Here is a 144,179-nt window from a genome sequence, read left to right on the forward strand (position 1 = left end):
ATTGCAGTAGAGCAATAAAAGTAGACAGGCATAATTGTGCTCATTCCTGGATGGGCAAGGTTGGGGATATAACAAATTCGATTTTACAACTGTTCTATTGGGCCAGATGTGAAGGAGAGGAGTGCAGTGGGTGAGGCGCGGGGGCTTGGGGGGGGGGGGGTGAATGTGAGAGATGGGTAAATTTCTGAGGAAGGGGATTCAAGTATATGCAGGGATAGGCACGGACCAAGGCTGTGGCGGACAGTTTCCCAACCACCAAAAAACACTCTGGCCCAGATTCACAGAGAGCAAGGCGCACATTACTCCGCCGTAGAGCACACACCGTATGGCATGCCAACGTAGCGCGGAGAGGCAAGCATTGCATTCAGCAAACCAGTGCTCCCAACGCTGCGCCAGCGTGGCGTGGGGTTCGAAGGCGCACGCCAGCGTAGGTGGAAGTGGGCATGACCCCATGCAAATGATGGGCCGAGCGCCAGACAGATACGTATCACGAACTGCGCATGCGCCGTGACGTGGACGCATGCACAACACCCCCCTGCGCCTGCTCACAACCACGCCGGCACAACTGCCTAAGCTACGCCGGATCCCCAGCGTACGCCGTGAACATAACGTACGCCCAGCCAGACACACGTCCAACGCACAATACGCCGGCTTGTGTTCCCTGGTGCAGACCTGTGCATGTCTGTTGCCGGGTTGCACCTCATTTATGGGGAATAACTTTACGCCGGACGTACAACTTACGCGCATCTCGCGTAGCATGCGCCGGGCATACACGCACGTTCGTGAATCGGTGTATTTCCCTTATTTTCATGTTTGAATGGCTAATCAATGGAAGCAGCACCATGCGCCCTGCCCATATGTGCGCCCACCCTACGCCGGCGTGTGGAAGTTACGTCGGCGGGTGTAGCCTGTTTTTAGGCGCATGCTGGTTTGTGGGTCTGCCGCACACAAACGCCGGAGCACATTTGCACTTACGTCGGCGTAACGTGTTATACGTCGGCGTAAGTGCTTTGCGAATCTGGGCCATTGTCTACTAGCAAGGTCCCCATAAATCCCCTTTTAGAGCACGTCAGGGTCCCGATAAATCCCCCTTTAGTCTTACCTTTTCACCTATATTCCCCATACTACTAGGTTTTCCTGCACCACCAGGTACTCCAGGCTCTTCCTACAAAGAATATATGTTTAGCCAACATGACCCCCTTTAGAGCAGGCCAGGGTTCCCCATAGATCCTCCTTTAGAGCAGGGTCCCCATAGATCCCCATTTAGAGCAGGCCAGGGCAGCAGGTCCCACATAGAACAGATCCCCCTTTAATCTTCTTACTCTTGCCTTTTCACCTGTATATTCCACAGGCTCACCACCTGCAAAAAATATATACAGGCATACCCCACTTTTAAGTACACAATGGGACCAGAGCATGTATGTAAAACGTAATACCTTTTTTCACTTCTCAATGCATGTAAATACAATAGCTCTATGGGAAATCTTGGCCAGCTTGACATGGCACTGCTCCCGTTTTTTTACTTTTAACGTTGGCGTCTACGGGAAATCTTGGGCAAATTGACATGGCACTGTTCCCAAACCATAATTGACAGGGATACCAAACTTGGGGAACATGTTAAGGGGACACAGGACCATGACATGGTAGATTACCTAAGCAAGCTGTCCGACTCCAAAATTGGAAATGTTGTAATCCTGTTTGGTGTCTCTGTCACTTATGGTTCGGGAGCAGTGCCATGTCAAGCTGACCAAGATTTTCCATAGACTCCAAATGTTAAAAACCAGGAGCAGTGCCATGTCAAGCTGACCAGTGACCTCAAACCCTGCAAGGAACGCTCACAGACACCAGTTTCCATGTATAGACGCCTTGCGGATCCCTGAGTATATGTGACCCTCCCATTGTAAAACAACCCATTCAATTTAAAATAGAAATGAAAGGCAAAACATTTCTGTATGTATATACAACACATTATAAATACTTGTTGTGAAGAACCGCTTGGCATCCCACTTGGGCGCTTCCTTCTGCCAAACAGTGCATCCTGCCCTCCAAACTGTTCCGAGCAAACCGAGAGCCAATACTAGCCCTTTTTACCCCAAGCATCGTACACAGACAAGATGTTGGTATAGAACCAAGGAAATTGCTGTTTATTGAAACTCAGACACATACTTTATACCCCACAGGAGGACATTCCCCTCTTCCGAAAATTAGCATGACAATGCAAACTTCAAACACCAATCCAATTAACAGCTAACAACTAACAGTGATCTTAATTCAACAGTAATCTAATTAACCACTTCCGGCCCAGTCAATAGACAATTGACGTCCGGGAAGTGGTTGTGAAATCCTGACTGGACATCTATTGACGTCCTGCAGGATTTCATGCCGGGGCGATCGGTGATGCGGGGTGTCAGTCTGACACCCTGCATCTCCGATCACGGTAAATAGCCGTGTCCAATGACGACTGATCACGATGTAAACTGGAAGAGCCCTTGACAGGCCCCCTCGGATGCCCACACTGGACCACCAGGGAAGCCCACACTGGACCACCAGGGAAGGGGGCAGTAAAAAAAAAAAAAATGAGAAAGATGCCAATCAGTGCCCACAAATGGGCACTGACTGGCAACATGGGCACTGGGATAAACAAGTGATGTCCAGCAATGCCCTAAGTGCTACCCCTCAGTATCCATCAGTGCCACCCCTTAGTGTTCATCAGTGCCACCTCTCAGTGCCCATCCATGCCCAGTGCCCACCTATCAGTGTCCATCTGTGCCACCCATAAGTACCCATTAGTGCCACCCATGAGTGCCCATCAGTGTCGCCTATGAGTGCCCAGTGCCGCCTATGAGTGCCCATCAGTGCCGCCTGAGTGCCCATCAGTGCCGCCTATGAGTGCCCATCAGTGCCGCCTATCAGTGTCTATCAGTGCCACCTCACCGGTGCCCATCAGTGTCCATCAGTGCTGCCTATCAGTGCCGCCTCACTGGTGCCCATCAGTGCCGCCATATCAGTGCCCGTAATTGAAGAAGAAAACTTACTTATTCACAAAAGAAATAATAGAAAAAAATTAAAACTTTTTTTTTCAACATTTTCAGTCTTTTTTTGGTTGTTGCGCAAAAAATAAAAATCGCAGAGGTGATCAAATACCACCAAAAGAAAGCTCTATTTGTGGGAACAAAATGATAAAAAAATTGTCTGGGTACAGTGTAGCACGACCGCGCAATTGTCATTCAAAATGCGACAGCGCTGAAAGCTGAAAATTGGCTTGGGCAGGAAGGTGCGTAAGTGCCCGGTGTGGAAGTGGTTAAGCAATAACTTAAAGGAACACTAAAGGTTTGTTTTTTATTAGATCAATTGGTTGCTGTAAGCTAGAGCATTTAAATATCACTTACCTCGTTTTTCCTTTTGACCTCCAAAATACAGTAATCCGGGTTTGAAAATGCCATTTGCTGTCTCTCCTCTTCTTGCTTTCCACCAGCATCCGAGCCGTTTTGCATGGTGGAAAGCAGAATGTGCTCACCCCCTACCTATGACTACAGCCCTGCGTGAAGATCCTCTCTTATCCCTCACAGGCATGGAGGCTAAGCACAATGGGAACTGTAGTTCCCATTAGGCCGTGATGTAGCAAGAATGAATGCGCACCGCAAACCAGGAAGTCAGTGAGAATAACGATTCAGGAGTGACGGAGGTGAATAAAACAGCTCGATTTCAACAGGTATTAAACTAGTTATAATGCAAAACATTACTTTTTACTTTATCAGCTATTGTCAGACTTTAATTTAAGAGGAAAATATTTTTGTCTTTACAACCCCTTTAATCAACAAACACATAACATCCCACAATAATTTGGTAACAAGGTGTAGTGGGCACAAAACTGGCAGACAGACAGACAGAAACAAAAGTTAACACAATCAAAGCTTAACATTCCCCCTAGTTGATCTATGTACATTGCAGGGATTTTAACAACCTTTTTTGCAGATTCCTACCTTTTGTTATTGTGATTGCGTTCTCTTTACCTCTGTACTGAATGGGTCTAATAGGAGTGGTTTTTATAATTATCTGTCTGCTGTGGCAGCTGCAGAGCACTAATGAGGAAATCTGCTGGGCCTGCATCCCTTCAGATGTGTTTCTATTGAAAGTATGCCTCAAATCTGACTTGTATCTTTGACAGACTTTTGGGAAAAATGGTGAGCCAATCACACAAGCAGGAGAATATGTTTCTGGGGAGTGGTCAGTACACATTCTGGCCCAGATTCACGTAGATGGGCGCAAACTTGTGCGGGCGTAACGTATCTCATTTACATTACGCCGCTGCAAGTTTTTCAGGCAAGTGCTTTATTCACAAAGCACTTGCCTGTAAAGTTGCGAAGGCGTAGCGTAAATCACCCGGCGGAATTCAAATTCGGCGGGTAGGGGGCGTGTTTCATTTAAATGAAGCGTGTCCCCGCGGCGAACGAACTGCGCATGCGCCGTCCCTAAAATATCCCAGCGTGCATTTCTCTAAATGACGTCGCAAGGACGTCATTGGTTTTGACGTGGACGTAAATTACGTCCAGCACCATTCACGGACGACTTACGCAAACAACATAATTTTATAAATTTTCGACGCGGGAACGATGGCCATACTTAACATTGACTGCGCCTCATAGACCCAGGGGCAACTTTACGCCGGGAAAAGCCTAACGTAAACGTCGTAACTTTACTGCTTCGGACGCGCGTACGTTCGGGAATTTGCGTATCTAGCTAATTTGCATACTCAACGCGGATTTCGACGGAAGCGCCACCTAGCGGCCCAAAAAAAATGCAGTTAAGATCCGACGGCGTAAGAGACTTACGCCTGTCGGATCTAATGGATATCTATGCGTAACTGATTCTAAGAATCAGTCGCATAGATATGACGGCGCTAGGCAGAGGTACGACGGCGTATCTGGAGATGCACCGTCGTATCTCTTTTGAGAATCTGGGCCAGTGTGTACAGAACACCTTCATGTAGCCATATTGTAATGCTTTCTCAGAAAATGACGACAGCGGCTGCAGATTAAAAAGGAAAGGTAATTTTTTTTGTTTCATAAAGTTTTAGGAAAGGTAATTTTTAACAACTTTGAATTACAATATGATTAGTTTTCCATCCACTTAAAGCAGAGGTTCACACAAAAAGTGAACCTCCGCTTTTTGAATACCTACCCCTGACTGAGACAGGTATTTGCACCACTTCCGGGTTCTGATCCCCGCGGGGAATCCAGCCTGTCACGTCACCCCCCGCTGCCTTCTGGGAAAAACTGTTCCCAGGAGAGAGCGGGGATCAGATACGGCACGCCGCAATCCTCGCGCATGCGTAGTAGGGAATCGTGCAGTAAATCCGCAAGGATTCACTTCCTGATTCCCTCACCGAGGATGGAGGCGGAAGAACCCGAGGACCGAGCGATTGCTCATCCTCGGCTGCTGACATCGCGGGCGCACAGGACAGGTAAGTGTCCATTTTTTAAAAGTCAGCAGCTGCCGTATTTGTAGCTGCTGACTGTGGGATGAATTGATGTCAGCAGATAGAGGGTGAGGCAGCCTGGGAGAGATAGATGACAGCAGAGGGAGAGAGCGCATTGCAGGCTGACAACTTGGATAACTGCAATAGATTCAGAATGAATGATTTGCCTAAGAAAAAAAGTATATAGACGTGCACAACAGAAAAATGTGTTTTGTTTTGTTTCAGATTCATTCGTTAGGTTAATCATTTTGTCTTGTCTTATTTGTTTTGTTAGAAAGATTTATTTTTGGAATCCTTTTCGTATATTGTTGTTTTCAACTAATTTTTTTTCTATTCTATTTTATTCTATTCCATCCTATAAAGCACCCTAAGTAGGAATCATCATCTTATTTCACTTCCCTTACCTTACTGTATTAATTGCAATATGTTTCCATTTCAGATTTGAATTCATTTTCAAATTCAAATTCATTTTTAAATTCATTTTCAAATTCAAATTCATTTTTAAATTCATTTTCAAAAACACATTACATTTTGAATTCGAATTTGGATAATTTTTTTCATTATAATTTATTTTGGATTGATTTAAATTTGTTACTATTTGTCATTCGGAAATTCGGTACCTTGATCTGGACATCCTCTAAAACATGTGGGAGATACCGATGGATAATATGGCCCGGATTCACAAAGCACTTGCGCCGACGTATCTCGAGATACGCAGCGTAAGTGTAAATGTGCGCCGTCGTATCTGTGCGCCGTGCCCACAAAACTAAGATACGCCTAAAAACAGGCTTCATTACACTGACGTAACTTGCCTACGCCGGCGTAGAGTGGGCTCATATTTACGCTGGACGCATGTGGCGCTCCCATTGATCTTCTATTCAAATATGCAAATGAGGGAGATACGCCGATTCACGATCGTACTTGCGCCCGACGCAGGCTACGACTGGTGCGTGGAAGTTGTACGTACGGCGTAAAGTTATGCCCCATAAAGCAGGGATCGACAAATCCCGGGCGCCAGGTCGCCATGGCGACTAGAAATAGTGTCCTGGCGACTTGGCTTGGAAGGTGGGCAAAAAAAAAAATTTCTTTTTTTTTTGTGAGCTGGTGCCATCTGGTGGTGAGCCGTTGGTATTACAAGTTATTACCACCAGATGTGAGCTGGCGCCATCTGGTGGTGGCCGTTGGTTTTACAAGTTAAGCATTACAAGTTAAACAGCAATTCTAATGTCATTTTTCACTATTTTCACTGCCATCTCCTTCCCTCTAATTAGAACCCCCAAACATTATATATATTTTTTATCCTAACACCCTAGAGAATAAAATGGCGATCGTTGCAATACTTTCTGTCACGCCGTATTTGCGCAGCGGTCTTACAAACGCACTTTTTTGGGAAAAAATTACACTTTTTTTAATTAAAAAATAAGACAACAGTAAAGTTATCCCCATTTTTTTTAATATTATGAAAGATAATGTTACGCCGAGTAAATTCATACCCAACATGTCATGCTTCAAAATTGCGTTTGAACACCGTTTACATATGCGGGCGCTGCTCACGTATGTGTTCCCTTCTGCGCGCAAGCTCGTCGGGACGGGGTGCGTTTTCTGGCTCCTAACTTTTTTAGCTGGTTTCTAGATCCCAAGCAAATTTGTCAACCCCTGCCATAAAGGAGGTGTAACTCAGCAGCATCCATGCAAAGGGCTGCACCAGGGAACACAAGCCGGCGTATTTTACGAAGTTTACGTTGGACGTGAATATGGCTGGGCGTAGGTTACGTTCACGCCGTAGGCAGTGATCTGGCGTATCTTAGACAGTTGTTCCGACGTGATTGTGAGCATGAGCATTGGGATGCGTCCACGGGACGGCGCATGCGCCGTTCATTATACGTATCTGTCTGGCGCTCGGCCCATCATTTGCATGGGGTCACGCCTCATTTGCATGGCTCACGCCCACTTCCACCTACGCCTAGGAAACCCAGCGCAGTTTTGGGAGGAAGTGCTTTGTGAATTCCATGCTTGCCTCTCTGCGCTGCATCGTCATAGCGTAAAGGAGATACGCTACGGCGGCATAAATGTGCGCCAGTGTCTGTGAATCCGGGCCTATGTGTTTATTTTGTACGGGGTTAGGTACCATCTGTTGTGTAACTTGATGGCTGTTTCTCTCGCTGATATTGAGCGAGTACATTTCAGTAGGTTTTGGATCATAGAACTAGGTCCATTCTGGTGGTGTAAATGATTGGTCAAAGTCAATTTCCCATTGAAGCTTTTGTTTGGACTTTTCTAAAAGAGAGAATTCAGTTCAGTTTTCATGCATAGTTGAGTTGCTTAGCCTTGTTTCCATGTCGGAGGAATGACGTTTTGGCTGTTATTCTTCCATGAAGACCATACCTGGGTCCAGGGCCGGCGCTACCACTAGGCAGATTAAGCAACCGCCTAGGGCGTCCGGCCGCCTAGGGCGCACTGCTGCTGGTTATTCTACTCCGGCACTGTCTGTACAACTAACAGGCGCTCTGACATGTGTCAAGCAGAGCCGCGCCCGCCAATCCCCCCCCCGCCCCCCCGGCGTGCTAATTAGGTATTTACGCCGATTCAGAAACGTCCGTCCGGCCGGCGCATTTTTTTTACGTCGTTTACGTTAGGCTTTTTCCGGCGTAAAGTTACCCCTGCTATATGAGGCGTAGCTAATGTTAAGTATGGACGTCGTTCCCGCGCTGAGTTTTAAAAATGTTACGTCGTTTGCGTAAATCGTTCGCGAATAGGGCTTTGCGTAAGTTACGTTCACGTCGAAACCAATGAGGCTTTGCAGCGTAATTTAGAGCATGCGCACTGGGATTTTTTCACGAACGCCGCATGCGCCGTTCATAAAAAACATCAAATACGTGGGTTACAGTGTATTTACATAAAACACGCCAACATCATCCCCATTTGAATTAGGCAGGCTTACGCCGACACACATACGTTCCGCCGCCGTAACTAAGGGCGCAAGTTCTTTCTGCATACGGAACTTGCGCCCTAAGTTACGGCTGCGTACCGTATGTGAGCTACGTTACGCTGCGCCGGCAGATAAATGTAAATGTAAAACATATCTGAATAATGAACAATATAGTTAAAATGTCACAAATAATTAATAAATCAATAAACAAGTAAACAAAAATGTATAAAATGAGTAATAAGTTAGAGGAAATAGAAAGCAAAAACCAAATTAATTTCCTTCATATTTATTCCTTAGATGTGTAAATAAAGAAAACAAAAGGGAAAAGGGGTATGTAGTTTAGGGAATAGAGGGTAAGGGACAAGAAATTATTGACCAACCAGAATGTCATAAATCAACTGCTTGTGCACTTTTGGAATGGAATTCTGCTATCCAGGGCTCTGTTAGGCCGGATTCGCACTTATGTATTGTTAGTGCTTTTTGCATTTTGCTGATTTGCACTACAGTCCATTTATCATGGTTATCTATGAAACACGTTCTGTAGTGCAAATCTGCCAAATGTTAAAAAGCACTAAAAATGCAAAAGTGTGAATCAAGTCTTATGCCGCGTACACACGACCGGATTTTCCGTCGGAAAAACCTTGGATGTTTTTTTCAATGGAATTCCGCTCAAGCTTGGCTTGCATACACACGGTCACACAACAATTCTCTGAACTTTCATCCGCCAAGAACGCGGTGACGCACAACACTACGACGAGCCGAGAAAATTAAGTTCAACGCTTCCGAGCACGCGTCAAATTGTTTCCAATCATGCGTCGGAATTTGGCGCGTCGGAATTGCTACAGACGACTGGATTTGAGAACCAGCTCTCAATCTTTTGTTGGCGGAAATTTCGACAGCAAAAGTCCAATGGAGCATACACGCGGTCAGAATTTCCAACTAAAAGCTCACATTGGACTTTTCTTGTCGGAATTTCCAATCGTCTGTACGCGGCATTAAGGCCCGTACACACGGTCGGACTTTCGTCCAATAAACTTCAAAATCTGCAAGTTTTCACATTTGTACGACCGTGTGTACGCTCCATCGGACCAACTTTTTCGGGTTTCGTCGGACAAAAAGTTCGGTCTGCAAACGGACAAACTTTACGACAACAAAAGTCCGATGGTGCCTAGTCCAACCGTGTGTACAGCAAAGCCATCGGACTTTTGTCCAAAGTACAAACACGCATTCCCAGAGCCAATGTTAAAATCAACCAACAATAGCAGAAGTTAACCACGTGTACGAGTCTTAAGAGAGGTTTCCGAAAGTAAAAGAAAGTCCCATATTCTGGGCTGTCCCCAGACACAGAAATAGGGGGAAACCTTCCAATCGGGAAACGAGTTCTGGCGACAACCAGAGATTCTCTCACTTTGGAGGGGATTCCTCTCACTTCCTATTTTGGCGATGGGACAGGAAGTGAATGAAAACCACCCCAATGGGGTAGAGATGGCAAGAAATAAACTTACAGGGGTTATAATTCCTGCCTTACCTTATCCAAAATGAAAAAAATAAATGCCTATAGTTTACTGTAATAAAATAGAAAAACATATTGTTGAGTCAAAATAAATAAAAAATAATAATAAATGTAATAAAATATCTAAAAATAATAATATGGAATATAAAATAAATTAAATAAGTAAAATAAAAATAAATAAGTGAATTAGTCAGAATTGGTTTATGGCCTAAAGCAACAATAAAACAGCAAGTTGAGCTCACAGGGGCAGATTCATCAAGGGGATACGACGGCGGATCTCCTGATCCGCCGTCGTATCTCTGAGATCCCACGGTCGGATCTATGCGACTGATTCATAAGAATCAGTTCCGCATAGATCTCCCTTAGATCCGACTGGTGTAAGTGCCTTACACCAGTCGGATCTTAGGCCGCAATCTACCGCCGGCCGCTTGGTGTCGTCGTAGTTTTTTACGCGTCGGATATGCAAATGAGGAGAACCGCCGACTCAAGACCGAACGCCCGCCCGTCGCTTTTTTTTTACGTCGTTTGCGTTAGGCTTTTTCCGGCGGATAGTTACCCCTGCTATATGAGGGGTAGCTAATGTTAAGTATGGCCGTCGTTCCCGCGCCGAGATTAAAATTTTTACGTCGTTTGCGTAAGTCGATCGGGAATACGAATGGCCGGAATTTACGTAGCCCACGAAAACATTGACGTCCTAGCGACGTCATTTGGAGCATGCGCACTGGCAAATTTCGCTGGCGACGCATGCGCAGTTAAATCGGCGCGGGAACGCGCCTGATTTAAATTGTACATTCCCCCTAGCCGCGGAATTTGCATTCCGCCGGGGGAGTTACGATCCGACGGTGCAATTTTCGAGGTAAGTGCTTGGTGAATCATGCACTTGCCTCGCAAAATTGGACCGGCGGATCGAAAATCAGATCTAAAGATCCGCTAATCTATCTGAATCTGCCCCAATGTGTTGATCTTATGTGGCAGTGTTTCCTATGTCCAGAGCAATGTATACGATGATATTGTGGCAGAGAGGACCATGGGAAAATGTAAAGAATGAACAGATGGGGAAGGGTTCCCATAATTTCTTACAAATAAAGCCCCAGGAGAGCAGATACGTGTGCACGCTCAAGGCTCTCTGGAAAAGTCAATCTATAAGATTAGATGCCCTGTCTAACATAGCGAAATGATAAATATTTTACTCTACTTGTTATTTATAAATATATATCACTAGTGAAAAGAACTACTTGTTATTACCGCTCAATTACCACCCACGTGGCCCAATATTCTTTCAATCATCACAAAAGATACTCAAGACCACCGTCTACTTGGATGCTTGGAATAGACTTCCAGCAGAGGTAGTGAGTCAGTCAACTGTAAGTGGATAAACACATAGGCCCAGATTCACAGAGAGCACATTACACCGCCGTAGGGCAAACAATGTACGCTACGCCAACGCAGCGCAGAGAGGCAAGCACTGCATTCAGCAAGCCAGTGCTCCCAACGGTGCGCCAGCATGGAGTGGGTTTTGAAGGCGTACATCGGCGTAGGTGGAAGTGGGCATGAAGCCATGCAAATGAGGCGTGACCCCATGCAAATCATGGGCCGAGCGACAGACAGGTAAGTATTACGAACTGCGCATGCTCCGTGACGACAGCACCCCCCATGCGCTTGCTCACAACCACGCCGGCACAACTGCCTAAGCTACGCCGGATCACTGCGTACGCCGTGAACATAACGTACGCCAAGCCAGACACACTTCCAACGCAAAATACGTCGGCTTGTGTTTCCTGGTGCAGACCTGTGCATGTCTGTTGCCGGGTTGCACCTCCTTTATGGGGCATAACTTTACGCCGGATGTACAACTTACGCGCATCTCGCGTAGCATGCGCCAGGCATGTGCACGTTCATGAATCGCCGTATTTCCCTCATTTGCATATTTGAATGGCTGATCAATGGGAGCGCCACCATGTGTCCAGCCTAAATGTGCGCCCACCCTACGTCGGCCTAGGCAAGTTACGTCGGCGGGGTGAAGCCTGTTTTTAGGTGCATATTAGTTTGTGGGTCTGGCGCACAGATACGATGGCGCACATTTGCACTTACGTCGGCGTAACTTGTTATACGTCGGCGTAAGTGCTTTGTGAATCTAGGCCATACTTGGGACAAACATAGAACTATACCCAGACAAAAAAGTATTTTTGTAAATATTTTATTATATCTTTTCATGTGACTACACTGAAGAAATTAGACTTTGCTACAATGTAAAGTAGTGAGTGTACAGCTTGTATAATGCCTCGGACACACGATCAGAATTTCCGATGAAAAAAGTCAGACGGAATTTTTTCATCGAATATTCCGACCGTGTGTGTGCCCCATCGGACTTTTTCCGGCGGAAATTCAGACGGAATTAGAAAGAGAAAACATGTTCTCTTTATTTCAGACGGAAAAAAATTCAATGGCAAATTCCGTTCGTCTGTATGGAACTCCGACGGAAGCATTGAACTTCATTTTTCTAGGCTCCTCGTAGTGTTGTACATCACCGCGTTTTGGGCGGTCGGAATTTGGTGTGTCCGTGTGTATGCAAGACAGCTTGAGCGACATTTCATCTGAGTTTATTCCGACGGAAAAAACGATCTTGTGTACCGGGCATAACAGTGTAAATTTGCTGTCCCCTTAAAATAACACAGTTTCAGGGTCTTGGCAATCTTCTTATAGCCTAGGTCATCTTTATGTGGAGCAATAGAAACAATCAGATCCTCAGAGAGATCTTTGCCATGAGGTGCCATGTTGAACTTCCAGTGACCAGTATGAGAGAGTGAGAGCGATAACACCAAATTTAACACACCTGCTCCCCATTCACACCTGAGACCTTATAACACTAATGCCCTGTATACACAATCGGAATTTCCAATGAAAAAAGTCAGATGGACTTTTTCCATCTATATTTTTCCGATGGAATTCCGGGCATTACGAGTCACCTGACACTGGGGAGGGAAAATGGCTAACTGGACCCAATTTGGACATTTTCACTTAGGGGTGTCCTCATTTTTGTTGCCAGCAGTTTAGACATTAAAGCGGAGGTCCGGTAAAAAAATAAAAATAAATTAAAAGTCAGCAGCTGCTAACACTGTAGCTGCTGACTTTTAATAAGGACACTTACCTGTCCTAGTCGCCAGCGATGTCAGCCCCCGCCGAGGCCTATCCTCGATCCTGGCAGCTCCGGGCACCACCATCCACAGTAAGGGAAACAGGCAGGGAGCCGTGCGGCTTCACTGCCCGTTTCCTACTGCGAATGTGCGAGCAGCGCGGCGCTTTGTGAATGGGCCGGCTGCTTTCTGGGATACACACAGTTCCCAGAATGCAGCGCGCCCCATTCACAAGAAGAAACCGAGTGTAGGAGGAGGAAAAAAATCCACCGCGGAGGATGAAGAGGCAGATTCGGCACTTCCGCATAGCAACAGCTATTTAGGGTAAGTAAAAAAAAAAAACATTTTTTTTTTTTTTTTTTTTTTTTTTTTTAGATTTTCGGAGGAAAAAAAATGTCCAGAGTGGAACTCCACTTTAATGGCTGTGTGTTGAGTTAATTTGAGGGGACAGCAAATTTACACTGTTATACAAGCTGTACACTCACTACTTTACATTGTAGCAATGTGTAATTTCTTCAGTGTTGTCACATGAAAAGATATAGTAAATTTTTTACAATAATGTGAGAGGTGCAAGGCCGTCTTAATAGCATCATGGGCCCCTGGGCAAAGTAATGCTCTGGGGCCCCTACAATGGAGACAGTGCAGGTTAACAGACACCAAGTTGGTAGGAGGTAGGGGGTATCTAGTGTGTAGAGGGGTCAGAGTGCTGGGGGGGATATCTGGGATGTAGAGGGGTAGCCTGGGCTCAAGGACCAGCTGCTTTGGGGAAAGGGCAGGGCCCCCAATGCAGCTGGGGCCCCTGGGCAGTGCCCAGGTGTGCCCTCTCATTAAGACAGCCCTGGAGGGGTGTACCCACTTATGTGAGATACTGTATATATCAATGTTTATAATTTTTAAAGGTTCTCTAATGTTTGGCATGGTACCATTGGATTGGCGTAAGATTGTGGGTACACTCATTGTTTCGTGTTAGGACCACAGATTACAGGGTGCCTTGGCGTGGCTCCCGCATGCGTTTGCAAATGCGTGCGGACAAAACCCCTGTTTTTAACGCATACTGTTAGACAGGTTAATTGGTTGTTCTGTGAGCTGGTCGGTAAGTAGGTTTGGTTTTTCCCTGGGCATTCCCCAGGTTTTGTTTTTAATGTTTGCAGGGGTAGGTAGGATGCAGGTGGTACCACCTCCATGTTCTCCTCCTTGATGGGCGTCAAGTGTGGATCACATGACAGGCCCACCCTGGTGTGGGTTCTTCTAGGCTATGCTAGGCATCTTGGATAGTGTCACAAACTTATACATGGGGTAACTTTACTTGTGCTATGCTCACCAATGCCATGGGACAGGGTGGAGGTCACTTGCAGGGATACCTCAACCTTAAGGTGCACCTCTGACTTAAAAATGGCCAAACACCATGTACTCTTTAACAGATGACTGAACTCTAGTTGACTCTCTTCATGTTAACCACTTCCCGATGGCCGACTTCATGTTAACCACTTCCCGACTTTATACGGCCGCAGGGTGGCTCTAATTCCCTAACTCGCCATGTTTTTACGGCCTCCGCTCCTCCTGGCCACTGGGGATCCACGTCCTGTCAGGGAGAGAGGAGACCGATGCCGTGTCCCTTGTACATAGGGACACAGATCGGTCACCTCCCCCAGTCAGTCCCCTTCCCCCACAGTTAGTAACACTAGGCAGGGTACACATTTAACCCCTCCCTCACCCCCTAGTGTTAACCCCTTCAATGCCAGTCACATTTATACAGTAATTAGTGCATATTTATAGCACTGATCGCAGTATAAATGTGAATGGTGCCAAAAATTTGTCAAAAGTGTCCGATGTGTCCGCCATAAGGTCGCAGTCCCAATAAAAATCGCAGATCGCCGCCATTACTAGTAAAAAAAAAATAATAAAAAATAATAATTCTGTCCCCTATTTTGTAGGCGCTATAACTTTTGTGCAAACCAGTCGCTTATTGCGATATTTTTTTTTTTTTACCAAAAATATGTTGACTACGTATCGGCCTAGACTGAGAAAAAAAATTTGAGCTATTTATTATAGCAACAAGTAAAAAATATTATTTATTTTTTTCAAAATTGTCGCTCTATTTTTGTTTATAGCGCAAAAAATAAGAACCGCAGAGGTGATCAAATACCACCAAAAGAAATCTCTATTTGTGGGAGAAAAAGGACGTCAATTTTGTTTGGGAGCCACGTTGCACGACCGCGCAATTGTCAGTTAAAGCGACGCAGTGCCGAATCGCAAAAAGTCCTCTGGTCAGGAAGGGGGTATATGTGCCCAGTAAGCAAGTGGTTAATATACACCACTACTGTCACTTGTTGCATTTAGGAGAGACACGAGAGAGTCCTCTCCTCCTGTCCAGCAAATCTCCACTACCTCACTCACAGTAATGGAATGTGGGCCCGCCATGCACCTAGCACAGACTCCATGCATGCACTTCACTTAACTCTTCTGCCGTATCTGTGCGCAGACTGGTGACCTCTGTGGTGCTGATCTGCTCCCCTTGCGATATGTGAGACAGACCGCTCACAGAGAGAGTGCCAACAACATCTCTCTCTTGCACGAGGCTATCCCACCTGCCACAGGTACACACTTATGATAGGCTGCTTGTTAAACCTGTGTTGCCCTTGATGACCACTTGTGTCTTCATACCCCAATGTGTTTAACTGACCCGATTTGTAGACTATGTGTGTCGCAGCGTGGGTTACTTGCATTGCACACTTTAGTAAGTTCAGACCAGGCAAAGACAATTTTTCAAAAGTTTTTATTAAAAAACTTGGCATGATAATCAAACAAAGCCAACAGTCTTTCAGTAAAGTAAACCCTGACTCGGGCTTGTGGCTGTACAGGAAAGAGTACATTTTTGGCAAAGTCCAAGGTTTCAGTATCCAGGGATGGTGTCTTCAGTGCAGACTACAGGTCCCAGCAATCCCCCCTGAATACAGATGTTCATTAGCAGGAACCCCAGACTCAGATTGATACAGCAGGATGGACGCTGGCATTGGCATCAGTAGTCAGAACAACAATGGAAGAAGCGACGAACCTCGCCATCTGAACCCCTGTCCCTTTATAAAGTAACAGGGCCAGTGGGTTGGACCCAAGAAGCCCGCCAAGAAAAATCCAGGAAACATAATAAACGATATCCTTCCCGACTGGGGCAGCACCTAACTAGGCTGAAATAGGCAACCTGTCTACATGTTGATAAATGTATTTTTATGCACTTGGGGGCTAAGAATATGCATGCATCACACTAGGAGAAGCAGGGCCTTTATCAGGGGGTACAGACCACACTCATGTAAAGGGCTCGGGACTCCAAGGTATTTCCACCTGCTGCCTGAAGGCTGGATGATTGACAGACACTTTCGGCCACACTTCCTGGCTGTCAGGGAAACGCCAAGCTCACTCCTCACAGGCGCCGCCAATTAAACACCTCGGGATGCACTTCTGCTGGGATTGGTGGAGGGGGAGGTGGGCATACCAGCATATGGAATCCTCTACATCAGGGGTGCCCCAGCAGTGGCCTGAAGGCCAGGTGTGGCCTGCGGAGCCCTCTGATGTGGCCCGCGACCTCCTGCTCTGGGATGGCGGGTTGGCAAGTCAGATTGCAGGTTGCCCACCCGTCATGCCAGAACATCAGTGTAGTGTATAAAGCCAGCGGTAGAGAAAGCAAGCAGCTGTGGAGCAGAGCCGCATAAGCCAATGCTTCCTGTATAGCACTGGCTCCTTTCATAGGTGGAGTGATACCAAATGCACTCTGCCTGGGACAACAGGTGTATTACTAAAATCACAGGGCCAGATCCACAGTGAGAGTGCGCCGGCGTACTTTCAAATTTCCCGCGTCGTATCTTTAGTTTGAATCCTCAAACCAAGATACGAAGGCATCTGGGTTTGATCCGAGAGGCGTACGGCTTTGTACGCCTTCGGATCATAGATGCAATACTTCGGCGTCCGCTGGGTGGAGTTTGCGTCGTTTTCCGCGGCGGGTATGCAAATTAGCCATTTACAACGATCCACGAACATACGCGTGGCCGTCGCATTCTCTTACGTCGTCTCTAGTCAGCTTTTTCCGGCGTATAGTTAAAGCTGGTATTTTGCGGCGTATAGTTAGACTTGCCATGTTAAGTATGGCCGTCGTTCCCGCGTCGAAATTTGAATTTTTTTTTGCGTAAGTCGTCTGTGAATCGGGATGGACGTAAGTCACGTCTAAGTTTAAAAAATGACGCCTCCAGAGATACACTACGCCGCCGTAACTTACGGCGCAAATTCTTTGAGGATTCAAAGCAGCCAAAAGTAAGTTACAGCGGCGTAGCGTATCTCACATATGCTGCGTCGGCGCCGATCTATGTGGATCTGGCCCACAGTGTGTATATATGGATATATCTGTTCTGTAGTGGTTACTGGGCTGCTTTCAAACTGATACGCAAGTATAGTGCAGAACACCTGCGGCTTACCTGCACTGAGCTATAGACTTCTGTTATTACCTGTGGGTTTGATGCACTTTCAGAAAGTGCACCACACATACAGGATATAATAGAATTCTATGACAAAGTACAGCTTACCTGCAGGAAAACCACAGGTGCACTGCGCTGCATCCACGGTGTGAGTAGACCGCAGACCATCAGTGTAAAAGTAGCCTTGGCCCCTTTAACATGATCTGTCTGACCCAATCGGACCCTCCATTCACCTCTATGGAGCCGCAGATGTAAACAGACTTGTGTTTATTTACACCTGCCTATTTACAATCCGATCTGCTAAAAAAACAGAAGTGGATACGTCCCCTTCCAATTGATCAGATGAGAGGGCCCATAGAGTAGAGTGGGCTGTGTCTGTGTCTGCTTTGCATATGCAGAGTGGACATGGACCTGTCATCTGCTCATTATGGCCCACGACAGTTACTAAGTCGCTTAAGTGGCCCTCGCTCTTCAAAAGGTTGGTTAAACTTCTAGGCATGTGCACAGGGATCTGCACGTGTTTGGCACAGACCCCCTTCCTTTACAGTTCTATGTGGCTTTCTATCCATTATGGGCTCTATTTATAAAAGAAAAAAAAAGATTCTGTCTGAATTATTATGCAGAGGATATCTTTATCTTTGTTTTACATCATGAGAACAGGAAGAGAACACAAACAAGTGCATTAAGCATAGATAGCTAATACATCCTGTTATATCATAGAATATAAGAACTATGCACTATAATACCACAGCGCCACCTGCTGCAGAGATTGGTATAATGCATACAGTATTGTCAGTTTATTAACAACTTTACATTAAATGCTGTTGTTCTTTTCCAACATGAATGTCTCAAACTGTGTCACATGTATAATCCAAGTAAATTGTCTAATATGTGTATTTCCGATGATTCCTCTTTTAAGAAAGCCGATTGGGCACAACCCGCCAGCCGGGCATCAAAGTCATCCCGCTTGGTGGAAACTAAACGCCATTTTTTGGATGGATTGCCGGTATTCTGTATAACTACTATATGCTTTTATATGCCGTTTTAGTGAGTGCCCCTCTGAATGTTTTTACTTAGAATAAACACGTTTTCAACAGACATGTTGCACAATTAGCCTCTCCTTTTATCTTGCATGAAAATCCTGTATGAATTCCCATATACTGAGGAGGGAGGACCTTAACAGAAGCACTGTGGATTTAGCTGACCCATTAGTAATGACACTGGCAAGCGTGTATGACCTCCCATTTGTTTGAGGGGTCCACTGGATTAGGTGAGTGCATACCCTAAGGCAGTGATATCGAACCTTGACACCCCAGATGTTTTGGAACTACATTTCCCATGATGCTCAATGACACTGCTTGAGGGCATAAACATCATGGAAAATGCGGTTCCAAAACATCTGGGGTGCCAAGGTTCACTATCCCTGCCCTAAGGGGTTATAATGATGGTCACAGAGGTGTCTGGTGTGTGAAGATTTAGGAAGATTGATTCACTTTACACTGTGGAATTGGAAATATTATGGACTATTTCAATTGATTTGACATTCATTATACAGTATTTGTACGTTTATTGAATAATATATCTTTTGCACGTTTCTATTATAGAGTGTTTATATTTATGAATTATTTCACAAGATGTTTATATATTTATATATTTTTGGGGTATTTATTGGATATCGAGGGTTATGAATTATTCTATTTTATATACCGTATTTATATTATTTGCAGCACTTTAGTTGTCATATAGGTGTAGAGATTGGTTTTAGGGGTTTATCTACCATATGAGTAATATTGGATATATATTTTTTATTTAAATGCACTTATAGTTATTGGAACACTTTGATCATATTAAATATATGTTTGCACCATTTAGTGGCAGCTGCTCCAGGATTAGTATTTTTCTGTTCTCTTAAAATGGTATTGTTGACCTTCAGTGTTATCATGGGGATTTTTCTACAGTTTGAATATTTCCTATGATTGTCAGCTCCACCTAGAGGCCATAATTGAGTATTTTCCAGATTAGATTTTTTCACGAAAATAACGCTTTACGGCCACTAGATGGAGCTGATGATCATAAATGATAACTGAGCACAGCTTTTTCCTACAGAATTTGCATATTTCAAACTTTTAAACATTAAACACTTTTAAAACATGTTCGGATGCTGGACGTTCTATAGAAAAGCATGCTTGTTCAGTATAGCCAGTGTGCATGTTTGTGGACAAATTCTGTGAGCATACATACTGTATCTGATGGTCACCTGCCATTAATGACTGATTGTATGTACATATCCGTTAATAGATCGGGTCCGGTATCTAAATAAACTTCTAAAAGGGCTGCATTTCTACAGAGAATGGAAATAAGATCTGTGACCAATGAATCCAGTATATGGCTATAGATTCAGGTCTATCTATTAATAAATCCATTCTTGTGTCCAAATGAGAAGCCTGTAATAGATGCGTGAGTTCTGTCTAAAATATTGATATTGGCCTGGATTCAGGTAGGGCTGCGCACTCTTACGGAGGCGCAGCGTACCGTTTTAACGCTACGCCTCCTTAAATTACCTGTGCTACGCTTCATTCATGAAGCAGTAGCTCCGTAATTTGCGCGGGTGCTCCTTAAAAATGGCCGGCGTAAGTGCGCGTAATTTAAATGATCCCGTAGGGGGCGTGGATCATTTAAATTAGGCGCGTTCCCGCGCCGAACGTAGTGCGCATGCTCCGTCGGGAAACTTTCCCGACGTGCATTGCGGCAAATGACGTCGCAAGGACGTCATTTGCTTTAACGTGAACGTAAATGGCGTCCAGCGCCATTCACGATTCATTTACGCAAACAACTTAATTTTCAAACATCGCGACGCGGGAACGACGGGTATACTTAGCATTGGCTGCCCCTGCTAATAGCATGGGCAGCCTTACGCAGAAACCGACATACGCAAACGACGTAAAATGCGAACGCAGGGCGTGCTTACGGTTGTGAATCGGCGTGAGTATGCAATTTGCATACTCTACGCTGACCACTATGGGAACGCCACCTAGCGGCCATCGTAAGAATGCAGCCTACGATACGACGGCATAAGAGCCTTATGCCAGTCATATCTTAGGCTGGAGTCGGCGTAACAAGCTTTCTGAATACAGAAAAGTCGTTACGCCGGCGCAACTAAGCAATTGCGCTGCGTATCTATGGATACGCAGACGCAATTGCTTTCTCAATCCACCCCACTGATATTTAGCTATTTGCACACTTTTTTAGGGTGTTAACACCAAATTGGAGTGCCTATGAGTCCAACCTAAGGACACATAATGACAGGAAAAAAAGAACAAAAAGTTGGATTTTGGCAACTACTAGTTTTATTGGTGGACAAAATTAAAAATCCAAACATTGCCGTGATGGAATGAGGTCCACGTTTACAGTCAGAAGTGATCTGGAAATAAATATAAAGATAATGAATAATAACAAAATAATTATTGCATTAGACAAAAGCTGAACACATAGGCTGCCACTTTGAGATCATTTTTATCCATCTATCTATCCATTCATCCATCTCTTCCTTGCAATGTCATGTTATACTTAAAGAGGAACTGAAGTCTGCTCACATAATTTGTAATAAAAACATATTTTCTATTCTGAAGCTTCCCTCCAACCACTTTGCATATTATTTTATATATACTGTGATTCTTTACTTGCCAAATATGTTGCATAAATCTCCCTCCACTCAGTCTGGCTGCAGCCATTTTAACTGTGGGCAGCTGCCTGTTAACTTCCTGGATTTACACAGACACACCTCCAGCTCTGCTGCTCTCATTGGCCCTCTTATGACTCATCCAAAGGACCGTTGTCATCGGTTAACCGATGAACCTGACTGATGGTCTGTCGCGCCTACACACCATCGGTTAAAAAAACGATCGTGTCAGAACGCGGTGACGTAAAACACAACGACGTGCTGAAAAAAAAAAGTTCAATGCTTCCAAGCATGCGTCAACTTGATTCTGAGCATGCGTGGATTTTTAACCAATGCTTTTGCATACTAACGATCGGTTTTGACCTATCGGTTAGGTGTCCATCGGTTCAAATTTAAGGCAAGTTCTCATTTTTTTGACCGAAGGTTAAATAACCTATGGGGCCAACACACGATCGTTTGGACTGATGAAAACGGTCCTTCAGACCGTTCTCCTCTGGCGATCCTATTGTGTGTATGCGGCCTAAGGTGTTAATTTAGGCTAATTAGCGTAAATTAAGGGTTAATAAGGGGTTAAACAGAGTAACATTTAATAAAAGATACAAAAAAAAAAGTTTTTTCTTTTTTACTTGACAGGTTGCTTTAAATTGACTTCATCTGCAGATCAAAGTCCATCCCTTAGACCCTGGATGATGAAACAGAAAGATACAAAAAGAAACATTGTTTCTTTTTACCTTCGTGTTTTAGCGGCTACCGGCTGCTTTTCTTTTAAAAAAAAAAAATGTTAAAATTAAAATTGCCGGACTTCTTTAACACTTCAGCTGTCAACAGGGGAACCCCACTGACAGCTGTGTGAGTCATCGGTTTTTAACAATGCGGCGGCCCCGCTCATTAACAGATCATTTCTGGGTTTTATTTTTTTACATTTCAACTGTCAAGTGAGGGAATCCCGCTGACAGCTGAATGAACCGTGCCTGAAAGCATCAGTTTCAGGTATCGTAATATTTGCACGAGTATAAATCAGTGTTCATTTTGGCAGCAAATTTCGATTTAGTTTTAGTCTTTGAACTAAAATGGCATTTTAGTTTAAGTCCCATTTTAGTCTTCTGCAATTGTTTTAGTTTTAGTCGTATCTAGTCGACTAAATCTCCATGACATTTTAGTAGACTAAAACTCATTTTAGTCATCTAAAATCTAATGGGTGTCCTACATTTTAGTCAACTAAAATCTCCAGTACATTTTAGTCGACTAAAACTAATTTTAGTAATCTAAAATATAATGGGTGTAGTTAAATTGTAATGCATTATTTAAGCATTTCTCTACAACTTCCAAACTCATTATACTGTATTCTGCTGGAGTGAAAAATTGAATATTTTATTGTTTATGTTATTGAGGTATAAACATGCACTACAGACCAGTGTTAATTTTGACGTCAAATTTCAATTTCGTGTTAGTCTTTTGACTAAAATGGCATTTTAGTTTTAGTCCCATTTTAGTCTTTTGACTAAAATGCCATTTTAGTCTTTTAACTAAAATGCCGTTTTAGTTTTAGTCGTATTTTAGTCATCTCAATTGTTTTCGTTTTAGTTGTATTTTAGTAGACTAAAATGGTATTAAGATAGTCGACTAAAATGTTTTAGTCGTTTTTAGTCGACAAAATGAACACTGGTACCAATACTCGTGCAAATGCTTTGTATCGGCACCGATGCAGGTATCGGTGCAACCCTCCCTCTAACCCGAAAACAAAAAAGAGTTTTGCCTATAGTTCTACTTAAGCAATGTATGAATGTTACTTATGTGACATATCTGCTTCTTTAGACTTGATTTCTTGAAAAAGTGAACTTTGTTCCAGAAAACGCGTTGGATGAAATCAGCATATTCAGGATTGTCTGGATGTGTACAACACGCAATAATGGTGTGGTAATGGGTCTTTTCATGGTCCCAACAAAGAATGTGAAATAATACAATTTGAGATGCTTTTATTGTGTAGTGTTAGGCCCGGATTCTCAGTGGAGATACGACGGCGTATCTCCAGATACGCCGTCGTATCTCTGCATTGTGCCGTCGTATCTATGCGCCTGATTCTTAGAATCAGTTACGCATAGATTTCCCTTAGATCCGACAGGCGTAAGTCTCTTACGCCGTCGGATCGTAACTGCATTTTTACGCTGACCGCTAGGGGCGTGTATGCTGATTTACGCTTTGAAATATGTAAATCAGCAAGATACGCGAATTCACGAACGTACGCCCGGCCGACGCAGTACATTTACGCCGTTTACGTTAGGGTTTTCCCGGCGTATAGTTACCCCTGCTATATGGTGGCGTAAGTGCGGCGTAACAATGTTAAGTATGGCCGTCGTTCCCACGACGAAATTTGAAAATTTTGCGTTGTTTGCGTAACTCGTCCGTGAATGGGGCTGGACGTCATTTACGTCCACGTCAAAACCAATACATCCTTGCGGCATATTAGGAGCAATGCACACTGGGAGATTTCCACGGACGGCGCATGCGCTGTTCGTGAAAAACGTCAATCACGTCGGGTCACAGTAGATTAACATAAAACACGCCCCCCTGTCCCACATTTGAATTAGGGGGGCTTACGCCGGCCGATTTACGCAACGCCGCCACAACTTACGGAGCAAGTGCTTTGAGAATACAGCACTTGCCCGTCTAAGTTGCGGAGGCGTAACGTAAATCGGATACGTTACGCTGCCGCAAAGATACGCCACTGGACGAGAATCTGGCCCTCAGTGTTTAGTATTTGAATACGAGTATCCTTTTGTTTTTTTCTACATTGTGAACTAGGCTGCCACTTACCCTTAAGGAGTGGTGAGATAGAAAACTTGGCTGGAGGAGGTGACACCTTTGAAAGTGTCGGCGTAGTGACCCATCTTTGGACATCCGGCGCTGGGGCAAGATTTGCAGTTGCCCTGTATGATGGAGAAATGCATATTTAGCAAGACTGAAAAGCTGTTATGCCTTTTCTACAGATGCAAGATGTGTACTTCCAAAGGAACCAAAGAAACCACAAAAAGAACCTTAATGTCACATGGTGTAAATAATCCATTCTCTATAACCACAACTAGAAATATAGAATCAACATTTCAATACCGTTTACCCAGTTTAAATCAAGTTGGAGAGGTTATTGGAACAGATCACCTAAGGGGCCTGTAAATATGACATATCTACTGGCCTCTTACCCTGCTCTCCATCCTGAAAAGACCCCCCTGTGTGCCTGCAGCAACCAGTGGGAGAAAAGAGGAGGAAAGCCCACAGTGCTGCTAGGAGGGGGCCACCGGGGGGCAGACAGCAAGGGGGATCGAATCCTGGACAGGGAGGGTGATCCGTGAGGCAGGGGGGTAATTACAGGAACAGATCCCCTGTGTGTCTCTCCCTGCAGCAGCTGAAGTACGTCAGGAGGGAGAGGAGGAGAGGCCGGCTTTCAGCTGCTCCAGGGTCAGACACACAGGGGATTGGTTCCTGTAATTACTCCCCTGCCTCTCAGTTCACCATCCCTGTCCAGGATTTGATTCCCCATGCTGTCCGCCCCCCTCACTGGAAGAGTGACGGCAGAAAAAAAGAAAAAAAGACCAAGTGGTCCACCATTGAGTCTGATATACAGTATACAGATATACAGTATATATATATATTATATATACAGTGGAACCTCGGTTAACGAGTAACACGATTAACCTCGGTTAACAAGCATTTTGAAAGATGAGCAACTTTTTAAAAAAAATTCTGACTCGGTTTGCTAGAGTTGCAGATTTCAAGCTAATGGGGTGTGCAGTACCGCATTTGTAAAGCAAGGTAGATTTGCGCTTCTCCTTATTGGTATCAGATATTTAAAAATAAATGAAGAAAAAAGTGTTGACAAATAAATGGGTGAGTGTTAAACGAAAATTCGGGTTCTAATTGGGATACCATAGGATTCCAATAGAATAAAATCGGTGAAAGTTTGAGATGAAAAAAAGTTTTCAATTAGGTGCTGCAATAGTGAAATTCGCTGGAATATTCAGCAAGCTAAGGATATATAAATAAAGTAATAATGCGCAACCCACAAACATATAAGTGAAGAAAAAAAGTGTACATTTGTGAAAATAAACCAGCATAAAGTCTGTAGTTAAATTTCCTGTGTAAAAAAATATATAAAATAAAATAGTCCAAAAAATATATAAACTGTTGGGATCAGGTGCATAAAATCACATATAGTCCAAGAAAAGGGGGGGAGGAAAGAAACTTCCTAATTTCTGACACCAACGATCAGCTTGCTTCAGTATAGACAAAACTCTACATCCATGCAGTATGGGTGAAAACAATGGAAGGTGCAGATAAATGAGCCTCTTACCAGAGAGACGGTTTCATAGGCATGTCATCCCCGACCTGGGAGCTGTGGTTCATGCAAGCCGACAGGATCTGGCGTTCTGAACTTCAGGTGCAGCAGTGCTTGTAAATCACTCCTCAGCGGTGAGATGACCAACTCTTCAGCAGTGGGATGATTAGAATGTGCAGCTTCAGGAAGATGGCACAGTCTCCCCCTTAGGTCAGGCTGGCTCCGGGATTTACAAGCACTGCTGCACCTGAAGTTCAGAACGCCAGATCCTGTCGGCTTGCATGAACCACAGCTCCCAGGTCGGGGATGACATGCCTATGAAACCGTCTCTCTGGTAAGAGGCTCATTTATCTGCACCTTCCATTGTTTTCACCCATACTGCATGGATGTAGAGTTTTGTCTATACTGAAGCAAGCTGATCGTTGGTGTCAGAAATTAGGAAGTTTCTTTCCTCCCCCCCTTTTCTTGGACTATATGTGATTTTATGCACCTGATCCCAACAGTTTATATATTTTTTGGACTATTTTATTTTATATATTTTTTTACACAGGAAATTTAACTACAGACTTTATGCTGGTTTATTTTCACAAATGTACACTTTTTTTCTTCACTTATATGTTTGTGGGTTGCGCATTATTACTTTATTTATAGTACCGCATTTGGCCTGAGGTGCGGGGGCGCCGGAGCCAAGCAAAGCCGATCGGAGCCATTCCAAAATGCTCGGAATTACTCAGAAATAATCCATTCCCGGGGCTTCTGAGGTCAGCTGAGCTGTCCGCGGCCCTTTCCAAGTGTTTCCGAAGCTCTCCGGCGCCCCCCCCACCTTTGGCCACATGCGGTATTGCATGCTATTAAAGTCAATGCGGAACAAATTATTTTCGTTTCCATTGACTTCTATTGGGAAACTCGCTTTGATATGCGAGTGCTTTGGATTACGAGCATTCTCCTGGAATGGATTATGCTCGTAAAACCTGAGGTTCCACTGTATATATGTGGAAGGTGTGGGGGGTGGTGGCGCTGTCTCAACTGGAGGCTATACGTACCAGAAAATTGGTACTAAATGAACTTTTATCAGACCCAATGGGGCTACCTCAAATAGGTCTAGGTGTGGAGAAAGGTAAAAGTGCCTCAGTGAAGTGCTCAGAGAGAACCCGAGCACTATGCTATATAACAGAGTGGTGTATTATACAAAATATGACTAACAATCAAAATATCATGGGTCCATAACATAACAATAATACAATGAAGTGCAACTGATATATGTGTATATGTATAAGTATATAAATATATAAAGCGGCCTCGCCGCTGGCAATCAAAGCCGGTGTACAACAATCAAGTGCAATGGGCTAAGTGTACACAGAGATTCCAGATCCACAGTCCAGTGAAATCATCTGAGGGTACACAGAAGTACCAAATAAATAATCCAGTGGAAAAAAAAAAAAAACCAGTGAACAAATTGTAAATGTTCCAGTGAACAAAATGTAAATATACGCAATCAAGTGTACAAAAAGTGTACGAAAAATAAATTAAGGTATACAAAAAATACAAAAAATAATAATAAATTGATTAGTGGTCCATAGGTGTTAAACTATGTAAATACACAAAGTAAGCATATGGTAGTTCGTGACTATGTGCATCCAATCACAGTGTGTTCACAGTCAGCATTTCATGTGACTTCTCGCAGTGGTCCGGTGCTCCCCCTTTGGGCCCCCACTCACCAGAGGCACTCACCCCTGCAGGGGTAAAGTGCATAAAATGATGATTTCCAGATACCTCGCCTTTTCGGGTTGTCCGGATGTATTTTGCTGGTGTGGTCAATACCGGGCCTTGTTGATGTTCAACTTCCTCCAAGGGGAAAAAATAAAAAGGGACTTCTCATAGGGTAGTAGTTCCAAACAGGGGTAGTTTTATTAATGGTACCGCCGCGATGCTGGCATGTACCAAAGTAAAATGTATATACAAGATTAAAAATTATAAAAAGTCATCAAACTGGGAAAAAGATTCCGATTCAAAATAATAAAAAGCAAGATGAGAGCAGGTAGGCAGCTAGTAAGCGTAGCAAGCCTCCCAGCACAGCACTTGTGACCAGTTGGAGCGATCCACGCCAGCCTGAGGAACGGCGTGCGTTCCACCGTGTGATCAGCTGTGGTCCACTGGTTATCCCGGAAGTGCGTGCCGGCTTGCGTGTGTCCGCTCTACGTACGTTTCGTTTCTTTCACGTCTTCAGAAGCGGGTGAAAGACGTGAAAGAAACGAAACGTACGTAGAGCGGACACACGCAAGCCGGCACGCACTTCCGGGATAACCAGTGGACCACAGCTGATCACACGGTGGAACGCACGCCGTTCCTCAGGCTGGCGTGGATCGCTCCAACTGGTCACAAGTGCTGTGCTGGGAGGCTTGCTACGCTTACTAGCTGCCTACCTGCTCTCATCTTGCTTTTTATTATTTTGAATCGGAATCTTTTTCCCAGTTTGATGACTTTTTATAATTTTTAATCTTGTATATACATTTTACTTTGGTACATGCCAGCATCGCGGCGGTACCATTAATAAAACTACCCCTGTTTGGAACTACTACCCTATGAGAAGTCCCTTTTTATTTTTTCCCCTTGGAGGAAGTTGAACATCAACAAGGCCCGGTATTGACCACACCAGCAAAATACATCCGGACAACCCGAAAAGGCGAGGTATCTGGAAATCATCATTTTATGCACTTTACCCCTGCAGGGGTGAGTGCCTCTGGTGAGTGGGGGCCCAAAGGGGGAGCACCGGACCACTGCGAGAAGTCACATGAAATGCTGACTGTGAACACACTGTGATTGGATGCACATAGTCACGAACTACCATATGCTTACTTTGTGTATTTACATAGTTTAACACCTATGGACCACTAATCAATTTATTATTATTTTTTGTATTTTTTGTATACCTTAATTTATTTTTCGTACACTTTTTGTACACTTGATTGCGTATATTTACATTTTGTTCACTGGAACATTTACAATTTGTTCACTGGATTTTTTTTTTCCACTGGATTATTTATTTGGTACTTCTGTGTACCCTCAGATGATTTCACTGGACTGTGGATCTGGAATCTCTGTGTACACTTAGCCCATTGCACTTGATTGTTGTACACCGGCTTTGATTGCCAGCGGCGAGGCCGCTTTATATATTTATATACTTATACATATACACATATATCAGTTGCACTTCATTGTATTATTGTTATGTTATGGACCCATGATATTTTGATTGTTAGTCATATTTTGTATAATACACCACTCTGTTATATAGCATAGTGCTCGGGTTCTCTCTGAGCACTTCACTGAGGCACTTTTACCTTTCTCCACACCTAGACCTATTTGAGGTAGCCCCATTGGGTCTGATAAAAGTTCATTTAGTACCAATTTTCTGGTACGTATAGCCTCCAGTTGAGACAGCGCCACCACCCCCCACACCTTCCACATATTCTCTCTGTGTCCCCTAGGGGATTACATACCGGGGGGGCTGCAGTCTCATTCTCTACACATATATATATATATATATTCCCCATTCTCTGATTTTCATTTATACCCACATCCCATTCTTTGCCATTTATCTCCATCTACTGGTTCTCTAAGCGCGGTTCCCCACTTTACTTTATTCTCCACTGTATATATATATATATATATATATATATATATATATATATATATATATATATATATTTTGCTTTTTTATCTGAGTACAGGTCTATGTTCATTCAAAGCAAGCAAACGGTAATTTTAATTACTGTTAACTGACTCACTACCTCTGCTGTAAGTCTGTTCCAAACACCAACTACTATACTTCCAAGGTAACATTTGAGATTTCCTTCTACTATTTTGAGATGATGTCCAAGTGTTCTTGTTCGTATTGAAAATACTGCCCTCCTGAACCCTATTCACACCTTTCATGTATCTAAAGGCTTCAATCACGACCCCCTTTCCCTTCTTTCCGCTAAACTGTAGATATTAGGGCTCAGGCAGTCTCTCTTGATATATGTTTTATTCCCCAGACCTTCCACTATTTTTGTTGCCCATTTCTGGACTCGTTTTATTACCGTGCGTGGGAGCCGCCAGTGACGGCACGGCCTCAATCGGGAACGGCACGCTACAGTGCGCATGCGCCGTAGACAGCGGCACCCGTGATTTTAGTAAATATCTCCTAAACCGTGGAGGTTTAGGAGATATTTCAAGCACCTACAGTTAGGCTTACCTCTAGGTTAAAGGGGTTGTAAAGGGTTTACAACCACTTTAATGATGTGAGACATGAATAAGATTCCACCAGTAGGGATCTAAATCTTGGTTTTGGGGATTATCCTATAGGATAGAGATTATCAGCATGAAGACACTAACCGCTTGGTAGGAGTTCCAGTTGGCGCAGGGATAGCTGGTGAACATTCCAGTGTTACCGATACTGTCTGTATAGTACTTGATGGCTCTCATGTGGTTACAAGTTACAAAGTGAACCACTCCTACAAAAATAAAAAATAAACACATGAACGAGTTAATCACATGACCAAAATCTATTCATTATATATATATATATATATATATATATATATATATATATATATATATATACTATATTGTCAAAAGTATTGGGACACCTGCCTTTACACACACATGAACTTTAATGACATCCCAGTCTTAGTCCGTAAGGGTTCAATATTGAGTTGGCCCACCCTTTGCAGCTATAACAGCTTCAACTCTTCTAAGAAGGCTGTCCACAAGGTTTAGGAGTGTGTCTATGGGAATTTTTGACCATTCTTCCAGAAGCGCATTTGTGAGGTCAGGCCCTGATATTGGATGAGAAGGCCTGGCTTGCAGTCTCCGCTCAAATTCACCCCAAAAGTATTCTATTGGGTTGAGGTCAGGACTCTGTTCAGGCCAGCCAAATTCCTCCAACCCAAACTCGCTGGTCCACGTCCATATGGACCTTACTTGGTGCACTGGTCATTTGGTGGAGGTGGGATTATGGTGTGGGTTGTTTTTTAGGGGTAGTGCTTGGCCCCTCAGTTCCAACTTTGTGGGAACAGTTTGGGGGTGGCCCCTACCTGTTCCAACATGACTGTGCTCATCACCCCTGAGGCAGTCACGAGGTGTGACGAAACATGTAGGGCGTGGGACAGAGAGGGTGACGCTGTGGACAAGCTAGAGACTTCAAGTCTAACTGTGGCTGCTGGAATGGCGGCAATTTCGCATTATGGTTCACATAATTACAAGGCTGTATTGACACTGAGTATTGTTACTGGCGTGTGATGAATAAAAGTTCATTTTTAAGGATAAAGCACAATTGCGTTTTTCCATCTTTTGCATGGGTCTGCGGAAATAAAGCTAAGAGCTGGTGACTGCTAATGAGCAAGAGAGGTGATATATATATATATATATATATATATATATATATATATATATATATATATATATATATATATTATATATTTGGAAACACATTATATATGTGGAAACACACGGTGGAGTGTAAAGCATATGGAGTAAAGGAATTACCAAAGGCAAATTATTTGCATTGCTAAGGTAGGGGCACATCTGGTGAAGGTGGCACAGTGTTTACATGTTTTGTAAGCACAGCGATAAGCAGTTGGAAGTGGAAATAACTGCCTGCAATTAAAAGATAATAACACTATCCAGCAATTTGAATGAACTGATCTGGATTTATAGGGACAGCACATACTATTATTTTGGGACTTTCGGATATTTTAATTTCAGATTTTGTTACTTTATATTGTACAGCAATTTTAAGATCATTACATTACATAACAATTGTTGGGAATATCACATGGGTAATCATACCTTAAAGGGAGGCATTGATAGGTGGCACTGGTGGGCACTGAGAAGTAGCACTTATAGGTGGCATTGATAGCTGGCAGTGATGGGCACTGATGGGTGGCAGTGATGGGCACTGATCGGCACTGGTAGGCGACACTGATAGGCAGCATTGCTAGGTGGCATTGATGAGGCACTGATTGCCACCACTGGTGGGCATTGATAAGTGGCACTCATGGACATTGATAAGTGGCACTTTTTTGCACTGGTGGGCACTGTGGGCAATAGCAGGTGGTAATGGTGGGCACAGATGAGGCAGATGTGCCTCTTCCTCTTAGGGACCGATGCCCCTTGCACAAGAGCCGATGATCGGCTTTTTTTTCTCTCACGTTGTCAGTGTGAGGAGAAAAAAAAAGATTATTAAGGTTTTGTTTAAATCACGTGATCAGCTGTAATTGGCTGACAGCTGATCACGTGGTAAGGGGTCTGGATTGGCCCCTTACTCGGATGTGTGATGACGGTGAAGGGGAGGACGTCTATTGACGGCCACCTGGCAATTCAGGTCCGCTCTGTAGCTGTCATTCGGCTATAGCGCGGATGCCAAGTGGTTAAAAAAGAAGAAAAGGTGAACTTATCCTTAAAATGTTTAGTGATGCTCTTTTCTGTAGCACACTGGGATTAAAGTGCCAGTTGATGCTTCAAGCATTGACCCATGGGCAATAATTACTCAATTGCAGGCCTCCCCTGCTTGAGAAAAAGTGACAATTGAGTGCAGGGAATTTATAAAATGAGTTCTGAATGTCCATTACTCACACAGACCCCAAAGCTTGAAGCATCATCTACTCCCACTGGCCACAGTCTGGTCCCACTAAACTCTGAAGGACAGTAAACTAACCCTTTGATCAGAAAGTTTGGAGACCCCGGATCTACAATATTCAATCCTCACCATTCCAAATATCTTCCACGGTGATATTGGGGATTTCAATGTTCTGAGGACATCCAGGCATATGGATTCCGCCGTTAGGGAAGAAATCCAGATGGCCAACATACTGGCTCATTCCAAAACCTAAAAGATTATTAATACAATTATACATTTCCTATAGTTCCTTTAATGTGACATTTTGTTTTAAAAAGTTTATATAAACAACTGACTATAGAAATCCAAATATAGATGTCCAATTCCTGCATGGGGGAAACTGTTAAAAGTATATCTAAAGCCTAATTTCTTTTTCTGGATTTTGGTTTTAGATTAAGTAAGCCCCAGTCCAAAATGTGGGAGATAACCACCCAGAAGCTTTTCTCCTTCATTGAATCACCTAAGTCCAGAAATGTTTAACCCATCAACCATAAGCCCCATACACACTACTAGATTTTCTGCAGATTTTTGTCTTCAGATTTACCAAAACCATATAATATGAAGTCAAACCTTAAAGTGGAGGTTCACCCGAAAAGTTAATTTTTAACATTAGATTGATGCTCATTTTGTCAAGGGGAATCAGGTAGTTGTTTTTTAAATCGAAGCAGTACTTACCGTTTTAGAGATGGATCTTCTCCGCCGCTTCCGGGTATGGGCTGCGGGACTGGGCGTTCCTATTTGATTGACAGGCTTCCGACAGTCGCATACATCGCGTCACGATTTTCCTAAAGTAGCCGAACGTCGGTGCGCAGGCGCCGTATAGAGCCGCACCGATGTTCGGCTTCTTTCGGCTACTCGTGACACGATGTATGCGACCGTCGGAAGCCTGTCAATCAAGATCGCTCTCTAAAACGGTAAGTACTGCTTCGATTTAAAAAAAACTACCTGATTCCCCTTGACAAAATAAGCATCAATCTAATGTTACATTTTTTTTTTAGGGTGAACTCCCGCTTTAAGAGTCTTAATTAGTATGCAACCAGGCAAGCCCTTGCACTACATGGTTTTGTTAAATCTGAAGACAAAAATCCGCAGAAAATCGAATGCATGCTCCGAACCAATGCTAGACATCAGACAACATTAGCAGAAGTTGCCCAAAGGGTGGCACTAAAGAGCAGAAAAACAATGTCGTTTTGTGAATGTTGACTGAAAAAGTTCTGCCGTCTGTATGCAGAAAGAGTTCACGGCCAACGCCCTTCAGACAAAAATCCACGGATTTGTCCTGATGGAAATCCAATCGTGTGTACGAGGCTTAAGTTTACACTAACGTCAAAAGCTGGTATTTCATCTGCTTTTTTGAAACCTCACTAACACCTAAACAATATTCTGTATCAATTATGTGCATTTCAGCAGACAGTGATGCTCGAATGGTCGCTCTTGCATTACTTTAGGTTTATCCAACATGTGGGCCCGGATTTACAAAGCACTTACGCTGACGTATCTCGAGATACGCCGCGTAAGTGCATATATGCGCCGTCGTATCTGTGCGCAGTGCCCACAAAACTAGATATGCCTGAAAATAGGCTTCATCCGACTGACGTAACTTGCCTACGCTGGCGTATCGTGGGCGCATATTTACGCTGGCCGCAAGTGGCGCTCCCATTGATTTCCTATTTAAATATGGAAATGAGGGATATACGTCGATTCACGAACGTACTTGCGCCCGGCGCATAATATACGCGGTTTGCGTAAGTTGTACGTCCGGCGTAAAGTTATTCCCCATATTTGAGGCACAACTCATGCTAAGGTATGGACCAGGGAACACAGCCGTCGTATTTTACGTCGTTTAGGTAGTACGTGAATAGGGCTGGGCGTAGATAACGTTCACGTCGTAGGCAGTGATCCGTCGAATCTTAGGGAGTAGTTCCGACGTGATTCTAAGCATGCTCACTGGGATGCGTCCACGGGACGGCGTTCGTTATTCGTATCTTTATGTCACTCGGCCAATCATTTGCATTGCCCACGCCCACTTCCACTTACGCTTTCATAACCCAGCGTAGATTCGGAAGCAAGTGGGAGCAAGTGCTTTGTGAATACTGTGCTTGCCTCTCTGCGCTGCGTCGGCGTAGCGTATATTCGCTACGCCAGCATAAATATGCGCCAATGTATGTGAATCCGGGCCGTAGTGTTCAGCTGGCCTTGCTGCTACCCAAACGCCTCCATTCATATCAATGTAAATGCACTGCAAACGTGCCACAAATGCCCCTATGGCGTTTACAGAGCACTTGAGATGTGTTTAGAAAGTGTTACTAGCCGAGATAATAGTACAAGAATCCATACAATATATCATAGAAAACCAACACAGAGGTGGCGCCTGGAAAGCTTTGCTTTCAAATGCATCTTTGCAATCTTTGACAAAATTAACACTGTAGCCACGTTAATAGGCATCCGCGGTATCTAAAATTTCAGTAAAAAAAAGCATCTAAAAAACGTCTAAACGCACCCTTAGGACTCTTTACACTAATGCCCCATACACACAATCGGATGTTTTTTTAGAAGGAATTCCGCTCAAGCTTGGCTTGTACACACACGTTCACACAAAAGTTCTCTGAACTTTCGACCATCACGAATGGGGTGACGTACAACACTACAACAAGCCGAGAAAATTAAGTTCAATGCTTCCGAGCATGCGTCGAATTGTTTCCGAGCATGTGTCGGAATTTTGCGCGCCGGAATTGCTACAGACGATCGGATTTTCCAATAGGAATTTTTTTCCGTCTGAAAATTTGAGAACCAGCTCTCAAACTTTTGTTGCCGGAAATTCCGACAGCAAAAGTCCGATGGAGCATACACACGGTCAGAATTTCCGTTCAAAAGCTCACATCGGACTTTTGCTGTCGGAATTGCCGATCGTGTGTACCGGGCATAACTGTTGTTACAAAGTATGCGAACCAAAAATCCCTGTTTTTCTGCAAAGTTTGCTAGAAAGGGTGTATAGCAATGTGCAAGGGGTTCCCATATTTAATCACACACCACCCAAATTAAATGGAGCCTTATACTGCTCTAGTATTTTCTTTCCCATTGTCAGCTGTTGCCCCCTGACTACACAGAGGATCTAATCAACTCCATGACTTCCAACAGTCCTAAATACAACGTTTAGCTCAAATTCTATATTAGTTAAGACAACATTCTCATGCTGCTTTGCTTGTATGTGCTTTTCATTGCTATTTAATTTTTTTTTTCCAAAGTACTGAAAAGCATTTTTTCTTTGAAGTGACACAAAGACTGACCTAGGGAGGGGATGAGAGGTCCAGCATCTGTGTGAATGACATCGACGAGTTTGGCATCTGATGGGTCTAGCCTGACCTCTATGGGTGTGTTCTGGAAGTATGGCTCAGCAGGATCCAGACCTGGCCAGAGACAGACCAAAGGAAAAGGTTAATCCACACGGCATTCTCATTAGGCTGCACACATACACACACTCGTTAATTACATTCTGTGATTTCTCCTGTTTATATCAACAACAACAACATTTTATTCCTAGTAAGTAGCGGCTGGTGCTCTATTTTTTTTTTGGGGGGGCGGCAAAAAAAAACCCTACTCATCTGCCAGCCCCATCCAGGTCGCGGGCAGCTTTGATGGCTTGCTTTGCTTCTCCTCCCGGCCAATCCAGTTGCTTCTCCTCCTGGCCAATGCGGTCTTAAGACCCACTTCCTGTCCTGATTGGCTGGGAGGAGAAGCAGGAAGACAATAGCGAATGTTGACACCCTAATGTCACAAGTGGGTGGGCTCTGCGCCCCGAGCCCAACCTTTTTGAAGAAGTCAATTAGAGCCTCAGGCTCCAATCATGGGATTAAAAAATTTAAAAAACCTCATAGAAATCAATGCGTCTGGCGCCCCACATGGAGATTAGGGGCCCTGCGCATGGAGATTAGGGGGGAGGCGCCCCTGCGCCCCTTATGGACCAGCCGCCGCTGTTCCTAGTACTAAGCATGGTGAAGAACATAAGACCTTATTTACAGATTTAAGGATAAATGTTTTGGTTTGCACATAATAAGCTAGATTCACGTACCTGTGCCTAACGTTAGGCAGGCGTAGCGTATCGCATATACGCTACGCCGCCGTAAGTTAGAGAGGCAAGTGCTGTATTCACAAAGCACTTGCATCCTAAGTTACGGCGGCGTAGCGTAAATGTGCCGGAATAAGCGCGCCTAATTCAAATTGTGAAGAGGTGGGCGTGTTTTATGCTAATTAATCGTGACCCAACGTGATTGACGTTTTTTACGAACGGTGCATGCGCCGTCCGTGGACATATCCCAGTGTGCATGCTCCAAATTACGCCGCAAAGACTTATTGGTTTTGACTTGAACGTAAATTACGCCCAGCCCCATTCATGGATGACTTACGCAAACAACGTAAAAATTAAAAAATTTGAGGCGGGACAGACGTCCATACTTAACATTGGCTGGGCCAGCTTTTTGTTGGACTAACTTTACGCCTGAAAATGCCTTACGTAAACGGCGTATCTTCACTGCGACGGGCAAGTGTACATTCGTGAATAGGCATATCTCGCTGATTTACGCATTCTAGGCGTAAATCAGCGTTCACGCCCCTAGCGGCCGGCCTAAATAGAAAGCTAAGATACGACGGCGCAGGCCGTCGTATCTTAGGTAGATTTAAGTGTATCTCAATTTGAGAATACACTTAAATATACGACAGGTTAGATTCAGAGTTACGACGGCGTATCTACTGATACGCCGGCTTAACTCTTTCTGAATCTGGCTAATACTGTATATCAAACAAAATACAGGGGCTGTACTAAAAATACATATAAAAAAACACATGTTGGTAGGGTAACTCTTCCTCTATAGTAACTCTTCTTGTTCTTCTTTTTCATTGCAAGTAAATAACGAAATCCAAACTCCAGGGCTCGGTCGCAAGTGAGAACCTTGCGAAGCTGGTAGTTCAGCCACTGAATCCAAGCAGAAACAATGTGCCGTCATTGAGTTCTAGACAAAGAAGGGGTGCAGGCAGTCTGACATTCACAGACGGCTACAGAATGTTTATAGAGATGATATATTGGCATAAGTTACCGATTAAAAGACATTGCTCTTGTCAACAGTGTCAATTCAGTAAACATTCTGTGGTTGTTGGACTGCCTACAACCCTCCTTCATCAAGAACTCAATGACGACACATTTCTTCTGCTTGGATTTAATTATTTACTTGCAACGAAAAAAAAAGAACAAGAAGAGTTACTATAGAGGAAGAGTTACATGTGAAATCTGAACGTCCTATGTGATCGCACAGTGTAATAATTGTAACTCGGTAATAATGTGTTTATGAATAAAGACTGTAAACCATTTTTTAGGCTTCGTTCATTGTTCGTTTTACACAGCACTCCTGATAACACAAAACAGGAACAACTATTAAATTTACAGCCAGGACCCCCAATTACATCAGGTAGAATGACCACATTGGCTGGGGGAGGTCCAGTTTCCCATGCAGCACGCCCAAAGTAGAGACAGCATAGCAATTAAAGGACCTGACCACAGTCAGAAAACATGTACTCCATTAGAAGCAGTCAGGGAGAAACCCTTCATGGAGATTTCCTACTTCCAATGATGGGTTTGTAGAGCATGGTCCATGTAAAATACCATTCCAATGGTCCTCCAGGTTCTCTAAGACTTCTCAGCTCCTCCATACTTTGCCCTAGCTAAGTCACACAACCTCACCTGTAATCCTTGCAATGCCTCTCGCCCTCTTGCCAGCTTCTCCAGCGGTGTGGGCACCCAGACTGTGTCCAATCAGGTGGATATTGGCCGCAGAGTAGGCAAAGTTTTTCTACAAACATATTATATGCATAATGTTAGATTTAAGTACAGTCCAGAAGGAAGAACAAGTACAATACAGCAACAAAAATTTGTAGAACTCACAGATGGAATATAGTACATTCATCCACCATCCCTCTCTCTCACCCTTCATCTCTCTCTCACCCCCTTTCTATCTCACTTTTCCTCTTTCTCTCTCTCACCCCCCCCCCTTCTATTTAATTTAATTTGTTTATATATTTCATTTGTTTTAACAAAAAATCGTTTGCATTTTCATTTTATTTATTTCCATAAAAAAGCCCACCAAAATCCTCAGCACCAACCCTCTGACGCTCCTAATCTGGCCCTGTTCACTGGCTGTATACAAGTTAAATATTTATCTTCTTTATGGATAGAGATTTTATTTAAACTTTCAGTTTAGCAACAGTCCCCTTAAGTGTATAACTGCTCTTCCTTGTTTGCTGTACCATTGGTAACTACTATATTTTTTTCACTGCTTCTCTTCTGATGTGTACATCTTTGTGCCGTAGAGAAAGGGGTATGTGAACCCAAAACACTGAGATGGAGAACATAGTTCTTCCGTGTTTGCTGTACCATTGGTAAATGCTAAGTCTTTTGCACGTTTTCAGTTCTGATGTGTACATCTTTGTGCCCTAGAGAAAGGGGTATGTGAACCCGAAACACTAAGATGGAGAATGTAGTTCTTCCATGTTTGCTGTACCATTGGTAAATGCTATGTCTTTTGCACTTTTTCTGTTCCGATGTGTAAATCTTTGTGCCCTAGAGAAAGGGGTATGTGAACCTGAAACACTGAGTGTGAGAAATTAGTTCCTCCATGTTTGCTGAACTATTAGGAAGCTGCTATATTTTGTGCACTGTTTCTGTTCTGTATATTGACCTTAATAACTTGTGAGTGTGCTAGCTCTCTGGTTATCCTTATATTATGGTGATTATTATCTCTGGCTGTGATTTACCGAAAGAATGTCGATGAAATAAGCAATTTCAGCCCCTACGACGCGGATGTTGTTAGCGGCCTGGGAATAGGCGGTGCGAGATCCTCCACTCCAGTCCACGCAAATGCAGTTCACATCTTCAATCCCAAGCAGTTTCTGCAAGAAAATAAAAAATAGCAGTATATGTGTGTGGGATTTGTATCCAATCTGTCATGTTGATGTGTGGGTTGTATGTTGCATATTAACATGGGGGCCAGGGACAACACATTGTGGATATGATTTTTCACTGTATTTTATATGATTGTTCAGGAATATCAGTATGAAGATGGCACCAAACCAAGTAGCTTGATTACAGTTTGCTAAGCATGTCAGCAACTGGCAATGTCATAAGGTAAGTGGAGTTAAAAAAGAAACCAAAGCAAATACAGGAGGCATCAGTTACACATAAGGAAAGGACAGGAAGAAATTCTTTATGGTAAAAGTGGCGTGAAAGGGGTCTTTACAGTGAAAGTGTTAGGGAAGGGTTTTTTATGGTAAAAGTGGTAGGAAGGGATTCTTTTCAGTAAAACCTGTAGGCAGAGAGTTTTTTTTTACAGAAAAGTAGAGGTCCACACAAAAATGGAGCTTCCGCTGTCCGGATTCCCCCCCTCCAGTGTCACATTTGGCACCTTTCAGGGGGGAGCAGATACCTGTCTAAGGCAGGTATTTGCACCCACTTCCAGTCATAGATAGCCGCATTATCTGCGGGTATCTATGCCACGTCCGGCGCCCCCCGGCTGCCACCCCCCGCTGTCTTCTGGGAAACACACAGGTCCCAGAAGAAAGCAGGGACCATTAAACTTGCGCATGTGCAGTAGTGAACTAGGAAGCGAAGCCGCAAGGCTGAGCTGACTTTGGACTTTATAAAACACAATGGACCAACATCAGCAGATTACATGGCTCCCCGAATCATCACGGACTATGGTAAATTTTGCATTTCATTTGAAAATCAAGTCCAGAGTCTGGAGGAATCATGGAGAGGCACATAATCCAAGTTGCATGAGGTCCAGTTTGAAGTTTCCACAGTCAGTGATTTGGGGAGCCAAGTGATCTGCTGGTGTTGGTCCACTGTGTTTTTTCATGTCCAAAGTCAGCGAAGCCCTCTACCAGGAAATTCTAGAGCACTTCATGCTTCCTTTTGCTGACCAGCTTTATGGAGATACCGATTTCATCTTCAAGCAGGACTTGGCACCTGCCCACACTGCCAAAATTACCAATACCTAATTTAATGATCATGGTATCATTGTTCTTGATAGTTCAGCAAAGTCGCCTGACCTAGGCCCCATAGAGAATCTGTGAGGAATTGTTACGAGGAAGATGGGAGACAGCAGACCCAACAATGCAGACAAGCTGAAGGCCGTTATCAAAGCAACCTGGGCTTCCATAACACCTCAGCAGTGCCACAGGCTGATCACCTCCATGCCACTCCACATCGATGTAGTAATTCATGCAAAAGGAGCCCCGACCAAGTATTGAGTGCATACTACAGTAAAACCTTGGTTTGAGAGTAACTTGGTTTGAGAGAATTTTGCAAGACAAGCTAAATTTTTTAATAACTTTTGACTTGATATAAGAGTAGCTTCATGTCACAACTGGGTGTAAAAGAGAAGAGAGGCGCCCGTAAGTGTAGCAATATGGTTACATTTAATGAAAGTACAACATTTAGCCACATTTTGCTACACTTAGAGAAGCCTCTCTTCTCTGTTATACTCTGTAGCTCCTGCTGGATTTTGCTTCTAATCCCCTTGGGGAGGCTTCCATTTGTGGATGGACATTTTATGGTTACACAACCTATCACATTGCTATAATCTTTTTATATGGACTATAAACTGAAGGACCTATGAATAAATGGTTGTGGAATCAATCATGTGAGTTTCCAAATATTTCTTATGTGGAAATTTGCTTTGATATACAAGTGCTTTGAATTACAAGCATGTATCTGGAACTAATTATGCTTGAAATTCAAGGTTCTACTGTATAGTGTACATGGACATACTTTTCAATAAGTTTCTGTATTAAAAATTTTTTTTTTTTACTGGTCTTATGTAATATTCTAGTTTTCTGAGATACTGAATTTTGGGTTTTCATTAGCTGTAAGTAGCCATAATCATCAAAATTAAAAGAGAGAAATGCTTGAAATATATCACTCTGTGTGTACCGTAACTATATAAAATAATAGTAACTTTTTGAATTGAAAAACGTTTTGATGATATTCTAATTGTATGAGATGCACCTGTATATCCAGAAATAAAACAAGAGGCCAGAAGAAAGATTCACTTACCTTGCAGATATCAGACAGCCAAGCGGCCTGGCCGCTGTCAGTGAAGCCGTGGATGATAAAGCGGGTCTTCCTGGTGTTTCGGAAATTGGAGGAGGAAATGCTGGATGGGTTAGCGGCGCTGATGGTCTGCAGGAAAACATTACCCAGTCTATTAGTGACGGCTGTCAGAGCAAATGCAGAAATTCTTTGTTCTTTAGTAACTATTGTGTTCAGTTTATTTCATAATTCAGACATTTTTGAACACCGCCAAGAACTAAATAGGTACCAGAATTTACACATCTCACTGTATGTAGCCTGCTTGGATTGGCAGAGGTTGTTACTCCAATCCGAGCAGGCTGTGTATTCATCAATAGAATTTGAGGAAAAGGGAATTAGAGTGTTTTAAGGCTCCCCTTTTCCTTATGGGATTCTTGGCAGGAGCAGTTTCAAGGCCTTTTTATGGTCAATTGGGCGGGAAACCCCTTTATTGGTAATTTCAGCTAGTTGCTAAGGGAAAATTCTGAGGCTAGGATAGGTCAATTAGGCGGGAAAGATAGGGATTGGCCTAGTTGTCCAGTTACTGGGGGAAATATTAGGGTCCCCGAGGTACAGGATAAGTCAATTAAGGTCATCAGAATTTTCCAGAAGCTTAGGGTGTCCCTATTTAAGGGGCTAGTTCAGAAGGTCTGGGGCCAGCCATTTCTGAAGAGGATCAACAGCGGAACTACCCCCCCCCCCCCCCATTCCCTTTGTCGTGGCTACGCTATCTGGTAAGATCCACTTTGTCAATATGGCAAAGGGGGATAGTTTTTTTGAATATTTAAAGGCAATTTGCTTTCAGCTCGAGTTTTAGTGGCTGAGCTGTAGTTTATTTTGAATATCTGGTTGACTTAATGTAAATTATTTGATGATGATGTTTTAATGGTTATGTTTTAAATAAAACCAATAGTATATGTCGTGGCCAAATTTTATCCCAAAAAAAAAATGTATTTAAATAAAGTACGTTTATTTAAAATTAAATTGTGTGTAGTTTTGAGTTATTTGGTATGTCCAGGCATCCTGTCTACAATCCCATACATCGATCGCCGGGATTGGCTCATTGGTGTATACTATGTGTGGACAAAGCAACATACAGTATTACCGCACATCCAGCAGGCATCTGGCGGGCTGACATCCAGCAGGCGGCATTTTATACCCGGTGTATAAGATGACCCCCCCCCAACGCTAAACCACATGCATTATCCATTACCTGAAAGCTGTTCTGGTTGCTCCTGGTGTACAGCAGGAATCGAGTGTTGATCTGTTCTGGGGACCAAGGTAACTTTGTAATGGGTCTCTCAAAAGTACCAGCCCAGGGCCTGGCATCATTGAAGCATCCCACTCTGTTGTAGCATACCTCGGCACCTGGATGGAAATGAGAAATGTGATTTCAGGGCTATAAACGAGGCAATATGTGCAAAACTTAGTGAGATCCCTGTGTTCAATTTTCCATTATGAGGGGTTCCCACTATCCATGCACTAAATTCAAGGGTTTGGGCACCTGTTGATACCCTTATGAAGAGTTCCTACCATCCCTATGGTACAGTAAGTTCCTAGGTTTGTTCATCTGCTGTGCCCAATATGAGAGGTTCCCATCATTTCTACACAGAGCTCCAGGGTCTGCACACCTGTTGACAACCTTATTTATGAGGGGTTCCCACCATCCTTGTAGTAAGTTCCAAGGTCTGCACACCTGTTGTGTCCATTATGAGGTGTTTCCACCATCCCAGTGCTGAGTTCCTGGCTCTTTATACCCGGCAATGGAGTAGGAACATGTCCATTGTGGTGCATTCGTAGCCAGTCCAGAAACCTTAATGTGTGATATCGTAACCCACCAGAATGGAAACGTGTAATGGGGCCCAGGGGGGTTTAATAAAGTGTACCCACTATACTTACTATAATATATATACCCAATAGATTACTTTTCTTTCTCTCAGGGACTTTATTTGTGAGAACTCATCTCCGAGTTCCTGGGTCTGCATATTTGCCATGCCGATTATGAGTTCCCAGGTCTGCACACCTGCTGTGACATTATGAGGGGTGCCCACCATCCCTGTGATGAGTTCCCAGGTCTTCACACCTGCTCTGCCCAATATGAGGGGTTCTCAAAAATCATGAAAGAACTCAAAAGATCACCCAATCCAGCAGATTGCACATTAAATTCATACATTACTTTTAGATGGAATGACTGTTCAACTGAGGATATTGCACACATTAGAGAGCAAATTCAAACAGTGTAGCTGCTGACTTTTAATAGTCAGACACTCACCTGTCCCATGGTCCAGCAATGAGGGCGCACAAAGCCTTGTTCCTCTCCCCTCCTTGCGGCGCTGGTATTCTAACTGTGGATGCGCAAGCCGTGCTGTGAATGGCCGGAAAAATCTTCGGGGACCTGTGATGTGTCCCAAAAGATTGCAGGGAGGGGGGAGAGAGATGAGCTTATATCTGGCTCTGCGGAGCCAGAGGAGGAAGTGGGAGCTGGGTGCCCGTAAAAACTGGGTAACCGCCCCCCCCCCAAAAATGACATGCCAGACGCCATTTTACGGGGCTTTTCGCATCGTGGCCCTCCTGGCGCGAGGTAACTAGGGGAGGACCTATCCCAGAAAGGCCGGAGCGGAAGGCTGGTACTTTGGGAGAGGCCTGGTAACTTATTGAAGGATGCACTGTAGCCTACAATACCTTACAGTGTGCCAGGTTGGCTTAAAGGCTCTAGAACAGTAAGGCTGGATCTCCGGGCACCAAATCCTGTGGCAGAGGATTCCGGAATCCCTCATCTGAACTTGCAACCAGTCTGTGGCAGAGACTGAGATTATTCTTGTCCGTGCATCATCCCGGCTGCTAGGCCAGGTGAGAGGGGCCTATCCGGGTGAGCAATACCCACTCGAGAGAAAGCGGTGAGTGTGACTTTGAAGTTTAGATCCCCAGTGATCTGCCTTGTGCGCCTGAACCTTCCCCTGATCCTTCACCCCTCTACTTCTGCAAGTTGTTTGAAAATAAAAAGCTGAAAGAAAAAGGAAAGAAAAAGGATCTATAACTTGGACATTGAACTTTTTGCTGACTCTCAACCACTAGACAACGAGGAACGAGGTAACGTGCAAGGCCCAAAACTAATCCAGCAGCTCCTACGGGGGTAGTGCTACATGTGGGGGCTCGTCCGGGATTTGCCGTTACCTCTCACAACTAGACTGACAGTTTTTGTGGTATTTGAGAAGAGTCTACAATTAAGAGGGTGCTGGACTGTGCTTTTGAAAGAAAGGGGTTATAGAAAAGTATTCTTTTTAACAATACTTTTTTTTTTTTTTATTAATACTGCTATGACTAAACACTAGATATAGTGTGAAACGTGTCAGCTGTCCGAGGTTTGATTGCTGTGCCTTGTAGTGCTGTTCCTATTTTAAATAAAGGCAACCGTTGTTCAAGAGTACGGCTGTCCAGAAATACATCCTTGCTATTCCTGCCTTGCATTCCATAGAGAAGCACAGAGATGCAGTGATGACATCACTGATCCTAAAATATGGAATGTAATAAAATTGGAAAAGCTTTATTTAACATTTACATTTTCAAGTTCATGAAACCAGGGAAAGCAATTTTTAAGCAGATTAAACTTTAGCTTTAAAATTGCAAGATTTGAAAACACATATAAGAGGAGATATAAAATATATTCGTTTTGTTCTACCTTTTACGGCACTCAGACAAAAGATTCCGACAATCCAGGTCAGCAACATCTGTAAAGAGAAGACATATTGAAGAATCCCTCCATCGCCAGTAGTGATAGATAGACCACATGCCGTGTCCACACTCACCTTGGTCACCACAGAGCCTCTGTCAGCTGCACACTCTCTACATAAAGCTGTGTGTATATATAGAGATGTACACAGATGGGGGTGGGGTCACGGAGACTGACCCCCAAACATTGGTAATCATTAATAAGTATGGACATTATGTAAGTGATTGTATTATATAAGATATTGTATTATATAAGAGATTGGTGTTTTTACACAAAATGGAAAATTACTAGATGCATCCACCTGTACAAAATCAGCGAGCGTTGCTGTGCTTTGAAGGACAAGTCATAAATAGAATTTGACAGATTTAGCCTTGCCACAATCTCAGAAAAAATTCTAATATTTCTGTAATTTGTTCATTAATTTTGTTCAAATACAATGCCTTGAAAAAGTTTTCATACCCCTTGAAATTTTCCACATTTTGTCATGTTAGAGCCAAAAAGGTAAATATATTTTATTTGGATTTTATGTGGTAGACACATTGGGCCAGATTCACAGAAGAAATACGCCGGAGTATCTACTGATACACCGGCGTATTTTCAAATTTGCCGCGTCGTATCTTTAGTTTGAATCCTCAAACCAAGATACGACGGCTTTTGGCTTCGATCCGACAGGCGTACGGCTTCGTACGCCTTCGGATCGTAGGTGTAATACTTCGGCGCCCGCTGGGTGGAGTTTGCATCGTTTTCCGCGTCGGGTATGCTAATTAGCTGTTTACGGCGATTCACGAAGGTATGCGCGGCCGTCGCATTCTCTTACGTCGTCGCTAGTCGGCTTTTCCCGGCGTATAGTTAAAGCTGCTATTTCTTGGTCTATCTTTAGACTTGCCATGTTAAAGTATGGCCGTCGTTCCCGCGTCGAATTTTAAATTTAATTTTTTTTGCGTAAGTCGTCCGGGAATAGGAAAGGACGTAACTCACATCGACGTTCAAAAAATTACGTTGGTGCGACGTCATTTCGCGCAAAGCACGACGGGAAATTTCAAAACTGAGCATGCGCAGTACGTTCGGCGCGGGAACGCGCCTAATTTAAATGATCCACGCCCCATTTGAATTAGGCGGGCTTGCGCTGGACGGATTTACGCTACGCCGCCGCAAGTTTACAGGCATTGTGTTTGTGAATCAAGCACTTGCCCGTAAAACTTGCGGCGGTGTAACGTAAATGCAATACGTTATGCCGCTGCAATTCTACCTAAATCTGGCCCATAATTGTGAAGTGGAAGGAAAATGATAAATGGTTTTCATTTTTTTTTTTTTACAAATAAATATGTGAAAAATGTGGCGTGTATTTATATTCAGCCCCCTTTACTCTGATACTCCTAACTAAAATCTAGTACCAATTGCCTTCAGAAACCACCTAATTAGTAAATAGAGTCCACCTGTGTGTAATTTAATCTCAGTACTGTATAAATACAGCTATTCTGTGAAGCCCTCAGCTGTTTGTTAGAGAACCTTAGTGAACAAACAGCATCATGAAGGCCAAGGAACACACCAGACAAGTCAGGGATGAAGTTGTGGAGAAGTTTAAAGCAGGGAATGTTATAAAAAAAATATCCCAAGCTTTGAACATCTCACAAAGCACTGTTCAATCCATCATCCGAAAATAGTATGGCACAACTGCAAACCTACCAAGACATGGCCGTCCACCTAAACTGACAGGCTGGGCAAGGAGAGCATTCATCAGAGAAGCAGCCAAGAGGCCCATGGTAACTCTGGATGAGCTGCAGAGATCCACAACTCAGGTGGGAGAATCTGTCTACAGGACAACTATTAGTCAAACTCTCCACAAATTTGACCTTTATGGAGGAGTGACAAGAAGAAAGACATTGTTGAAAGAAAGCCATAAGTAGTCCCGTTTTCAGTTTGCGAGAAGCCATGTGGGGGACACAGCAAATATGAGACCACAATTTTACTTTTTGGCCTAAAAGCAAAACACTATGTGTGGGGGAAAACTAACACTGCACATCACCCTGAACACACCATCCCCACTGTGAAACATGGTGGGGGCATCCTCATGTTGTAGGGATGCTTTTCTTCAGCAGGGACAGGGAAGCTGATCTGAGTTGATGACAAGATGGAACCAAATACAGGGCAATCTTTGAAGAAAACCTGTTAGAGTCTGTAAAAGACTTAAAGGGGTTGTAAAGGAAAAACATTTTTTCCCTAAATAGCTTCCTTTACCTTAGTGCAGTCCTCCTTCACTTACCTCATCCTTCGATTTTGCTTTTAAATGTCCTTATTTCTTCTGAGAAATGCTCACTTCCTGTTCTTCTGTCTGTAACTACACACCGTAATGCAAGGCTTTCTCCCTGGTGTGCAGAAGGCCTCTTAAGGGGGGAGGGGGCGAGCAAGAGTGTCAGGACGCCCACTAACACACAGCTCCTTTCTCTATCTGCAAAGTAGAGAGTGTCCTGACTTGCCTGCTCGCCCCCTCCCCCCTCAAGAGGCTTTCTCCACACCAGGGAGAAAGCCTCGCATTACGGTGTGTAGTTACAGACAGAAGTGTCATAGGAATAAAAGTGACCCGATTTTTTTTTAACCACTTCCCGACCTCCTCATGTACATTTACGTCGGCAGAATGGCACGGACAGGCACAATCACGTACCTGTACGTCCTCTGCTAGACGTGGGTGGGGGGTCCGATCGGGACCCCCCCCGGTACATGCGGAGGTCGGGTCCGCTCGGGGAGCGATCCGGGACGACGGCGCGGCTATTTGTTTATAGCCGCACCGTCGCGATCGCTCCCCGGAGCTGAAGAACGGGGAGAGCCGTGTGTAAACACGGCTTCCCCGTGCTTCACTGTGTCGGCGCATCGATCGCGTCATTCCCTTTATTGGGAAGACACGATCGATGACGTCATTCCTACAGCCACACCCCCCTACACTAGTAAACACACACAAAGTAAACCCTAACTCCTACAGCGCCCCCTGTGGTTAACTCCCAAACTGCAACTGTCATTTTCACAATAAACAATGCAATTTAAATGCATTTTTTGCTGTGAAAATGACAATTGTCCCAAAAATGTGCCAAAATTGTCCGAAGTGTCCGCCATAATGTCGCAGTCACGAAAAAAATCGCTGATCGCCGCCATTAGTAGTAAAACAAATAAAAAAAATAAAAATGCAAAAAAACTATCCCCTATTTTGTAAACGCTATAAATTTTGCGCAAACCAACCGATAAACGATTATTGCGATTTTTTTTACCAAAAATAGGTAGAAGAATACGTATCGGCCTAAACTGAGGAAAAAAAAAATTTTATATATGTTTTTGGGGGATATTTATTACAGCAAAAAGTAAAAAATATTGCATTTTTTTCAAAATTGTCGCTCTATTTTTGTTTATAGCGCAAAAAATAAAAACCGCAGAAGTGATCAAATACCACCAAAAGAAAGCTCTATTTGTGGGAAAAAAAGGACGCCAATTTTGTTTGGGAGCCACGTCGCACGACCGCGCAATTGTCTGTTAAAGCGACGCAGTCCCAAACTGTAAAAACCCCTTGGGTCTTTAGGCAGCAATATGGTCCGGGGCTTAAGTGGTTAAACAGTGTAAAAATAAATAAAATCTTGTAAAATAAATAATAATAAAAAAAAAATGTTTAAAGCACCCCAACTCGACAAGCTTGCACGCAGAAGCGAACGCATACGTGAGTAGCGACCGCATATGAAAATGGTGTTCAAACCACACATGTGAAGTATAGCCATGATCGTTAGAGCGAGAACAATAATTTTAGCCATAGACCTCCTCTGTAACTCAAAACATGACGCCATTCCACGAGCGGGCGCAATTTTGAAGCGTGACATGTTGGGTATCAATTTAAAAAAAGGAAACCGCCGCTCCAGATGCGTACACTTCAGTGGTGGATGTATGGCTCAAAACCCGATGGGTGCAGGCAATGCACAGAGCATAAATGGAAGAAGCTATGACTAAGCATTGTTCATCAATGTGAAAGGCGTCAAATCTATTACCCCACTGTTTGCTGTTTTTTTGCTTTTGTAGTGCAAAACTAGAATAAAAGGTACAATTTTTCATTTTTATTTTTACATCTTATTGGAGTGCGGCTGTCCATAATTCTTCTTCTTGGGTATCAATTTACGTGGCGTAACTTTATCTTTCACAATATGAAAAAAAAATTGGGCTAACTTTTCTGTTGTCTTATTTTTTTAATTAAAAAAAGTGCGCTTGTAAGGGGGTTTGGGGGTTCTAAGTAATTTTCAAAAAAAAATATTGTTTTTAACATGTGTAGCGGCCTGCTCCTGTTGGGCTGGCTCTGCTTTAAATTTAGAAGGGAGTCTGAGTGTTAGTTGACTCAGACACGTATAATTTGGGCTAAATTTGGCTTTTGTTTCAGCCGTGGCTGTGCTGAGAGTGACCACCATTGTTCGTCTGGGGTGTTGTTACCACCCCATGCCAAGGGTGGCAGCAGCTAAGTCAGGATGATATTGGGTGTCTCCCCTCTGCAGCCAATCAGTGGGGGTTGATCTTCCCGCTGTGCATGCTGGGGAGGGGTACTTAAGGAACATACGCCACTCGCCCATGGTCGTCGATCCTTGGTCTGTCGTCCCACCACCTTGTGGCCCTCCTGGCAGGGGGTGCGTGCTCCTGCAATCCTGGCTCCGGGACCACGTTGGTCCAGGGTTGTGTTCTGTTGAGTAGGCCCAGTAGTCAGACTGGGTTTACGATTTTAAGGTTATCCTGTGCTGTCCGTCCTGGAGGGAGGAAGCCGCTTGATGAAGGACCTATCTTGGAGAGGACCAATCAAGAGGCTGGTATCTCAGGAGAGGCCTGGAAACTTAATCGAAGGATGCACCATGTACTGAGAGGCTTGATTGTGATCGTCTGTCAGATTTGAATTCTACAAAAATTAATCTGGAGAGATCCGGGTGCTGAATCCTGTGTTAGGGGATTCTGGACCAGAAGTGTCTCCACTCAAAGGAAGGTCTGTGGCAGAGACTGTACTTTGTTCCGTGCGCCATTCCGGCTGCTAGGCTGGTGAGAGGGACCTATCTGGGTGAGCAAGACCCACTCTGGCTAGAGTGACGACGAAAGCTGTGTTGCTGTTTCCGGATTGAAATTATGCACCTGAATCTATCTACCTGTTTACCGTTCCACCCCATCAACCACTTCTTCTTTCCTTACCAAGTTCTACAAATAAGTCTTAGAAAAAGAAGTCTAGAGTGTGGACATTGAACTTTTTCAACTCTCATCTACCACCCTGGACAGCGAGAAGATAGAGGTAACATGCCGCCCGAAAATATCCAGCAGCTCCTTCGGGGGTAGTGCTACACATGTAAACAACGAGTCTGAAAAACAGGCTCGGTCCTTAAGTGGTTAAGGTGAAAAAACATCGGTGCTTATGCAAAAAAAGTTTCCCCTTGCAATACAAACTTTAAAGGCTCAAAGTGTGTACACCAATATTTACTTTTAAAAAAGGTCAACATTTGTTTATTATCAAAAGAGTATACAACTTGAGATTTACGCAAATATCAAAAAAGTGGTGCAATAAAACTGGGTTGTACACATTCCCACACAGTGTTATTTAACATAGTAGCTTTCATAACATCTATATATGAATGTATGCATCAACCAATCTGATGAGTCACTGAATTCCTTCCTCAGGGATAGTTTTGCAATTACTGTAGGTGTGGTAGTGTGCCCAAAACTATTGGCTAAAACCGCTCACATGAGTAAAAATAAAAAATAAAATGGAGAAGTGCCAGTCCAGCAGGTGGTAGGCAGAATCCCTTAGATTGGGTAATAGAGAAGATGGTTAGAGGCCTCAACAACGAGATGGCCTGGGCCAATGTGCACTGCGATCACCAAACATCTACTAAACCGTTGCGTTGGGAGGGAAAGAGGATTTAGACTGGGAAGAGGGATGGGGGGGCTTATGTTAGAAGGGGAATGTTATTCCTGTCAAGGTGGAGATTTGAAGTGGGAGAACTCTTTACTAAGGGAGAGGAATGATTAGGACAAAAGGAGGGAGGACACAGCCCAGTCGTGGGCCACGGCCCAGTGGTTAGGGACGCCTGCTGTAGGGGACAGACCTTAGGTGGCGTTGATACGATCATACGTCCTCAGTTATTCTGAAGGAAAAGCCTTTAGTTTCGATTGCCTTTTCTTGGTCTGAGTCAGCCATCGAGACACAGGCTCTAATCGACTCTGGGGCGGCAGAGATAGTGCCTTTGTGTCCAAGCACTCGATTCTGCTGCAGCTTTGTGCCAATCCACCTGACATTGAGGCTATTGATGACCATGTCCATAGGGGTTCTTCAACATGATATAATCCAATTATTGGTTATCCTTGGTTACAGAGGCACAACCGCTCTTTTGATTGGCTTTGTGCTAAAATTCTTTCCTGGTCGCCACCATGCAGTAAAACATGTTTTTAGAAAGTGGCTAAGATCTTGTGCACCTCTTCACTCTCCCTCTTGCCAGAGGAGTACCGCTAATTTATCAATGTCTTTGACAAAGGTAAAGCCAATAGTTTGCCCCCACATGGGTCATGTGATTGCGCAATTGACCTTCAACATGGTGCCATGCCCCATCGTGGCCTTTGTCTGTCTCGGAGGAAAAAGCTATGGAGGAGCATGTTGCCGATTCACTTTCGAGGGTCCATCCACAAATCCTCATCTCCTGCTGGCTTCTTCTTTGTGAAAAGAAGAATGCTGAACTGAGACCTTGTATCGATTATAGGGGTCTCAATCGCTTCACAGATCCATTGATTACTAAATTATTTGACCGCCTCCAGGGAGAAAAAGGTTTCCACAAAGCTCGATCTGAGAGGGGCAAAAAATCTCGTGAGGATCAAGGAGGGTGACGAATGGAAAACTGCATTTAATACCAGGACAGGACATTATGAATACCTCATAGTGTAATTGCAACACTCCTGCAATTTTTTCCGAAATTTATCAACGATGTCCTTCGAGAAATGTTGCAGAAAAGTGTGGTGGTTTATCTCGACGATATCTTCATATATTCTAATTCCCTAGAGAGCCACCACCACATCAATGTCTCCTGTATGCTACAGAGGCTGAGAGATAATAACCTGTACTGTAATTTGGAGAAATGCGAGTTCCATCGTTTCTGGGTTATGTAATTTCTACTGCCAGTTTTTCGATGGACCCAGAGAAACTATCTGCAGTTCTACAGTGGCCTCAACCCTTAGGTCTATGTCCGCTACAACGTTTTCTTGGCTTTGCCAATTATTATCAGAAATCTATTTGGAACATCTCTTCTCTGGTCAAACCCCTGACTGATTTGACCAGAAAGGACTGTAACCCACAGAATTGGTCTTCAGATTCCATTAAAGACTTTGAGTCTCTCAAGGCTGCCTTTGTTTCAGCTCCTGTGCTGGCACATCCTAATCCTACGTTACCCTTCATTCTTAAGGTTGATGCATCTGGGACTGGAGTAGGTGTCCTTCTGTCTCAACGTTCCACTTCTGAGAGCGCTATGCATCCTTGTGGCTACTTTTCTAACAAATTGTCTTCTGCAGAGTGCAGTTACGAGATTGAGAACAGAGAATTGTTAGCTATCATTTTAGCTCTAAAAGAATGGAGGCATCTCCTCAAAAGGGACCACTGTGCCAGTCCTCATTTTGACTGACCATAAGAATCCCACTTTCTTATCTAAGGCAAAACACTTATCTCCCAGAAGGGTGCGATGGGCTCTTTTTCTGTCAAGCTTCAATTACAGTCTCATTCTTACCCGGTACTAAGAACGTAGGGGCTGGCGCATTGTCGCAACAGTTTTCCTCTTCCAAGATGGAGTCGGTTCTTTTTTCTGTACCTCCCAATCATATTTTGACCACTGTTCGTACTAGTCTCACTTCACCTTTCGGTGACAGAATTCTTGCTGTTCAGATCCATTCTCCTCCTGGTGACGCGTATTTTTTAGCACCCAAATGCATTACTTTACATTTTTCAACAATAATCCTCATTCGCCATGTAGTTGCCCATTCCATTATTTTATTTAGATCTTCTTGTAAGGTTTCCACATCCTGCGCAGAAGTAATCGCCCTGTTTAACTTTCATCTGCAAATACTCAGATTAGGCTGGTTATCCCATTCTCTATATTGTTTATAAATACATTAAATAGGATTGGTCCCAGGACAGATCCTTGGGGGGACTTCACTTAAAACACCGGACCATTCTGAGTGCTCGCTTTTTATCACCACACTTTGGACCCACCCATGTAGCCAGTTTTTGATCCAGGTACTCACCCTATGGTCCCTGCCGACAGACCTTAGTTTGTACAATAAAGGTTTGTGGGGAACTGTATCCAATGCCTTTGCAAAATTCAGATACACCACATTCACAGGCCTTCCTTTATCTATATGGCATCTCACTTTTTCATAGAAGGTTAATAGATTGGTTTGGCAAGAACAATTCTGCATGAATCCATGCTGATTACCACTAATGATACCGTTTTCATTACTAAAATCTTGATATAGTCCCTTATCACCCCCTCCAATAGCTTGAAGACTATTGATGTTAGGCTAAGTGGCCTGTAGTTCCCAGAGATATATCTCAGTACTTTTTTAAATATTGGTACCATGTCGGCTTTTCTCCAATCATCTGGTACCATCCCAGTCAGTAAACTGTTCATAAAAATTAGGAACAACGGTCTTGCTATCAACTAAGTTCCTTAAGGACCCTCAGGTGTAAGTCATCTGATCACGGTGACTGGTTTATGTTAAGTTTTTCAAGTCTATTTCTGATACTGTCTATTAGGAATAGGGGTACATTCTGTGATTTACATTACCGTATTTGCCGGCGTAAAAGGCGTCTGGGCACATAAGACGACCCCCTAATATTCTGTTTAAAACAGTGGTTTTGTGCTGTATTCACCGTTTAAGATGACCCCCTTGTGCGACCCCCTTGTGCGGTAATAGGACCCCCTTGTGTGACCCCCATGTGCGGTAATATTCAAAAACGAAGAGGCGGGTGCTCTGTAAAGCTTATGTAATTCAGTATATGTGCCGCTCAGCCAATCCCGGCGTGTGATGCACTCTGTTGATGACTACAGAGCCTGCTAAACCTGCTTGGATTGGAGTAACAACCTCTGCCAATCCAAGCAAGCTACATAATGTAGCCTGCTCGGATTGGTAGAGGTTGTTACTCCAATCCGAGCAGGTTTAGCAGGCTCTAGTCATCAACAGAGTTCATCGCCCGCCGGGATTGGCTGAGCGTCGCATATACTGAATTACATACAGCTTTACCCGGCGGGCTGATATCCATTGGGCAGATGCTTCACCCAGCGTATAAGACGACCCCCGGTTTTTGACTCTGTAATTCCGGTGAAAAAGGTTGTCTTATACACCGGAAAATACGGTAAAGTCTCGGTTACTATACCCCCACTAAGGAGATGAATGCATTTAAAACTTTTGCCTTCTTTTTGTCTTTTGTAACCAAATTCTCTTCATCATCTTTTTTGGGGCCAATATGCTCTGGCCTCACTTTCTTACTGTTTATATATTTAAAGAATTTGTTGTGTTTCTTGTGAAAAAATAAATAATAATAATTTGTTGTGTGTTTTTTACTCTCCTTTTTATTTGCCTTTCGTGGTCTATTTTAGCTGCCCTGTTTACCCTCTTAAACTTCTTTTTGAATTCTTTGTATTTTTGGAATGCTGACAATGACCCCTCAGTCTTGTATTTTTTAAAAAGCCTTTTGTTTTGCTTTTATAGTCATTTTTATATCAGAGTTTATCCACCCAGGATTTATTTGAACTCTTTTAAACGTATTTCCCATTGGTATGTACTGGCCACTTTATTTAGAATGTTCTTAAAGCACTTCCATTTTTCCTCCGTTAATTGTTTCTAGGATTTTTTCCCATTTAATATTGTCTAGAAAGGAGCACAATTTAAGGAAGTTGGCTCTTTTGAAATGTAGTGTCCTTGTATTGCCCTTGTGCTTCTTTTTTCTGTGATTTATACTGAATCTAATTGACCTGTGGTCGCTGCTTTATAAGTTGCCCCGTATTTCCCCACCCGCGATCAGGTCTGTGTTGTTAGTAATCAGTAGGTCTAGTAATGCATCTCTTGTTGCTGCATTCACCAACTGACCCATGAAATTATCCTGAAAGACATTTAGGAAATGGCGAGCCTTAGATGAATAAGTGGTTCCTTCTGCCCAGTCTATATCTATATAATCCCCCATTATATTAACATTTCCCAGCCTTTTCGCCATTCTAAGCTCCCCCTTCTCCCTCAGGTTAGGGGGCCTGTATCATATGCCCACTATTACTTTCCCTTTATCCAAGATAATTACTTTCCCATTGTCCAAGAGCCAAGGACAACTTGTGGAGAGCTTCAGAGAGACCTGGAATTGAAAGAGAAAAAGGGTTGGGACTTTAAATGAGATGCGTGTTGATGCAAACAGTGTATAAGTAAATAAATGAAGTAGTATAGCGTAATAACCAGGCTCAAACTTACCAACCAAATTGCAAGCCAAATTCAACTGTCTAACTTAGTATGTTAAAAGCAGAGGATTGGTTGCACACATTTGCAAATATATGGATAAGCCACAGGCCGCTTACAAGGCTCTATGCATTCCTGTGGTCCTAACTAAACTTTTAGTAGGAATTAGTAGGTATAATTGTTTCAAAGAAAACAATAAGTAATACACTCAACTGCCATGGCCTGTATGAACACTCACCACGCAAGACTCCATTGCTGAAAAAAGCACTGCCTGTTCTGATGAGTCTCAATTTCAGCTGCGACATTCAGATGGACAGAGTTTCGCGCAAACAACATGAAAACATGGATCCATCCTGCCTTGTATCACCGGTTCAGGCTGGTGTAATGTGTGGGGGATATTTTATTGGCACACTTTGGGACCCTTAGTACCAATTGAGCAATGTTTAAACACCACCGCCTGAGTATTGTTGCTGACCCTATCCATTCCTTAATGGCTACAGTGTACCCATCTACCGATGGGTACTTTCAACAGAATAATGCACCATGTCAAAGCTCAAATCATCTCAAACAGTTTTTTTGAACATGACAGTGAGTTTACTGTAATCTACTGTACTCTAATGGCCTCCACAGTCACCAGATCTCAATCCAATAGAGCACCTTTAGAACATGTTTTTTTTTTTTTTTCCGATGGAAAAAAATCCTATCGGAAATTCCGATCATTTGTGTGGAACTCCGACAGAGAAAAAAAAACACGCATGCTCAGAATCAACTCGGAAGCACTGAACTTCATTTTTCTCGGCTCGTCGTAGTGTTTTACGTCACCGCATTTTGGACGGTCGGAATTTGGTCTGACAGTGTGTATGCAAGACAGCTTGAACGGAATTCTGACGGAAAATTCCATCGGATTTTATCCCATCGGAAATTCCGATTGTGTGTACAGAGCATAAGTCAGTATGTAAGCAACTTGGAAGGAAGTAGAGATGAGATGAAAGAAGTTTTATCATAAAATAAACATTAGAGTGTATTATTTGAGACAATAGCCACAAATATTACACAGTGGCTGGACAGTATCTAAGCAACTTGATTAGGGCTATTAGGGCACTTTGTGTTATGAGGAGGTGACAATGCTCTGACCAAAAGTGGATTTTTTCTATCCTAAAGTGAAAATCTATTTTTTTCAATGATCAACCTATCCATGTCATCTATATACTGTAAGTCTGGTTTGGTCTGACAGTGTGTATGCAAGACAGCTTGAACGGAATTTCCATGGAAAATTCCATCGGATTTTATCCCATCGGAAATCCCGATCGTGTGTACAGGGCATTAGTAGTGAAGAAAGAATGAAGATGACAGCCTTGGCCTAGACCTTGCAGGACAAGATAGAACTTAGCAGCTCCCCTGTACAGTATCTACAGTATTATTTATTTAGCAGATCCAGTCGGATTTCCCAGAATTCAAGCGGAAAATTAAAAAAATTAATTTGAAGGACATAACCCAGAAAAATTGCTGATATTTATATTTAGCAGATAAAACCAAGCATCCATTTCCCTGTATCAGCACTATTGTGTGGAGGGAGTTATGGCTGGGAGGTTGGCTTATGTGATCTGTGAAAAAACCCAGAGTCACCATATGGGGAAATAATGTTACCTTCTCTTACTGATAAGTAAATCTACATTGATGCAGCTAAGAATGGATTGTGAAGGACTCTGGAGGGGTGTGCTACCTCCAGCCTTACACAAGGTCACACACAGCACCTACAATACACAAGAAGTAAAATTATGTAATACCAGTAAAAAACAACAACATGGTGAGAAAACTAATTTTGATGTTGATAAAATGTGGTCCATTTATAAAAACAAATCTGCATAGCCATTCATCCAGTGCATCTGAACGTACATTTGTTCTGTGAGAATTGAGTATGCTATTTTCTCTGCTGAGTAAATGTTTTTTATTATGGGTAGTAGCAAAATTTCACATGATGGTCACTAGATGAAGCTGAGGAGTACCGGAAATACAAGGGGCCAGATTCACGTATCTGGGCGTATCTTTGTGCGGGCGTAGCGTATCCTATTTACGCTACGCCGCCGCAACTTAGACAGGCAAGAGCAGTATTCACAAAGCACTTGCTCTGTAAGTTGCGGAGGCGTAGTGTAAATGGTCCGGCGTAAGCCCGCGTATCGTGACCCCACGTATATGACGCGCCTAACGAACGGCGCATGCGCGCGCATGCTCAGTATCACGTTGAATTTTCTCCCTAAGTTACGCCGGCTCAATGTTTAGTCGACGTGAACGTAACCTACACCCATCCCCATTCATGGCCGACTTACGCAAACGACGTAAAATACGACGCTGTTCCGATGTTTCTGACGTCCATAACTTAACATGACTTACCTCTGCTTTATGAGGGGTAAAGTTGCGCCGGTCGTACGCCTTACGTAAACAGCGTATTTTAATACGCCGGGCGCAAGTACGTTCGTGAATCGGCATATCTAGCTCATTTGCATATTCAACGCGGAAATATAGGCAAGCGCCCCTAGCGGCCAGCGTAAATATGCACCCCAAGATACGACGGCGTAGGAGACTTACGCCTCTCGTTTCTTGGCAACAGTGAGGCATATCTGATTGTTTGAATCAGGCGCAGAGATACGACGCCTCCATTCGGACTTACGACGGCGTATCTGGAGATACACCGTCGTAAATCCTTTGTGAATCCGGGCCAAGGTCTTTGGAACAATTCTACAGAATGCTAAAGAAAATCATCGATTTCATTTTATTTGCTAATTCCCTTTAGAATTCTTACATGGTACCTTTTGTTACAAAGACATATGTATTTCCTATCTTCTTTAGCTGCATTCATTAGCCATAAAGCTGTATTTAACTACTGCCCATAACAAAAGGACATTCACTCAGAAGATAAAATAGCGAAAAGAAGGTGTGGTGGCAGAAAATATAAATGTTTGGGAGGGTATGATCAGAGTTCTCTCTCTCCTGGGGTCTCCCCCCCCATGGGAGGCAGCATGTGTGTGATATAAAAAAGATACTGCTGCCAGGACTTCAGCATGTGCTATGGTTGAGGGCCTGAAGGGTGCTGGGCTTAAAGTGTTCCTAAACCCACCACAACAGTAAAATCAGTCTGTATATGCAGTAAAGCATGTTTGTTATACTCACTGTGGTACCTATTGGGTTAATCCTTGACATTGTGTAAAAGGGCTTCTTTATCCCGTCTCCTCTGATCCTCCCCTTCTTTTACTGTCTCCAATCCATCTGCTGATAGTCCTAGAAGGCACTCTGCACATGCTCAGTTTGGTCTGTATTACTAGAGAGTTTTTCTTTTCTTTTTTAAGGGGGGAGAGTGCATGTAATCAGCACAGGGCCAATCAGCACAATCCAGACAGAAAGTCAGGGGTCATATAGCCTCATAGGACAGTTTGAGGAGAATGAAAACTCCTCCTACAAGCTTTAGCCAGACACTGATAGAAGACTGCTATATAATGCTGATGAGAAAAGGTATTTAGCAGTTTATATTTACTAAAATGATTGCATTTTCATGTTCGGTGTACTGTTGGGGACTAGATATAGTGAATGCAGGCTCCTGGGTAGGGATGAGCCGAACACCACCCCGTTCGGTTCGCACCAGAGCCTGCGAACAGGCCAAAAGTTTGTGTGAACTTTAAAACCCTGTTAAAGTCTATGGGACTTGAACGTTTGAAATCTAAAGTGCTAATTTTAAAGGCTAATATGCAAGATATTGTCCTAAAAAGTGTTTGGGAACCTGAGTCCTGCCCCAGGGGAGATGTATCAATGCAAAAAAAGTTTTAAAAACGGCCATTTTTTCAGGAGCAGTGATTTTAATAATGCTTAAAGTTAAACAATAAAAGTGAAATTTTACTTTAAATTTCATACCTGGGGGTGTATAGTATGCCCTTGAAGTAGCGCTTGTTTCCCGTGCTTAGAACTGTCCATGCACAAAGTGTAATTTCTGAAGGAAATAAAGTCATTTAAAATCACTCATGGCTATAATGAATTGTCGGCTCCTGGCAATTCAGAGAAAAGTCATTCATAAAAAATAAAAAATAAAGCGTGGGGGTCCCCCCAAATTCAATTACCAGGCCCTTCAGGTCTGGTATGGATATTAAGGGGAACCCTTCGTCAAATTTAACCACTTCCATACCAGGCACTTACGCAGCTTCCTGCCCAAGACAATTTTCAGCTTTCAGCGCTGTCGCACTTTGAATGACAATTGCGCGGTCATGCTACACTGTACCCAAACAATTTTTTTATCATTTTGTTCCCACAAATAGAGGGGGTAATCCACAAAAGGGATACGCCGGCGTATCCCTGTTTCTATCTATGGAACTGATCCACAGAATCAGTTTACCATAGATAGGCAGAAGATCCGACATGTGTAATTGAATTACACTGTCGGATCTTAAGGATGCAATTCTAGGCCGGCCGCTAGGTGGCGAGGCCATTGCGGCCGGCCTAGAATATGCAAATGAACACTTACGGCGATCCACGAACGTTCCGACGGGCCCGTTGCACTAAATCTACGTCGTTTACGTCGAGTTACGCCGCGTAAAAATAGGGCTGAGTCCTATTTGACTAAGCCCTATTAAGTATGGCCGTCGTTCCCGCGTCGAAATTTTAAACTCTACGTCGTTTGCGTAAGACGTTCGTGAATGGCGCTGGATGCCATTTACGTTAACATCTAAGCAAATGACGTCGGAGCGACGTCAGTTAGCGCAATGCACATCGGGTAAGTTACCCGACGGAGCATGCGCAGTACGTCCGGCGCGGGAGCGCGCCTAATTTAAATGGGACTCGCCCCATTAGATTCGGCACGCCTTGCGCCGGACGGATTTGAGTTACACCGCCGCAAATTTCCAGGTAAGTGGGTTGTGGATCGATACCTAACTTAGGAAATTTGCGTCAGTGTGACTTAAATCACTTAAGTTACGTTGCGCTGCGGGGCTGTGGATTTGGCCCAGAGTTTCTATTGGTGGTATTTGATCATTTTGAAAATTTTGAAAAAAATAAAGTTTTTAATTTTTTCTGTTAATTTTTTGTAAATAAGTACGTTTTCTTTTTCAATTATGGGCACCGATGAGGTGGCACTGATGGGCACTTATGAGGTGGCACAGATGGGCGGCACTGATGGGCACTGATAAGTGGCGCTTGTATGCGGCACTGATGGGCACTCATAGGCGGCACTAATGGGCACTCATAGGTGGCACTGATGGGCACTTATGGGTGACACTGATGGGCACTTATGGGTGGCACAGATGGGCACTGATAGGTGGGCACTGGGCATGGATGGGCACTGAGAGGTGGCACTGATGGACACTGAGGGGTGGCACTTGTTTATTTACTATTTTTCCAATCAGTGCCCATGTTGCCAGTCAGTGCCCATTTGTGCTTATTTTTAAACGTTACATGTTCCTATTTTACATGTGGATGGCCATGGGGGATGTACCTGGCCATACACATGTTGCCCCCTTCCCTGGTGGTCCTGGCGGCTTCCCTGTGGTCTAGTGTGGGCATCCAAGGGGGGGCTGCGCTGATAAACAATCAGCGCGAGCCCCCCCTTTTAGGAGATGATTGGACACAGCTGATCACGTGGTAAAGAGCCTCCGCCGGAGGCTCTTTACCGAGATCGGAGATGCAGGGTGTCAGACTGACACCCCGCATCACCGATCGGCGCGCGCCGGCATGTTATCCTGCTGGAAATCAATAGACGTCCAGTCAGGATTTCACAACCACTTCCTGGACGTCAATTGTCTATTAACCGGGCAGGAAGTGGTTAAATAAAAAATGATGTGGGGTTCCCCCCAAATAAATCGGGAAGCAGAATTCAAGGCACTAATTGTGAACAAACTCCCGCCCACAGTAAGAGGTCTGACCAGTTGTTATGATCGTCAAAAATATAGCAACGCAGGAATTGCTCCAAGGACTGATTGGATCATTCTGCGGCCCCATTAGACTGCGGGTGATACGCAGAGGAGAAAGAAAGCTAAATTCCCAAATGTGCACAAAAGGTTCGTCAGAACCAGGACACAAACTGACTACCCCTGTCAGAGACAATCACCTTGGGTAGCCCATGTGAACGAAAGATCTGCCGAGCAAAAATGGAAGCCACTTCCTTAAAAGTGGGCAATTTCTTAAGTGGAATACAATGAGACATTTTTGAGAACCGATCAACCACCATAAGGCTAACTGTGTTGCCCTGGGAGTTCGGTTACTCCACAATGAAATCCATAGACAGGTGGGTCCAGGGCCCCTCTCTATTGGGTATGGGTTGTAGGAGACCCACTGAAAGGTGTTGTGGAGTCTTACTCTGAGCACACACGGAACAGGCAGCTACAAAGGCGGTTACATCAGTATGCAGACCAGGTCACCAGAATTGTTGGGAAATGGCCCAAAAGAGTTGATTCTTCCCAGGGTGGCCAGTAGCCTTGGAAGAATGGTAAGTCTGGAGCACGGCAGTACGGAGACTGGTACAAAGCAGTGGTCACGGGGTTTCTCAGGAGGAGCATGGACCTGAGCAGCAAGAATTTTGTTACCCAAAGGAGAAGCAAGACTGGTGCGAACCGTAGCCAGAATACGAACAGGAAGACTCACAGGAACCGGAACCGACTCCATCTTAGAAGTGGAAGAAAATTGTTGTGACAAAGCATCAGCTCTTACATTCTTAGTACCGGGTAAGAATGAGACAATGTAATTGAAACTTGACAAGAAAAGAGCCCATCGCGCCCTTCTGGGAGAGAGGCGTTTAGCCTCAGACAAGAATGTGAGATTCTTATGGTCAGTAATAATGAGAACCGGCACAGTGGTACCTTCAAGGAGATGCCTCCATTCCTTAAGGGCTAAAATGATCGCTAACAACTCTCTGTCCCCAATCTCGTAATTGCACTCCGCAGGTGACAATTTCTTGGAAAAGTAGCCACAAAGATGCAGAGTGCTCTCAGAGGTAGGATGTAGAGATAGAAAGGATGCCAACTCCAGTCTCAGAAGCATCAACCTCAAGGATAAAAGGTAACGTAGGATCAGGATGTGCCAACACAGGAGCAGAAACAAAGGCAGTCTTGAGACTCTCAAAGGCCTTAATGGACTCTGGAGACCAACTCTGTTGGTTACCCTCCTTTCTGGTCATATCAGTCAGGGGCTTGACAAGAGACGAGAAGTTATGAATAAACTTCCGATAACAGTTGGCAAAGCCAAGAAAACGTTGGCGAGGACATAAACCCATGGATCGGGCCACTGTAGGACTGCTGAAAGTTTCTCTTGGTCCATCGAAAAACCAGTAGTGGAAATTACATAACCCAGGAATTTTACCTGTTCACACTGGTATTCACACTTCTCCAACTTACAATAGAGATTGTTCTCTCTTAGTTTCTGAAGCACATGGCAGACATCTGTGTGGTCCCTCTCCTGGGACTTGGAAAATATGAGGACAACAAATCTCGGAGGACATTGTTAATAATTTCCTGGAAACTGCCAGAGTGTTACAAAGGCCAAAAGGCATGACGAGGTACTCATAATGGCCTGTTCAGGTATTAAATGCAGTTTTAATACTCGTCGCCCTCCTTAATCTTCACGAGATTGTATGCCCCTCTCAAATAAAGCATTGTGAAAACGGTTGCTGCCTTGGGGGCGGTCAAATAACTCCGTAATCAACGGAATCGGATAGGCATTTTTAATACTAAAACAAAAAGTCCAACACCACTGAAGGGAAAATATATATTGCATGGTAATTGCGGTTGACCACTGACACCACACATGCGGATGATTAGTGGGAGGGCGTTTACCCCTGAATGGAAGGACCATTCAGCGATTAGGCTGCAATTGGCTCTCTCATGTAAATGCAGATGTAAATGCAAACCGCACTGGCACCAGAACGTCAACAGGGCGACGTCGTATGTCCTGTGCTAGCAGTGTTGTGTCGATGCGCAGCAGGAAGTCCACCTCAACCCCCAAAACTGCCCAGCAGCGTGGAGGGAAGGGCGGAAGGCGCATCGCAACTCCCAGTATAGAGAAAACCACAGTGAACCACGGCGCCCACAAAGATAGTCAATCAGAGGGTACTGAAGTGTAAAGGATATGGAAAACATGTATTAATGTATAAAATAGTTCATGCATAATAAACACCCTACCCTAGATCATAGCCCAATTAGTTACAAGGCAAAGGAAAGGGGAAATTGGGACACATAAGTGTCTGTGTCTGAGTTCTATTGAGAAAGAAAAAAATTTTGGGACTTTAAATGAGGCATAAGAACGGTATAGTTTTTTTTTCTTTCTGTCACTGCGAGGAATTATCGTAGGTGGCCAGCAGACATTGAGTTCGCCCCACCCTCTGATTGGCTTTTACCGCTAGCCAGTGGGCACACGCGCCCACAAACTACAGTTGCTGAGCCAACGTACAATGACGGCGATTCGCAGGAACATGCCGACCTGCGTGGAGTACAATGACAGCAGCTGGTTGGCAAGTAGTTAAAGTGGAAGTCCATGCAAAAAGTAATATCCCTGCATCTATAGACACCCACGATCCAACACTAACTTCTTTATCCCTGTAAAGAAAAAAATCAGTATGCATATCTTTTTGGAACCAGATCTCCAGTGGCGGAAGCTCTGCAAAGGACATGGCCGACAACTGCTGTGAAATTAATGGGAAGTGACGTCACCCATACACTTACTATGGGGCTTTCGTTGTCATCTGTGTCCTCTGCACCCGACCTCCACAGCAAAGCCATGGCTGACAGCTCAATGTGGGATCCGATTGGGTTGGCGTGGCTTCAAAAAAGGTATGTATGCTCATTTTTTCTTTACAGCGCTAGAGAGGTTAATGTTAGAATGCTGGTGGCTATAGATGCAGGGATTTTCGTTTTTTGCATGGACTTCCACTTTAACCTAACAAAGCTCTTCTCCTATGGACATACACCGCCAATTTCAAAAAGTAGTTTCTGTACTACTTTTTGCGATTTCTGCCCGCGATTTACATTGACATCTGTGCAGAAACCTGAACAGATGTCTCTAAAATCGCGACGAAATCAGGACTGCCAGCGGGAGTGAAATCGTGCGAGTTCAGCTGAACCTGGGCTAAAGGCAAGAATGTCTTTCAAAATAACAGCATGCTGTGATTGACATGGCCTTTGAAACTTGAGCCATATATTTTCTATAGATCAGAAGTATGAGCTGTCTAGATTTAATTTTAAGTCATATCTAAACAGGTTTGGAAAGCTCTTATCCTCTGTAAATTACCAGTTTAACCAGTTCAGAAGCCAGTTAGGAAATTTACTAAAACCAAAGTTCAGTGTTATCTGTTTTTTCTTGTGTCAAGTATGATTTTAGTACTATATGATCCTTCATATTATCCTCAGTATGGCCGGGAAATCAACCAAAAATCAGCAAGTGTTTCTTGTGAAAAAAAAAAATCAGCAAGTGTAGTCTAAGGCCTTGTACAAACGACCGAACATGTCCGCTGAAACTGGTCCGTCGGACCAGTTTCCGCGGACATGTTCGGTCGTGTGTAGGGCCGACCGGACAGTTTCCCGGCCTAGCGGACAGGTTTCCAGCGGACAAAAGTTTCTTAGCATGCTAAGAAACTTGTCCGCTGGAAGCCTGTCCGTCGGACATGTCCTATGGTCAGTACGACTCATCGGACATGTCCGCTGGCCCAAAATCCCATGCATGCGTCGAAGTGATTCGACGCATGCGTGGAAGCATTGAACTTCCTGGTGCGCGCACGTCGTGGCGTCATCGTCTCCGCCACGTCGCCACGTCACCGCGTATTCTGTCCGCGGGGAATTTGGTCTGATGGTGTGTACACACATCAGACCAAATGATCCCATCGGACATGTCTGGTCGTCTCTACGAGGCCTTATGTTACTGGGTGGTTGAATGATGGCCATAGACATGGAGATACTTGTATCTGACCATCCAACAACTTCCCTTTGTATCTCAATCTGCAGCGATATGTATCCAAAAGTGACAGAGGAGCGCAATGTAACTCCTTCTCCTTTCACTCCATGGTAGAAAGGAAAATGAGGCCCTAATGCCGCGGTGCGTACACACAGTCGGAATTTCCGACAAGAAAAGACCCATTTGAGCTTTCGGTCAGAAATTCCGACCGTGTGTAAGCTCCATCTGACTTTTTCTGTCTGGAATTTCTGACAGCAAAAATTTGAGAGCTGGTTCTCAAATTTTCTGACGGGAAAAGTTCTTGTTGTAAATTCCGATTGTCTGTATGAAATTCTGACGTGTTCACACCATAGCCGCATGCGGCTCACAGCCGGGGTCCGGTGTGTGTGCTGCTTCACGGTTTCAGGTCCGATTTCAGCCCAAATTTTGGGCTTAAATCGAACCTGAAACGCACCAAAAAAGGCACACGTTTTTCCGGCACACCGCATCAGACACGCTGTGGAGATATGTGAACCGGCTCCATAGAGAGCCAGTCACATTCTCCTGCTATGCAAACTGAATACGGGAAATTGCACATTCAATGTGCATAGGTGTGAACCCGGCCTTAAAGGATATTTTCATTTTTAATGTTTTACTTTAAGCATCATTAAAATCACTGCTCCTTTAAAAACAATCATTTAAAAAAAAATGCTTGCTTTGAAACATGTCCCGCAGGGCAGTACCTGAGCCCCCATACCCTTTTTATGGCCAATAACTTGCATATAAGCTTTCAAAATGGGCACTTTTGATTTTCAAGTTTGGGTATCAGAGGGCCAGATTCTCAAAGGCGTTACGACGGCGCAACACCATTTGCGCCGTCGTAAGTCCTAATCTGGCCCCGGGTATCTATGCGACTGATTCTTAGAATCAATTACGCATAGATACCCATTAGATCTGACAGGCGTAAGGCTCTTACGCTGTCAGATCTTAAATGCAATTTTTTTTCCCGCCGCTAGGTGTCGCCGACGTCGTTTTCCCCATCGCTTACGTAAATTAGCAAATTACGACGATTCCCGAACGTACGCGCGCTCGATGCAGAGAATTTACGACGTTTCCGTAGCCTTTGCGACGCGTAAAGTTGCCCCTGGGGTCTATGAGGCGCAGCCAATGTTAAGTATGGCCGTCGTTCCCGCGTCGAAATTTAAAAAATCTACGTCATTTGCGTAAGACGTCCGTGAATGGCGCTGGACGCCATTTACGTTAACGTCTAAGCAAATGACGTCGGTGCGACATCATTTAGCGCAATGCACGTCGGGTAATTTACCCGACGGAGCATGCGCAGTACGCTCGGCGCGGGAACGCGCCTAATTTAAATGGTGCCCGCCCCATTTGAATGGGGCGGGCTTGCGCCGAGCGCTTTTACGATACACCGCCGCAAGTTTACAGGTAAGTGTTCTGAGAATCAGGCACTAACGCTGTAAACCTGCGGCGGTGTAACGTAAATCACATATGTTACGCTGCCCAGGAGCAACGTAATTATATGTGAATCTGGGCCAGAGATTTTAATGGGGTTTGGGTCCAAACTTTTGCGATGTTCGAGAGTTCTGGCGTGGACCGAACTTTGGGGGTGATCGGCCAAACTAAAACGAATAAAAATAAAAGGTATAAAGTCTTCAGTTCCATTACATAATATCCATGTTTATAACAGTCCAACCAGTAGTGTTCTCTGTGCACAATACTTGAATGAAGTGAAATGTGCTCAATTTCTTCCAAAAAATGCTTCAACACAGCAATACAGTAAAGATCGTCATGAAATTGTTCCTAAATAAATAAACTCATCACCAAATAGAGTGGATCACTAATGACAATAGTCAATAGTATCAATCCAAAGCATTTCTCCCGCTTGACTCCCTCTCTTTCCACTACACCTTTGATTGGAATCCCGCTCCATTTTGGTAATAATGAAGAGGAATATTATGGGTCTACTCCATTTAGTGATGTGCTTTATTTATTTTAGAAGAAGCACGTTGGTGATCTTCACTGTATTTGTGGGGTTGATTTACTAAAACTGGAAAGTGCAAAATCGGGTGCGGTTATGCATAGAAACCAATCAGCTTCCAGTTTTTTGGTCAAAGTTTCAACAAGCTGAAGTTAGAAGCTGATTGGCCACCATGCACATCTGCACCAGAGTCTGCACTCTCCAGTTTTAGTAAATTAACCCTATTGTTTTGGAGTATTTTTTGGAGAAATTGAGCACATACTTTATTAAAAAAATTGTGCACCGAGAACATAGTGGCGTCTGGTGCTCCATTTTTGGGGGGGGGGGGGGGGGGAGTGGGAGGGGCAGGGTGGAGCACCAGCCACCACTGAGGTAGTGTTGTCGGTGCACAATTTTTTAATAATGTGCAATGTTCTCAATTTCTCCAAAAAAATCTTCACTGTTCATTCAGTCAGTCGATCAATTAAAACCCCCCACCCCCATCTCGTTGTTTGTTAAACAACCCCCCCCATCGCATTCCCGTCCGCCCAGCACTTACCCCATCCAGGTCGTGGGCAACTTTGGCGATTTCCCCTTGCATCTTCTCAGCCGCTTCCCCCCTGCTTCTGCTCCCAGCCAATATAGTCGCTTCTCCTCTCGGGTCTTAAGCCCACTTTCTGATTAGCCGGGAGGAGAAGCAGGAAGACAATAGCGAATATTCATTTGCTATTGTCACACAACTGGGTGGACTTGGGCGTAGTGCTCTGCGCCCCGAGCCCACCCTTTTTGAAGCCAATTAGAGCCTCAGGCTCTAATCATGTGCCTAAAAAATAATAATATTGAAATTCATGTATCCAGCACCCTGCATGTTGATTAGGGGATGGGCTCATGGATTAGGGGGCGGTGCCCCGCTGCACCCCTAATGGAGCGGCCGCCACTACACTACCTGACAGAACTTTTATATGAAAGGATAGTATGTACTGCCACTGAGGACTTTACAGCTTATATTCAATTTGGACATGTTTATACATTTGAATGAGTTATATGCAACACATTTTAAGAAATTATTTTAACACAATTTTAAATTCCGTATAATAATAATTCTAACATTTTGATTGTATTATAGTTTTATTGGTTTATTAAGTTATAATATATATTTGAGTTTTATGATACCTCTTTCTCTGTGGCCAGCACAGTGGCTAGCACTTCTGCCTTGCACTAAGAGCCACGGCTCAAATTCCAACCAGGACATTGCCCAAGTGAAGTTTGCAGGTTCTTAAATGGGCTTCCACCCACATTAGCTCTTATCTAAATTGGCCCTGATATGTGTATGTTTGCATAAGGACCTTAGGGCCAGATCCTCAAAAGGGATACGCCGGCGTATCTACTGATACGCCGTCGTATCCCTGTTTCTATCTTTGGAACTGATCCACAGAATCAGTTTCCAAGAGATAGGCAGAAGATCCGGCATGTGTAAGAGACTTACACTGCCGGATCTTAGGATGCAGTACCGCATCCGCCGCTGGGGGCATTTTGAGTCGAAATGCCGCTTCGGGTATGCAAATTAGCACTTACGGAGATCCACAAAGCTTTTCTGCTTCGTTTTTTCTCCGTAAGTATTAGTTTGCCTGCGTAACTTTAGGGCTGCTTTTACAAAGTGTAAACTGTTTACACCTTGTAAAAGTAGACCCTTCTTACCCGCGATGCTGTTATTTATTTATTTATTTTTTTCGCCGTATCTTTTTTTTTCCCCGACGCAACTTTTTTTTACCCGGCGGGATTCACAAAACTCGGCGTAACGTAAAACCGCGCTATGCCTTGCGCCAGCGAAATTTAAGTTACACAGCCAAAAATTTCTAGGTAAGTGCTTTGTGGATCGGGCACTTACTTAAATTTTCCGGCAGTGTAACTTAAATGGGAACAGATAAGTTACGGCGGCTGGCTGTGGATCTGGCCCATTGATTGTAATCTCCTAGAGGGCACAGACCAATGTGAACGTATAGTATGTAAACTTTAAAAAAAAAAAATTGTCTGTAATATTGTATATAAATACCTTAAAATAATATTAAAGAGGAAAGTGCACTTTATATTACATATTTATTGGTTCAGTATTATCTCACCAGCACAGCAGTTGTTTAGTTGGGGTTTAGTTAGTGAGGGTTTAGTTACATATGTATGTACATTTGTCCATTTGTTTTGTTATAAATTTAAATTTGAACTGATATTTTGCTATTTAGATATTTGGACATACTCAAATTACCAAATCACAATTGTAACGAATTTCAATGATTCTGAAATAAATTATAACGAACAAAAATTATCCGAATTCCAATTCAAAAATAAATTTGAATTTGAAAATGTATTTGAATTAGAAATGAAAACTTATTCCAGTAAATACAATAAGGTATAAAAGTGAAATAAGATGATGATTGCTTCTTAGGCTGCTTTATAGAAAAGAATAGAAAAGAGTATAATAGAATAGAAACAATTTAGTAGAATAAAATAGAATAAGACACGACAGAAGAGAATAGACAAAAAAAACAGAATAGAAAAGAAAAGAATCGAATAGAATAGAATTAAATATAATTTTTTATAGAATAAAATAAAATAGAACAAATAAAACAATCTTCTGAAATGTGGATTTCTAATTTATTTGAACTTCAAATCACTTTGAAAATAACGAATATACAAAATTATTCATTCTAATGTTTATACGGCACAAATTCCAAAAATGAATCATTCTAACATAACAAATATGACTAAATAAAGTTATTAACTTAAAGTGATATTAGAGTTGAAAATATGTTTATTGGTATTTTAACAAATGGAACAAACAACAGGAGAAGTCACAATCCAGAAACAGTCATAAGTGCAGTGGGGTAAGGAGTCAGCCCAATGGCTATCGCCCACAGCGGGACTCTTACCAACGTATAACACAATAAGAACAGTAATGACTTTATGATGAAACAACAATTAGATGCAACCACAAGGGCCCCATCGTAGTTGGCAGAATTGCAACCGGGATTGCTAGTAGGAGAACAATAAGACTAAAAGGAAATAAAAAAAATAAAAAAATGACAAACAGGACAAAAACCAAAATGAAAATGGGAAGTCAGGAATCTAGGGTGTTAGCAGGTAGGAAAAGAGGGGGGGGGAGAGAAGGAAGAAGAGGGGGTCAGAGGAAAGAAAAAAGAGAAGAAGGCTAGAGAGAGATCAGAGCAAAGAGTTTGAGTTGCTGATAGATCAGTCAGGGGAGATAATATAGGGTGTGCGGGGAACGGGAGACCCAACTCGTCCTAGGGCAGTGAAATACAAGGAAGCGCTCATGACTGGGGTGACAACATGTTAGCCAGAGTGTCAGAGGAGGAGAAGCAGAGCCAGATGAGCCACAGCAGTTTATAGGTATCAAAAGTGTCGTTATCAAGAGCCAACATCTCCTCCATTCTCATAGTGTCGTTCATAATTGATACCCAGTGTGACAAGGGCGGGATTGTGGTCGACTTCCAATAGGAAGGTATGAGCTGTCTCGCTGAGGACATGAAGAAACGGAGGAGATTTCGCTTCTGTGATGTAACTGATCCCGGTAGTATAGAGAGAAGAGCAATCTTAAGAGAGGGAACCAGTAATTTATCGTACATTTTGTTGTAACACTCAAATACCTGTGTCCAGAAGGGGCGGTTCCTCTCACATTCCCACCAGACATGAAGGTAGGTCCCCATAGCAGTAGAGCATCGCCAGCATGTTGCCGGGATGGATGGAACTATTTTGTGCAACGTGGAGGGGTCCCTGTACCATCTTGACAAAATCTTGTAGTTCTTCTCCTGTGAGTAGCAGGAAATTGTGGACTTGTGAGTAAAATAATAAGATGTCTGCCAATCCGGTCGCAGGATGTCAACTTAAAGTGATATTAAAGGTTTGCGTTTTTTTTTTTTTAAATAACAAACATTTTCGTTTTGCACAAAGTGGCCTTGATCCTCCTCTTCTGGGGTCCCAAGGAGGCTCTCGTGGCTTCTCCCCACATTAGATAACCCCCCTCTGGGAAGCTCTCTCCTGAGGGGGTTACCTTGCAGGCGCGCTCCTATGTCATACACTTAGCATCCATAGAACCCGTGGAGAGAGCGACACGGGACAGCACCCACGGAAATTCAGGGCTCAGGTAAGTAAAACGGGGGGGGGGGGCTGGGGGGTCGGACACTGCTACGTGTTTTTTCATCTTAATGCATAGGATGCATTAAGGTGAAAAAACACGTAAGTTTACAACCCCTTTAACAAATTCATCCGAAATAAACAAAATAAAAAAAATTTCATCATGCACATCTCTATGTATTAAAGAGCTAGTTGATGGAGCCCAAAAAATGTTTTAACCACTTCCTTAACAATTCTACCGAGGATACTAAGATATAAGAAGAGACCTGGTGGGACAGAGGCAGACAACAGTAACAGATATAAGGCAGAAACTGACTTGGAGCATCCTTCGGTGCTATTTTCCCAGAAGCCTTTTGGAAATCTACAATATACTTTTTGAAATAACACTGAAATTAAAATTCTAATGTGGTGATCTGATTCCATAAAATTTAGCTGGAATTTAACATCAAACCAAATTAAGGATTTTTGCTACATTCGCTTTAATTGAAGAAAATTACACAATAGGAATTGACAGGAAATATCAAATGTATTTGTTTCCACTACACAATTAATTTACATAATTTAAAGGGGAGTTCCAACCTTTTTTTATGTTTATTAAAAGTCAGCAGCTACAAAAAGTGTAGCTGCTGGCTTTTAATAAACAGACACTTACCTGCTCCATGGTTCTAGCGACGCACTGGCCGGGGCTCCGCTCCTCTCCCCCCCCCCCCTCTCCGGCCAGCGTCTTCATTCCAAGTGTGGGCACCGGGCCGTGACAGCTTTCGGCTTCACTGCGCATGCACGAGCGTCACTGCTCATGCGCGAGCGGCGCTGCGCCATCCGATTGGACAGGCGATAGCCTACAGGGAGGGGCTGCAGTAAGGCGATTAAGCTATCGCCTTACCAGCCCCTCGGCGGAAGGAGGAAGTGGGCGAGGAGTGGATTAAGCGGAAGTTCCATTTTTGGGTGGAACTCCGCTTTAAAGTAACCAACCCTTTTTTGATAAAGAAGATGAGCTGGAACCTTGTTTACTGCTTCAAAGACTCCCATTCCCCTAATTTCTTGCTGTGGTGTTCTAGGGATAAATATAAAGGATGAATCTTCCCATTGGAGACACACAGCAAAAATATCCTGACAGTGGTACTAACCCCTCATCACACCATCATAAACAAAAAAGGTTTGGTTTTAGATTCCCTTTAATAAATGGTAGAGCTGCATTCTGACTCTGATTGTTGTGAAGCGATTTATCCCTTGTGAGACCTCTATGCCTGGCCTGTATAAGCAGATATAATCACTGAGGACAATCCTTATCAGATAGCTTGAACTCACCGATACCGATTCCATTCACATAAATTGCTTTAATCCAAACATCAGAATACAACAGATGACAGGTTACAACAGATGAACAGGTTGTAGTATTGTGTGGTCAAAAGATGATACTGTCTGCAGCTTACTATGCAGAATACATGTGCCCTTGTTACATGTGGCCTGTAAGCAGTCTCTATTAAGCAGGAAGTACAAACTCAGGAAGAAGGGCATAGCATACACAGAAAGGAAGTGTGTCATAGATCAGACAAAGAAAATACAGAAACTGTGCATTACCACAAAAGGTCACTAGATGGCAGCATGTAAACTAAACATAACATACATAGAAAATGGTTAAGAGAAACAATATTATATATAACAAATCTATGCCCATTGGGCAGCACAATCTGACCATCTCATGATGTCTTTGGGTGCTATGGTCACAAAAGAAGCCCCAGTGCTGGCTTATATGGAAATATAATGATTGATGAAGGTTATCTAATCTACAACCCAATGGCCACTGCCCCCACCTATTACTGGCCTTTGCAGAATGGAGCACATGGAAGGGTGACGCATGTCAAACAAAACCAAAGAAAATTCCCAGCTCAACTTACTGTACGTACCTGTACTTAGTGAAGCAGCAAATCATTTTTCAGGTCTGGCCAGGTCTATCGCTAAGCCTGGTGATTGATTGCGACTGCCTCTGGTAGAAGTTTTCAGAAATAAAATAGGAGGGTCAGCCACCAAGCTATGAATATTCATCTGACCTAAGCCAATCCCTGTGAGGAGGCTCCAAAAAGAAGTCTGGGGAGAAGATAAATGTTTGAGGGCCTTGTTCGGCATTTTCATTCTCCTGGGGCAGCTGCCCCTGGGAGGCAACCTGTGTAATGAAGTTGCTAAGCCTCGGCATGTGCATGGATGAGGGCCTGGAAGAATTTGGATTGAGAGCCATTTGCTGGAAGACACTACCTCAGGAACTAGGCTACAGCTGTCCTTGGACATTTTGTGTAGGACCTTTGTCTACGACTCCAGATGTGCTTGTGCTTTGAGGGTTGAATGTCAGAGGTTTCTGCTACTGGGACTGCTCGAACAGAGTCTGAGATTAGGTATTCAACCCCCCTACTTCAAGCAAAGGCTAATGTTAAAGGATTAGTGCTTGTAAATCTATCCTCCAGTATTTGCTGGCGTTTTTGGGATATCTTGTCCCCTCGTTGGCCCGTGTATCTATGCGACTGATTGTTAGAATCATTTTCGCATAGATACACTTAAGATCCGCCATGTGTAAGTCACTTACACTGTCGGATCTTAAATGTAATTACGCCGCCCGCCGCTAGATGGCATTTACGTGAAGGTCTCATTTGTTTATGCAAATGAGCCTGCTACGCCGATTCCCGAACGATTTTGCGACGCGTACCCGTCGCTAACGTCGTTTGCGTAAGCGGAAACTTACTCCTGCTATATGAGGAGTAAGTTTCCGCATGTCCCACGTAGGCCATGTTACGGATAGCGTCGGGTCCGCGTCGCGTTTTTCCGTCGGCTACGTCGTTTCCCTAAGTCGTTCTTAAATACGACTTTACGTCAATGACGCACACGTCGGCGTCATTGACGTTTTCCGCCGAGAACTGGAACATGCGCACTGGGCTTTTCTAAGCCCGGCGCATGCGCAGTTACTTAGAATCGGGGACGCGCTTAATTTGAATAGAAGCCGCCCCCTTGAAGATACGCGTGGCTACGCCGGGCCATTTACACTCTGCCGCCCCAAACTACGGAGCAAGTGTTTCGGGAATACAGCACTTGCTCCTGTAGTTTGGGGCGGCGGAGTGTAAATGCCTTACGCGCCGCCCGCGGACATTTACAGAGAATATGGGCCAGTGTCACTACTGGTAGCACAAGGCGATACTTGGACCCTATAAAGGTTGCACAGGCAGTCCAACTCCTCCAGGATGGCACATCAATATGTGTCATTGCCAGAAGGTTTGATGTGTCTCCCAGCACAGTCTCAAGAGCATGGAGGAGATTCCAGGAGACAAGCAGTTATTCTAGGAGAGCTGGACAGAGCCGTAGAAGGTCCTTAACCTATCAGCAGGACCTGTTTCTGCTCCTTTGTGCAAGGAGGAACAGGATGAGCACTGCCAGAGCCCTACAAAATGATCTCCAGCAGGCCACTGGTGTGAATGTCTCTGACCAAACAATCAGAAACAGACTTCATGGGGGTGGCCTGAGGGCCCGACATCCTCTAGTATGCTCTTTGCTCACTGCACACTGTGGAGCTTGATTGCCATTTTCCATTGAACACCAGAATTGGCAGGTCCGCCACTGGTGCCCCATGCTTTTCACAGATGAGAGCAGGTTCACCCTGAGCATATGTGACAGACGTGAAAGGGTCTGGAGAAGCCGCAGAGAACCTTATGCTGCCTGTAACATCGTTCAGTATGACCGGTTTGGTGGTGGGTCAGTGATGGTCTGTGGAGGCATATCCATGGAGGGATGCACAGACCTCTTCAGGCTACACAATGGCACCCAGACTGCCATTAGTTATCCGGATGAAATCCTTGGACCCATTGTCAGACCCTACTCTGGTGCAGTGGGTCCTGGGTTTCCTCCTGGTGCACGACAATGCCCGGCCTCATGTGACGAGAGCATGCAACCAGTTCCTGGAGGATGAAGAAATTGATACCATTGAATGGCACCCACGCTCACCTGACCTAAATCCAAAAGAACACCTCTGGGAAATTATGTTTTGGTCCACCCGGTGCCGCCAGTCTGTTCAGGAGCTCAGTGATGCTCTGGTCCAGATCTGAGAGGAAATACCCCAGGACACCATCCGTCGTCTCATTAGGAGCATGCCCTGATGTTGTCAGGCATTCATACAAGCACTTAGGGACCATACAAACTACTTAGGACCATTTTGAGTTGTTGCAATGAAATTTCAGCAAAATGGACTAGCTTGCTGCAAAATGTTTTCACTTTGATTTTTGGCGTGTCTTTGAATTCAGCCCTCTGTAGGTGGATAATTTTCATTTCCATCAAATGATGTGCCATCCTTTCATTCCTAACACATTACCCCGTCCATATCAGTATAGATATCCAGCATGAGATTTTTGCCTGTTGAGATCTGATATGTTTTCAAAGTGTTCCTTTAATTTTTTGGAGCAGTGTGTATATATATATATATTTATATATATTTATATTTATTTATTGTATATGACATATATAAAAGACTTTGGTCTATGTATAATACAATTTATGAATTATAGCTGTCTGAATTCTTGAATTGAAGATGCTGGTAGCTCTGCCATAATCATTTCCCCTGGAGGGGCTGCTAGTCCTGCAATAAACATTCGCCCTGGAGGGACAGACATGACAGCATTAATTGTGAGGATAAGTTATCATCTAAAACTTGTTTGACTAAATTCTCTGTCTTAATGAAAGTATAATACAGAAAAGTTTTCTCTGATGACGCTACTGTATATAAGTGCCACTTCAACTCCTTCTCGCCTGATCCAGTTCATCTGATCAGGACCAAGGTGAGTGACCAGAGAACATACATGAAAGGTTGTAGCAGACTGTAGGACCTGCTCACCGCTCTCCGGATTCCGCATGGAAGAACGCAATCTGTCTATCATTACTTATTGTACTTTGTATTTTGCTAATCGATTTTTTCCTTTTTTCTATTATTCCTCATTGATTTTGGATCAATTTTGGATCATAGAGTACAATGTGATGTTTATAAGTCTGATGCTTATTCTTCAGCCCAATAGCCACACAAAGTAGACTCTAGTAGTGGGAGTGAATTTGATGATTAATTTGAAAAGGGATTCTAATGACATTAATCTCCTGCAGTCTCTAACTTCTGCAACATGTTTTCCATTTCCACATATCATGTCTCTAACCATCTCTTTGAGTTTGTCTGCAGTCTGTGATCATCTCTTGCTTTATGTCTGCAGTCTCTGATCATCTCTTATATTATATCTGTAGTCTCTGACCATATCCTGTAGTATGTCTACAGTCTCTGACATTCTTCTGTACTATGCTGCAGTCTCCTATCATCTCCTGTATTATATCTGCAGTCTCTCATCATCTCATGTATTATACTTGCATTCTCTGACCATCTCCTGTATTATGTCTGCAGTCTCCTATCAAGTCCTGCAATATGTCTGCAGCCTCTGACCATCTCTTGCAGTATGTCTGTATTCTCTCACCATCTCCTGTATTCTGTCTGCAGTCTCTGACCATACCCTGTAGTATGTCTGCAGTTTCTGACATTCTTCTGTACTGTGTCTGCAGTCTCCTATCATCTCCTGTATTATGTCTGCAGTCTCTGACCATACCCTGTAGTATGTCTGCAGTTTCTGACATTCTTCTGTACTGTGTCTGCAGTCTCCTATCATCTCCTGTATTATATCTACAGTCTCTGACTCTCTCCTGTATTATATCTGCAGTCTCTGACCATATCCTGTATTATGTCTGCAGTCTCTGACCATCTCCTGTATTATGTCTGCAGTCTCTGACCATCTCCTGTATTATGTCTGCAATCTCTGACCATCTCCTGTATTATGTCTGCAGTCTCCTATCATCTCCTGTATTACAGTATATCTGCATTCTCTGAACATCTCCTGCATTATGTCTGTAGCCTCCTATTATCTCTTGCAATATGTCTGTAGCCTCTGACCATCTCTTGCAGTATGTCTGTATTCTCTGACCATATCCTGTATTATGTCTGCAGTCTCTGACCATACCCTGTAGTATGTCTGCAGTTTCTGACATTCTTCTGTACTGTGTCTGCAGTCTCCTATCATCTCCTGTATTATATCTACAGTCTCTGACCCTCTCCTGTATTATATCTGCAGTCTCTGACCATATCCTGTATTATGTCTGCAGTCTCTGATCATCTCCTGTATTATGTCTGCAGTCTCCTATCATCTCCTGTATTATATCTACAGTCTCTGACCCTCTCCTGTATTATATCTGCATTCTCTGAACATCTCCTGCATTATGTCTGCAGTCTCCTATTATCTCTTGCAATATGTCTGCAGCAGCCTCTGATCATCGGTTGCAGTATGTTTGTATTCTCTGACCATATCCTGTATTATGTCTGCAGTCTCCATATCCACTATTGCTTTAAGAGATGTCTCTGGTTGTTCATGGACGGAGTGTAGACATAACTATATGTGTTTTCTTAACAACTTCTGTTTTCTGTCCGTAATTCCCACACAAAATGCTGAATTTCTCTCCTTTCCAGATGTTGGGGAAGATTTTGCTGCTCGTGTTCATTATACAGTCAGTAAAGACAGGTGAGTGATATGTTTGGATCCATATTTATCAATCTGTGTACCCAGGGCAAAATAGAAGTATAAACTATTCTTCTCTGCTTAGAATCCCAACCTCTGTGTGTTCCGGCTGTTTCCGGAGAAATCCCCCCCAGCACAAATCCTTTCCCCCTATCCCTCCTCCAGTACAACAAATCCCACCCCAATCACCCCTCCTACCACCCCCCCAGTTCCCCTCCCAGCACAAATACCCCATACATCTCTTCCAGGACAAATCACTCAATCCCCCTCTTAGCTCAAATCCTCCCCCCATCCCTCCTTCCAGAACAAACCCCCCAAATGATCCACTCCTAGCACACTGTCCCCCAATTTTACCTCCTAGAGCAAATCATAATGTGTTACCCTCCCCTCCCCCCAAATTGACCAACACCGTCTTCTAACACAAATCCCCCTCAATCCCCCCCCCCCCCCACACACCTAGCATTAATCCTCATCTTCCTCCCCCTCCTAGCACAAATACTCTCATCACCAGCACAAAGGGTGTATGGGATTGTGGCTCAGGAATATGTCAGCAGACAAATTGTAACTTTACAGGGTCTGCTTACCTGGCCCCTACCTACATTCTTTGCTGGGAGGAGATGGGGCAGGTAAGCAAACCCTGCACCATCAGGAGCGCTGCAGTAGCAGGAGGAGGTGCTGGAGGGGAGAGAGAGCACAGCCCACACCTGCTCCCGGCTCTCCCCTCCTCTCCAGTAATGCTGCTGTCATTTCTCATTTCTGTCAGATTGTAGTGTCAGTAACTGTCCTCGTGCTACCAGCACCAGGGCAGCCCCCTTACCCCCACCCTTGCCCAACCCTGATCTCCAGCCATTACTAAGAGCCGAAATGTCCCTTCTGAGCAGACTGACCCTGTAAAATGATTGCTAGGCTCAGATTTGCACACATAAACATTTAATATAATGTATCAAAGTGGTTGTAAACCCTTACACACCACTTTGACCTACAAGTAAACCTATAATAAGGCTTACCTGTAGGTAGTGGAAATGTCTTCTAAACTTGCACGGTTTTGGAGATATTTACCATATACACTTGCGTCAATGTCATCGGTGCATGCGCACAAAACAAAGGGCAGGATCGTGCTGTTTCTATAGGGCCTGTGCCGTGACTGCCGGCTCCGGCGTGTCACAGAGGCAGAGTCCACGGCCCCTGGAAAGAAGAGGGGTAAAGATTGACGCGGCCACCAGCGAAGACCTCGGGCACATCGCGGGCTTTGTTTGCAGGTAAGTGCGATTCATACTTTACCATTATGATTTTACTTTGCAGGGAAATAAAGAGGAAGTCCATTGAGCTCAGTGCCTTTGACAAGAAGTGAGGAGAGGCACTGCAGCTACAGGCACCATCCCTTTTACAGAAGGCAATCAGCTTTTATGTAAAAGCCATACGAGCAGCTAAATAGCCACTGGATTGCTTTTACAGGCAACGGAAAGGGTCACCACCCCCCCCCCCCCCCACCACCACCACCACCATCTGCCGGTACTTCTCCGGGGTCTCCGTCCCACCAGGCATTACGTTATGTTTGGTATTTATTTACTTGCCGAGCACCATCGTATGTATTTTAGCAAAAAGTTGGGGATTATATTATGTTCGTGTTCATTAAAATTCAATAAAGTGTATTTTTTTCCAAATAATTTGCATTAGAAAAACCGCTGCACTAGCCTCTGGGACCTCTGCAAAAAAAATGTATGTTTGGGGGTTTTGAGAAATTTTCTAGCAAAAAAGCAGATTTTTACACGTAAACAAAAAGTGTCTTCTCACTTGTGTTTCTTTATTACGGTAGACTAAAGTAAACATAACTTTTTTGTATTGCATATATTTGAATTCAGCATTGAATTGTCTTTAAATTGACATATAAACAGAGAGATGGATATATCATATATATTGTAGATTTTACATAATCTTCCCCTTTTCTTAGCTAAAGTGTGTTACGATCGTCTTGGCTGTTTCTCCAATGACTCTCCCTGGGCATGGACTCTGCAGAGACCCATCCCCCGCTTACCCTGGTCTCCGGAGAAGATAAATACCCGATTCCTGCTCTACACCCGGGACAACCTCAATACCTACCAGGTAAGATCTAATGTGTGTGCTCAAAGCAAACTGAACCTGTAAAATTCCTATCCTATTCAAACAATCAGCAAGGCAGTATATATTTAGAAAGAAATATGTTTGTATAAGGTCCCTGTGCCTTTATTTACTGGCCCTGACAGGTAAAAGAAAATCCATCGGAAAAACAGCGTGGAGTCGTCGTCCCCCCCCCACCAAATCCATACCAGGCCCTTCTGGATTCTAAGGGAAACCCCACGCCAATATTAAAAAAAACAAAGTGGGGTCCCCCCCAAAATTCATACCAGATCCTTATCCGAGCAGCATGCAGCCTGGCAGGCGGGGGGGCAAATGAGCATCACTTTTGGGCAGATGGGGACAAGGGTCTCTTCCCCACAACCCTGGGTTGTGGTTGTGGGAAGGATTGTTTCCACTTTGAATGAAACAATAAAAATGAAAAATTCTGTTACATAGTCTGCCTGTAAAGTGGTGCATCTTTAGCATTTTTAGAACATGCTGCAGCAAAAATGACATCTCTAGCAATTGCCGACCAGACCAAAAAAAAAAGAGAGAGAAAAAAGGACTTTGTTGGGCATCGATGACATCCTTCTCCCATTTGTCTATAAATATATTGGCCACACTATGGGCATGCTTAGCCCCCATTGCCACACCTCTGTTTTGGAGGTAAAAATCACCTGTTGTTCTGGTTTCAATGTTTCCATAAAGCCCACTAGAGGTGGGGTGTCCCTTCCATAGCAGGAGGATGTCATCTATATATCGTAGCCACAAGGAAAATTCAGGACTTTGTTGGGCATCGATGACATCCTTCTCCCATTTGTCTATAAATAAATTGGTCACACTATGGGCATGCTTAGCCCCCATTGCCACACCTCTGTTTTGGAGGTAAAAATCCCCCCTCCCCAAACCAGAAGTAATTATGTGTAGCTGCAAATTTTAAAAGGTCCATAATAATTTCTCTCTGGATTAAGACGGAGTCGGCAGTCCATGGGGAGCATTTGACGAGGCCAGATGTTTTTTTTTCTTTTTTCGGGTTTGGCTGTGCGGTGGGTAGCGTAAGATGGATCTACATCGGGGGACATTATTATTATTATTATTATTATTATTATTATTATTATTTTTAAATAAATAATCAAAAACATGTTTACTGGCCCTATTCACTTTTTACACCTTTTTTGGGGAATGATGAGGGCATGTGGCCTGGTATGGATGGGGGGGACCCCCCTTTTTTTTGTTGCCGGAATTGTTTCTTTTACATTTGAGAAGCCCACTGAGAGCTGCTGTTGCTGCTTAAACATTGGTTGTTAGGAAGCGATGGCCACCTTCCTGACCCGCTGCTTAGCAACCAGCTATTATTCACACAGGTAACTTTCTGGGTTTCCCAACACTTTCTGTCTGGAGACACCAGGACAAATAGAGAGGGTGGGTCCCCAGTGTCAAAGAGGTACTCACCAAGGCCGAGATGCAGAGAGCGGTTCACTCTTGCGACTAAGCACACTCCACCCCCTGGAGATGGTACAGAGGGTGGATCGCACAAAGAGGCACAAGCCACCAGCAGGTTGGGTAGGTCTTGTGTCCAGGTCACCGAGGGGCTATTTAGCCGTACAGGAGCTGGCAGTTACCGTGACCCAACGGGTAACAGGAATACAGAGTCCAGAACAGGCCGAGGGTCAAGCACAAGAGACAAGTCCTTAACCACTTCCCGACGGCCGTACGACTATATACGGCCGCAGGGTGGCTCTACTTCTCTGGGAGGCCGTGTTTTTACGGCCGCCCCTTTTCGCGTTCCCCGCGCGCGCTCCCGAGCGCGCAGCGGGGAACTGCTGTGCTGGGCGTGTCCCTTGGACACAGCCAGTCACAGATCGCCGTGAACGGCCAATCGGAGCGGCCGTTTCCTAGGCGATCTGTGCGGCCAATGAGAGATGATCTTATATGTTTACATATGAGATCATCTCTCATTCCCGGCTCTCGCAGACAGCGGTGCTGTCAGGGGAGAGAGGAGACGGATCTGTGTCTCTTGTACATAGAGACACAGATCGGTCACCCCCCCCAGTCACCCCCCTTCCCCCACAGTTAGAACACTAATTAGGATACACATTTAACCCCTTCCTCACCCCCTAGTGTTAACCCCTTCCCTGCCAGTCACATTTATACAGTAATTAGCGCATATTTATAGCACTGATTGCAGTATAAATGTGAATGGCGCCAAAAATGTGTCAAAAGTGTCCGATGTGTCCGCCATAACGTCGCAGTCCCAATAAAAATCGCAGATCGCCGCCATTTCTAGTAAAAAAAAAAATTTATACAGTAATTAGTGCATATTTATAGCACTGATTGCAGTATAAATGTGAATGGCGCCAAAAATGTGTCAAAAGTGTCCGATGTGTCCGCCATAACGTTGCAGTCCCAATAAAAATCGCAGATCACCGCCATTTCTAGTAAAAAAAAAAATTATACAGTAATTAGTGCATATTTATAGCACTGATTGCAGTATAAATGTGAATGGCGCCAAAAATGTGTCAAAAGTGTCCAATGTGTCCGCCATAACGTCGCAGTCCCAATAAAAATCGCAGATCGCCGCCATTTCTAGTAAAAAAAAAAAATAATAATAATAATTCTGTCCCTTATTTTGTAGGCGCTATAACTTTTGCGCAAACCAGTCGCTTATTGCGATTTTTTTTTTTTTTTTACTAAAAATATGTAGAATACGTATCGGCCTAGACTGAGGATAAAAAAAAAACGTAAAAAAAAAAAAATTGAGCTATTTATTATAGCAACAAGTAAAAATATTTTTTTTTTTTCAAAATTGTCGCTCCATTTTTGTTTATAGCGCAAAAAATAAAAACCGCAGAGGTGATCAAATACCACCAAAAGAAAGCTCTATTTGTGGGGAAAAAAGGACGTTAATTTTGTTTGGGAGCCACGTCGCACGACCACGCAATTGTCAGTTAAAGCGACGCAGTGCCGAATCGCAAAAAGTCCTCTGGTCAGGAAGGGGTTTAAGTGCCCAGTAAGGAAGTGGTTAAGCAGGCCGAGGGTCAAACACAGGAAGACAGAGGTAAATCCGAAGACAGGCTGAGGGTCAAGGCACAGGAGACTGGAGGCAGGTCCGAGAACAGGCTGAGGGTCAAACACCGAACACAACAAGCAGAGTTCGTAAGGCAAGCCAAGGGTCAGGTCCAGGAGGAGATCAGAGCAGGTCAAGGCCAATCCGGGTCACAACAGGGAATCAGGAGGCAGGTAGCAGGAACAAGTACACAGGAAGCTGAGAGATAAACCAGTGAATTGCTTGTGGAATGAAGCAGCTTTTATAGGCCAGCCAGGGGCTCACGTTATGCGTGTACTAGTGCGCATGCGTGCGCTCCGTTTGGTTGGGCCGCTCACGTTCGTGTGCCGAAGCGTCGTTCCGCCATTCAATGAGCGCAGGGAAATAATGATACCGACTATATTGATTCTGGTTTCCTCCCTGACACCCAGAGAGGGCTCAGAAAAGAAATAGATATTTTACAAGGGTATTTGACTGGAAGTCCAACCCTTTCAAACTCCATTAATTGTTTTTAGCTTTAAATACACTTTCAGTGCAGTTCAAACGCTAATACAAATTGTGCTCCTTGTATAGGTCTTGTATTTAATTATACATACTTTCCTCTGCAGGAAATCAGTGCCGTCCAAAACAAGACTATTAAAGAGTCCAATTTCAAAACTTTTCGGAATACGCAAATTATTATTCACGGGTTTCTGGACAATGGCGAGAAGAGTTGGATGATCGAAATGTGCCAGGTACGTAGATACATCTCTACAATGTCTTTTTTGTATAGTGCCATCTCCTGAATGTCTCTTCACCATGTTCTGCTGGATGCCACTCCATCATGTTCTGTGGGATGTCAGTCCACTGTGTTCTCTTGGATGTCACTCCAACATGTTCTGCTGGATGTCACACTGCCTTTTTCTGCTGGTGTCACTCCACTGCTGGATGTCACACCGCCTTTTTCTGCTGGTGTCACTCCACTGCTGGATGTCACACCGCCTTTTTCTGCTGGTGTCACTCCACTGCTGGATGTCACACCGCCTTTTTCTGCTGGTGTCACTCCACTGCTGGATGGCACTCCACTATTTTTTTAATGACTTTCACTCCGCCATGTTCTGCTGGATGTCAATCCACTATTTTCTGCTGGATGTCACTCTACCATGCTGTGGGTGTCAATCCACTATGTCATGTTGGATACCACAGCATAATATACTTGCTGGATGTCATTCACCAGGCCCTGCTGGTTGTCACTCCACCACGTCCTTCTGGATATCACTCAACCATGTTATGTTAGATGTCATTCCACCATGTCCTGTTGTATGTCACTCCAACATGTTCTGCTGGGTGTCATTCAACATATTCTGCTGGTATGATTTAGAGCAGTGGTCATCAACCTTGTCCTGCAGGGCCCACTCACAGGCCAGGTTTGCAAGATAACTGAAATACATCACAGCTGATATCATTTGCTCCTCAGTGATTACAGTATTCTAGACTTCATCTCCCCAAGGTAATACATAAAACCTGGCCTGTTAGTGGGCCCTGCAGGACCGGGTTGATGACCACTGATTTAGAGCATGTAACTCTGAGAGTCTGAATTACATGCTCTGGTCTCTCTAGACCCTGACAGTGGGCAGGAGATTAGGGATGTTTCAGGGTCTAGTGGCTCCTATGTCTTATGCCTCGTGCACACAATCGCGATTTCCGACAAGAAAACCATGTTTTTTTTCAGCAGGAAAACGGCTGAAATTTGTCTTGTATACACCCGGTCACACTAATCTTGTCTGAAATTCCGAACGTCAAGAATACTGTGACATACAACACGTACGACAAGCTGAGATCAATGAAGTTCAATAGGCAGTTTGGCTCTTCTGCTTGATTCTGAGCATGCATGTTTTTTTTTTTTGTGTCGTAATACAGGCGATCACGGTTCCCGATCACGGTCACGAAAATTGAGATACTGCTCTCAATCTTTTCTTGGCCAAAATTCTCACAGAAAAAGTGCGATGAGCATACACAGGGTCAGAATTCATGACAAAAAGCTCACATCGCACTTTTCTCTACGGGAAACGCGATCATGTGTACAAGCAATACAACTTTTTTGGCTTTCCTGTTCCTCTCTAACCTCCTAAATGTTTTGCATCACCAATGGCACCATAATCTGTAATCATTCTGCTTCCAGGCCATGCTAAAAGTGGAGGACGTGAACTGTATCTGCGTGGATTGGCACGGTGGCTCTTTGGGGCTCTACACTCAAGCTGCAAACAATATCCGTGTCGTGGGGGCTGAGGTGGCTTATTTCACGAAAACTCTCCAGGTAGGAAAAATTGCTTCCTTACCTCCTTTTAATACTCTAATATTCTGCATGACAATATAAAAAAACTTTAGCTATCAAAGCAAAAACAAAGCAAAACCATCAGTTTGTTTGCTAGAACAAGTCTTCTATCTTCTCACTGACATATCACAATAGGTGTCATAGCGCTGCTGGCCTGCTGTATTTTATTCATTTTATTTTGTAAAAAAAAACTGTAGTGTGAGACATAATGAGCTTCAATTCCAGACCTGCTACCCAGAATGCTAGTTTCCTGGCTGTAATGTTCTCCAAGTCAGTGACACAGAACAAACAGGTCAGGGAAGTCAAAGTAAGGTCATAACTCCTGCATGATTATTCCAGGTCAGAAAGTACCAAAGCCATTAGAACTGATAGCCATGCAACTAGCATTTTCAGTAGAGACCAGCAACAGCAGCATACACTGTCCTCCTTCAGGTCTCCTTTCGCAGGTAAAACAGTTTCCAAATATGTAGTTCATGTGTGTATTTTGCTGTTTGGTTGGAGTTGAGATTTAAGAAAATTATTTGCTAAAATCTGTTTTGTGCTTTCTTTACAAGAATGTTTTTGACTATTCTCCATCCAATGTCCACATTATTGGGCACAGTCTGGGGGCACATGCAGCAGGTGAAGCTGGGAAGAATCACCCTGGAATTGGCAGAATAACCGGTGAGTTCCTCCAGTTGGAGACTTACATAGTAGTTAAGGACATGTATTTGGATAACTAGGACAGGGTTATCACCTACTTACGATAATCCTACTAGGATAATGACATCATTTTAGCTGAAGGGGATATTGGGGTTAATTTACTAAAAGTTGAGAGTGAAAAATCTGGTGAAGCTGTGCATAGTAACCAATCAGCTTCTAACTTCAGCTTGTTCAATTAAGCTTTGACAATAAAACCTGGAAGCTGATTGGTTTCTATGCAGAGCTGCACCACATTTTGCACGCTCAACTTTTAGTAAATATCCCCCATTATGTCTCTTAATAACCGAACCAGTTAGCCGCTTTCTTTCTAACACTATGCTAGATTTATATCTCAAGATAGCATTTTTGGTTGATATATTTTTTATATCTCTAGAGTGCCATACGCAACAGTTAACCTGTTATTAGACTTTTTCTGTCCAAGTTTCATTGTCATTGTTCCTGATGTACCTTTTTGTATTTTCTTATATTCATATTTGATTACTTCAAATAAAAACTATTGAAAGGGAAAGTTAATTTACCCACACTAGAGGGTGCTACAAACATATTTCAGATTTTTGTTCACCTGCAAGTTCTAATTGGCAATGTTCTTCTATGGAAACGATACCACTTTCATTATGAAGAATTCTATTAAAACATATTTAAACCCAAGAGAAAAAATGTAATATATTGCAATGTACCAGTCCTGTACCAAGTATTAACTCTGCCACATAGGATAGCAAAGGTAGAACACATGGGCAGTTCTTTTTCCAAAATACTCAGATTCCAGATGGCACCCGGGGCCCAAGGCAGAGCACATATTTGTAGTATACTGAGCTTCCCGTAGTTTCAGTAGTAAACAGCGACCACTTTGGTACACTTGAAGAAAAATGGAAAAGTGAATTAGTGATCATAGGATTCCTGTATTAGTTTTTAGTTCTGCTAACTCAAGCGATACCATTACTCTTCGGGGTATAGCAGGTGCTGCCACCCGACCCTGGCTACAGTCCTTAAATGAAAACAGGTAAAGTGCTGCTGCTACCTTCCTTAATTCCGAGCTCGACCCGGTGCTCAGACTGAAAGGCTGCTGATACATCTATGTACTGTGAAACACTGGTGGGACATTTCGCACTCGGGTAAATGTCAATTGGCATTATCATTTTTTTAAATTACATGAAACAACTGTAAAACAGGCCTTGGTTATGGCTGCAGACCTCAGATGTCCTTCCAGTGAGGCCCGGAGCAACTGGAAGTCAGTGTAGGGCCGGCCATGACAGGGTTAACAGAAACCCTAGTAGCTGTGGGGGGAGGAGCAGAGCAGGGGAGGAGAGATCACAGATATCTCTTACTCTCAGTTTCCCGGGCAGAGGCAGCGTGGCTTGAGGCCTATGACCAGAGGTTAGGACACCGCAGTGCCAAAAAAGTGTTACATAGTTACAAAGTTTAAAGGTTAACGAGTTAAGGGTTAATGGGTCCTGCAAAGTCCAGCACCATGTTAGAGAGGTTATTATCTCAGGAAATAAGTGTTTTTTCTCTATGTGTTATTGGTTTTTGTTATTGGTTATTTATGATTATTTAAAGAGTATTTAAAATAAAGGAGGCTGCTACGGCCAGTTTTTACTCCAACACTAAGTAGTGGTCTCATTATTTATTAAAGGTTAAGTGGGGGTATTAACTGTAAAGGGGCTTTAGCGGTCAGGGTGAATTCTGGTATACCATAGTCATGTTCTGGGGTGACAGTGTTAACTCACTGTACTGATTTTATAAAGGAGCCATGTTGTCTCCTTAGCACAGTATCGCAGAACACCTCCCCCTTTCTTTTTGCTAAAGCAAAGGGGGAAGTGCTTTGTAGTCCACAGATAGCTCAGAATAATGTAACTGATAAGAGTGTAGCAAAGGCAAAGAGCCTGGAAATTAACAGGATTTTTATCAATTATCAAGCAGATATAACAAAACACTTTTAACCACTTGCCGCCCACCAATGACAGATTGACGGCGGCAAAGTGGTTGTAGAATCCTGACTGGACGTCATATGACGTCCTCAGGATTCTGAGCCGCTGCGCGCCCCCGGGGGCGCGCATCGCGGCGATCGTTGTTGCGGGGTGTCAGTCTGACACCCCGCAACACCGATCTCGGTAAAGAGTCTCTCACGGAGACTCTTTACCACGTGATCAGCCGTGTCGAATCACGGCTGATCACGATGTAAACATGAAGAGCCGTTGATGGCTCTTCCTCACTCGCGTCTGACAGACGCGAGTAGAGGAGAGCCGATCGCGCAGCCCCCCCTCGGATCGCCACATGGACCACCAGGGAAGGGCAAAAAAAAAAAAAAAGGCTGCAAAAAAAAAAAGGCTGTAAAAAAAAAAAAAAAAAGCATTTAAAAAAAAGATGCCAATCAGTGCCCACAAATGGGCACTGACTGGCAACATAGGTAAATCAGTGTCGCCCCAGTGTCCATCAGTGCCACCCCACATTGTCCATCAGTGCCACCCTACAGTGTCCATCAGTGCCACCCCACAGTGCCCATCCATGCCCAGTGCCCACCTATCAGTGCCCATCTGTGCCACCCATAAGTAGCCATCAGTGCCACCCATAAGTGCCGCCCATGAGTGCCCATCTGTGCCGCCTATGAGTGCCCAGTGCCGCCCATGAGTGCCCATCAGTGCCGCCCATGAGTGCCCATCAGTGCCGCCTATGTGTGCCCATCAGTGCCGCCTATGTGTGCCCATCAGTGCCGCCTATGTGTGCCCATCAGTGCCGCCTATGTGTGCCCATCAGTGCCGCCTATGTGTGCCCATCAGTGCCGCATACAAGCGCCGCCAATCAGTGCCACCTCATCTGTGCCCGTCAGTACTACCTCATCGATGTCCATCATTGCCATCTCATCGGTGCACATCAGTGCCACCATATCAGTGCCCGTAATTGAAAGAGAAAACTTACTTATTTACAAAAAAATTAACAGAAAAAAAATAAAAACTTATTTTTGTTTCAAAATTTTCAGTCTTTTTTTAGTTGTTGCGCAAAAAAAAAAATCGCAGAGGTGATCAAATACCACCAAAAGAAAGCTCTATTTTTGGGAAAAAAAGGACGCCAATTTTGTTTGGGTACAGTGTAGCATGACCGCGCAATTGCCATTCAAAGTGCGACAGTGCTGAAAGCTGAAAATTGGCTTTGGCGGGAAGGTGTATACGTGCCCTGTATGGAAGTGGTTAATGGTATATTTTTACAGACCAAAAGGAAGGAAATAGGAGAAGACATTGTTAGAGTTTACATACACTTTAATATAAAATATATGTGTGAACGATAATTGCCCTCACATGCTGCTTACAGGATCAATATGCCACCAATGGTCATACACATGTGCAGTCACTGTCCTTAACCACTTAACCCCCGGACCAGAGCACTTTTTGCGATTCGGCGCTGCGTCGATTTAACTGACAATTGCGCAGTCGTGCGATGTGGCTCCCAAACAAAATTGGCGTCCTTTTTTCCCCACAAATAGAGCTTTCTTTTGGTGGTATTGATCACCTCTACGGTTTTTAGTTTTTGCGCTATAAACAAAAATAGAGCGGCAATTTTAAAAAAAAAATTATATTTTTAACTTTTTGCTATAATAAATATCCCCCAAAAATATATAAAAAAAACATTTTTTTTCCTCAGTTTAGGCCGATAAGTATTCTTCTACATATTTTTCGTAAAAATCGCAATAAGCGTTTATTGATTGGTTTGCGGAAACGTTATAGCGTTTACAAAATAGGGGGTATTTTTATGGCATTTTTATTAATATTTTTTTTTACTAGTAATGGCGGCGATCAGCGTTTTTTTTTCGGGACTGCGACATTATGGGGGACACTTCGGACACTTTTGACACATTTTTGGGACCATTGGCATTTTTATAGCGATCAGTGCTATAAAAATGCATTGGATTACTATAAAAATGCCACTGGCAGTGAAGGGGTTAACACTAGGGGGCGGGGAAGGGGTTAAGTATGTTCCCTGGGTGTGTTCTAACTGTGGGGGGGTGGACTGACATGGGGAAATTACTGATCTTCTGTTCATACATTGTATGAACAGAAGATCAGCATTTCTCTCCCTGACAGGACCGGGAGCTGTGTGTTTACACACACAGCTCCGGGTCCTCGCTCTGTAACGAGCGATCGCGTGTGCCCGGCGGGAATCACGCTCGCCGGGCACGCACGCGCCCCTAGTGGCCTGCGCGAGATAGCTACGGGCTCTTGCGCAGGGGAGCCGACCTGCCGCCGTAAACGACGGCGGCGGCTGGTCGGCAACCAGTTAAATAGTGGAGGTGAGGACAAATCATCACTCTAGGTAATAGAGAATCTCTCTGTGTTTATATACTGACCAGTCCTCGTATGTTATGGTGCAGGATTGGACCCGGCTCAGCCATACTTTCAGGACACACCCATTGAGGTCAGACTGGACCCGTCAGATGCTAAGCTGGTCGATGCCATCCACACTGATGATGCTCCAACTCTGATCAATGTTGGTAAGTCTTTATTTTTATCTATAACTAGCAAAAGTGTGCACATTCTAAAAAGAGCAAGTTTGGGGAGCAAGCAATGCTAAAGAAGTGTCCTAGCTTGTAATAGTGAACTGTCAAGGTGTGGCAGTGGGCACTATGTACAGGAGTGGAGTGCGAAGGGTATGACAGTGGGCAGTATGTACAGGAGTGGAGTGCGAAGGGTATGACAGTGGGCAATATGTACAGGAGAGGAATTTTAAGGGGTGTGACAGCATGTACAGGAGAGGAGTGTTGAGGGGTGTGACAGTGGGCAGTATGTACAGGAAAGGAGTGCGGAGGGTATGACAGTGTGAACTCTGTACAGCAGAGGAGTGCAAAGGGTATGACAGTGGGAAAAATGTACAGAAGAGGAGTGCGGAGAGTGTGACATTGGTCAAGATGTACAGGAGAGGAGTGAGCAGGGTATGACTGTAGGCAGTATAAATAGCAGAGGGGTGTGGAGGGTATGACTGTGGGCAGTATATACAGCAGAGGAGTGAGGGGGTATGACAGTCGGCGGTATGTACAGGAGAGGAGTGTGGAAGGTAAGACAGTGAGTGGTATGTACAGGAGAGGAGTTTGGAGGGTAGGGTAGTGGGCAGTATGTACAGGAGAGAAGTGTGAAGGATATGACAGTGGGCAGTGTGTACAGGAGGAGAGTAGTGTGGAGGGTATGACAGTGGCAGTATGTGCAGGAGAGGAGCGCCAAGAGTATGTATTGGAGAGGAATGTTGAGGGGTATGACAGCAGTATTATGTACAGTAGAGGAGTGCAGAGGGTATGACAGTGGGCAGTATGCTCGGGAGAAGAATATGGAGGGTATGACAGGAGGCAGTATATATAAGATATGAGTGTGGAGGAGGGTATGATAGTGGGCAAGTGCAGGAGTGCGTGGGTATTGCACAGTGAAGAGGTTTGAAGGATAAATCTAGTACTGTATGATGGGGTGAAGAAGATAAAAGGGTAAGACAAATGTGATTGCTGGGAGAGGAATTTCACTACTAGAATTTGTCCAGGTGAATTCAAGACAGGATACAGATTTCCCAACGAGAAAGTGAAAGTGGCACTTATGCACTATCCCAGGGGTCTCTAAACTTCTCAGTAATTAGTTTTTTTGCAAACAGCATGATTTGATTTAGAAGAGCAGAACAAAAAACTTCAGTGAAACAAAGCAAAGAAATATCAAATAAACCTCAGCCCATCAGTCTCCCCTTAGATCAGAGTGCCCATAAGGCCCCGTACACACGGTCAGACAAAACCGATGAGAACGGACCGAGGTTCAGTTTCATCGGTCCAAACCGACCGTGTGTATAGCCCATCGGTCTGTTTTCCTTCAGTCCAAAATTTTGAAACATGCTTTAAAACCGAACCGATGGACCGCTGCCCGATCGGACCAAACCGATGGTTAGTACAGAAAAGCATCGGTTCAAAACCCGCGCATGCTCAGAATCAAGTCGACGCATGCTTGGAAGCATTGAACTTAGTTTTATTCAGCACGTCGTGTGTTTGACGTCACAGCGTTCTGACCCGATCGGTTTTTGGAACGATGGTGTGTACGCACATCAGAAAAAAGAGGATATGTGGCGCACGATCCAATAGTGTAAACAAAATAAGCTGAGGTATATAAAAGTCTAATAAGGAAGTCCAAAAATAATAATAATAATGTCCATGAAAGTCCTGGATTAAAAAATTGTAGTATAAATGGCTGTGGAGGACACTTAGCGGCAGCACCTAAAGCAGAAGCAATGCTCTGAAAGATTCAAAGAGAAAGGGACAAGATGCGCCAATCTAAGTGCAGTAAGCCCAAATTTAATGGATGAAACAAATAAAATAGATATACATGTACAATGCCTACTCACAAACAAAGGTAGATGGTAGGCAAAAGACCGGGATGGAGAGATGCAGATGATCAACGATGAGATGCGTGCCTGGAGTCATACGGTGGTCTCGACTTGCGGGTATCCAAAACACAGACTGCAGCAAGCTGATGGTAATCGATGTCCGGGGACAGGAACACCGGAGAGCCACAGAGGATTCGGCGTGCGCTTCACCATGGAGCGCAGCGTCCCGTCGTCGCACCGGAAGTGACGTGGGAGTCCAGGCCAGCCAATGGGATTACGCGTTTCACAGCGTCAGCTGTTTCTTTAGATCATCAGACCATCAGGCCACTTGAACCGATGAAAACGGTCCGTCGGACCATTCTAATCGGTTTTGTCCGACCGTGTGTATAAGGCCTAAGAGTCTCCCCCTTGAAATAATATTACCATCATAAAGCTTATATGAGATTTCAGTGCTTGGGTTTGCATATACTTTAAATGTGTAATATACATATACACATATATATATATATATATATATATATATATATATATATATATATATATATATATATATATATATATATATATATATATATAATTTTTTCTTCTTTAGATTTAGGAGGATTTGGAATGAGTCAGACTGTCGGGCACTTGGATTTCTTCCCAAATGGAGGACAACACATGCCAGGATGTAAAAAGACTGAGATCCTAAAAGTTGGAAGCCTAGATCAAATAACCAACGGTAATTGTACAATATAATGAGAAAAACACACCGCTTTGTGTGGAAAATAACAATTACTTTATATCTACAAAAAAATATTAGCAGTATTTTCTTTTCTTACTTCAATTTCATTTCAATTCTGTTTCAATAATTTGTACTGAAGCTGCCAATGTATAGCTCAGTTTTGATTTCATAATCGACCAAATTTTTGTGGGCCATAGAACTCATGGGTGGTACAGTGCTTAGATTCTGGCAAATACTTGCAATTGCATTTACAATTCAAAGTGTCTTGAAATTAGTTGAAATAATAACATCTTACATTTGATTCTATAACAGATATAAATCTTATGCCGCATACACGCGGTCGGAAATTCAGATGGAAAAAGTCTGACGGAATTTTTTCATCGGATATTCCGACCGTGTGTGCGCCCAGTAGTGTATTTAGGTTTTGTGCTGCCCTAGGCCTGACGAAACTTGTGCACCTGCTAATTTAAATATGACCCACCCCTTCCTGTTAAGGCCACACCTCTTTCTGTTTAAGACCCGCCCTGGAATTTTTGAGTGGGGACACTAGTACTTAGGGCCTGGGGGGGGGCATTGGATTCCCTTAATTTGCATAGATTTTCTCTCACTTCCTGTTTGGCTATGGAGCAGGAAGTGAAGGGAAATCTATGCAATGGGACAGGGATGGTAAAAAATAAACTGACATGGGCTATACCCTCCCTTACTCTATCCAAAATGAAATAAAAAATCTGATCATTTTATGGAGAGGACTAAGAAGATATAATAATGCCAATGGTGCAGCAGAAAACATATACAGAAAACAATATAGCATAGTAAGGAAGATTCATGGTCCAGGATGATAGGACAATCAAAATTAGAAGCAGCTTGCGTTACACTAACAGTGTAGTGCAACCCGGCGGGGACTCTAGGCCTGGGCCTTGTTGGCCTAGGCCAGGATACAGCGTTATGTATGCCCCATCTGACTTTTTCCGTTGGAAATTTCGACAGGCTTAACATGTTCTCTTTTTTTCCGACGGAGAAAATTCTATCGGAAATTCCGTTTGTCTGTATGCAATTCCGACGGAGAAAAAAAACACATGTAGCACTACCCCCGAAGGAGCTGCTGGTTTGTTTTGGGTGGCATGTTATCTTTGTATCTCCGCCGTCTAGGGTATTTGATGAGAGCTGTAATAAAGGGAATGTCCACACGACAGGCGTCTTTTTTGTGCTTTTATTACCCAGCCGGGTAAAAACGATAATAGTAGAAATGGGTGAAGAGATAGGAAATAAGAAAATGGCAAATTCAGGTATAACTTGCTAGGGAAACAGTCCTGCTTCCAACGACAATGTTACATCGCCACTCTAGCCAGAGTGGGTATAGTGCATCTGGACAGGCCTCTCTCACCAGCCTGGTAGCCAGAGTGTCACTCAAACTTAGGATCAAGTCTCTGCCACAGACCCTCCCAATGGTTTGGAGAAAATTATGGTCCGGAATCCTCTTTAAGTAGATTCAGCACCCGGATCTCCTTCAAGTAATTTCAGTGAATTAGCAACTGAGAGGCGACCAACATCCAGCCTCTCAGAACCTGGGTTGTCCCCCGATGAACGGACAGGCCTCTCCTGGAAAACCAGCCTCGTGCTCGGTATCCTTCGGTCAGACTCCCCACCGGTCAGCTTCCTCCAATGGGACAGACAGCTCGGGACCCCCTTTAGATAGGGGACCCAGTCGATCACTGGGTCCGCACAGCAGATCAATTTCTCCAGGCCAACATGGTCCCGGAGCCAGGAACACTGCTACCCACGCACACCCCGGCCAGGAGGGTCATATGTGGGGGTGTCGTGGAATGGCTACCTCAATGGTGTGCGCCACATGCAGGGCCGGCCCTACCATGGGACCCGATGGTATCATTGTACCAGACGGCACTTTTAGGGGGGCAGCAAGTTGCCGCCCACCCGCCATCCCGTTCCACCCCCCGCTCCACTCCCCCTGCACTCAGGGTCGGCGCTACCTCGGCCACTGGTTCCCTATCTCAATTTGTGACAGTAGTAGTCCTTGCATCGGCAGCCGCACAGTCCTGTGGAGGAAGAGGAGGCGCTGGGAGCTTGTCGCAACCTCGATCATCCAACAATTGTTGGGTCAGTAGGTGGATCCATGTGCTCCCCTCCCCCGGCTCCTGCCCTTCTCCCGCGCTCTACGAATCTCCTACCAAGTACCATGTGCAGAGGCAGAGGGCCGCCGCTGCGGAGCAGCTCCTTGACTTCCTCTCCAGGATGGACGGCCGTAGTGTGAAAGACCTGCCAGAGGAGCAATTATCGGAGAGCCAGCCTCAAGGAACTGTGCATGTAGGTCCGCTGCCCGACACTGACAGCATCCCAGGATGTCACATCCCTGCTACCAGCTGCCTGTGATGACCTCACACACGGCCCTAATGCTATGATGCCACCTACTGTCTCCTGTCATACATTTTATCACCCCCTGTCATCTTCATCCTCCCTGTCAGCCTTCTACCACCCACCCCTGTCATCTCCATCCTCCCTGTCAGCCTTCTACCACCCACCTCTGTCATCTCCATCCTCCCTGTCAGCCTTCTACCACCCACCCCTGTCATCTCCATCCTCCCTGTCAGCCTTCTACCACCCACCTCTGCCATCTCCATCCTCCCTGTCAGCCTTCTACCACCCACCCCTGTCATCTACATCCTCCCTGTCAGCCTTCTACCACCCCTGTCATCTCCATCCTCCCTGTCAGCCTTCTACCACCCACCCCTGTCATCTCCATCCTCCCTGTCAGTCTTCTTCCACCCACCCCTATCATCTCCATTCTCCCTGTCAGCCTTCTACCACCCACCCCTGTCATCTCCATCCTCCCCGTCAGCTTCCTACCACCCACCCCTGTCATCTCCATCCTCCCTGTCAGCCTTCTACCACCCACCCCTATCATCTCCATCCTCCCTGTCAGCCTTCTACCACCCACCCCTGTCATCTCCATCCTCCCTGTCAGTTTTCTACCACCCACCCCTGTCATCTCCATCCTCCCTGTCAGCCTTCTACCACCCACCCCTGTCATCTCCATCCTTCCCGTCAGTCTTCTACCACCCACCCCTGTCATCTCCATCCTCCCTGTCAGCCTCCTACCACCCACCCCTGAAATCTGCATCCTCTCTAGCAGCTTCCTACCACCCACCCCTGTCATCTCCATCCTCCCTGTCAGCCTCCTACTACCCACCCCTGAAATCTCCATCCTTCCTGTCAGTCTTCTACCACCCACCCATGTCATCTCCATCCTCCCTGTCAGCTTCCTACCACCAACCCCTTTCATCTCCATCCTCCCTGTCAGCTTCCTACCACCCACCCCTGTCATCTCCATCCTCCCTGTCAGCCTTCTACCACCCACCCTGTCAGCTTCATCCTCCCTGTCAGTCTTCTACCACCCACCCCTGTCATCTCCATCCTCCCTGTCAGCCTTCTACCACCCACCCTGTCAGCTTCATCCTCCCTGTAAGCTTTCTACCACCCACCCCTGTCATCTCCATCCTCCCTGTCAGCTTCCTACTACCCACCCCTGTCATCTCCATCCTTCCTGACAGTCTTCTACCACCCGCCCCTGTCAGCCTTCTACCACCCACCCCTGTCATCTCCATCCTTTTTGAACGGAATTCCGTCAGAAAACCCGTCTGAGTTTATCCCAACGGAAAAACCGGTCATGTGTACGCAGCATTACACCTTATTACATCACACAGTATATAAATCTTGTAAATTATAAAAGCAGTAACAAAATAACTCAACATATAAATTGTTAAGTTTAAAGCATAGCTATACATTTAAGATGTTATGGCTTACCCGGCCTTAGATATTTAACCCCTTAATGCCTCCCAGCCCTTTATGGGGTTTTGGATGCCAGGAGGTGGGGCGGGGGTTATGATCAAGTGACCGCCGTGATTGGCTTTCTGTTAGCTGCTAGTAAGTGTTTCGGAAGCTGTTTTTGCAATAATGCATGCAAATATGTGGCCACACCTCGCCAAGGCCTACCCACCGAGAGACCGCATATTAGCGTGCTGTTGGCACCAAACGTTTAACCATTTCCAGCCGGGCCTATATCAGAATGACGGCCAGGCGGAGGCACGTAGCTGTCAATCTGACACACTGCATCTCCGATCGTGGTATGGAGCCTCTGACGGGGGCTCCTTACCACGTCATCAGCTGTGACCAGGAAGTTCCGGTAAACGTCATTCCTTGGTTCACGCTAACAGGGAGAGCCGATCAGCGGCTCTTCCTGTCAGAGAGGGGGGGGTCTGTGCTGTTAATCAGCACATTTATTATCAGCACAGCCCCAGCAGATGTGCCACCACAGCTGCCAATAAGTGCCCATCAGCTGCCATCAGAAACAGATGTCAGTGCTCACCACAGTGCAAATCAATGCCCATCACAGTGCCAATCAGTGCCCAGCAGTAACACCTGTCAGTACCCCATCAGTACCTCATCATCAGTGCTGCCTATCAGTGCCACCTGTCAGTGCCCATCAGTGCTGCCTATCAGTGCCACCTATCAGTGCCCATCAGTGTTGCATATGAGTGCCATCTATTGGTGCCCATCAATGCTGCATATCAGTGCAGCCTATCAGTGCCCATCAATTGTACATATATCAGTGTCTCCTCATCAGTGTCTATCAGTGACACCTTATCAGTGCCAACTCATCAGTGCCACTGCATCAGTGCCGCCTCATAAGTGCCCAGCCGGTGAACGAGAAAATGCATTTTTTAACCAAAAGAAATAAAACTTTATTTTTTTTTCAAAAATGTCAGTGTAGCGCTACCCCCGGAGGAGCCGCTGGTTAGATTTGGGATCGGCGTATTTAAGTTACCTCTATACTGTGTCTAGGGGTGATGATAGAGCTGAGAGTAATAATAGAATGTCCAGAACCGTTGGTTGACGTTTTCAATGCTTTTATTCTCTGGTCAAACATGACCAACATGTAAACTTGAGGTAGACAGGATAGGTTGGTGAAGGAAGAGCAACTTCACAGAATCAGGCTATGGATAGTAAAGGCAATCCTGCCCTTATTCGTCTACGTCGCCACTCCAGCCGGAGTGGGTAAAGTGCCCCTGGACAGACCTCTCTCACAGGTCTGGCAGCCAGAGCGCCACTTAGAACTTCTGAGAGGAACAAGTCTCTGCCACAGACTTAGCTCTAATTTAAATTGGGATGTCCAGATGAGACCTCTGCCACAGGCCTAGTGCTTGGAAGTTAGGACGGTAGAGCAAATCCTCCCAGTATGTCTTTGGGGTCACCGACTGACAGTTTGAATGTGACCTGTCAGTGTGCGGTCACCCAGATCCCTGGTGGTTCGTTCAAGCCCTGTTGGATCACCTGCCTCCGGGTTCTCCTCAGACCGATCCCCCACCAACCAGCACCCAGCATGGGATCTTCTCAAAAGGTTCGGGAACCCAGTAAATCACTGGGGTCCCCTGACAGCATCAGTTGCTCCGGGCTATGAGAGCCCAGAGTCAGAAACTCTGCGTAGCACGCGACCCCGGCCTGGTAGGCCATAGTGGTGGGGCCCGTGATGTGTGCACACCCTAAAGGTGGGTGCCGCACCTGGAACCAGGAACCCGTGAAAAACCCCGAACAACGGCCTCCGCCACAGAAATACCTCTCCCCAGCATGCCCCGCAAGGGAAAACTCCTCCAATTGGCTGCTGGGAAGAAGCGGCTCCGCCTGGACCCCCTCTGGCACCACCTGCTGCCCAGAGATGAGACAGCATCTCTGGGGCACAGACTGACCCACAGGACAATCCAGATTTGGCGACAGCCAAATTTAACAAATTAAAGAATGAGAGCAACATAACTCTCTCATTCCCCCACTAACTTAAAATATAGCACCAGTACGAAAGTACACAGGCGCAACATCATGTTTTTTTGTTTGTTTAGCAAAAAATAAAAACCCCAGTGGTGATCAAACACCATCAAAAGAAAGCTCTATTAGTGGGAAGAAAATTATAAAAATTTAGTTTGGGCACAGTGTTGCATGACCGCAAAATTGTTATTCCAAATGTGACAGCGCGGAAAGCTGAAAATTGTCCTGGGCAGGAAGGGGTGAAAGTACCAGGTATTGAAGTGGTTAAATGTATTCCTTTATTTTCACCTGGTGATCTTGCCAAAGACACGATTCTTGCCCCAGGCTGACCATGCTCACTCACTATACTATATCTATGGAGGAGCAGCAGTGCCACCCTAGAACAGGACTACAGAACACCTACACCTTTTCTCTTTTCCATAACAAAAAAGGGGAGGTGCTGTAGTCCTTGAAGATAGTTGGGAAAAATGTACTTGATAAGTCAACCCAAGCAGGGAGCCGAGGAAGATATCAGTTCAGGTATTTTTAGCACTTATTAACAGACATGACAAGATCCTTTCAATGGTATATTTAACAGATCAAAGAAGGAAATATATTGTACAGGATTGCATACTTTTTCATCTGTAGGGAAAGACTGCCATGTAATGTTACTGTAAAAATACTATTGGCTATATGGACGGTTTGCAGTATATGAACACATGACCCTGTATAGATATTACCTTCATGGATGTGGAGAATTTTAAATGCTAAATGTTGGTCTCAATGCCTCTTTTTAGTGGCAGATGACTTGGCCGCATGCAATCACATGCGCAGCTACAAGTATTACACAGAGAGCATTCTCAATCCTGAAGGATTCATGGGGTACGCTGCATCATCCTACGATGCCTTCCTGCAGGTGAGTTCAGAGCCAATATAAACTGTGATCATAAACAGCTAAATTAGGGGGACTCAGGAGCAGGGAGGAGACCATCTGGGTTATCTGCCTATTATCCCTGTGGAGCTTTGAGAACCAGAAGAGAAATACAAAACTATGGTGTACGATATTTTACGCCGCCGCGATTCTACGCGAATCTGGGCCGTAGAACCTAATAGAACATCTTTGGGATGAATTAGCGTGGAGACTACGATCCAGGTCTTCTAGTCCGTAAATCATTTCTTGGGATTTTTTTTACTCTCCTCCGCTATGTGCCTTTCGTGTTCTATCTTAGCCGCCCTGATTGCACCCTTACATTTCTTGTTGCATTCTTTGTAAAGTTGGAAAGCTGTGGATGATCCTTCAGCCTTGTATTTTTTGAAGGTCTTCTGCTTTGCTTTTATAGCATTTTTACGTTGGAGTTTAGCCACCCAGGGCTTTTATTAGCTCTTTCCCCCACGTCCACATCTATCCCATCAGAATGGATGTGCTTCCACTGTGGAGCCTCTTATAAGTTAACGGTAGGACTACAGGTAACAGGGTACCTTGCTGGGGCCTGTAGCTTATGCATGTAGACTGAACCCCTGTTTTTAAACGCAGACAGGTCAATTTGGTTGGTTGCAGGCTGGTCGGTAACTAGAGCTTGGAATTTTCCTTTGCCTTTTTTGAGATGTATAAACAAGTAGCGGGAAACTATGTACATTTAGGCTATGGATACATCCCATTAGACATGGAAGGATTAGTGATGACAGTAACCACTTTTTGGAAATATTTGTACTAATCTATCCTCTTTTCCCGCAGGGTGTCGGCTTCCCATGTCCCAGTACTGGGTGCCCAATGATGGGACATTTTGCAGCACAATATTCTGGAATCACGTTGTTTACACAGAAATTTTACTTGAACACCGGAGATAACAAAATCTTTTCAAGTAAGTTTCAGATGGATTAGCACTGCTCTTACCAGCCCTCGTAGTTCACTATTACAGTATTTCTCCTTTCCATGAATTATCTAGCCTGAAAATTGTGTGGGTCTCATATAGACATTTCTTGGAGGGTGCAGGATACCACTGACTGCAATGACCTAAAGGCAAAGTTGGATTTTTCCCATCCTAAAATGAAAATCATTTATTTTAATGACTAACCTATTCATGTCATCCATATCGGTCATATAAGACATTTACCTAAATGAACTGTAAGTCAGTGTGTAAGCAACTTGCAAGGAAGTCGAGATGAGATGAAAGAGGTTTTATCGTAAAATAAACATTAGGGTGTATCATTTGAGAGACAATAGCCACAAATATTACACTATGGCTACGGTATTTGAGCCCTTTGTGTTATGTGGGGGGAATGCTCTGATCAAAAGGATTTTTGCCATCCTAAAGTGAAAATCTATTTTTCTAATGACTCATATATCCATGTAATCTATATAGTCATATAAGACTTTTACCTAAATTAACTGTAAGTCAGTATGTGAGCAACTTGGAAGGGAGGAGAGATGAAATATAATAAGTTTTCTCGTAAAATAAACATTAGAGTGTATTATTTGAGAGACAATAGCCACAAATATTACACAATGGCTGGACAGTATCTAAGCAGCTTGATTACGGCTATTTGAGCACTTTGTGTTATTGGGGGTGGGGGGGTGGGGGCGGGATCGGGTGTAACAACGGTCTGACCAAAGCTTATGTACTACCTTTATTCTTTACAGCTTAAGACATTTATATGTACCTATTAAGATATTATTTCTATATGCGTGTTGGAAGTGAATGCTAAGTGAGAGGACATGTCTTATAATCACATTGTGAGACCCTATATTGTAGGACGATACCAGAGACACTTTACCACTCTGGTATCTTTCTTCATATGGGGTTTTTATAAAAATATGATATCTTCACCACTCTGGTATCTTTCTTCATATGGGGTTTATATAAAAATATGATATCGAGGACTGGGTGACAGGGGACTGGGTGACAGCAGGCTGGGTGACAGAGGGCTGGGTGACAGAGGACTGGGTGACAGCAGGCTGGGTGACAGAGGACTGGGTGACAGAGGGCTGGGTGACAGAGGACTGGGTGACAGAGGACTGGGTGACAGCAGAGGACTGGGTGACAGCAGGGGACTGGGTGACAGAGGGCTGGGTGACAAGAGGGCTGGGTAACAGGGGACTGGGTGACAGCAGGGGACTGGGTGACAGCAGGGGACTGGGTGACAGAGGACTGGGTGACAGCAGGGGACTGGGTGACAGAGGACTGGGTGACAGCAGGGGACTGGGTAACAGGGGACTGGGTGACAGAGGACTGGGTGACAGCAGGGGACTGGGTAACAGGGGACTGGGTGACAGAGGACTGAGTGACAGAGGACTGGGTGACAGCAGGAGACTGGGTGACAGAGGTCTGGGTGACAGAGGACTGAGTAACAGAGGACTGGGTGACAGGGGACTGGGTGACAGAGGGCTGGGTGACAGAGGGCTGGGTGACAGGGGACTGGGTGACAGAGGGCTGGGTGACAGAGGGCTGGGTGACAGAGGACTGGGTGACAGCAGGGGACTGGGTGACAGCAGGGGACTGGGTGACAGAGGGCTGGGTGACAGAGGACTGGGTGACAGAGGACTGGGTGACAGAGGACTGGGTGACAGCAGGGGGCTGGGTGACAGAGAACTGGGTGACAGCAGGGGACTGGGTGACAGAGGGCTGGGTGACAGCAGGGGACTGGGTAACAGGGGACTGGGTGACAGAGGGCTGGGTGACAGAGGACTGGGTGACAGAGGACTGGGTGACAGGGGGCTGGGTGACAGGGGGCTGGGTGACAGGGGACTGGGTGACAGGGGACTGGGTGACAGGGGACTGGGTGACAGGGGGCTGGGTGACAGAGGGCTGGGTGACAGAGGACTGGGTGACAGGGGGCTGGGTGAAAGAGGGCTGGGTGACAGAGGGCTGGGTGACAGGGGGCTGGGTGACAGGGGGCTGGGTGACAGGGGGCTGGGTGACAGAGGGCTGGGTGACAGAGGACTGGGTGACAGGGGGCTGGGTGACAGAGGGCTGGGTGACAGAGGGCTGGGTGACAGGGGACTGGGTGACAGAGGGCTGGGTGACAGAGGACTGGGTGACAGAGGACTGGGTGACAGGGGGCTGGGTGACAGGGGGCTGGGTGACAGAGGGCTGGGTGACAGAGGGCTGGGTGACAGAGGGCTGGGTGACAGAGGACTGGGTGACAGCAGGGGACTGGGTGACAGCAGGGGACTGGGTGACAGAGGGCTGGGTGACAAGAGGGCTGGGTAACAGGGGACTGGGTGACAGAGGACTGGGTGACAGCAGGGGACTGGGTGACAGAGGACTGGGTGACAGCAGGGGACTGGGTAACAGGGGACTGGGTGACAGAGGGCTGGGTGACAGAGGACTGGGTGACAGCAGGGGACTGGGTGACAGAGGACTGAGTGACAGAGGACTGGGTGACAGCAGGAGACTGGGTGACAGAGGGCTGGGTGACAGAGGACTGAGTAACAGAGGACTGGGTGACAGGGGACTGGGTGACAGAGGGCTGGGTGGCAGAGGGCTGGGTGACAGAGGACTGGGTGACAGCAGGGGACTGGGTAACAGCAGGGGACTGGGTGACAGAGGGCTGGGTAACAGGGGACTGGGTGACAGAGGACTGGGTGACAGAGGACTGGGTGACAGCAGGGGACTGGGTGACAGAGGACTGGGTGACAGCAGGGGACTGGGTGACAGAGAACTGGGTGACAGCAGGGGACTGGGTGACAGAGGGCTGGGTGACAGCAGGGGACTGGGTAACAGGGGACTGGGTGACAGAGGGCTGGGTGACAGAGGACTGGGTGACAGGGAACTGGGTGACAGGGGGCTGGGTGACAGGGGACTGGGTGACAGAGGGCTGGGTGACAGGGGACTGGGTGACAGGGGCTGGGTGACAGGGGACTGGGTGACAGAGGGCTGGGTGACAGAGGACTGGGTGACAGAGGGCTGGGTGACAGGGGGCTGGGTGACAGGGGGCTGGGTGACAGGGGGCTGGGTGACAGGGGACTGGGTGACAGAGGGCTGGGTGACAGAGGGCTGGGTGACAGAGGACTGGGTGACAGGGGGCTGGGTGACAGAGGGCTGGGTGACAGAGGGCTGGGTGACAGGGGACTGGGTGACAGAGGGCTGGGTGACAGAGGACTGGGTGACAGGGGGCTGGCTGACAGGGGACTGGGTGACAGGGGGCTGGGTGACAGAGGGCTGGGTGACAGAGGGCTGGGTGACAGAGGACTGGGTGACAGCAGGGGACTGGGTGACAGCAGGGGACTGGGTGACAGAGGGCTGGGTGACAAGAGGGCTGGGTAACAGGGGACTGGGTGACAGCGGACTGGGTGACAGCAGGGGACTGGGTGACAGAGGACTGGGTGACAGCAGGGGACTGGGTAACAGGGGACTGGGTGACAGAGGGCTGGGTGACAGAGGACTGGGTGACAGGGAACTGGGTGACAGGGGGCTGGGTGACAGGGGGCTGGGTGACAGGGGACTGGGTGACAGGGGACTGGGTGACAGGGGGCTGGGTGACAGGGGGCTGGGTGACAGGGGGCTGGGTAACAGGGGGCTGGGTGACAGGGGACTGGGTGACAGGGGACTGGGTGACAGGGGGCTGGGTGACAGAGGGCTGGGTGACAGAGGACTGGGTGACAGAGGGCTGGGTGACAGGGGGCTGGGTGACAGAGGGCTGGGTGACAGAGGGCTGGGTGACAGGGGACTGGGTGACAGAGGGCTGGGTGACAGAGGACTGGGTGACAGGGGGCTGGGTGACAGGGGACTGGGTGACAGGGGGCTGGGTGACAGAGGGTTGGGTAAATGAGGACTGGGTGACAGAGGGCTGGGTGACAGAGGGCTGGGTGACAGAGGGCTGGGTGACAGAGGACTGGGTGACAGACGGCTGGGTGGAAGAGGACTGGGTGACAGGGGGCTGGGTGACAGAGGGCTGGGTGACAGAGGACTGGGTGACAGGGGGCTGGGTGACAGAGGGCTGGGTGACAGAGGGCTGGGTGACAGGGGACTGGGTGACAGAGGGCTGGGTGATAGGGGACTTGGTGACAGAGGACTGGGTGACAGAGGGCTGGGTGACAGAGGGCTGGGTGACAGAGGACTGGGTGACAGGGGGCTGGGTGACAGAGGGCTGGGTGACAGAGGGCTGGGTGACAGGGGACTGGGTGACAGAGGGCTGGGTGACAGAGGGCTGGGTGACAGGGGGCTGGGTGACAGGGGGCTGGGTGACAGAGGGCTGGGTGACAGGGGGCTGGGTGACAGAGGGCTGGGTGACAGAGGGCTGGGTGACAGGGGACTGGGTGACAGAGGGCTGGGTGATAGGGGACTCGGTGACAGAGGACTGGGTGACAGAGGGCTGGGTGACAGAGGACTGGGTGACAGGGGGCTGGGTGACAGAGGGCTGGGTGACAGAGGGCTGGGTGACAGGGGACTGGGTGACAGAGGGCTGGGTGACAGAGGGCTGGGTGACAGGGGGCTGGGTGACAGGGGGCTGGGTGACAGAGGGCTGGGTGACAGGGGGCTGGGTGACAGAGGGCTGGGTGACAGGGGACTGGGTAGAGAGAGATTATACAGTCCAGATTACAATTTGCAGGGGCAGCAAAGGTGACAGAGAAAGGGGGTGCACCATGCAACCCCCTCTCTCTCTGTCACCTTTGCTGCCCGTGCAAATTGTAATCTGGACTGTATAATCTCTCTCACCATTGCATGGTCAATCCTTCCCCCCTCTCTGCACCTACCTTTTCTTCCCCTGCAAATTGTAAACTGTATAATCTCTCTCTCACCATTCCATGGTCAACCACCCCCCCCCCCCTCCCCTCTCTGAGATTATTAGACAGACAATTTACATTTTCCAGGGGCAGCAAAGGCAGGTAGGTGGCAGAGAGAGGAGGGGGGGGGGGCCCGGGGGGTGCACTGTTATATGGTGAGAGAGAGAGTCGAGCGATATACAGGATTTCAAATTTTTTTTTCCCTCACCTTGTGCTCCAAGGGTGGCCGGGCCGCGCGTTATCTTCTTCTCCTCTGCGGCTGAAGACACGTGACTCTGCACTGGGCGGTGCTGGCGCCGCACGGGAAGAAGGAAGAACATCTGACGTTCGTTTCTTCTCCTGCTCGGCTCCTCCCCTCCCTGACACGATCGCTCCAGACAGTCCACACAGCCGCAAAAGTGCAGCGGCGAGCATGGCGGCCGCAAATCGCCGGCGGCCGGCCGCCGCTGCTTTTAAGAACATACAGGCATACAGGACAGGAGTGAGGTGAGAGACAACATGACAGTCACTGGAGAGGGCTAATTGAAAAGTGCGGCCGCGATGGCCGCCGCCACCGTGGCCCGGCCACACAGGCAGTTAAACTGGTTGATTTTTGACAGACAGCAGGCGGCCTACCGGGAATTTTCTCGCTATCCCGGTAGGCCAGTCCGGCCCTGAAATGCCCCCTATTTTGATACCAAAAAGGAGGACATTTAACGCTTATAACAGGATCACCTGTAGTGTTAGATACGGCCTAACACTACAGGTGATCCTGTTATAAGCGTTAAATGTCATTTTTGGTATCAAAATAGGGGGCATTTTCATCTGGTAAGGAGCCAATTTATCCATTCACTTTTGGGTGTTTGTCAGCAATATGGTGAAGGTGGACCATTAACCTGATTGGAAGCACACAACTTTCTTCAATTGAGGATCACTCATAGGAATTTTTTTCCAACCTTATATACTTGAACTGGACTTCTTTACATTAGTTTTATGATTTTTTTATGTTTTGGCACATTCATGTTTGAGCATTATTGTCCACAGCAATACTGCATTCTAGGACTTTTCTACTAGATCATCTAGTATAATAGGTGTCGTAGCATCATATATTTATTCATTTATATTTAAGTATGTATCACTACTAATTGTTTACCGCACCCACCCACATATTTTTAAGTGTATCTCAGTTTGAGCATACACTTAAACTTCCGACGGCTTAGATTCCGAGTTACGTCGACGTATCTACTGATACGCCGGCGTAACTATTTGCGAATCTGGCTATCTGACTGAAAGAACTAAAATCTAAAGAATTAGGGAAAAAAAGTGCAAGATAATGCTGGATGTCCTCCAGCCAGGAAATTAGGTGACTTTATTGGCTTTTCATCAGCTGCTGAGCACAACATTTTGCACACAACTTTTTAATAATTTTCCACATTTGAGTTAGCGAATAATTGGAATTTTGCAATGTGATTTTTTTATTATCAATTTCCATCACAGTTTACATTGCATGATTACACACAACTACAAGATACCTGAAATGGTGTGCAACAGATTGTTGTGGATCAAATTAAAATGATAATGTCAAACTTTCAGAAACCATTCATGTATTGGTGCAAGGTTTTCGGGGATGGCTGTATTGTAGAGCAAAACTCTATGCAGGCAGGAATTCTGTGCGAATGGGGAATACGTTTAATGTTCTCAGGTTATATTCTTTGCAATTCGAATGTGTGAGTGTGGAAAATACTGAAGAATGGCCACTAGATGGCACTGAGGAGCATACTTATGTTCAGCGCTATCTAGTGGCCATAATACAGTATTTTACACATTCATGCAGTTGAATTGCAGAGAACATAGCCTGGAAAAGTTTGATTTTGCCCCATTTGCACAGAACACAATTACATGCAGTTTGGCTGGAAGAATAGCTATGCATTTTTTTAAATATTATCATGTAATATCTCTACAGGTTGGCGATACAAGATCACTGTTAAAGTTCAAGGTGATTTTATTTTGCTTGGATCATTCGTTGTGTCCTTAGAAGGATCTGGTGGAAAGACTCAGGAGAACAAAATACAGGGGTGAGCAATACTCATCAAAGCCAAAACAATTTTGGTCATTCCTGGTTGCTCTAAATGTCATTGGTTTAAAAACCACTTTAAACCTAAAACCAAAAATATATCATATTGCAGCTTACCAATCATTAGATGTGATGGCTGCATTCGTTTTCTTTTTCCTGGCTTTTTCTCTCTGTCTTCATCTGGTGATCTGGCCAGTAACGCACCTCCTGTACTAGAGTGTCTCCACTCTGGATGAAGGAGAACAGGAGGCCCAGCAGACAGCAGCATTGTCAGTCTGGGGGGGGGGGGGGGGGGTGCAGGTCAGTGTTAAATATACCAGTAGATTAAAAAATAATAACAAATTGAAACCAAACTCCAGCTCACACTTTATAATCAGTTACAACAAACTTTTTTCCTCTTGGGATAAAGGTTTTCATGAATAAATAAAAGCTGATCACTTTAATCGCCCCTGCCAGTGTTAAATGGTCTGTCCCATCCATGCAAACTGATACATTCTGCTGGAGAGCTTGTGCTTCTGAAAATAAGATCTACTGGCCAGATCACCAGGTGTAAGTAAAGGAAAGAAAGCCTAAAAAAGGAAAACAAATTCAGACATCACATCTAAGAATTGGTAAGCTGCAATATAATAAATGTTTGGGTTTAATAAAGCTTTAAAATTTAGCTGCATTTTTTATCACTGAAAACCCTGTGTGTTTTACGTATTTAATTTATTTGATTTTATTAATTTAATTAATGTATTTTTTATTTTACAGTGGTCCTATCATACCAGGCACGACATATACAGCTTTTATTGATGCCAACATAGATGTTGGAAGTGTCAATAAGGTAATATTTGTTTGGCGCGGGGACCTACTGGGGATTAAGCGCATAGGAGCTTCTACAGTGACAGTGCAGTCTGGGAAGGATGGAGTAATGTGAGTATTTCCCTTATATTGTTACTATAGAAATGTCCCCAAACTAACTCAGTCCTAGCCGTCAGATATGTACAATTCGCTTAGTTCCAAATTCGTCTTTTAACGAATTTAAAAACTTCGTAAATTTGTAATTAAAAAAATTAGAAAATTCGACAATTTGGAAATTTGTAAACTTCGAAGAAAATTCGAAGTTTCAGAAGCTCGGAAATTCTAAAATTCTTAATTCGGAAATTTCAAATTCAGAAATTTAGAAATTTGAAAATCCGAAATTCGAAAATCTGAAATAATAACTAACTAATAATAACTTAACTATTTATAACTATTAAATTATAGGTATTGGAATTTCCTTTCAAATTTAGCTGTTAGTAAACGTAGCGAATACGAATTTATCCGGAGATACGAATTATCCCTAATAATAATAAATCTAAACGGATAAATAAAAATAAGAATAAAAACGTTTTATTATTATTACTTATTATTATTTCGTTCCATTACATTTTTTTAGATGCGGCATTCTTTATTTCGGATAATTCATAACTTCAGATACATTTGTATTTGTTACATTCACTAACAGCCAAACTTAAAAGGAAATTCCAATACCTATAATTTAATAGTTAGTTAGTATTAGTTAGTAATTGTATTTATTGGCATATAACACTCACTTTTTTACCCTGCAAATCGGTTGCAAATAGTGTGTGCGTGTTATACGCCGATACTGCAATTTGGGATACCTCAGAGAGAACGGGGAGGTGGGTGAAAAGAGCGCTGCAGATGGGCATTGATCAGGCTCCATTGATGGGCACTAACCCTTATTCTGCTTCAAAGGGCCAGATTCAGAGAGAATTACGTTACGCTGCGGCGGCGTAACATATCACATTTACGTTACACCGCCGCAGGTTTACAGCGTAAGTGCCTGATTCACAAAGCTCTTACCTGTAAACTTGCGGCGGTGTAACGTAAATCCGCTCGGCGCAAGCCCGCCTAATTCAAATGGGGCGGGCACCATTTAAATTAGGCGCGTTCCCACGCCGAACGTTCTGCGCATGCTCCGTTAGGAAATTTCCCGACGTGCTTTGCGTGAAATTACGGCGCCCCGACGTTTTTTTTTGAACGGCGACGTGCGCTACGGCGTTTTGTATTCCTGGACGTCTTACGCAAAAAAAAAAATTTGAAATTCGACACGGGAATGACGGCCATACATTAACATGGCTGTTCTAAAGATAAGACATGTTAAAGCAGGCCTAACTTTGCGACGGGAAAAAACGACTAGCGACGACGTAAGAGATTGCGACGAACGCGCGTATCTTCGTGGATCGCCGTAAGTAGTCAATTGCATATTCTACGCCGACCGCAATGGAATCGCCACCTAAGTCAATTACACCTGTCGGATCTTACGGCTATCTATGCGTAACCTGATTCTATGAATCAGCCGCATAGTTAGGACGGGCGGATCACAGAGATACGATGGTGTATCAGGAGATACGCCGTCGTATCTCTTTTGTGAATCTGTTCTTTATTTAAAATGTACGTTTTTTTTCCTGAAACTTCCCTCTTAAAATAAAGGTGCGTGTTATATGCCGATAAGTACGGTAGTTATTTCGAATTTTTGGATTTTCGTTGTTTCTTATTTTTGGATTTTCAAAATTTCGAATTACGAATTTTCAAATTTCCGAATTTCCGAGATTTTCAAATTTACAAAAAAAAATAAAAAAATCTAATGAAACGAAAACTAACACATTTTTCTACTAGCTGTGTCACACTGAAAATTGCTTAAATGTGTGTAGCACGGAGCTTGTGTTTATATTTTTCGATATGTCATCAGCACACCGACAAGCTCTTTTCAAAGTACAAAGCTCTTCTTTGTTGCCTTCAGAGCATGAACAAAAACTGACAGCGCTGAAACTCTGTAATCCTATTTAATGGAGGTTTAATCTCTTACAGGGGCCCCCCGCTAAAAGCCTCAGCAAGTCATTGCATGATCATATAGAAAGACAACATTTTGGGACAGCACAGGGACCCCTCATTAGGCATCACGTGCCTGCCTCCTTAGCGACTACTGATGTCAAGTGGCCCATTCATTTATATGGTCGGGAATCCCCAGCCACACAAGCAAGGGGGTAGGGTTGGGGAGGGTGACATCATTTCATAAATATATTTGGGAAATGATTTCATCACTAACCCAACTGCTTCCATTATATTGCCGCTCAGGAAACTGTCATGGGGCAAGAGGTCCTTCTCATGTTAGGGTTGTCAGATTTTGTCCCTTCAGTGGGTGTCGTTCATTGTGATTCATGAGGATCTACATTGTTGGATGATGTTAAAGGGGGCTTCCAGATTCCGATGAGCCGCCTGCCCCCAGACCCCCACAAACACATTCCCAGGGTTGTGGGGATGAGGCATGTGTCCCCATCAACATGAGGACAAGGTACTTTGGGGCAGAGGGGGCAGAGCCCCTCCTGCCCCAAAGCACCCAACCCATTCCCCCCAATGTTGAGGGAACGTGGCCTGGTATGATTCCGGGGGTTCTCGCCCCCCCTTTCTTGACCTGCTGGACTGCATGCTCAGATAAGGGTCCGGTATGGATTTTGGGGGGATCCACACGTAGTTATTTTCTTTGGCGTGGGTGTGAAGCCCTCAGAGGTTTGTTGGAGAACCTTTGTGAGCAAACAGCATCATGAAAGCCAAGGAACACACCAGACAGGTCAGGGATAGAGTTGTCGAAAAGTTTAAAGCAGGGTTAGGTTATTAAAAAATATCCCAAGCTTAGAACATCACACGGAGCACTGTCTAATCCATCATTCCAAAATGGAAAGAGTATGTCACAACTGCAAACCTACCAAGACATGGCCGTCCACCTAAACTGACAGGCCAGGCAAGGAGAGCATTAATCAGAGAAGCAGCCAAGAGGCCCATGGTAACTCTGGAGGAGCTGCAGAGATCCACAGCTCAGGTGGGAGAATCTGTCCACAGGACAACTATTAGGCCTCGTACACACGATCAGTCCAATCCGATGAAAACGGACTGAAGGACCGTTTCATCAGTCCAAACCGACCGTGTGTAGGCCCCATCGGACAGTTGTCCTTCGGTCCAAAAAATGAGAACTTGCTTTAAAATTTGTCCGATGGACGCCTGACCGATAGGTCAAAACCGATGGTTAGTACGCAAAAGCATCGGTTCAAAACCCGCGCATGCTCAGAATCAAGTCAACGCATGCTTGGATGCATTGAACTTCATTTTTCTCTGCACGTCGTTGTGTTTTACGTCACCGCGTTGGACTCGATCGGATTTTTAACTGATGGTGTGTAGGCACATCAGACCATCAGTCTGCTTCATCGGTGAACCGATGAAAACGGTCCTTCGGACCATTCTCATCGGATGGACTGATCGTGTGTACAGGGCCTTAGTCGTGCTCTCCACAAATCTGACCTTAATTGAAGAGTGGCACAAAGAAAAACCATTGTTGATCTGGGGGACACAGCAAACACGTGGAAGAAGGTGCTCTGGTCAGATGAGACCAAACTTGAACTTTTTGACCTAAAAGCAAAACGCTATGTGTGGCGGAAAACTACACTGCAAATCACCCTGAGCACACCGTGAAAGATGGTGGTGGCAGCATCATGTTGCAAGGATGCTTTTCTTCAGCAGGGACAGGGAAGTTGGTCAGAGTTGATGGGAAGATGGATGGAGCCAAATACAGGGCAATCTTTGAAGAAAACCTGTTAGTCTGCAAAAGACTTGAGACTGGGGCTGAGGTTCACCTTCCAGCAGGAAAACGACCCTCAATATACAGCCAGAGCTACAATGGAATGGTTTAGATCAAAGCACATTCATGTGTTAGAATGGCCCAGTCAAAGTCCAGACCTAAATCCAATTGAGAATCTGTGGCAAGACTTGAAAATTGCTGTTCACAGACGCTCTCCATCCAATCTGACAGAGCTTGAGATATTTTACAAAAAAGAATGGGCAAAAATGTCCCTCTCTAGATGTGCAAAGCTGGTAGAGACATCCCCAAAAAGATTTGCAGCTGTAATTGTAGTGAAAGGAGGTTCTACAAAGTATTGACTCCGGGGGGCTGAATACAAATGCACACCACACCTTTCACATATTTATTTTGAAAACCATTTATAATTTTCCTTTCACTTCACAACTATGTGCCACTTTGTGTTGGTCTATCGCATAAAATCCCAATAAAATATTTTTACGTTTTTAGTTGTAACATGACACAATGTGGAGAAACTCAAGGGGTGTGAATACTTTTTCAAGGCACTGTACTTATCATCTATCCAATTTTTTGGCATAGGATGGATTCTCTGTATGATTGTGTGTTGCCTTCAGCATCTCAGTTTTACTCCAAGTATGTTCAGTTTATAATATTGAATAAGAATATTCTTCAAACTTTTATATCTACGTTGACTATTTTGTTATAGATACCCTGCTATAAGCCATATTACAGGTTTGTAGACTTCATAATATTAAAGGATAAGAATATCTTTACTATGAATATAAGAATGTCACTAATGTCCTGTTCTTTATCTTCAGATATACATTTAATGACAATGCCAAAATGGCGGCTGGAGCCCCCCAGGTACTCACTCTGGTCTAACTGCTGAGATCGTCCAAAGATGGCGCTTTCTACCTGTTTACCTACAAATGACTGAACAACCAGTAAATAAAGTTCATCATGTGTTATTTCAGGAGCAGAAAGTTTCTGGATATGTGTTGTAAATAAATGATGTGACCCCCATTTGCCTTTTTTTACAGTCTTTGGGTAATAGTGAATGTGGTCAACTAAATAAAAAAAAATCTCTTTGCAACAAGGGAATACATTTAATATATTGCAACAAACCAATCTTTGGATTTGAAAGTAGGGGAATTTTTTTTTAAATCTCAAATATTAAGTACAAAAAATAAAAAAAGTAAATAAAGTAAAAAATCTAATAATTAAAAAGTTAAATAAATAAATAAAGCAAAAAAATAAAAACTCAAATAGTAAGCTCAAGAAGAAAAATCAAATAATAAAAATAAGTAAAATAAAAAAAATCAAGAAGAAAAACAAAAACCCTTAATGATAAGAACAATAAAAAAAATCATATAAGAAATCAATAATAAAAAAAGTAAAATAAATAAATCAAGTTATAAACACATAAGTTAAATAATAAGTACAAGAACATTTTAAAATCTTAAAATCTCAAATATTAAGTACAAGAAAAAATACTCAAATAATAAATAAAAAAATCAAATAATCAAAAAAGTTAAATAAATAAATAAAGCAAAAAAAATAAACACTTAGGACCAGATTCACAGAAGAAGTACGCCGGAGTATCTGCTGATACTCCGGCGTACTTTCAAATTTGCCGCGTCGTATCTTTATTTGTAATTCACAAACAAGATACGACGGCATTTGGCTAAGATCCGACAGGCGTACGCCTTCGTACGCCTTTGGATCTTAGGATGCAATACTTCGGCCGCCGCTGGGTGGAATTTGCGTTGTTTTCCAGCGTCGGGTATGCAAATTAGCTTTTACGGCGATCCACGAAGGTACGCGCGTTCGTTACGTCGTCGCTAGTCGGTTTTTCCCGTCGCAAAGATAAGCCTGCTTTTTCATGGCTTACTTTTAGACCAGCCATGTTAAAGTATGGCCGTCGTTCCCGCGTCGAATTTCAAATGTTTTTTTTTGCGTAAGACGTCCGGGAATACGAAACGACGTAACGCACGTCGCCGTTCAAAACATTACGTCGGGGCGACGTCATTTCGCGCAAAACACGGTGGGAAATTTTCGCACGGAGCATGCACAGAACGTTCGGCGCTGGAGCGCGCCTAATTTAAATGGTACACGCCCCATTTGAATTAGGCGGGCTTGCGCTGGACGGCTTTACGTTACACCGCCGTAAGTTTACACGCAAGTGCTTGGTGAATCAGGCACTTGTGCTGAAAACTTGCGGCGGTGTAACGTAAAGACGATACGTTACGCCGCCGCGATTCTTTATGAATCTGGCCCTTAAATAGTAAGTTCAAGAAGAAAAATCAAATAATACAAATAAGTAAAATAAATAAATCAAGAAGAAAAAAAAAACCTTAATAACAAGAACAAGAAAAAAATCATATAAGAAATCAATAATAAAAATAAGTAAAATAAATAAATCAAGTAATAAACACATAAGTTAAATAATAAGTACAAGGGGGAAAAAAATCAAGCAATTAACAATTAAATCAAATAAAAAAGTACAAGGAAAAAATCAAATAATAAACCTGTAAATAAAAATAAATAAATCAAGCAATAAACAAATAAATCAAATAAAAAAAGTACAAGGGAAAAAAAATCAAATAATAAACCAGTGTAGCGCTACCCCCTCAGGAGCCGCTGGGTAGATTTGGGATCTACTCTTGCTAAGTGATTCACCCCCTTTAAGTGGCTCGAACCCTCCCTTGGCACACCTGACACATGCAATGGTATTGTGCCCCTTACTTGGCTGGGCCCACAATAGCACATATAAAATATGCAACAATAATAATATACTGATGTTACCTTCTGCAGATTTGTTGCTCCGGAAATAAACACACCCGACACAAACCATGTAGTAAAAACCAAAGAAATAGCTTTACTTGGTATATATATATATATATATATAGTAAAGAGAGTAAGAAAAACGGTAAACATCAGTTTGGGCATACAATATTACATGTACAAAAATGACTCTGCAAGCGTCCTTGCAGTAGTCAGCAGACAAACCGGAAAACCCGGATAACTAAAATGAGTCTATAAACAATTATAAGTGATCTATACTCACGAGCTCCCCCTCAGGCCGCATTCACACTGTAACGCGGCATATTTCGGCGTATTTTGCCGCGACAAATTGCGGCTTATTTAACCCGCGATTTGCCGCGACAAAACAGGTCTTTTTTTTTTTCTTTTTTTTTTGACAACACATTGTTGTCTATGGCCGAACGCCAATGCCGCCTGAAAAAAAGGGTCCGGGACTTTTTTTCAGGCGGCAGGCGTACGGCGTTTCGGCGTGAGATGTGAACCATCTCCATAGACATCAATGTGAAATCTCCCCTCCAGCGGCTCGAGCGTCGGGCGTCTGGCGTGAAAAGGCCTAGATGTGAATGGAGCCTTATGGGCAACTCTGCAAAACACGAGTGCAGGAAAGTCTGGCCAGGCCTGGCTCAATTTGCTTCAAAGTGTTCCACAAGGACGGAGTCTATGGTGAAGAGTTGGTGCACTTATATAAATTGTAATTCAAAAACTGCGGATGGACCGATTATCCCATCAGCTCCCGCCAACTCTTCTAACGTAACTTTCAGGCCTTAGGCCTTTCCGATAGATCGGTAAACAACTCGTGGCTCCAGCTCAGGGAGTTCTATGGTTTATAGGCTAGGGTAACAGTGAAAGTTGGGCATGTGCCCTCTCACCTGAATGGGCTCAGTCCGCCTGAGGCCTTCACGGAAAACGTGCCAGTCAATCTCTGCTCCGCAGTACACGATCCCCGGCTCTCCGCTGCCACGACTCTCTCAGCTGGCGAATCTCTTCCGATCCCTTGGAAGCGCAAACTGGAGGCACTTGGTCTCTCTCCTCCGGAGTGACCAGTCCTTCTGTGGATTCCAGGCCCAGGCTTCAGGCCTAAATCCTCAGCTGTGGTACTCTCCACAGCTCCGCAGAGGGAGAGATGCAGGTCCCAAGAGAGCGAAGTCAGCTCCTCCCTTCCTTTAAGTAACCTCTCCCATCAGGCTATGCGGAGGCGTCATGTGCTCCTGAAAGGCAGGGCATTGTGGGAAATGTAGTCTCTTCCTATCAATTGTCAATGGAGTCCGTTTCTCCTGATACCTTCATTCCCACAATGCATTGCTTGGAAGGAAACAAATATAAACACATATGTACAGTATAGATGGAAACCGGTGGGGATTGAAGTCTGCATCGCTATCCATAGTCTATGATGGCATGACCCCGCTACACCAGTAAATAAAAATAAGTAAAAATAAATAAATCAAGCAATAAACAAATAAATCAAATAAAAGGTACAAGAAAAAATGTCATCAAATAATAAATCAACAATAACAATAAGGTAAATAATAAATAAAATAAATAGATACAATAATAAACAAATACATAACTAAAATAAATATGTTAAATATTAAGTGAGGGGCCATTTTCTGTAGCAAGAACAGGTCCGGGAATGTTGAAAGATGCTTCAACAACCCCAAATCTGCCGTCAGTAAAGAAATTAGTATTTAGGGTTGTCCAGATACCGATACCAGTATCGGTATCGGGACCGATACCGAGTATTTGCGGGAGTACTCGTACTCGCGCAAATACCCCCGATACCTAAATAGAATACTTTCCCCCCTGCCGCTGCCGCCACATTGCGCCGCCGCATCGAGGGACATGGCTAGAGGGACATTGCTGCATATGTGAGGGACATGGCTAGAGGGACATTGCTGCATATGTGAGGGACATGGCTAGAGGGACATGGCTGCATATGTGAGGGACATGGCTAGAGGGACATGGCTGCATATGTGAGGGACATGGCTAGAGGGACATGGCTGCATATGTGAGGGACATGGCTAGAGGGACATTGCTGCATATGTGAGGGACATGGCTAGAGGGACATGGCTAGAGGGACATGGCTGCATATGTGAGGGACATGGCTAGAGGGACATGGCTGCATATGTGAGGGACATGGCTGCATTTGTGGGGGGACATGGCTGCATTTGGGGACACATTTAAAAAAAGTATCGGTATTCGGTATCGGCGACTACTTGAAAAAAAGTATCGGTACTTGTACTCGGTCCTAAAAAAGTGGTATCGGGACAACCCTATTAGTATTATTATTATAATTAGTATGCAATTAATGTTCTTATTTTATGGAGCTTTAATTGTTGAAGGTGGTGCTGCGGCTGGAGAAGAACTACAAGTCCCAGGATCCCTGGTCCTTTTCCCGTGCCGTGGAAGCGTCTCGTTTCCTTTTCCGCCTACAGACCCGCAGCTCGGCCACTTGTGAGATGTGTCGTGGCACCAGATTAACTCCTCGTTGTCAGCTGCCTCTCTCTACAAAATATTGATCTTCATCAGCTCCGCAGGGGAGGAGCCATGGGAGGAGCCAGGGGCAACAATATCGTTTTTTTGATATATTTTTATGGATTCAAAGGCCGGGTGACACCGGGGCGAATTTTCTTTGGCAAAAATTGAGTTAATTATTTCAGGCTTATTTCCTTTATTTTTATTTGGTGATCCTGCCATGGTAGGAATTAAAAAGCAAATCTCCCCAACAGGGCACAGAGAGTAATCCACCACTGCATGCCTATTAACAAATTATTTTTTATTGACAGTTAACAGTTAGAAGCACTCCCTAGGTTACACTTAACCCCTTCAGCGCCACCTAGTGGTTAACTCCTTCACTGCCAGTGTCATTTTCGCAGTAATCCGTGCATAGCACTGAACGCTGTAAAAATGACAACGGTCCCAAAAATGTGTCAAAAGTGTCCGCCATAAAATCGCAGTCACGATAAAAATCGCTGATCGCCGCAATTGCTAGTAAAAAAAAATGCCATAAAACTATCCCCTATTTTGTAGACGCTATGGGGCAGATCCACGTACATCGGCGCATTAATGCGTCGGGCGTAGAGTATCTAAGATACACTACGCGGCTGTAACTTACTTTTTTTGGTTTGAATCCTCAACAAATTTGTAAGTTATACGTTACGTTGCGGCGTAGTGTATCTTTTGCGGCATAAGGGCGCGGAATTCAAAAAGTGATGGGGGCGTGTTTTATGTAAATACGTCGTGACCCAAACAACGTTTTTTTTTAACTGCGCATGCGCTGTCCGTGGGGGTATCCCAGTGCGCATGCTCGAAATTAACCCGGAACAAGCCATTGCTTACGACGGTGACGTCATTCTACGCAAATCCCTATTCGCGAACGACTTGCGCAAACAACGTAAAAAATTCAAAATTGTACGTGGGAACGACGACTATACTTAACATTGAGTACGCCTCAGAACAGCAGCTTTAACTATACGCCGGAAAAAGCCGAACGCAACCGGCTTAAAAAAATGCGCCGGGCCGACGTACGTTCGTGGATCGCCGTAACTAGCTGATTTGCATACTGGACGCGGATTTCGATGGGAACGCCACCTAGCGGCCGCCGAAAAATTGCAGCTTAGATCCGACGGCGTACTAAGTCGTACGCCTGTCGGATCGATCCCAGATGCCGTCGTATCTTGTTTTGTGGATACAAAACAAAGATACGATGCAGGAAATTTTAAATTACGCCGGCGTATCAGTAGATACGCCGGCGTAATCCTTTTGTGGATCTGCCCCTATAACTTTTGCGCAAACAAATCAATATACGCTTATTGCGATAGTTTTGGTAAAAAAAAAAAGTAGAAGAATACGTCTTGGTCTAAACTGACTTTTTGGGGATATTTATTATAGCAAAAAGTAAAACATATTGCATTTTTTTTCCAAAATTTTCGCTCTATTTTTGTTTATAGCGCAAAAAATAAAAACTGCAGAGGTGATCAAATACCACAAAAGGAAAGCTCTATTTGTGGGAAAAAAAGGACATCCATTTTGTTTGGGAGCCATGTTGCACGACCGCGCAATTGTCAATTAAATCGACGCAGTGTCGAATCGCAAAAAATGCTCTGGTCTTTGGCCAGCGAAATGGTCCGGGGCTGAAGCGGTTAAAGTAAAGCTACTGAAGCATTGCTCAATACAATTTATTTATTGTTTTAAGAAATTGTGCTCTCTTCTGAGATCAGGGTGTATAATGGGCCCTGTCCTCAAGTAGCAGAGAGTTCCACCCCTCCTGGCATGAAGCGCCACCCATACCATTCAGCAAAAAATATAAAACTTCAGTGGCACTTAACTGTTAATTGGTTCTATTTTATTCTAATTTAGGCAAGATTCACTAAAAAGAAAGGTGCAAACGTCTAGTGCATTACCACCAATACAATAGCGATTTATTAAAAAGCAGCAAAGAAAAACACATCTCCAGCATGATGGATGACCAAATCGCTGTAGTTGGATGCTGGCACGTTTCGAGAGACGAACCCCCTGCCTCAGAGCCTCCTCCTCGGGGGCCGGCTCCCAAAAAGGGGCAGTGTACGACTACACTGTACACTGTACCGGAAAGGTCTCACTCATTAAACGGTTAACGACTGGCTCCTGCACATATACATCTGCAGAATGGCACAGCTGGGCAGAGTAACGTAAATTGACGTCATTTTGAAATTCCCGAAGTGTGGGGGCGCGCGCACCCCTGCCACGAGCTCTGTGACTGCACCCGCGGGACCCACGGACTTGATGTCCTCTGGTGTCCTGTGATCGGGTCACGGAGCTGCAGAACTGGAAGAAGCAAGTGTAAACAAGCATCTCCCCGTTCTGCCCAGTGACACTGTCACTGATCGTCTGTTCCCTCGCATCGGGAGCAGCGATCAGTGACGTGTCACTCGTAGCCACGCCCCCTAACATTTAGAATCACTCCCTAGGACACACTTAACACCTTCCTAGCCCCCTAGTGATTAACCCCTTCACTGCCAGTCACATTTATACAGTTTCAGTGCATATTTATAGCACTGATCGCTGTATAAATGTGAATGGTCCCAAAATAGCGCCAAAAGTGTCCGCTGTGTTCGCCATAATGTCGCAGTCATGATAAAAATTGCAGATCACCGCCATAACAAGTAGAAGAAAAAAATTATAATAAAAATGTCATAAACCTATCCTCTATTTTGTAGACGCTATAACTTTTGCGCAAACCAATCAATATACAGTTATTGCGATTTATTTATTTTTTTACCAAAAATATGTAGAAGAATATGTATTGGCCTAAACCAGGGGTCTCCAAACTGCGGCCCGAGGGCCAGATGTGGCCCTTTGCTAGCCTTTATCCGGCCCTTGGGGCACAATTACTCCCACTGACACCAAAAATGGGGCACTATATTATCCACTGATACCAATGATGGGATACTATTCCTCCTACTAATAGGGGGAATACTCCTTTTCCTATTGACCACCAACCCTGAGGCCATATTTGTTCTCACTGATGCCGGGCCAGTGACATTTTCTTCCCTTGCTGGCCCCAATCCGGCCCTCCTAAAGTCTGAAGGGCAATAAAGTGGCCCTTTGTTTGAAAAGTTTGGAGACCCCTGGCCTAAACTGTGGGAACATTTTCTTTTTTTTTTTAAGATTTTTGGGGATTTTTATTATAGTAAAAAGTAAAACATATTGCATTCTTTTCAGATTTGTCGCTCTATTTTTGTTTATAGTGCAAAAAATAAAAACCGCAGAGGTCATAAAATACCACCAAAAGAAAGCTCTATTTGGAAGCTTAATTGTCAGTTAAAGTGACGCAGTGCCGAATCGCAAAAAGTGCTCTGGTCTTTGGCCAGCCAAATGGTCCGGGGCTGAAGTAGTTAAACTAAATAAATATAATTTGTATTATTATTATATAGGATTTACTATATATAGCTACTACACCTAGCAAAATATAGGGAGACAATACAAGAGGGTCAGGAAGTTCATTTTCATCGGACCAAACCGACCGTGTGTATAGTCTAGCGGTCTGGTTTCCTTCGGTCCAAGATTTCTAAACATGCTTCAAAACCGAACCGATGGACCGCTGCCCTATCGGACCAAACCGATGGTTAGTACAGAAAAGCATCGGTTCAAAACCCGCGCATGCTCAGAATCAAGTCAACGCATGCTTGGAAGCATTTAACTTTGTTTTATTCGCTTTTTTTTCACAGTAAGAGCTGTGAAAATGTGGAACAGACTCCCTCTAGAGGTGGTTCTGGCCAGCTCAGTAGATTGCTTTAAGAAAGGCCTGGATACTTTCCTAAATGTACAGAATATAACTGAGTACTAAGATTTGTAGGTAAAGTGGATCCAGGGTAAATCCGATTGCCTCTCGGGGGATCAGGAAGGAATTTTTCCCCTGCTGTAGCAAATTGGATCATGCTCTGCTGGGGTTTTTTGCCTTCCTCTGGATCAACTGTGGGTGTATAGGATTTTACTGTGTTTTTTATTTTGTTTTTTTATTTTTTGTGGTTGAACTGGATGGACTTGTGTCTTTTTTCAACCTGACTAACTATGTAACTATGTAACGTCGTGTGTTTAACGTCACCGCGTTTTTTCAACCTGACTAACTATGTAACTATGTAACGTCGTGTGTTTAACGTCACCGCGTTCTGACCCGATCGGATTTTGGACTGATGGTGTGTACACACATCAGGCCGTACGGCCACTTCAGAGGTGAACCGATGAAAACGGTCCGACGGGCCAGTCTCATCGGTTTGGTCCGACCGTGTGTACGGGGCCTAAGAGGAGATGCAGGGGTGTCGGAGCTGAATGCAGAGCAGCACTGGTGCTGAGATACAGACCCCGTCAGTTACATGTGAAATTTAAATACTTTACCAAATAGTTACATATAATTAATGCAAATGAGCCTCATATCCATGCAAAATGTGGAAAAGGTGGCACAGGGAACCTCATATATATATATTTTTTTTTATCTAAACAAAAAACGTAAAATATTTTGTAAAAGGAATATTTTATTAAAACATGACAAGTTTTCAAAGGAAAATATGGAAAGAACTGTTCTTGAAAGCTGTGAACAATTTTGGACACTAGATGGCGCCAGCTGCACACACAATCATGTTTCAATAAATTGAATTGCCTTAAATTTATTACTGACGGAAAATCCATAAGAAAGTGAAAATCGACCTTTGTACTATAGAAATAAAAATGGAAATACTGACATGCTGACTTAGTTCTTGTTTCATTTACAGGATATCTTTCTTATGTTTATAAATATTTGGGAACTTCTTTAATTTATTTAGGCAATTTTTTGCAATATGGCACTGCGTCGCTTTAACTGAAATTGCACGGTCATGCAACGCTGTACCCAAATAAAATGTAAGTCCTTTTCCCCACAAATAGAGCTTTCTTTTGGTAGTATGTGATCACCTCTGCATTTTATTTTTTTGCGCTATAAACAAAGAACAACCGACAATTAAAAAAAAAACAATATTTTTACTTTCTGTTTTAAAACACATCAATAAAAAAAATCAAATTCTGTTATCAATTTAGGCCAATATGTATTTTGCTACATATTTTTTCGTCCTCGGCTTTCGGGAGTTATACCGGGATGATGCCCGCAGCTGCGATTGGCTTTCCAGGGATAACAACCGATGCGGCTAAAAGCCGCTCGGTTGTTATCCTGGAGGAGCGGGAGGGGACATCCCAATCACAAGCAGGGGGCGGGGATTGTGCCTCTCCAGACATTTCCAGACATTTCCAGACATTTCCGGCCAGGACAAGTGCTGTCAGTGAGTAAAGCGGCAATGTGGTGGTCTTTTTTGGGGGCAATAGATAGAGGGGGGGGGCTGTGTCAGCTTCATTCCAGGACACTGTCCTGGGAAGGCATTCCCCAGGTTTTTTTGTTTCCTGGAATGAAGGTGCCCGGGAGCTGGCACAGACCTTCAAAATGCGGGACTGTCCTGGGCAATCCGGTACACGTGGTCACCCTACGCTAATCAGCTCCCGCTGTGTAAAATCACAACTTGAGGGAGCTGCCTGGAAGTACAGGATCACTTATATATATATACACAGGATCCTGAGCAGGGCGGCCGCCCTGTAACAGTAAATCTGCTATGTGGCAATCGGCAACTGGTTAAAGGGAGCTTGTTAGAATATGGGCGCTGCCATTGTTGGTTGTCTGGCATGGCCACTCCAATATTCTTGTATCATGTATGTTGCAACCCAAGAAAAAGGAAACTGACAATATGTACAATTGTGTTGATTTTTGCACCAAGTGCTTTAAACGTAATCTTTTAAAAGACCGAGGGCCAGATTCTCGTAGAACTGCGGGGGCGTAACGCATCTCCTTTACGTTACACCGCCGCAAGTTTTACGGGCAAGTGCTTGATTCACAAAGCACTTGCCTGTAAACTTGCGGCGGCGTAGTGTAAAGTCCACCGGCGCAAGCCCGCTTAATTCAAATGATCCATGTAGGGGGCGTGGATCATTTAAATTAGGTGCGTTCCCGCGCCAATCGTACTGCGCATGCTCCGTCTCAAATTTTCCCGCCGTGCATTGGGCGAAGTTACGTCGCAAGTACGTCATTGGCTTCGACGTTAACGTAAATGGTGTCCAGCGCCATTTACGGACGACTTACGCAAACAACGTAAAATGTTCAAATTGCGACGCGGGAACGACGGCCATACTTAACATTGAGTACGCCACCTAGGGGGCATGTTTATGTTTACGCTGCGTATCTCTTACGGAAACGACGTAAAATCACTACGACGGGCAAGCGTACGTTCGTGAATCGGAGTAACTAGTCATTTGCATATTCTACGCTGACCACAATGGAAGCGCCACCTAGCGGTCAGCATAGATATTGCACCCTAAGATACAACGGCGCTGGCCGTTGTATCTTAGGCATGTTTAAGTGTATCTCAGTTTGAGAATACACTTAAACATACGACGGCCTTAGAATCGGACTTACGTCGGAGTATCTGCTGATACGCCGGCGTAATTCTATGTGAATCTGGCCCAGAATACAAACACCACAAGGTGGCAGTAAATTGCTTTATGAAACCTCCATCTGTAAAATCTTTGGAGCCCACAGTGTGAAGATCTCCTCTCTCGTGGCCACAACGGTCCACTAATCTCTAGAGCCGCCTTTCCCAATCGTTTGTTCTAGAGGAACCCTTGAAATCATTTTTTAGGGCTCGGGAACTCCTGCAAAAAGGTAAATGGAAAGAAAATCCCTTAGAGCCGGTTCACACTGGGGCGGCACGACTTCGGGGGCGACTCGGCCAGGCGACCTGAAGACGACTTCTAAGGCGACTTGCAAAATGACTTCTGTATAGAAGTCAATGCAGGTCGCCCCCAAAGTCGTACAAGAACCTTTTTCTAAGTCGGAGCGACTTGCGTCGCTCCTATTAGAACGGTTCTATTGAATAGAATGAGTCGCCCCAGTGTGAACTGGGTCTTACACTGGAGGTCAGTGACAGCAATGCCACCCCCACCCAGCTAGAATGACTCCTGTACTATGATTTTCTACATTTTATGAAATTAAACTTATAGCCTCACTAAACCACCAAGGGGAAGAATACAGATGAAAGTGGATCTGTTGAATAGGGTTCACATGTACCTAGGACTATAAGGAGCTTCTTTGTACTGATGGATAATTGAATGTCACCAAGCACTTGGGAAGCTAAGGTGTTGATTTACTAAAACTGGAGAGGGCAAAATCTGGTGCAGCTCCGCATAGAAACCAATAGGCTTCCAGCTTTTTTTTTTGTCAAATACATAAAGGTCTTGTGGCTATGGAAAGTTTTAATATTAGTGTAATAGCATTTTTTTTTTTTTTTTGTATCTTGAGTTGCTGATTGGCTTATGTTGTATGTCGTTCATGTTTGAACATCAGTCTTGGTTAAAGAGGAAGTAAACCCTCTTAAAAATATCCTAAAAAAACAAACCCCTGCAAGAAAAAGGCATAATGAGCTAGTATGCATAGCTTACTAGCTCATTATTTTAAAGAATGATGTTAGTTTTGTGAAACTAAAAATAAAGAATTAAAAGAAAAAACATCACTGGAATCATGCAGCTGGCTCTGCCAAGTGGGATTGTTCTGGAACCATCCAGGGACCATCAAATGGGAGGTCAATCAGTCACAGTTCAAGGAACCTCTAGCAACCTCAGGAGGAACCCTTGGGTTCCAGGGAACCCTGAGTGAGTGAAAAACTTGCATAGCGTTACACATGCGAACTGAATCGCCTCAAGGCGCTTGGTATCCTTTTCCTTCTATTTTTTTGCCTTCAGAATATATGGGTTTTGAGTGTTTTTCTGAAGGCCTGGTGGTTCACTTCCGTTCGGATGCTGGTTGGTAATGCGTTCCACAGTCGAGGTACTTGGACTGCAAATCTTCGTTCTCCTTTGGACTTGTAGCGGGCTTTGGGGATTTGGAGTAGATTTTGGTTGGTAGATCGGAGAGCGTGATTGGGGTTATGGCCTTTTAATTTACCACATAAGTATTGGGGCACACTTTCTTGAACACATTTGTGCGTCAGGCAGAGTGCTTTAAACGTGATTTGATCTTTTACGGGCAACCAGTGGAGGGACCTGAGGGAGGGAGTGATTGATTCCCAGGGTTTTTTTTCCTGTTACAAATCGTGCCGCCGTTATCTGGACGACTTGTAGGCGAGCAACCTGGTATTTTGGAAGACTGAGGTCAACTCCAGGCTCAACTATGCAAACACCCTTTACCTGGTAAAGGGCGTTTGCATAGTCGAGCCTGGAGTTGATTATTGTTCCCACCACGACTGCTGTGTCTTCTTTTGGGATGAAGGGAACGAGTCTACGTAGTAGACGCAGAAGATGGTGGGATCCGCTGACTACTGACCCTATTTGTGACTCCGAGACTTTTGACTTTGGCGCTGGGGGTGATGGTTTGTCCCAAAATGGGCGGGGGCGTCCATGTTGTTGTGGCAAGTCTCTTTCGGTTGGCGTAGAACAGAAGAAGTTCTGTTTTTAAATCCATTGAGTTTAAGATAACTCTCCGTCATCCAGTTCTCTATCAGAGTAACGATTTTCTCCAGTCCGAGATAATGATCCTTTTTGCTGCTGATACGAAAGTAGAGTTGGGTGTCATCCGCATAGGAATAGTAGAGTAAATTCTGGTTACTGATGATCTCTAGGAGAGGGCGGAGATAGATATTGAATAGTACGGACGACAAGGGTGACCCCTGAGGGACTCCGCATGACACGGTACATTTTTCAGAAGTGAAAGGGCCTAGTTTCACTATCTGTGATCGGTTTTCCAGGAAATAGGAGAACCAACGTAGATCGGAGTCTGCCACTCTAGCTACTTCTGCTAGGCGAGTCAGCAACAATTTGTGGTCTACAGTATCAAAAGCTGCACTCAGGTCCAACAGTACCAGAAGGCAAGATTCTCCTTCGTCTGCTGCTTCGAGAGCGTCATCCCATATTTTGTGAAGTGCTGTTTTTGTCCCGTGACCTGGACGGAAACCCGATTGTAGTGGGTCCAGTAGTTTGTGGGTGTCTAAATGGTGTTGCAGGCTCAGCTGTTGCACTACAACTTTCTCCATGACCTTGGAGAAGACGTTTAGGTCTGTTATGGGTCGACGATGGTTTGGGGCTTTGGGGTCAAAGGTGTTTTTTTTTCAGAATGTGTTTAATTATGTCTTGTTTCAGGGAGGTCGGTACCATACCTTCCTTAAATGATTGGTTTATGAGGTGCGTGATTGCAGGTGCTAAAATATCGGCACAACCCTGGCTGAGAATTGCTGGTCTAGAGAGATTTGGTTAGACTGGATGTAACCAGGGTAAAACAAAACTGAATCAGAAGATTCAGATGTAAGGACATCAAACTCTGCAGATTAAAAAAAAAGGACATCTATTGCCTTGTACACACGGTCAAACATTTGACCATGCAAATTATTTGGATCAGTGCACAAAGCAAGGTCCATAAAGACATGAATGTGTGAGTTTGGGGTGGAGGAACTTGACTGGCCTGCACAGAGTCCTGACCTTAACCTAATAGAACACCTTGGGATGAATTAGAGCAGAGACTGCAACAAGTTAGGTCTTCTCATGCAACATCAGTGCCTGGTCTCATAAATGCGCTTCTGGAAGAATGGTTAAACATTCCCATAGACACACTCCTAAACCTTGTGGACAGCCTTTCCAGAAGAGGTGAAGCTGTTATAGCTGCAAAGGGTGGGCCAACTCAATATTGAACCCTACGGACTAAGACTGGGATGCAATTAAAGTTCATGTGCATGTAAAGGCAGGCGTCCCAATACTTTTGGTAATATAGTGTATGTTTAGACACAGGTAACAGGTTCTCTTTAAGCTGTGGAATGAGAGAAATCACTTATTCTGTATCTCATGAAGAAGCTGTACAGAAATAAATGTGTATCCTGATGTATGTGCCACTATGGCGGAATGTATCTTAGAAATGCACGCTGCAGATGTTCAGAGTGGAATATTGCAGATTGAATGTCTGTCATAAAAATGAAATATGGAGAATCCAGAATCTAACCTTGCAGATTAACCCTTCGCGTCAGCTCTGCTTCTTGCTGGATGTGTCTGAGATATGAGACGTGTCTAGCCACAGACACTACATGGACGTCAAAGGATGGAAAGGAGAGATCTGATCCATACAACACACATGGCAGATATCGGTCAGCCTACAATCCCTGGTATACAATATTATTAGAAATATACCCTGGGCAACTCTTCTGTTACTTCCCCTTTAAATCCTGGGCAATAGACACCATTCAACATTTGGATCCCGTCTGCGATATTTCTTTCTCTTCTGATATATATATATATATATATATTGTTTTATGTCTCCTCCAATATGTCTGTTATTTTTATACCTCACTTCATAATTTTTTTTTTTTATAGCTTTACAGTTTTTGCGCACAAAATAAAAATTGATGGAACTGGTGAAGCAAATCATGGTTACATCATACCGGGTTTTGTCTTTTACGCAGATTGAGGGCTGTTAGATAGAATTTCACTCAGTGACTTTCTTGGGTAAATATAACTTAAAAAGAATAAATAATAATCTCCTCTTTTTTTCTTTCTTTATTTTTTTTTTTTTTTTCATTTAGTGGGTGTAGGATTTTTAAGAAGGTGTATTTAGAGTAATTTATTTAATTTAGTGTATTTTTCTTTTTTTTTATTAGTGTTTATGTTTTTCAATTGTGTACTGTGAATTTACATATTTTTTACTTATTTTTTACTGTCTGTTTTTTTTGTTTCTGTGAAAAAAATAATGAGGTTAATAAGAAACACTTTTTTGGCGCAAGAACAGATCCAGAAAAGGGGGGAAATAAGCTTCTGTTTCTATCAGGAGCCATGTGATAGGGAAAGCAACATCTGCTCATGGTGAACTGTTTTGAATATTTATTTAGAAGAGAAAAGTTACATAATATAAGTAAAGTTTAGAAAATGTATATGTGTGTGAAGAGCCTTTTGCATTTTTTGTGTGCGTTTTGCACTTTGCAGAAATGCACTACAGTCCATTTAACATGGTTTCCTATGGTACGCATTCACATCTATGCGTTTTGCAGCCGGTGCGTTTTTGAAAAGGGCCAGGGACTTTTTTCCCCATGTTTTGCGTGTAATAGAGTTCAATGGAATCGTCGGTGCGGCTCCATATGGCGCCTGCGCACCGACGTTCGGCTTCTTTCGGCAACTCGTGACGCATAGTATGCAACGGTCGGAAGCCTGTCAATCAGATAGGAACGCCCAGTCCCGCAGAAGACATACCCAGAAGCGGCGGTGAAAATACGATATGTACGGGAAACAAAACAAAAAAACAGCCGATTGTCATTAGGACAACTCGGCTGAATGTAATGTTAAAAATTTATTTTTTGGGTGAACCTCCACTTTAATATTAATACCAGACCCAAAGGGCCTGGTAATGGACTAAGGGGGAAACCCATGCTTTTTTTTCAATTACTTTTATCTGTATTGCTGGGACCCGACAATTCATTATAGCCATAGTTTTAAAATTACTTTTTTTCCTTTTAGAAATGTAATTTTGTGCAGGGACAGTTCTAAGCACAGGAAACATGTGCTACGTTACAGGCATACTATAGACACCCCCCAGGTACGAAATGGAAAGGAATATTTCACTTTTATTGTTTCACTTTAAGCATTATTAAGATCACTGCTCCCGAAAAAAATACAATTTTAAAACTTTTTTTGCATTGATACATGTCCCCTGGGGCAGGGGACCCAAACACTTTTTATGACAATAAGTTGCATATTAACCTTTAAAATTAGCACTTTTGATTTCTCCCATAGACTTTCAAATGGTGTTACGTGGCTTTTTGAATTTTCCGCAAACACCCCAAATTGTTGGCTGTTCGGCGAACAGGCAATGTTCGAGTCAAACTCATGTTCGACTCCAACAGATAGCCCGTCCCTAATGCTAAACACCATACAGGTATATACCAGTATATATTGCCATCCGCCACCTCCTGAGAGGAACACTGCTTAGTGCCTGCGGCCAGAAGCCAATATGGTGCCAACATCTTTTTTTTTTTTATAATTAGTTTCAGAGCAATAAGTTACTTTAAATTTGTTCTATGGCACATTAGCAGCCGAGCTATCAATAAGTCGCAGCGTTGCAGAGGGAGCCGAGAGCTATCCACCATTTATTAATATAGTTGTGCGGCGAGTACAGCAATAACCATTTAGTGCAAAGTGAACATTTGTGTGCCGATAAACGGGCATAAACGCCAAAGCCGATCCCCGACACGTATAACTCTTAATGTACAGGAACAACAGTTATGAATAATTCAATTTAATTGAACAGCTTAAAGTTGGAGGAGAAATAAAATGTTACGTTCTGGAGATGAGATTAAATGCAGTCAAGCAGATGAAAGCGGGCCGTCATGCCATTCTAGGGATATCGGTGGTGTGCAGGTAATGCTCTTCTATGCCAATCAGTCATAAACCCCTCCCTGTCCTCTGAGATGTCCGAGGGACATTACCATGGAAATTTCTCTAGACAAATGTCTGTCATGGACAGGAGTCCATATACACAGGATGAGGCAAAGTCCAGGAAATACAGGAGCATACCTGAGGCTGAGTGGAGATAAATGGACCACTCGGGGTACACTGGAGTCCCAGGATGACTCTGGGGGTCACTGGGCGGCACAGGAGCACACAGAGGTCACAAAGGTCACTGGAGACACAGACGCACACCGAGGTCACAAAGGTCACTGGAGACACAGGAGCACACAGAGGTCACAAAGGTCACTGGAGACACAGGAGCACACAGAGGTCACAAAGGTCACTGGAGACACAGGAGCACACCGAGGTCACAAAGGTCACTGGAGACACATGAGTGCACAAGGATCATAGAGATCACTGGAGACACAGGAGTGCACAAGGATCATAGAGATCACTGGAGACACAGGAGTGCACAAGGGTCATAGAGATCACTGGAGACACAGGAGTGCTCAAGGGTCATAGAGATCACTGGAGACACAGGAGTGCTCAAGGGTCATAGAGATCACTGGAGACACAGGAGTGCACAAGGGTCATAGAGATCACTGGAGACACAGGAGTGCACAAGGGTCATAAAGATCACTGGAGACACAGGAGTGCACAAGGGTCATAGAGCTCACCGGAGACACAGGAGTGCACGAGTATCCGCTCCCATTGATTTTCTATGCACATATGAAGATGAGGGAGATACGCCGATTCACGAACGTAGTTGCGCCGGCGCATAATATACGCGGTTTGCGTAAGTCGTACGTCCGGCGTAAAGTTATTCCTCATATAGGAGACGCAACTCATGCAAAGGTACTATGGACCGGGGAACACAAGCCGTCGTATCTTTTGTCGTTTAAATTGTACGTGAATAGGGCTGGGCGTAGGTTACATTCAAGTCGTAGGCAGTGATCCGTCGTATCTTAGGGAGTAGTTCCGACGTGATTCTGAGCATGCGCACAGGGATGCGGCCACGGGACAGCGCATGCGCCGTTCATTTTAAGTACTTCTATGGCGCTTGCCCCAATCATTTGCATGGGGTCACGCCTCAATAGCATGACTCACACCCACTTCCACCTACGCTGGCTTACGCCGAGGAAACCCAGCGTATCTTTAAGAGCGAGTGGGGGCGAGTGCTTGGTGAATCCAGTGCTTGCCTTTGTGCGCTGCGTCAGCGTAGCTGTATATTAGATACGCTACGCCCGCATAAATATGCGCCGATGTATGTGAATCCGGGCCCAACTGTTTAATACAATGAATGAGGAGGGGCCCCTATGTAAATCTGTTATCTACTCACAAGGCAGAACCCGTCATGAGATGTACTCATCACTGTCAGTGCTTACTTCTAAAACTGATTAATATAATCATTGTATGTATAAGCTAAAAAAAATGTACAGATATAGGAATCCTGTGTGACTTCATCTCCAGTAACCAGTTAGGAATACACAGCCCAGTAAATATATGATTCACAACTATAAATTACAAAATAACAATGGCCAGATTATATGAAGGAATATGCATCATATGCCAATGCTGCCATCTGACTACAACACCCCCTCACTGAACAGCAATAACAACACATCTATATGAATACGATCAGGATAGTATTACATTGAGACATTTGAAGTGGTGACAACTTATATATACTGGGGTAGATTCAGGTACATTTGCGCCCTCTTACGGAGGCGCAGCGTACCGTTTTTTGCGCTACGCTTCATTCACGAAGCAGTAGCACCGTAATTTGCGTGGGCGCTCCGTGAAAATAGCCGGCGTAAGCGTGTGTAATTTAAATGATCCCGTAGGGGGCGTGGATCATTTAAATTAGGCGCGTTCCCGCGCCGAACGTAGTGTGCATGCTCCGTCGGGAAACTTTCCCTACGTGCATTGCGGCAAATGACGTCGCAAGGACGTCATTTGCTTTAACGTGAACATAAATTGCGTCCAGCGCCATTCACGATTCACTTACGCAAACAACGTAATTTTCAAACATGGCGACGCGGGAACGACGGGTATACTTAGCATTGGCTGCCCCTGCTAATAGCAGGAGCAGCCTTACGCGGAACCCGACGAACGCAAACGACGTAAAATGCGTACGGCGGGCGCGCGTAGGGTTGTGAATCGGCGTGAGTATGCAATTTGCATACTCTACGCTGACCACTACGGGAACGCCACCTAGCGGCCATCGTAAGAATGCAGCCTACGATACGACGGCATAGGAGCCTTATGCCAGTCATATCTTAGGCTGCAGTCGGCGTAACAAGCTTTCTGAATACAGAAAAGTCGTTACGCCGGCGCAACTAAGCAATTGCGCTGCATATCTATGGATACGCAGACGCAATTGCTTACTGAATCTACCCCACTGTATTTATCGGCGTATTGTTTGTGGCGCGATTATATACCAATTTCAATCATTTATCGGCGTATACCGCACACTTTTTTGCCCTGAAATTCAGGGCAAAATCGTGGGTGCGCGATATATGCCGATACCCGCTTCCCGTGCCGAGTTTGAACTACTGCGCCGGCATATACCGAGCGCAGTACACTCGTGTATAGTCGGGCAGGCTCGGGTTCTCTCGCAGTCACATCCTGGACGCACAGGACGTGACCGCGAGAGGAGCCGAGCCTGCCCGACGAGTGTACTGCGCTCGGTATATGCCGGCGCAGTAGTTCAAACTCAGCGCGGGAAGCGGGGATCGAGCGGGGAGGACACCACCGAAGCCGCAGACGGACGCCGGACCCGACGAGGCCGCCGATGGACGCCGCGCAAGACACCAAAACTGTAAGTACTAAAATCTTTTTTTTACAGGAATGCGGTTCCACTTTAGGGGTGCGCGCTATACGCCGGAGCACGCAATACCCCGATAAATACGGTAATTATTTGTTTGTAATTTGTTTCATGTTTCACTTCATTAGTCTACAGTGCGTAAATCCAATAGCAGAAAGAAAAATAGGGTGCGTGGCTGCTGAGTGGAATCACAAGACTCTCTGCAGCTCACATAACATAGAACCAATCCTCTAAGTCATCTGACTCATTTTTTTTTATTCATAGAGGGGTAAACATATATTGCTAAATGAAAGTCTATAAAACCTGGAGGCCGATTGGTTTCTATGCAGAGCTGCATCGAACTTTGCACTCTCCAGTTTTAGTAAATCAGCCCCAGCATTTTTACCTATGCTAGAAAAGTCCCTTCTCCACTATTCCCCTTATAAATCATGGATTACAATAGCTTTATGGTCATGTATAGTCACTTGTAAAGTTTTAAATGAGACAGATGAGAATTTTTTTTTTCTGTATTTCTGTCCTGAAATATAAAATTAGCAGAGAAATAAAGCCAACAAATAGGCAAAATTGAGGTTTCTCATCAAACCAAGGTACAGATTTCGACCTTCACAAACCGGCCTCGCTACCTCTTATTCACATCAGACGTGGAGAGATGACGTGTCTCAATTCATTTTGTTTTCATCCCACTCACCAGCCACAGCATTCTCCACGTATACATAATGACACCTTTGGTGGCTGAATACAATCAGACGAGGCGAATGGCCGCACACCTATAATTAGCTTTCCAAAGAACAAACTGGAGACGAAACAAGACTGGAATCAATGTGCAGCTTAATGCCGGGTGAGTGTTCCTTCTCCGAGAAGGAGCTTTCATTGCGCAGATCAATATGGAGGACGTACCAGGCGCAGGAAGTCCATCTCAGCAAAGAGACTCGTAAACGTCTTTCAAATTATCATCTTTATACGATTCCGGCTCTTCTTTCAGCCTAAATGGCAGCACATGAAAGTTTATGAATGTGTGATGGGTGAAATAATGGGGTTCGCTAACACAGGAAAGATTGTTTACTATGAGTGAATTGTTCCTCATTATACAGTAAACACAATCGCTCGGCAACGTTCATAAGCCCTGAACATGGCGGGAATAACAGTAATGCCTCAGACAGAATTTTTTCATCGGATATTCTGACCGTGTGTGTGCCCCATCGGACTTTTTCCGTCTGAAATTCCGACAGAGTTAGAAAGAGAACGGCCCAGATTCGCAAAGCACTTAAAGTGGAGGTTCACCCGAAAAGTACATTTTTAACATTAGATTGATGCTCATTTTGTGAAGGGGAATCGGGTAGTTTTTTTAAAATCGAAGCAGTACTTACCGTTTTAGAGAGCGATCTTCTCCGCCGCTTCCGGGTATGGGCTGCGGGACTGGGCGTTCCTATTTGATTGACAGGCTTCCGACAGGCTTCCGACGGTCGCATACATCGCGTCACGATTTTCCGAAAGTAGCCGAACGTCGGTGCGCAGGCGCCGTATAGAGCCGCACCGACGTTCGGCTTCTTTCGGCTACTCGTGACGCAATGTATGCGACCGTCGGAAGCCTGTGAATCAAATAGGAACGCCCAGTCCCGCAGCCCATACCCGGAAGCGGCGGAGAAGATCGCTCTCTAAAACGGTAAGTACTGCTTCGATTTTAAAAAAACTACCCGATTCCCCTTGACAAAATGAGCATCAATCTAATGTTAAAAAAAAAAATTCGGGTGAACTCCCGCTTTAAGCCGACGTATAACAAGTTACTCCGACGTAAGTACAAATTACACCGACGTAAGTACAAATGTGCGCCGTCGTATCTGTGCGCCAGACCCACAAACAGATATGCGCCTAAAACCAGGCTATACCACGCCAACGTAGCTTGCTTACGCCGGCGTAGAGTGGGCGCACATTTAGGCTGTGTGTATGGTGCCGCTCCCATTGATTAGCCATTCAAACATGCAAATGAGGGAAATACGGCGATTCACGAACCTGCGTGCGCCCGACGCAGGCTACGCGAGGTGCTCGTAAGTTGTACGTCCGGCATAAAGTTATTCCCCATAAAGGAGGTGCAACCCAGCAGCAGACATGCAAAGGTCTGCACCAGGGAACACAAGCCGGCGTATTTTACGTTGGACGTGTTTCTGGCTGGGTGTAGGTTACGTTCACGCCGTACGCAGTGATCTGGCGTAGTTTAGGCAGTTGTTCCGATGTGGTTGTAAGCAGGCGCAGGGGGATGTGTCCACGTCACGGCGCATGCGCAGTTCGTGATACGTATCTGTCATTTGCATGGGTCACGCCCACTTCCACCTACGCCGGCTTGCGCCCTCTAAACCTACGCCACGCTGACGCAGCGTTGGGAGCAATAGCTTGCTGAATGCAATGCTTGCCTCTCCGCGCTACGTTGATGCGGCGTACGGCGGCGTAATGTGCGCCCACACTCTGAATCTGGGCCAACATGTTCTCTTTTTTTCCAGTCTGTATGGAACTCCAACGGAGAAAAAAACACGCATGCTCGGAAACTATTTGACGCATGCTCGGAAGCATTGAACTTCATTTTCCTAGGCTTGTCGTAGTGTTGTACGTCACTGCAGTTTTTGACGTTCGGAATTTGGTGTGTCCGTGTGTATGCAAGACAGCTTGAATGGAATTCCGTTGTAAAAACCCGTCAGAGTTTATTCCTACAGAAACTCAGATCGTGTGTTTAAGGCATAACATCTGGGAGGAACCCGCCAAGAGACATTGCCAGGCAGTACACCAACTCTTCATTAGGGAGTAGGGATGAGCTGACTTTGTATTTGATCTTAGTCTAATTTGCCCGAGCCCGCGGTAGGCGGTCACATGATCATACCCCCACTGGCCCAATGGACTACGGATGGCATTCCCTGCCCATCAGCTGAATGTAACAAAGGAGAATGATGCCTGTATCATCGTTGGTCTAAGATGGTCACATGGTCATATCAGGATAATTATGTGAAAAGTTTCCTCCCCACAGTTCATTGGGACAACAACTCAGTAGACATGTGCAGAACGAAAAAAACGTGTTTTGTTTCTTTTAAATGTCCTTATTTCTTCTGAGAAATCCTCACTTCCTGTTCTTCTGTCTTTAACTACACTCCGTAATGCGAGGCTTTCTCCCTGGTGTGGAGTGTCGTGCTCGCCCCCTCCCCTGGACTACAGGAGAGTCAGGACGCTCTCTACGTTGCAGATAGAGAAAGGAGCTGTGTGTTAGTGGGCGTCCTGACTCTCCTGTAGTGCAAGGGAGGGGGTGAGCATGACACTTCACACCAGGGAGAAAGCCTTGCATTACTGTGTGGAGTTACAGACAGAAGAACAGGAAGTGAGCATTTCTCAGAAGAAATAAGGACATTTAAAAGCAAAATGGAAGGATGAGGTAAGTGAAGGAGGACTGCACTAAGGTAAAAATAAATTGTACCTTTACAACCCCTTTAAGAACAATATCAAATACAGTGACTGGAAAAAAAACATGGGAATCAATCTCACCTTCACTGAGATCCCTTCATTGGTTGCCAGTAAAAGAGAATCACTTTCAAGGCACTCTGCCTAATACATAAGTGTATTCAAGGCATAGCCCCCCAATATCTATGCGAAAAAATAAAAGCCCATAACCCCAATCGCATTCTGCGATCCACCAATCAAAACCTCCTCCAGATACCCAAAGCCAGATACAAGTCCAAAGGAGATCGAAGATTTGCAGTCCAGGGACCTTGCCTGTGGAATGCACTACCAACCACCATCCGACTGGAGTCGGACCACTTGGCCTTCAGGAGAAAGATTAAAACCCATCTCTTCTGAGGTCAAGGGGCTCCTTACCCATGAAATGGATACAGCGCCAAGATGCGATTCAGTTCGCATGTGTTGCACTTTACAAGTCTCTCACTCACTCAGTGGATATAGTATAACAATGAATGAGTTTCCTTTGTAGAAATTAGGTCAGACGCGTTTCGGGATCTTGTCCTTTCATCGGGGGCATTTCTTTAAGGAGAAAACAATGTACGTCTATAACAAAGAAACAGAACATCACTGAGAACATGAATACAGAGACAAGAAATGAGCATTGTTGAGAATGGAGAAGGAGGCGCTTCTCTACAAATGACCAGACAGGAAACAGGAAGTGGGCTGTATGAGGTAATTTACTGGCAGAAAAAACATATTTTACTGTCCAAAGTTAAAACAACAAGGGCAGAAGATTTATTAGATGGAAATATGAAAAAATGACTGAAGGTCCGCTTTAACTACTAGGTGGCTTGTACTGTATGTTACATTTTTTAGTGAAAGTGGATTTTTTCTGTACACTATTGCGCCCCCAGCTACTTTGATTATTTCGACCCTACGATTTTCTACGGTGACACAATGTTGCCGGTCTCAGTTATAGGCAGAACAAATCCATTCAGTTATTTCTTGAGTGGCTGCGGCTCCTTTGGGGTAAATAAGAAATGAAATATTTTACACATGGCATACAAAGATATTAGAGCGGCCTTATAGGGAAGAGATAAAGCCAAAGCCTCAGATCTCGTGACACCCCGGAGCTTAGCTGGTATGATACAAAAAAAGAAAAAAGAAAAGAAACCTGCAAGCGGATTGATATTATAGAAACTCGTTTGCCATGAAATATTCCGTTCAGAAGATTAATATTTTCTGCTTCTAAAACTTAACACAAAATTAAATTGCAAATATTCCTCAAAACCGCTGGAACTGGCCTTAAGGCGCTCCATGGCTAATATAAAACATTGGTTCAGCTCTGTTGGGCCTGGTTCCTGATATGGTTTATACGCCTTTCACTCTTTCATCACCACAATGGCGATTTGTTCTTGGGATCAGAATACCGATCCTCGTCTCTATGGGGGGGGGGGAGATAAACAAATTCCTGGTTACAGGAATTTCTGATGTTCATGCCCCAACTCTACTTCATGTCCACATCCGTCTGAAGAGACTCAGCCTTCGAAAACGACCCGCCCTCCCCTGGCCTCGAGTCATTCTCAGACTGGGGACAAAATGATTTAAGCCAAATGTCAAGCGCACGCGGCGGCTCGTTTTTAAAAATGGACTCGCTTTGATTAAAATGTAAATATTACAATTAAATAGAGAGCGGGGCAGGAAAATAGCGGGCGGCCTTCTCTGCGCAAACAGAGGAAAGTGAAAGTCATTTCTCAGAGTTGGAAGTAAATGGAAGTTGTCACCGAGTAAGTCCGGGAGACGGATTTGCTGAGATAATAATGAGCTGACGGAGAATTGACTTGGAAATGCTCCGAGCTGAAATCCAGCTGGTGACACACGGGAGCCGGAGATCCACTGACAAATTGAATATTATGTAAAATGATATGCACTAAAGACCGCGCGGGGCACCGCAACTCTGCAAAACTCTGGGGTAATCCAAAATAAATTATATTGAATTATGAAGAGCTCCATCAGAGGATATAAAATGTCTGTCGCTGCGCCATGACAAATTTAGAACTAACTTGGTTTTGGAGGTTCAGGTAACAGAATAAAGTGCAAGGTGATACGTGAGACTTTGTAGGAAGGACAGCGGGCAATGGAAAGGGCACACAGGGAAGTGTCAGCCCCGGCAGGCCCAACGCTACAGGACAGGCAAAACAAACAATTGCTTGGGGCCCCGAGCTGGCCTGGGGCCCCCAACTTTCCCTTCCCAGGCTGTAGCGTGGCCGAGCTCCTCTTCCTTCCTCCTGGAGTCCTGTCAGTCCGGCCGGGTACCACGTGTGGTACAGGAGATTTTGTTTCCTGTTCCAGGCCGGACTGACAGGAAGTGCTCACTGAGTGCTCACTTCCTTTCAGTCCGGCCGGGAACGCAGGAAACTGAATCTCCTGTACCGCGCGGTACCTGGCCCGGCCCAGGCACTATCTGATAGGGGGTTGGGGACCCATAATGATAGAACACCGGACTGACAGGAGGAAGAGGAGCTCGGCCACGCTACAGCGGCAGCCTACAGGGAAGATGTGGAGGTGAGATTAGAAAAACATAGGGACAAGGGAGGGGGGTAAGAACATGGGTTTACAAAAATTAGTGTAGCGCTAACGTAGGCTTTGCGTGCGGGGGGCAGGTGCTTGGGGGCCCCCATTTTCCTTCAAACGGCCCTGAGCACTGGGTCAAGCTTGGAGGAACAATGTGCTACAAATTTCACATCACCCATCCTTCAAACCTGAATCTTTAGGTTAATCTACAGTCAGGTCTTCCTGCTGTGTCTATGACCCCACTGGGAAGATTGAGCCTCTCTTCTTGTCCTGGTAAATGAGGAAAATCTCACTAATGGGGACACAGCTGCAAAAATAACACTATCCTGGAGTTGGAGGGGCCACTGTGTGATAGACAATAGATTAGTTTAGATAGATTTTGCGATTTTATTTCCACAGGTTGCAGGAGCTATTGTGTTCTCCCGTTGGGGTGGTCAGCCGTCCCTGTCGGGAGAACATAGTGATGACAGCTATGACCGCTGGCAATAATCTTGTGCTGAAAATTTGACATGCTGGTTGTACCTAAGTCAATCGGTGGATCAATTTGGGTACAATTAGCCTTCTCATAGATACACTATATTACCAAAAGTATTGGGACGCCTTCCTTTACGCACACATGAACTTTAATGGTATCCCAGTCTTAGTCCGTAGGGTTCAATAATGAGTTGGCCCACCCTTATAGCTATAATAGCTCCAACTCTTCTGGTAATACAATATTTACAAAAATGTGAGGGATGTACTCACTTTTGTGAGATACTGTATATATATTTGTAGCTCTACCCCGTAGGAGCTGCTGGTTAGTTTTGGGCCTGCACGTTACCTCAACACTTGTCGTCTAGGGGAAGAAAGTCTGAAATAATTCCAATGTCCACACAAGATGTAAAACCTCTGTCAGGTTTTATTCTTTTTGCTTGAACTTGTGGAGAAGGTAGAAGGATGAAGGGGAAGGGAAGGTTCAGGTACACGGTACAGATCACTGGGGAAAACCCCTAAACTCCAAAGTCATTCGCCACTCCCTCCTGAGTGGGTATTGCTCACCCGGATAGACCCCTCTCACCTGGCCTAGCAGCCGGAATGATGCACGAACCAGTTCGCTAACAGTCTCTGCCACAGACTGATTGAGAACAATTTGAACAGTCCGGAATCCTCTGCCACAGGATGTAATTCTCGAACTTCCAGCCTTACAGGTAATTAGGTAGTTTCACAAAGAGTTAGGCCGGCTTATCAGTAGATAAGCCGACCTAACTCAGAATCTACGCCGACCTAAGTTTAAGCGTATGCTCAAACAGAGATACGCTTAAACCTATCTAAGATACGACGGCTTGCGCCGTCCTATCTTAGATTGCAATATTTTGGATGGCCGCTAGGTGGCGCTTCCATTGCGGTCGGCGTAGAATATGTAAATGAGGGGATACGCCAATTCACAAACGTACGCCAGGCCGATGCAGTACTTTTACGCCGTTTACGTAAGAGATAGGCCGCATAAAGTTAGAGCTAGGCTCTAGTGGAATAGTAATGTCAAGTATGGCCGCCGTTCCCACCGCGAAATTCGAAATTTTTACGTCGTTTGCGTAAGTCGTCCGCAAATCGGGATTTATGTCGTTTACGTCCACGTCGAAATCAATAGGCCCGTACGGCGTACATAGCCGCAATGTGCACTGGGAAATGTAGGCGCCCGGTGCATGCGCAGTAGCCAAAAAACATCAAAAACGTGAGGTCAAGCCTCATTGCCATTAAACACGCCCCCCTCCAACCCATTTGAATTAGGCGCCCTTACGCCCGCCACGTTTACACTACGCCGCCCTAAGTAAGGAGGTAAGTGCCTTGAGAATCATGTACTTGCCTCTCCAACACTGACCTGTGGGGGTATCGCCACCTACAGACAACAGTGGGAAAATGCTATCAGGCACAGTCACTGCCAGGACAGAGGCTAATTCAGAATAAATGATACAGTCTGAGCCACATTATCGGCTCAGACACCCACTAAATTTAACATAGCGCCCAGTCATTTGGGAGCAAGTACATGAACTTTAATGGCATCCCAGTCTTTGTCTGTAGGGTTCAATATTAAGTTGGCCCACCCTTTGCAGCTATAACAGCTTCAACTCTTCTGGGAAGGCTGTCCACAAGGTTTAGAAGTGTCTATGGGAATGTTTGACCATTCTTCCAGAAGCACATTTGTGAGGTGTTCTATCGGGTTGAGGTCAGGACTCTGCCCATCCCAAACTCATAGCTCCCAACTGCCCCTGATTTCCCTGGTTTGGAACAAAGTCTGTCTGTCCCTCTTTCCTCCTAATGTATCCCTCATTTGGGTCTGATTTATATAGTCGCATATAAAACAAATTTTTTACTTTCAGAAAATGTTTCCCAGTGCTAAACTTTTCATCCAAAAGTAAAAATAAACAAATAATATCAATAAACTGTTTGACATTATCATACAAATATATATTTGAAATACAATCTTTATTATTTTTTTGGCAATATCATGGTGTGGGCGGATTTCTGGCCATCAAAGGCTGTGTCTTAGAATAAGAGGGAGGTGAAGCCTCTATTAGTCTACATGTAATATCCGACCCCCATTGTGTTTAGCTGGTTAGTGGACATGGATGAGGAGTAAGGGAGTGGCCTGCCATTTACCACTGTGTATACACCCACATGTGTGACTCTATAGTAACAGGGACTGCTCAGATGTGATAGGGAGGAAATGCTCAGCATAGAAACTCACTGAGCATGTGCAGAATTGCCACCACAGCTGCAAATCCCTAGCTGCATTGGGGACATGGACAGAAGGGGGAGATAGAGAGCAGCAGGATCAACCAGTTTTTTCTTTGCAGAATACAGAAAATAATCTTCTAGTGACTGAGTGAGTATGAACAGCATGTAATACACCATTTATTCATAGTTTTTTTATGATGTGGGTTAACGACCGCCGCATGTATATATACGTCCACAGAATGGCACGTACAGGCATATGGGCGTACATGTACGTCCCCGCCTTTATGCGGATCAGGACCCCCCCCCCCCCCCGCTACATGCGTCGGTCGGAAATCCAAGGGGAGCAATTCGGGATCAGGGCGCGGCTATTCGTTTCTAGCCGACCCCCTCGCGATCGCTCCCCGGAGCTGAAGAACGGGGAGAGCCGTATGTAAACACGGCTTGCCCGTGCTTCACTGTGGCGGCTGCATCGATCGTGTGATCCCTTTTATAGGGAGACACGATCGATGATGTCAGACCTACAGCTACACCCCCCTACAGTTGTAAACACACACTAGGTGAACCCTAACTCCTTCAGTGCCCCCTTGTGGTTAACTCCCAAACTGCAACTGTCATTTTCACAATAAACAATGCATTTTAAATGCATTTTTTGCTGGTCCCAAAAATGTGTCAAAATTGTTCGAAGTGTCCGCCATAATGTCGCAGTCACGAAAAAAATCGATGATCGCCGCCATTAGTAGTAAAAAAAATAATAATAATACAAATGCAATAAAACTATCCCCTATTTTGTAAACGCTATGAATTTGGCGCAAACCAATCGATAAACTCTTATTGCGATTTTTTTACCAAAAATAGGTAGAAGAATACGTATCGGCCTAAACTGAGGAAATTTTTTTTTTTTTAAATTGTCGCTCTATTTTTGTTTATAGCGCAAAAAATAAAAAACGCAGAGGTGATCAAATACCACCAAAAGAAAGCTCTATTAGTGGGAAAAAAAGGATGCCAATTTTGTTTGGGAGCCACGTCGCACGACCGCGCAATTGTCTGTTAAAGCGACGCAGTGCCGAATCGCAAAACCTGGCCTGGGCAGTTAGCTGCCTAAAGGTCCGGGGCTTAAGTGGTTAATGTTCACCAAACCCACCTTGAAGCAAACCCTGGAACGTTCGTCTCGTCCCTAGTCTTGAGGAATGTTTATATTGTTTGTCTACATCTGAGGTGCAAACATTGGACTCAACATCTGAATCTGGGAAGAAATATCACTCGCCATTTTACCTTTTGATATCACTTTTTTTTCCATCTCTCTCTCCCTCCGGGTTTTAGATGAAAATTCTCCTTTTCTGAGAATTAGATTGCTGGGGAAGTTGGAGTGTAAAACATTGAGTATGGCATTCGGATTACAATTCACACGTCTGCTGGAGCAGCAGGTGACACCAATATCTGGGGCCTGACAGTACGTTTAACACTGAACAGACCTGTCACACACACAGTGACAATATAGCAGCTGTCTATTGAGACAACATCCTAGTAAATATATATTTGCCATTTTTTCCCCATATTTTGTCTTCATGAAGCTCTCCAGCTCCTCTCTGCAGTGTTCAGAAGAGCGATAATAAAAAATTCTGACCAATCGCAGAGTCTCCATGGGGTTGGAAAATCTCCACTGATACCATTGCAGAGTCATGGACCACATCCAATTGTTGGCTGAGATAAAATCACAGTGGGACACAATGGCAAAGATCAACTATTTGTGAGCAATTTGTCTCTACAGTAAACTCTACTGCAAATCAACCAATACGTTATTAGTAATTACAAAAGTTCATTTAGAATTTTATATTACATAACATTTTGGGATTTTAGGAATTTGATTTAGATTTCCAGAAGCATACTGGGAGAAAGAAACCAAAGGTGCTCCAAAGTCAGTTTTTTGCCTTATACCTGTTTCTACTTTCCCCTAGCACCCTTATGCCCCGTACACACGATCGGATTTCCCGTCGGAGACACCTTGGATGTTTTTTCCGACGGAATTCCACTGAAGCTTGGCTTGCGTACACACGGTCACGCAAAAGTTCTCTGAACTTTCGTCCATCAAGAAAGCGGTGACGTCCAACATTACGATGAGCCGATAAAATGAAGTTCAATGCTTCCGAGCATGCGTCAAATTGTTTCCCAGCATGTGTCGGAATTTTGCGCGTCAGAATTGCTACAGACGATTTATTTACCGATAGGAATTTTATCCCTCGGAAAATTTGAGAACCAGCTCTCAAACTTTTGTTGGTGGAAATTCCGTCAC

The 144,179-nt window shown here is 44.5% G+C and overlaps 2 protein-coding genes across 3 annotated transcripts; one reads left to right on the top strand and one right to left on the bottom strand.

Moving 5' to 3' along the window:
- Positions 1 to 20,842: 20,842 nt before the first annotated feature.
- Positions 20,843 to 45,167, bottom strand: LOC120946812 (pancreatic triacylglycerol lipase-like). Its single transcript, XM_040361529.1, has 11 exons — positions 45,110 to 45,167; positions 44,983 to 45,031; positions 42,517 to 42,671; positions 41,289 to 41,414; positions 38,990 to 39,124; positions 37,920 to 38,028; positions 35,476 to 35,595; positions 32,279 to 32,398; positions 29,905 to 30,023; positions 24,012 to 24,124; positions 20,843 to 20,939 (listed from the first exon to the last, which is right to left on the bottom strand). The coding sequence occupies exons 2-10, from the start codon at positions 45,029 to 45,031 to the stop codon at positions 24,014 to 24,016; spliced, it is 1,044 nt and encodes a 347-aa protein (XP_040217463.1). The 5' UTR covers positions 45,110 to 45,167; the 3' UTR covers positions 20,843 to 20,939; positions 24,012 to 24,013.
- Positions 45,168 to 76,250: 31,083 nt separating this feature from the next.
- On the top strand, positions 76,251 to 113,574 carry LOC120946813 (pancreatic triacylglycerol lipase-like). 2 transcript variants are annotated; one of them, XM_040361531.1, is made up of 13 exons: positions 76,251 to 76,338; positions 78,054 to 78,105; positions 80,054 to 80,205; positions 83,854 to 83,979; positions 85,407 to 85,541; positions 86,114 to 86,222; positions 90,625 to 90,744; positions 93,193 to 93,321; positions 99,933 to 100,051; positions 100,871 to 100,997; positions 107,805 to 107,916; positions 108,669 to 108,830; positions 113,370 to 113,574. In XM_040361531.1, exons 2-13 carry the CDS (start codon positions 78,054 to 78,056, stop codon positions 113,431 to 113,433), a joined length of 1,407 nt encoding a protein of 468 aa, XP_040217465.1. In that variant the 5' UTR covers positions 76,251 to 76,338; the 3' UTR covers positions 113,434 to 113,574. The 2 variants fall into 2 exon arrangements, with proteins under 2 accessions (XP_040217465.1, XP_040217464.1); XM_040361530.1 differs by lacking the exon at positions 108,669 to 108,830 and having other exon boundaries at positions 76,269 to 76,338.
- The last annotated feature ends 30,605 nt before the right edge of the window (positions 113,575 to 144,179 follow it).

This window comes from Rana temporaria, chromosome 8 (genome assembly GCF_905171775.1).
Source record: "Rana temporaria chromosome 8, aRanTem1.1, whole genome shotgun sequence".
NCBI lineage: Eukaryota > Metazoa > Chordata > Amphibia > Anura > Ranidae > Rana > Rana temporaria.

Excerpts from the sequence above, each read along its gene's own strand:
- LOC120946812 (XM_040361529.1), bottom strand. The coding sequence starts at position 45,031 with ATGTTGCTGACCTGGATTGTCGGAATCTTTTGTCTGAGTGCCGTAAAA. Across the intron at positions 41,415-42,516 it reads GCAACCAGAACAGCTTTCAG|ACCATCAGCGCCGCTAACCC; the intron begins GTAATGGATAAT and ends GTTTTCCTGCAG. Across the intron at positions 30,024-32,278 it reads CGTGGAAGATATTTGGAATG|GAGTGGTTCACTTTGTAACT; the intron begins GTGAGGATTGAA and ends TTATTTTTGTAG.
- LOC120946813 (XM_040361531.1), top strand. The coding sequence starts at position 78,054 with ATGTTGGGGAAGATTTTGCTGCTCGTGTTCATTATACAGTCAGTAAAG. Across the intron at positions 78,106-80,053 it reads TATACAGTCAGTAAAGACAG|CTAAAGTGTGTTACGATCGT; the intron begins GTGAGTGATATG and ends CCCTTTTCTTAG. Across the intron at positions 93,322-99,932 it reads CCTAGATCAAATAACCAACG|TGGCAGATGACTTGGCCGCA; the intron begins GTAATTGTACAA and ends GCCTCTTTTTAG.